Source organism: Ischnura elegans, chromosome 1 (assembly GCF_921293095.1).
Source record: "Ischnura elegans chromosome 1, ioIscEleg1.1, whole genome shotgun sequence".
Taxonomy (NCBI): Eukaryota; Metazoa; Arthropoda; class Insecta; order Odonata; family Coenagrionidae; genus Ischnura; species Ischnura elegans.
This window is the reverse complement of record NC_060246.1, coordinates 39508155-39652333: the sequence shown is the minus strand read 5'-3', so window position 1 is coordinate 39652333 and position 144179 is coordinate 39508155. Positions and strand designations below refer to the sequence as shown.

The 144179-nt window shown below is 36.8% G+C and overlaps 7 protein-coding genes across 10 annotated transcripts; 5 read left to right on the top strand and 2 right to left on the bottom strand.

The window, feature by feature from the left end:
- Positions 1-35880: 35880 nt before the first annotated feature.
- On the top strand, positions 35881-39710 carry LOC124159223 (thioredoxin domain-containing protein). The gene is made up of 6 exons (XM_046534877.1): positions 35881-36311; positions 36402-36587; positions 36671-36809; positions 38121-38282; positions 38765-38890; positions 39332-39710. The coding sequence occupies exons 1-6, from the start codon at positions 36182-36184 to the stop codon at positions 39492-39494; spliced, it is 906 nt and encodes a 301-aa protein (XP_046390833.1). The 5' UTR covers positions 35881-36181; the 3' UTR covers positions 39495-39710.
- LOC124159213 (ELMO domain-containing protein 2) lies at positions 39704-40949 on the bottom strand. The gene has a single exon (XM_046534866.1). The coding sequence runs from the start codon at positions 40695-40697 to the stop codon at positions 39759-39761; it is 939 nt and encodes a 312-aa protein (XP_046390822.1). The 5' UTR covers positions 40698-40949; the 3' UTR covers positions 39704-39758.
- Positions 40950-41036: 87 nt separating this feature from the next.
- Positions 41037-56713, top strand: LOC124159226 (signal peptidase complex catalytic subunit SEC11A). Its single transcript, XM_046534890.1, has 5 exons — positions 41037-41169; positions 41496-41605; positions 47865-48014; positions 52125-52302; positions 55914-56713. Exons 1-5 carry the CDS (start codon positions 41122-41124, stop codon positions 55962-55964), a joined length of 537 nt encoding a protein of 178 aa, XP_046390846.1. The 5' UTR covers positions 41037-41121; the 3' UTR covers positions 55965-56713.
- A 3618-nt stretch (positions 56714-60331) lies between these two features.
- Positions 60332-78415, top strand: LOC124159196 (F-box only protein 28). 3 transcript variants are annotated; one of them, XM_046534850.1, is made up of 8 exons: positions 60332-60465; positions 60536-60700; positions 61188-61464; positions 67487-67735; positions 70574-70769; positions 70855-71086; positions 71292-71448; positions 75765-78415. In XM_046534850.1, the coding sequence occupies exons 3-8, from the start codon at positions 61201-61203 to the stop codon at positions 76368-76370; spliced, it is 1704 nt and encodes a 567-aa protein (XP_046390806.1). In that variant the 5' UTR covers positions 60332-60465; positions 60536-60700; positions 61188-61200; the 3' UTR covers positions 76371-78415. The 3 variants fall into 3 exon arrangements, with proteins under 3 accessions (XP_046390806.1, XP_046390814.1, XP_046390797.1); XM_046534858.1 differs by having other exon boundaries at positions 60332-60700; positions 61192-61464; XM_046534841.1 differs by having other exon boundaries at positions 60332-60700.
- A 3905-nt stretch (positions 78416-82320) lies between these two features.
- Positions 82321-134669, top strand: LOC124159171 (hepatocyte growth factor-regulated tyrosine kinase substrate). 2 transcript variants are annotated; one of them, XM_046534795.1, is made up of 15 exons: positions 82321-82559; positions 82800-82884; positions 83009-83084; positions 83173-83361; positions 84071-84220; positions 96451-96575; positions 96664-96742; positions 107496-107594; positions 108052-108108; positions 118768-118944; positions 119148-119355; positions 122415-122599; positions 129421-129562; positions 131566-131757; positions 133730-134669. In XM_046534795.1, exons 1-15 carry the CDS (start codon positions 82526-82528, stop codon positions 134227-134229), a joined length of 2298 nt encoding a protein of 765 aa, XP_046390751.1. In that variant the 5' UTR covers positions 82321-82525; the 3' UTR covers positions 134230-134669. The 2 variants fall into 2 exon arrangements, with proteins under 2 accessions (XP_046390751.1, XP_046390760.1); XM_046534804.1 differs by having other exon boundaries at positions 82322-82559; positions 119151-119355.
- A 2801-nt stretch (positions 134670-137470) lies between these two features.
- Positions 137471-138681, top strand: LOC124159191 (transcription factor MafK). The gene is made up of 3 exons (XM_046534829.1): positions 137471-137949; positions 138062-138231; positions 138312-138681. The coding sequence occupies exons 1-3, from the start codon at positions 137908-137910 to the stop codon at positions 138508-138510; spliced, it is 411 nt and encodes a 136-aa protein (XP_046390785.1). The 5' UTR covers positions 137471-137907; the 3' UTR covers positions 138511-138681.
- LOC124159183 (tRNA (cytosine(38)-C(5))-methyltransferase) lies at positions 138586-140336 on the bottom strand. Its single transcript, XM_046534816.1, has 4 exons — positions 140004-140336; positions 139751-139937; positions 139382-139670; positions 138586-139270 (listed from the first exon to the last, which is right to left on the bottom strand). The coding sequence occupies exons 1-4, from the start codon at positions 140122-140124 to the stop codon at positions 138686-138688; spliced, it is 1182 nt and encodes a 393-aa protein (XP_046390772.1). The 5' UTR covers positions 140125-140336; the 3' UTR covers positions 138586-138685.
- Between the last annotated feature and the right edge of the window lie 3843 nt (positions 140337-144179).

The window sequence follows — 144179 nt, the reverse complement described above, 5'->3', positions numbered from 1 at the left end:
GATTCAAAATATGGTAGTTGCCAGAAAAAAAGAAGCTTATATTCTCTTATTTTCTTTTATACTGGAGGTTCAAGCGTCATATTAAACCCTTATAAAACCACAACCATAGATCTCAAAATCATAGATCATAAATTTAAAAAAATTCAATTCTCAGATACAACGTTTAATATACGATACAGATTAGGTGCGAAAATTTCATACCGAGCATAAATGTTTGAATTATCATTTTCAATTCTCTTGGAATCTATCAAGAATAACGCGTTCATTATTTTAGAAAATGAGAATTTATTCCGATGAAACTAATTTTATTATTGGAGAAAATGAATAAAATATGGATTTACATATTCACCGTCATTGAAGGAAAAGTATTCCATAGCGTCTCTCTTACGCAATTTCCCTCTACCCTAAGGGTAAATGCCTTCCTTCACCCAATCTCATTCTCCGCGGCGAAAACTGTAAAATATCTAACACCATGAAGGGGTATTTCAAACTCCCGCATCCCCACGGTAGTAGGGCAGATATCGCATATCTCGTCAGCATATTAAAGTGAAGCTTGTACGTGGTGGAAGAACTCCATATTAGCAATAGTCCTCGGATGGAAGTAACAAGTGTCTGTTATTGCTACTATTGTTAGCAGATATTCTGAATCTAACACTGAACTCCACCAAACAACGACTACGGTTAGAAGAGATAGGTAGTATCGTATGAAATATCGTATGAAATGAAATAAAAATCGTATGAATTTGAGAATCATTTCTCGACTCCAAATAGATCTCAAGTCGGCCTCGGTGGCGGCGGGGTAAGTCTTCGCCTGCCAAACTGAAGATCGTAGGTTTGAGTCCCGCCAGGGTAGGTCACCCCTATCAAGGGTATGGATGTTCTTGTACGTTTGATTGTTTAATGTTATGAAATCCCGATATAAGAGCCAAATAGCGCTGTTTTCGGTGGAGTGGAAACATAAAATAAATTAAAAAGGAACAAATATTACTCCATAGCATTCGCGCCGCTCAAGAAAGATTCGAGATAACTTCAATTACGTGCATCCACTGCATATTTTCGGTTGAACGCTATAACCCCGATCACCGATTCTTCGCGAGTTCTCCATAGACGTTGAGCTGGGAAGTTAAGAAATTATGGGAAAATACTCTTTTTTGTGGGAAAAGGATGTTTCCATCGAAAAGTTTCAGAGCTACCGGTTAAAAAAGTCGTTTTCGTTCCCATCGCTTCCCCGCACAGAATGAAATGATTCCACAGCGGCTGGCCATAGAGCTCTCCAGCGCGCCACGTGTGGAAACAACGACAGGTAGCGTGCAAGGCGCGGGCGGTGACCAACAACGAGGTGTGGAACGAGGGGTTGGGGTGGGGGGGGAGCGTGGAAGTTTCATTTCCTGAACCCACTCCTCACTTCGGTTACGCTCCGGGGACCAAATGCCGCCCCACATGACGTGAGCCGCGAGAATCCTCGCCAAGCAAGCGAGAAGACCCTTCAAGCTGTCTCACTAGTTGCTGCCGTTTACTAGTTAGCATCGCATTGTTTCAAATCAGAGCCATCGTCGGGGTCCAGTGCCATCAAGGACCTTCCTTGAGGCGCCACGAAAAAGTTAATGGAGAGAGAGAGATAGCGATGGGATAAAATCACCGCAGAAAAACGATTTTATAATAAATTTCGACGGTAAAATTGATTATGCCCACTGTCATATCTGAGTAATATGCCGAGGAAACGATGCAAATTGATAGCAGTCTTCCGGTGACCCCGAAACAATTTTGGACGATTGCTATCGCTGCTGAGGCATTTATCTCCTGGACGAGAGTATATATTACTTTATAATATTGGACGCATAGACATAGAATGGGGTCTTTCTCTCGGGCCCGATATCGCAATTTAATAAGGTAATTGACGAAAAAAGTCTTTCTACTTCAGCCATTTCCTCATAACTTTAAAATTTGCAATTGCAAAAGTATCTGCCCTTTTTTCATGAGTACTGACCGTATTTAAGTGCTGTTTCATTTAGCCGTTCCGAAAGACCCGATCCTTGATGGAAAAAATCGTTCATTATAATTTTAATGACAACGAACCATGTGAGACGGATGCGCGACACCTAGAAGAAGCGGAGAAGCGGAACCGCTCGGCAAGAGTTAATGACGTCATAAACTTTTCAGTGAAAAGTTTATGACGACCTTGAAATATCTATAACTAGGTGGCTCTGAATGAGCCGGTCAATATTTCGTCGCGAGTAGCTCGAGGAGTAGGCGACGGATCTAAAAACGGAAATATAAGCTGACTCTTCCTTTTTCAAACTCTATCGCAATCTTTAATAATAATAAAAAACGGTGAACGAGCCCATTTCCGGGAACATACGAAACGAGCATCAGAGATCAATTGCTGCTTTCACGCCCGTTTGAATCCCTCGAATCGAAGCAACCACGTAAAACTGATTACATGAATTTTTGTCGTGTTTCTAGTACTCAGGAATTAAGATTAAATATCAAATAAAGAGATTGTTTATGCTTTTAGGTGTCACCATAAAAGGTATATAAATTTTAAAAATTACAGGTGAACATCAGAGAGAGAGCTGTTTTGCGACAAGCAGAGATAGCTTTTGTATTTTTTTAACTTTTACCTGACAAACGAGAACAAACTGTAAAGAGAACAAACGTTTTTTAATTACTCACCTGCATCTTCTGTTGCTTGACAGCAACTTGTTGGTTCAGCTCCTGAAGGTACTGTTGACCTTTCTCCTTCTTGTTCTCTAGAGTTGTATTCCTAAGGAAATAACGGAAATGTTTTAACATTAAATTCCACTAATTCCAAAACAATTATTTACCCTCAGTGATAGCGTAAGTAATGTAAAAAATATTAATTAGTAGTAGGTATATTGACTGAGATTACTTATGGCTATGGATTAAAATAAAAGTTTGAAAGCCGTAAATAAACGCAAGATCGGAAATGTCTGGCTTTAAGAGTTAAAGTAAGGATTTAAGTGTCGAAATTTATGCCACTTTTATTGAAAGTATGTATAGAGCGTAATTCATTATTTCCAGTTAGAAAATTCTCGACTTGCTTAAAGTTGTAATTAATGCGTCATACTGATATTTTTCATTCAAACTCGTATCTTTAAATTCCACCAGAGCAGCGATCTACATCCACGGCTGTAATTCTAAAAGCGAAAATAAAGTTCGAACATGAATTTTGCCTCGTAATTTAATTTCTTTCGATTTGGCCCACACTCAGGCGTTAATTTTTTAATTCGTCTTCTCATTTGTGAACATCCCGAGCATTTATAATCATATGCTGGCCAAAATCAGCTGAGCCAAATGCTTCTCGGAATGCATAACTATGGTAATTTTAAAAAAACCAAATTTAACCGCATTCGTTTCTTTGGTAACTCATTCACACCAATATTTTACGATAATTTCGAAAGAATCCGAGCAAAAATGACCCATAACCATAAAAACACCGATTAATCATGCATCATAGAAGTTTGTATCTTTGGGCCCTATTAGTTGTAGGAGCGATGATCACTCTATCCTTTTGAATGCTGTTCCTCATTAATGCTCGATTTTGACTGTGAGATCGAAATAATATCATTTCCCAAAGTATGTTTAAATGTGCGTGAAATAGGAGAAGGTTAATTTTTATGACAATATTTTATTTACCAATAAGCTCTTCCACCGGTAATATCAGTAGTACATCTCAAATGGCATTTTTTGGGTATCCGCCGCTGGATGAGCAAAGGAACCAACTCCTCACCAGGCTGAAAACATTACGAAACAGGAATAATGATTAATCGAGAGCAATGTGTAAGCATATTCTAATACTAAGTCACACACTAAGTTATGTTTTCTAAAAAATAAATCTGCAATGTATTTATGAGCTTCCTTGGTTTGATGATTATTATTTATGCCTCTTTTTTTAATAAATCAACCCGGGTTTCAATGAATAATCATCATAATCAGGCGAAAATTATCAATCCAGAATTGAAAAAAAATAAATAAAAGAAAAAAAGGCTTTATTTAAAAAAAAGAACTGGGATAAGTAATGTTCATCCAACCAACAAACCTAAAAATGGAACACCACACAGTTAAAAATTAAACATTTAATTTTATTTTTAAGCGTTTACTAAAGGAGAATAATATTTAAACTAATTGCAAAGTTTTTAGTTTAACATAAGAACCGTCTAATAATACCTAACTGTGCTAATGAGAAGATATTTAACAGTATTAATTTACTTCAAACAAAAATCATGCATATGGAGAAATCTGGTATTAAACAGGAAAAGTAATTAGCACACTTATACAAACTTTAGCCGTCGATAAAGGTGTAGCATTTAATATTTTTACAAACCCATACGATTTACCTTACATGCTGAATCATTTTGAACCTCTCTTCAGGCCCCATTTCACCCTTCGCAACGATAGTGTTCAGTGTCCTGAGGACACTATGAGAAATTTTCAGCATTCCTTAAAGCCCCATGACTCCAACTGGCCCAAACCTTTGAACTTTGATGCGTGACAGCCTCAGTAATTGATTGCTCGCGCCCCGAGCGACAAGCCTCCTTGTTTCAAGCTGAGCAAGCGTCGCTATGTATGGGCTGCTTAACATCCAATCAACACGGAAATACCTCCTACTCGTAGGGTATAACATTGCCTAATAAAACCATAATTATAATTTCTGACTAAAACTTAGCGCAATCCTCTTTTTATCGTAATATACTAATTGGCAATATGTCTGTCCTTATTAGTGAAGGGAAAAAAGAAGACGAAAATTACGGAAGAAGAAGCCTATGATAGGACTACGATGTTATAAATTTGGGACTGCTGCGTTGACTTACCGAATTATGGAGCGGCTTTAAATGTTTTCATGATTATCAAACCAATCCCATGCCATTTATTAGTGGGAAGCATACAGAAAGTTAACTGATTTGAGACTCAATTTATGTAACGCCATTATGTTCCATTTTAATAAAAAAAAGAATCTGTCAAAGATGTAAAGGCTGCACTGAAGCACAAGCATAAGAGGAGCTATCTCGGCTGATATTGTAATCTAAATCATTTCGATTAGAAATTTGAGAAGTTTGGAAACACCAGCAACAACTTTTTACCTTTTCCTTCGATTGCAAGATATCCCATAATTCTTACCCTAGCTACTATTTAGGAAGTGGCGCATGTCATTACTCACCCATAAACCATTCCGCATATGATCAAAATTGTACATAGCTGCACGGAGAAATCGAAGTCCGGAAAACACCAAAAGCTGTTATTAAAACTTCATTGCACTGCACGCTTGGACAGCCAGAAAATACTAACCATCATCTCAGTGTGCCATTAATCACTTATCGTTCTCTGGGGTCCATGGTTGAATTTATACTTATTCAAACATTAATGTTTTCCTCCGCATAATCGGCCAGGGAAGGTTTCCGTTATGCCTCCTTAAAAGGAGGCCGCACATTTAAATATCATTAGGGACTTAAAAAAAACAGGCATGGAGAGAAACGAGTAAAGAGGTCATAGAAACCTCAGTGCAAGCCGCAAACGGCCCTTGGTTGCTGTACATACCATCTAGGAAAACATCAAATTATGATCCTCAGAGTTTGCAGCAAATAGTGACGAAAGACACACAGCTAGGCGCGGAGGCAAAGAGGCCTTACAACCATGGTGCGGAGAAGTGTATGCAATTCACCCCAACGAATCGACTCCGTATTTCCCTGAGTCATTATTGGATGTACGGAGACAGCACATCAGTGATATTCCTCCTCGCATAGGGCACCGCAATCGGTTTCTAAGCGTCTGCGCCCTGAAGGGACATAAGCAATCTCCTTTGTAGCCTAGCAACGCCAAAGAGTACCAAGTCGCTGCGCAACAAATCGGCGGTGGAATACTGCCGCCAAATATGCGCACACACGCGTTGACCTCATGCTGATATAAAGAAGTTTATCACTTTCCACACTGCCTAAAATACGAAGTATCGGGAATTATGACGAGCTTTTGAATGGAGGCGAATAAAAATCACGGCAAAATGACTCAGCAGTATGAGCTGCTGATAGGGTGTGCGGATGAAATTTTATTCCGCCGATAAAATAGACTTAGATCTAGCGCTAACGTCAAAAACGTTTCGCAATTATAACAGTGCTTCCTCGATGACATTCTCTCTCAAATATAGAAGCATTGAATTCCATGACCGTAAGAGCTTAATGTTTAATTTTGCTGTCAAGCGGATACCGCAAAATACGCCCGCTCTCCGAACGAAGTCACCAAGCTTAAAAAACAGTTAATTGTGTGATAAAAATTCCATAGAGACTAAACATAAACATTTTTATTTCATCAGAGCTCTCAAACTCTTTAAATTATCTCTCATATTTTATTTTGGTATTTCAAGTTAATCTGATACCTCGTGTAAATATAGTGGAAGAGGTGCAAAGTTTTATGTTGCCTTCATTCATTATATCAACTCACACACACTTGATTACGGCATTTCGACTCAAATATAGATCAAGGCGATGTTATTAAAGTCAAGTTGGTTGGTGTAAGTATGTCAGTAATAAAAGGTTTATAGGTTCAAACTAACCACTTTGACTAAAAAATTTTACCACTTGTGGCAATATTTAATGGAATTATTCAATATCATATAGGAAGATAAAGCCCAAGTCACTACTTTCTGATAATTATTGTGAAAAATATTCACCCTTATAAAAACTAAATGCAAAATTTTATTAAGTAACTTAAAAATTAGACGATTAAAAATCTTAAGTATTTACTGTTTATCGGCGTTAAATTATGTTTTATCAATATGGATGCAGAACTCTAACTTCTAATCGATATTTTAACGAATTCAAAAAAAGACCCAGACATTTTTCAATAAATTCTTAGGACATATTTGCGTCCCGATTTCTCTCCGCATACAATATCCGCGCCGTCACCTCACTATCTTCTTTAAAGCGAAGGACGAAGTCTTTTAAATTATGGACGGAGAAGACTTTCACGTCACCAACAAATTTTTCCCACGCATTCTTTGGTAAGCTGGAAGATCACAGTCGGCATGAAATCCGAGGAAAATCTGGACGTTTCCGCCTTAAAAAGTTCTCCCACAAGGATACAAACACCGGTGGTCGATTTTCGAATCCCAGGATTCCGCCAAGATATTCATTTTCAAGCATTGAAATGCATAAATGAATGTGCCGAGTAGGGAAAATGCTTTATATCACCATTGGCTCACAAAACTCTTCTCAGGAAAAGAATAGGAAATCAGAAATTCTGTTCGAAAATATTGGAAGATTTGCCTATCGTTTTTTAGTTTTGCGAGGAGCGATGGAGGGATGGACGATATTGTTTTTACTCACTGTATTCGCGCAAAAAACAAATACGTGATACTAATGCTATAATTTAATATTTTATAGTCATAATATTCCCTGCTTATAACATTACGGAAACTAATTTAGAAACACTAAAGGCAAGTATAATAAATTTGCTTTAGCTGACGTATTTATATTTTTCTGTGCCAAGAATAGAATTTTTGTGTTTTTGATTATGAGAAATAAAGTCACAGACCCAATCGGCTATTACATTTTTAAAGCCAATGGTCAATAATAATTTAAAATCCAATCATTGGGTTTCATATATTAGTCATATATCTTTCGTTTCCTCCATGACCATACTTGACATAATCGTGAATACATGTACTGCTTGTTTTCGAGGTTCATTCGTAGCCCGAGTAAAAATGTGTGCGTGCCACTGGACATTTTTCATAATTTTTTATATTTTTTGTCATTTTCCTCAGACTCAGTGCTAACGGCTAAATTCTGTTTCCCTTTTCTTTATTAGAAACTGACCTATTAAAGTAAAGGCATTGTCCAATAAAAGAACCTTTATAATGAGTTCCACATGAACTTTATTTCAGCTTTCCCTTCATAAATAACTACGTAATTCCTAGATGTTGACTTTATACCTGCCCCTCATCCACCTTACTAAGCTCTTAATCGGTAGTTCTGCCAGTGCTGAGGGACATAAAAATATTTTTTAGCCACAGATATTTCCCGAAGCCACTCATATTTCATTCATTCATTTTCTCCTTCCAATTGTATTCCTTCTACCTGAGAATTTCCAAAGCGATGAAAAATAAGCACTCATCATCCATTCTTCCACCTTTCTTTAAGCACGGACATTGGCAACCTTTTCTTTTTCTTTTAAGGCCATGAAGTAAAAATATTGGAAAATTTACTCATTTCAAATAGGAGTAAATTTACCACGTAAAATCTCTAAGGAGAGGTAAGCTCCGTATATCAATTATGTCTATGTGCCGATTCGTATTAGTTTTCGAAGATTTTTTAGATAATAACATAATGCTGAACTTAGCGCGTAATTACTCTGAAAGTTCCGCTACCCCAGGAAGTATTTCAAACCCTGCGGTTTCTACTTTAGTGAGGAGTGGAATTTATAGGAAGACATATCTATTCCACACCAAACCGCAAGAGCTTAAATTTCCCTCAAAATAAATATATAATAATATATAATTTTTTATTAGAATTAAATTGAATATACGTTGAAAGACGCGTAAAAAGGGAGTAGAATAGCAATAAAACTGTAGGACATGTGGAAGACACGATCACTGGTCATCTTGGATGGCGATCCAGATAAGTGAATTTACGCTCGCAGCGTGAAGGAATTCGTCCTCAGCTGAGTGAGTTGCCGGCTTTCCGGGTTGAGGCATGGTCTCGTCAAGGGTTCTAGAATCACTCAATTCCCAAGGATCGAACTTCCGAGACCTTAATTTATGCGTTTTAGATATGCATTCTCAGACAAATTTGATCTTGAATCCACGTATTCAAATCTGCATACACGACTAATGAAAAATGTCAGGTTGGGTAAAATGATGCGGTTGTTTCATAGGCGATAATGTTCTTTTGGTATTCGTCTTTGTCGCATCATAACGGTTGTTAAAACCTACACACTCTTTCTGATATTGAACCTAAGCGTGGGAATTAATGTAAACTTATAGAGCAAAAACCTCCACGAGTTGCATCATCGAGCTGATCCATTCATGCTATTAGACCTAATCATCTTTTATGGAAAGAGCCATGAAATTCATATCATTCCTCTCTCTTTCCCCAGTCAGGTTTTTCTCCATATTTTCAAAGCGTTACAGAAAGACGTGAAGTGGGAATTCACAGGAAAAAATTGCATGCATTAGGCAGGGAGCTTAATTTTTCCACCAATATTTTGATTTTATAGCTAAAAGGTAGATAACATTTCTGCCTCCTTTACAATGATTGCGTATATTGCAATAATTAATTTATTTCATTTTATTACATCTTCAGTGGAAGTTTAGAGTTCCTGGATGTTACATATGGATCATGTTTCCCTACGGAAGCGAGCCTTAGGCGTTGACGGCAGCAGAGAAGTCAAGAGTAGAAGCATTCGAAATGTGGTGCTACCGAAGAATGATGAAGATAAAATGGATTGACCGTGTAGGTAATGAGGAAGAGCTAAGAAGAGTGGAATAAAAGTAATAAAAGAGAAGTCTTTTAAAAACCTTAAGCAGAGGGTGGGATAACTTAGTTAGCCACATTTTGAGGCATGATAACTAGATGAAAACAATCATAGAAGGTCAGGTGGAAAGTAAGAAGAACAAGGGACGGCCCCGAATGAGTTACCTAGGACAGGTTACAAAGGATGTAAAAGAGAAGAATTACGTCGCTATGAAAAGGTTTGCGGATAGGAGAGAGGAATGAAGAGCTGCGTTAAACCAATCTTAGGATTATTGACTAATGATGATGATCACAATCATCATCATACTTTTTGCATGCTTGAAATTGGAGTGACCCGACTTTTTCGTTTTATTTACCTCAGCATTAAACGGACTTACATTATGTACTGCAGCAAATTATAAAGCAGTTTTCCTCTCATAGGCATAAAAATTATCACGTTCGAGAAGTAATTCAGTGCATGGAATTTATGTGAAAGACCGATTCGATGATTTAGATATTACTCAGCGAGGCTGGAAAGTCATCAACTCAATGTACAAGGGGCTGCGATCCCGGTTATTGAGGAATCAGCCAAGTATCAGCGCAGTTCAAACCTTTCATTATTTCCAAAAGAACGTCTGATGAGTAAGACTTAGGTCATGGTAATTGCATTTTACTCTGGAAAGTGTAGCTAAGGTACCAGAAAAATCGAAATCGTAGGTTGATATGAATTGTGCCAGAGCACGAAGGTGCTTGGAGTCTTTGAAGTCTGCTTGGACTCTTTGGGCCCAACTTACTCGTCCTATTAGATTTCCTACTGGTTTGTAGACAGTAAAAGTTATATAAGCGCTCTATTAGTATTCCTAATCAAACCAATGAGAATCAACCAATTTTATAAGAAATCATTGAAAAGAAATTTAGTTGATTTTTCAGTAGTTTAGGAAAAAAATAATTCAGATTTTTTTAATAAAAAGAAAATCTTAATTAAAATAATTTATTTCATTTTTTATCTTTGACACCCATGTTATGATGAGTAAAAAATTATATAACAATTAAATAACTATATTGAATAGTAGTTTGAAAAATAATTTTAAAAGAATCTTTTTTCGAGTGTGAGAGGAGCACGACGTACAGTGCTCCCAGACACTTTCGGCGACACACGAGAAGAGCACCGAAGCTTCCTGGCACCTTTCGGTTCTAATTCCACTACGAGCGGAATTTTTTTATTCCAATTATTTTGGACCATGTGGAGAGTATTTCGAGAAAAACGGTAATTGGATAGGTCTACAAGAACTAGCACTATCTATTAAATCTTCTGCAAGAAATAAACCACATATAGAATCATAAGGAATTAGATACTCTTTCAATCCGTTATCATATAGATTTTTAGCTAATTTTGAGGTAATACGAACATTAGCTTTAAGTAACACATTGCCTTCAACATTCTTTAAATCAAAATATCAATATCTTTGCTGAAATCTTAGCACCATTAGATTTTTTTGCTCGCCACACATTCCCAAAATATTCTTTCCTTCGAGAAACAAGACACCTATTTTACTGGCGTGAATGGCTTGATTGATTAAGTATTTCAGAATATTAATATCCAAACAATGTGTTCCACTTGGTATGAATGGCATGATATAACTCAGAACGTAAGTCCATTCCCAAATGCTGAGTGAAGTCGCCAAGTCTGTATGCAAGTAATACAGGTGGTGTATACCCACTACCTGTATTACTTGCATACAAAACGTAATGTTTGCCCATATTAATTGTTCGTGGAACGTCTGGTAACAGTACAGATTGAAAGTACATTACACAAGAAATATTTTGGATGTAGAAAACAGCTCAACAAAACTTATTTACTTTCTGTTGTGGTGGTACGTATTTTTAGGAGAAAATGACACTAAATATCAGAATTATAATAGAAAAAATGGCTTAAATGGCCAAAATGGCATCGAAAGAAATGGTGGGAAGCAAAATAATTGAGAAAAAATTGCGAATTAAATGGGCGAACGACATGGTGAACAAATAGGGAGTATTGAAGACCCAAAATATGATTTATTCAGCTTACAACAGGGTCACCACTCATCATGTCCAGGTCACCTTATTTAGGGGAAAGCCTCTTTAAATATTTTCAGCATATTTAAACGGGAATGAGAGCAGTCAAACTCAGACCTCCCAAAATATTCCAATGTTTCCATGCCTTTAAAAAGAGTATGAAAATATGCAGAATGGATAACCACGAAGCGATCGAGGAAGTTAAACTTCTCTCGCATTAATTCAACCAAAGAAAGAAAGCATGAAGGAACTAAGTAATGAAGACAGTGACATGCTGCAAAAGTGGGAACGATTTATCAAATAAATCCTCGGATTATGAGCAACTGAGAGTGAATGAACTTCCTGGAGAAACTGCGTTTTCACGCGGATGGATATCAATGAAAGTTTAATACCTATGATGCCTCTTGTTCTCTGACATTGGAAAAAAATAATCCACGACGAGTCATTAGTGAAATCACAATTCCTTGCTCCTGCTTTCCCTTTCCAGAAAAAATGGATATATTTGGATAATTTGGGGTTTTCATTGAGAGAAATTTCATTTTTAGAATCCAGTTAGAGCTTCTACTCTAATTACTTCAAATAAAAAATGAAGGAAATCTTATTGCATAAGAAGTCATGATTCAAATTTAGGAAATCAAGAGGAAATTAAGAAAAGTGTGGGAAGATGTGACTAGAATACAAAATGTTTCCGTGCATTTGGAAAAGTTGAATGGTAAATGTACCTGTTCGCTTTTTTAGTATTAATTTGATAAAAATAATCATCATTAGTCAATTTTCTCGTACAAATTATGCCAAAAAATCGGGCCTTCATGTCCCTATTCTGGGATATTCTCGAGAAATTATCCAAAATAAAGCGGCATAAAAAGTACAGTCCATATTCAAGTTAAAACGTTAATAACTTTTAAAAAATATTCTAATAATGATGACCACATTTTCAACTGCTATCATCATTATCAAGATGACATACTTTAATTTTGATATTAATAAAGCTAATATCATAGAGTACATTCAGCCTAACAAGCTTTTATGCGAACGAAATTTAATTACTTTCCCATCTATTTCTTCAAGCAGATTTGAGTCCTTCAAAGAATCAGTTCAATGACAATACAATCCTTCTTTTAAATTCTGTACACCACAGACATACAGCGGTACAAATGGCCTCAGTTGTCGATCAACTCTGAAAACTAATCATCTCAATTTTCGCGGTTAAAATTCAACTTCGATAGCGATATTTTAATGACCCCTCATAAAACAGTGCGATATTCTAGCTTTTAAAAGTGAAGGCAGAGGATAAATCAGTAAGGATAACTCTGGGATAGGCGCTAAACAGAAACTCACATCATTGTTCTTCCGGCGTTCCCTCGGTGACTTCCCTCCATTCATTTTCAGGTGGTCCGTCGGGCCCGTCCATCCCTAGGGTATAAAATAGAAATAATGGTTATAAAGTTATAAAGGGTACGTATTTTAGAAAGGAGTCAAACGCGAAGACATTTTTAATTTGATGGATCAAAAGGTTAGTAGCATTCCTGTTCGCCAACTCTTAAAATGCAAATAAACCGTAAGTATGTATTCATTGAATGTTACCTATTTAAATATTGATCCATGAAACACTTCTATTGACGTAATTTAGGATTAAATCTCTCACTGCTGGCAGAACCTCAGTTCAATAACTTTATTGAAAATTAAAGTTTAGTCTGTACTCAATTTTTTCACTTGATGTCCAGCAGTAAATAAATAATCGTGCACATGTCTAAAACATAGAATATGCGAGGTCAAAACGACTTAGCGTTTGAAATTTTTGAGAATCGAGTATTAAATGCGTATGTTTTAGTTTTATATAAACTTCCTTTAGAATAACATTAAGGTGATTATAAATATGTGGACTCGTGATTACTTTGCAAAGGTTAGCAGCTGACCAATAGCCAACGGTAATTATAATATCTGGTACCCAATGGTACAGTGAAAGGGTATTTAATTTTATATTCACAGTAATAACTAATTAAATGAACTTTGAGCACAGTGCAAATTTCAGATGAATGATGATGAAAAAGAAAATTATGTTACCCATCCAATTTTCTAACCGCAATCATTAAATACCGGACCTTTGTTCATGCCATAGCGGCAAATTTTACATGATCAATTACTTCACCACTATCCAATCATTTTTTTCGGATTCGAGCACTACTTATCGGAAATAAAAGCGACCATCACAAAACAAGTAAGTATAGGCTTGCGTGGTGGCTAAAGTGTTAGCCTCCCACCCAGGGGCCCTGGAACAAGTCCCGAGGGTGGCAGAGATTTTTCTAACGTCCTGAGACTGAGAGACTGCCCAAATCCTGTTTGGGTGCCTTGCGGGGGGCACTTCTAGTACAGCACTCTGTCCATCAGATGGGACGTTGAGCCGTGTTCCCCTTTGTGCCTTTCTTTGAGATCAGGCTGATGCCGACGTCGGGTTTCTCTTCGCCCTTCCTCCCTTATGACGCAAATGACCTTAGCTGTTGGTCGCCTTCTCCAAATATCATTGATCGCAGAACAAATAAATGTATGTCTTCGCGGCTACTAACATCTTACTGGTGTGGAAAAGTATATTAATATTGAATTTACGTATGCTATATGGAAAAAATATTTGCAAACATTTGAGGACATGTTGATATTCTTCCCCTTACTTAAAAAAAACCACAAAGACGGTTGAATCGTACACCTTGGAAATTGAAATCTATCTTTTGGGCATTTAAAAAAATCAAAGATTGGGTAAAAGTTAATTTTAGAAAGCTATTTTTAATGCGAAGATATCGTTCTCTTAAAAAAAACAATTAGGAGCGCTAATAAAATATTTTACGTGCGATGAAGAAGACGTACGTTTCGCCGTTCTCATAGTTTTTCGCGTGTTCTTCTTCACTCTTTCGACCGTAGAAGCTAAAGTTTTACGTTCAAACACTGTTTAATGATTTATTGTTGTATTCGAATAAAAAATGAGTAAAAGGACATGTTACACGACCTTATGGAGCTTCGGAAGAATTTCATACAACTGCATAAAGTTGAGAGTTTTACCTTTTTTGCGCCGATAGTAGCACCATAATCGTTCAGTCATACAAGAAGCCTAGGTGGCGTAGTGCGATGACCCGAGAAGTCTTCATGTACAATCATATCTTCTTATTTTAATGAAATAACTTCTATTTTCAAACATTTCATTTTATTCCCGTAGTTGAGTGATAAATGAAACCGTAACGGCCGCCAGAGCGCCGAAATTGGTAGCCCGCAACATCATAGCGCCTTATTACGCGCAATTAATTCTGAAGCGCAAAATAATTTTATATGTATGCAATAGAAAGATGAGTTATTATTCCTTCTTCTCAGGCTTCTTCACATCAATCAGTACAGTATTGAGAGGCTTAAAGTCAGAGGAAGAAAATAATTGGAGATTTCATAAGAATTCTCCGCCTTCTGCGTGTCCATGTCGGGATTCCCTTTTCATTGGTTAGAATATAAGTCACTTTATCGTATAGCTCAATTCGCTTTTTAGTTCAAAAATCGTATTCGCCGTAAGGCTGCAGTTTATAATGATTTGTGAGGTGAGGTGCACATTCAAAGGTTCTACATCATGCACAGTGACGTAGCAAATGAACTTAATATTTTGTCTGATGTTCGATTTTTTCCAAGCGACAGCTATCTTTACGACAAATTCAATATCTTTTATGCCAATGATGATCATATTTCAATTAATATCACCCAAACGAACGTTAATCACAACGAGCTTCAAAATAAGATTTCAATTATTATTTTTACTGGATACCTACTTTATGAGGTTCTCATTGAAGATCTGCGATATCATTCAACAGAGTAAATTAAGAACTAAACAGCCGCAAAGTTCGATTTATGAAAAAGAGCAAATATTTTATTGGGATTTTATATTAAGACTTTTAGTAGTACTGCTCGCAATGAAAAGTAACAGTTTTATATAAAGTGCGACAAGCAAGTGCATTATTCATCTCCTGTCTTAATTTTTTTAAACAGTAGTGAAAATGTTTCCTTTGCTACGTCACTGCTCTGTCGGCCGGATTTCAAAGATACACTACTTATCTCATTTCTACATTTTCAAGCATCTACACATTCGTATCTGACTCCATTTAGTGTGAGGCTGATTCGGGTTACTGGGTTCGTGGATATGATATCTCGTTTTGCCACGTATATCTCGATGCAAATTGTAATAATCGGTAAACGTTGCCAATCTGTATCCATGTTACCAATGCAGATTCAAAAAAAAATACATTTAGACTCATCTGTAAATATGTTTTCCTCCAAGTTTCAAGGGCAACGGGAGGAGAGACACCTTTATCGTGTTGTACCCCGCAGAACTATCAAAAAATATACAAATATACGCTACGGAATGCATAACCCCCATAGAAAACCTTAGGGAATACTTCATTAAGCCATTTAATAGATGGAAAATGGGGATGACTGATGTATTGCGAAATGCAGTATTGTTAACATTATTATGTTTCAATGTGTTACCTGAATATCATCTCACAGAAAAAATGTTTTTGGAGTTTGCTATCGATTTTTTTAAACTTCGAGGCCAAAATTCTTATAGTTTAGATTTTTAACGGCGTGGAATAAAGCACAAAATAACTATTGACGTAGATTGGCAACGCTTCCTGGTATTACAATTAGCCCTGACAAAAATTGGCAAATCGAGGGAGTCCATTCGTCAACAGGGACAATGAAAAGCAAACATGGATAAGAGGAGGCCTTCTGGGGAGGAAGAGATGTCCATCTGCATCTCACCTACCAGCGATCGCAGGAAATCGAGACCGATTGAGTCCGGATGGCGCCACGCGATGCCGCCTGGACCGGGCCGGCCCCAGGGCTCCTGCGCCCCCAGCTGCGGTCGCACCACCCAAGGGTGCCGGCGAGCGGGCGGGGGAACATTTGAAGGTAGAATCCGAGGGGAGCCACTGGTTGGTGATCAAAGCCCCCGCGCTCTCTCACCCGAGGACCTTGGTCAAGCGAGCATGAGTAGCAGCGCGCCCATGCTCATTCAATGAACGATCATCACGCTCATTTCTCTCATTTGATCAATAGCAATCAGTTTCACTCCAAAGAATCCCGTATTGGGCACTGAATGCTATGCGGTAATACACTCTTTGCAACTGATTATGAAATAACACCAACATTTTTCAATTTCATCATTAAATAAACGTCCAAATATGCTACTGTATGGTACACTTCAAGAGCTTTGTTTGAATGCTAACACTGACCCTAAACAAACCTCGGTTTCTTTCTATCTTCCCTTGACGGTAAATTAATACGCGTTTTCCTGGCGTCCTCCGCACATGCATAGGTTCGGAGGTTAAATTCTAATGTATTTCCATCAATTTTCATATTGAGATTACAGGACAAATATTTTCAGGAGTCGCCAGTAAGTCGTGCTTTAAAAACTTATATAAATTAAGGCCAGTTCTCATTTAACATCGTATAACATAAAAAATTGCATTAAACACGGATTTTTTTAATTTCTCATTTTAAATTTAAAAAATGCAACCTGCATAAAAATTATTTTTGCAAAAGTCACGTTAGTGGAATTGTAACTGTTAATCTACCAAAAAAATTGAATTTTAACATGGGTTGGCTCAAATCAATTAAACATTTCCCCCTATTCTGCAACAATTTCTCTTGTGTTGGACACCAAATTCCTACCGCCGTTTTCTTCGGCTTATATCACATACGAATGTGAAATCCTACTCTAATACTTCCTTCAGGCAGCATATAATCTGTCCTAACGTTTAGAAGGAATGATGCACATATCTCTGAAATAGTTTTGCTCCTTCTTAAAAACTATGCAGGTAAAATAAATACGCCACCAAGATAAACGGTTTAGTGGCTAAGATAAAAATTTATTTTATTTTGCATATGCATCACCGGTAAAAGAGCGCGAGTGATAATAGTCATCAAAGCTTGCTCCACACAAGAGCTCCACATAAAATCTGCATTGTAGGATTTCTAGCAAATGCTCCATGATTACGAATTATTTAATGACGTACAACCAAAAAAAGCTACTTTTTAATAGTAATTCACGTTCGATTACGTTTGCTTCCTTGATTCCCGATTAAAATAGTTATTATATTATTATATATATACAAACACTCTCATCTCAGAAGTGTCTTCTAAGTATCTAGATACTTCATAATTAAAGCTACAAAGTCACTCCTCCGAATCTTGTGACATTAACTTTCCACCACCGGCAGGATTGAGCAGTTTTGACACAAAATTCATCAATATTCTATCTAGCTTCTGTACTTTCTAGCCTCTCTTCTGTCTCTTTCAACGGCCTCCTTTCATCAAAATTAACTTAAACTAACCGGAGCACCACCTTAAAGCAAAAATATATATTCCCTGCCTGATTATCCCGTTAATGCTCTCACCTCTCGTATGGGGGAGCAGCTTACCTTCTACCTTTCTATCATTACATATCGTTCTCCTACCCTATTTGGAGACACCACAATGAAAATAACGATACATTTAAATAATATACGTTTCATAGTGGGAGAAAGATAACTCTCTTTCTCCGACATTCATCTGATATTCTCATCAACACGAAATATATGTGGAGTTGGTATGAATTTTTATTTAATATGGAGTACATTTAGAGAGTCGATATCGCCGAGGTTTTCGACCATACTCACCAGCAGCCGATCAATGTTGCGAGCCCTGGCATATTCCTCCGCCTCAGCCCTTCTCCTCTGTTCCACCAACTCATCTGAGGAAGATGATAAAACATTCACATACTTACAAAGCATAACCTGTCATGTGGGACTCGTGTATACTCATTGTCAGTGGCGTAGCTAGGAGAGTACCGGGGGAGGTCCGCCCCGGGGCGAACTTTTAGGGAACCGTACTGAGTCCGCTGCAGGCTAAAGCTCAACGGCCGCCCCGAGGCAAAACACTATCATCACCACTTCTCATACCGAAATTATCGTCATTTCTTACAATAGAGGTCGATTTTGATTGCTTCGTTTCTAGCTCCACCAGAAGAGGTATAGAATTCAAATAAACTACCAGACCCCTTCTCAAACGCAACGCTAAAATGCCATCGAGATGCTCAAAATTAGTCGGGTTAGTTAAGCTTAATTCCATTCAATCTCTATAAAATTAACTTTGGTTAGGCTTACCGCGTAGCATTATGGTAATGTCAAATGCCTTAGACAAAAAATTCAGTTTATACCAACAAAAAAATTAAATTTATTCCACTCTGCAAGTAACTAAACGTTGCACTGACTTATTACAGGAATCAAGTGAGAAGTAAGGAAAATACGGTTGAGGGTTGGTCTTCCTTACAATTTCAAAACTTCTCGGTTCCATTTTTTCGAAGATACTGCGTATTTGAGGTTTTAATGCAAAAACTGGGAAAACTAGGAGGAGCCATGATGAGTAGCATTTCTGTGACGTTAGAGAAGATATTATCAATAGGATAACTGTCTGTACCCAGTCGCCGTTGCCTGATATTGTACTGCATGCGATATCAGGCAACAATATCGCATGCAATATGCGATACATACTTTAAGGTTGAAAATATTCACGGTATTTTAAAATTGCGGAAAATTCAGACACCTGAGAGGAATTCATTTGATCAAAAATTAATGCCACAAATGCTGCACGAACTGAATTTGCTGAACAACAAGAGCCGGAGCGAGGTGGACTCGAAAAAGAATTTTTAGTCTAGTGCGCCGTCAAGCATTAGCTTTTTACTCACAATACCTTCCTGCTAATCGCTGGAAGTTAAAAAAATCGTTACCCATGCCAATCACTAAACTACAAAGGTTTTACATTTCTCACTGTAAGTATTCATAAAAATTAAACAATCCACTTTAAGTAGTGCACCTTTGGCCCTCCACCAGTGCAGTTCTAATCCAAATTTTCATTCATTACTGTCTTAAAACCAAACCATTAAATGCAAATATCTATCTAAACCCTAAAATGCCTTAAAATCCCCATTTATTTTCCTTGAGTATCCCTTTCAATATTCTCAACACAAATCAAGATTGATCTTCGAATTAATTTGCTCAAATCTATTTTTCTACGAGAAGTTATTTTTGCAAAAGGTTTAATTAGACCAAGAGCAATAAATTATTCTGTAAACCTTGGCGTGCGGCATTTGCGTGAAAGTATTTCGAAAACGACAAGAGGATGTGAGGAATATACTTCAACGAGAGAAGAGGGATTTGAACTCACTACCCACCGAGTTCCCTCTTATACGCCATCTTGGACTCCGCGGGTCTCTGGTACCTCAGCCTCTCCTCCACACACCTCCTGAGCGGCGCCTGCGGCTGGAACAGCAGGATCGGGTCGGAATGCCTAGTGGCCACTATCCGTCCAGACCGCGTCTTTATGGGAGCGCCGCAGCCTCCGGAGTTAGTGCTCTGGCTCCAGGCCGCGGCCTGAGGGCCAGAAGGAGACCCTCCGCCGCCGCCGCCCTCGTCCCCGCCCGAGTCCCCGCCGCTGCTGCCGTTGCCCCATCCGAAGCGCCGGGCGCCCCTTGAGCGCGTCTGCTTCAAAAGCTGCCTTCGGCGGTCTCTGGCCGCGGGGTCGGGTGCCCCGCAACCTGGACGGCCCCACGGCGAGTAAGTGGACAGCATTTCCAGGTCCTAAAACAGCCGAATAATTGATGACTTACATAAAGTCAACTTTTTCTGGAGAGATATCGAGGAACAGCATCTCGAATGATAAACAAAGATATCCTACTGCCCACTAATTTTATTTAACAGCTAACAACGCGTGTTTCGATTGCCTTACAATTATCATCATGTACTTATGATCTATTTTTGATGACTTACATCAAGTATTGATGTATTTTTGATGTCTTACAGTTAAATCCTGATTCCCAAAGCCCGCGCCAACAATTATTTCAACTGCTATATATATAACAAAATACCGTGTCAACTTTTTAGAACTATTTTGCTCTCGTATGAGAAATATCACAATTCGTACAATCATTCAAATGAAATAATTACATTTTTGGCAGACAGTAGATCAAGTTGGTAAAAAAAGGAAAAAGGGACTTGAGGGAAACCAAGATTAAGATTTCAGGCTTACATGGATTAACTTTCATTGTCAGAAACGTTCGGAAGAAGTTGAAGAACTTGCCAGAGTGACACCAGGTAGTCACCGAAGGGAGCAACAGTAGGATTTATTGTTGATGCATCTTGGTGGTTCTGCTCCAAGGTGCCTATTATACGCACCTTGGTTCTGCTCTAGAGTGGTATGAATACTAATTTCATTTCGCTTTTGTTGAAATAAATCCACTATTACGCGGGAGAAGGAAATACCTAGATTATATATGAAAAATTAACAAAATAAAACTCTATAATATATATCACATGGGGTTATTAAAACTAAAGACCTGTATAAGAATTAATGAGAAAAAGCGAGAGATTATGATACTCTAGAATTATTTGATAGTGGCTCGAGGATAGCAAAGTTATAACTTGATCATACCGAAATTAATAAATAACATTTTCCTTGAATGAGCTTTTCCCGATGCAGTGCTTTAAGTATGATGATCATCTCCACCCATTGATATAATTGATGTATTACCACAACTCATTTATCAACAGGAATTTTGTTGAAAAACACATAAAAAATTACGCTGTATTCACCAAACAGTCTCTGAAGAGTAACTATGGGACCCGTCCAGAAAATTGCTGCGAAATCTTCCGTTTGTAAAACAGAATTTCGAGGAGAATATCATGCGACGCGAGTTGGTAAGGCAAAGCATTGTTTTCAGCTTCCTCCTCCCCCTCCCTCCCTCCTTTCACCTAGGATGAATACGTTTCTCAAGCTACCGAGTTAGTTTAACCCCTAGATTCAAGCCAACCTCCGAAATTAATACAATTAAGCAGACGTTTCCTTATTCTTCCAGATCTGGGCTGCTTTAATTTTCTCATGAAAATCAGAACGGTCTCTATAATCATCGTGGCCCAGTTTTCAGAAGAAAATAACTAATCTCAGGATGAATAAATTCTTCATTAATTCCACGGATATTTGGTGACTGCTTCAGTAAGACTGTTCTCCCTCCGAAATGACCCGGTATTTAGGCATATGTATGCAATAATTTCCGTACACGGATTGAGAGAATTTCAAATATTGCGTCTGTGTCAGCGTGTGATTTGAGTCCAAGCGCTCAGACTTGATAAACGTTTTGTACACATTGAATGGGAATTCATGTGAATTGATGTTTTACGTATGTGAAATGAATATCATTCAAGTTTAGGACAAAAAATACTGAGACACTAAATAATAAGGGCAATGAAGAAGTGCCTGGAGAAAAAATATACTCCTGTTACCAATAATTTTTGCATTGTTTTACTAATTTATCGAACGGAATTTTAAGTGTAACGTATAACTTTTTGATGCAATCCTCACCGTGTGATATTTATTTTACGATTTCAAGTGTAAGTAACGGAGAAGGGACAAGGAATGTAGGCTACAGTTGACTTCTGTAGAAAAGGTCCCCTCCTTTCGTGAAGTAAATACTCAGCTCAGCCCAGATTTTATTTAACATGTCTATCAGTAGATCATGCACGAAGATTAAGATGGGTGATTGGTTTGTAACTAGGTAAAGCGCTCCAACATAAGGAAATACGCCTAATTGAGCAACTCGCAGCTATCATCTCTCTCATTTAAATACCTGCATATTTAAGTGAATAATTGTCAATCCGTGATACACGTGATCGAAATGACCGTCCGCATTGTACTAACAGTCAATATCCGTCTACTAGCAACCAGCAATTTAACTAAAGAGTACTTCGATTTTATTTCCAAATTTTCTTAAGCATTCAATTATGAAACGGGTAGTCTATGAAGAATCACCTCTAACGCCGGTATTTGAACCCAGTTCCACGGAGTGGGAAGCCCCCACACCAACCCGATTCCAAGTTATCTGTTAGAAGTTAGTTTATTGGTTGGATTATTAGTTAGAAGAAGTTATCAGTACCAAGCATTGAGACCGTATTAAATCCTGAACGTTGTAAACAAGAGGAGAATTTTTTACGAAACGTTTTGGAAAACTGTACCTTATTCTTTCCATATTGACAAGTTCCGCTTCATTTTGCTAGAATCGTCGAATTTAATTAAAATATTGCTCATGTTTCCCATATCTGTACTTAGTTGTGATTCTCCACTAAACTAATTTTCCCATATTAATGTGCAATATCTTCAACTGCAGATATTTGAAAAAAATAATAGGGACTTGAAGTCAACTAAGCCTACAATAAACTCACTTTTACGCTTGGAAAAAATAAACATTTTGACTCCATTAGTCTCTCGTTACAAAAAAATTCAAGTTCAGTCGACATTCCAAATCATCAACTTGCAAACCCATGCGCAGCTCTTGTCCTTTTGCTTTTTCTATGCTGAAAAAGTTCTTTCATAACTGGACCACATATTTATCCGTGGATGCTATTTCATTCGTTTCCTCTGTTGATAAATAGATAGCTCTCACGTTAAATTACCAACTGTAAATCGATCATATTCCTCAAATTACTTCATCATTTTCCCTAGAAAATGTAATAATATTCCGTCTTTCTCTCAGAAAATTGCGATTTAATAATATGATATCAGGATGTACAAGGTTTCTTGGCCTCAGAGATATCGTATCAGGTGAGTGCTATAAAATTAAAATATAACATACCTCATAAACTAACGTTTTGAAACTATAAATTCAACCGATTCTAATACATATATAGATAACCGAGTGAGATATAGAGGAATTTCTACATATTAAAATAAAATATAACTGTGGAAAAGTGAAATTTTACTTTATTTTTATTTGAAACTGTATATTAAATTTTCTTTTTTCAGTGCTTCATATCCTGCGTCACGTCAAACCATACTGTTTGAAAGTGAGTAGCCAATGTTTCCACATAACCAGTGTTTTAGCCTCTAACTATTCTTTCAACAGCCTAATGTGAAACTCAATTAATCAATATCGGGGCATTATACTGATCTCGGGTTGAAACAGGTGCTTACGTGTACTTCATACATTCCCTATATTTCCATTATTTTTATTAGGAAATAGAAGTTATTACTTGCCACTTTGGGGATACATTTTTTCATCTACCTGAGCGAATACAGAAACCTCTGCATTTTGAGTTTATGTAAAGTAAAACAGTAACGTGCTTCACCTGAACTTCATAATGAATTTCTAATTAGATACAATTATCTAATAAATAGGAAGTCGCTGGGTTAACTTTTCTTGCTGAATCCCTTCTCTGAATGGAGAGAAAAAATAAATTCCGAGTATTTTACCCCCTCATGGGAATCAAATGGCTAGTTTATAGAAAGTCCGAAGGAGGGATAATCAGTTCGTTTCTAGGCCGTCGATCGAAAACCTTTAAATAAACTCAAATATACTTTATAGAGTGGGAAAATTTAAGGCAGAAAAATTATAAGTTGCTCAAAATTAATATTAAAATATATAGTGTCACTGTACTCCTGGAAATTTGCTTCATTTATTTAGCTGAAGGAGCGTTGCATTAGAGTCGCTGCGGAAGATAAAGTTTCGAAATTTTTATGAAAATTCCGGTTTCATAAGAAATTTTCAGGGTTAAATAAAAAAATTAGAACCTGGTGTAAAAAGATTTAGTGGCGCCAAAATGGCCCCGGAATGTCGAAATAAAAAGCGCCCATTGGAGTAAGACGGTGATTCTCTTTGGCTCACATTTTGCAACACTGGCACACATAAATGCAAGAGATGTAGCAGCTTCGTGGAATTCAGTTTCGTGGACCACCAAAATTCTCTTCTAAAAAAATTTCTATCATAATTTGGTATTTTTCGGTGATAAATGAGTAAATTAATGTAAATTCAATTAATCATGGGTTAAAAAATGTTGAGACAAGTTTATGCTGAATTTTTTTGAGAGAATCAGAGCAAGCTCCACCGTATTCTCGCATGGCTGTCAGTCTTAAACTTATGAATATGCTGAGGAGGGTATGGATAATTATTAGAACAGGAACGGTGGAATAGGAAGAAATGACTAAGGGCGTCGTCATAAGAGGATATCGAGGCCGATCTAGCCGAACCGAATTTCACGTTTCATTCGGCGTCATTCATGAGAAAATGGGCTAAAGGTGTTTTTTTCCGAGATTGCATTTCAACGGAGAAGATGATTGATGTATTCTACGTTTTCTTTATTTTGACTCTATAGAAAAATTAACAGTTCCTTTTGGGCTATTTGAAGCCGTATTGGGACGCCTTTAGTGTCTTTCTTTTTCCTGGCTGCCTACGCGGCCGCGTGTCTCCTAGGGCTCGTTTACATATTGGACTGTATCTAAATGTACTTTCACACCTGAAAATCGACCCAATCGACGCGGCTGTCACCGGAGTTTTCTGTCGTCGAACTTCGCGCCTAAAAATATCGAACTTCGGACTTCGCTACACTGACTACGACTGCCCGTTAGGTGTCGATTTGACTGGAGCAGCTTGTAGATAATTGAGTTCCACTCTCGCAAAGACAGCCTCCTTCGATCGCCTCCCCCAACCAATATCATAATGTAGTACACGTGCCAGAGAAGTCCGTGCAGTCTGGATAAAGTGTTCGTTATTAATGTAACCAATGAAATTCAGGACTTTTTCAGGTAAGGTAATTAAGTAACTTCGTCCGCGTTCCGCATACCTTTTTCGCTGCGTCAGTTCCCATTGACTCAACTAAGTTCTCGGGCCATCCTATTGACCCAAATACTCACTTAAGTCCGAAAAAATATGCGCAAAGTAAATTTTTCACAAAGTAATACATTCTCTTGTTACTACTGTGGAAAAGGTGACCGTCACCTCCAAGACTGTTTCTAAAATTGACGTGCGATATACTCATGAAAATCAACAATCCATCATATATTTAATTTATATAGCTGCAATTTCTATTTCGCGAAATTTTTCTCAGAGTGAATAATAAATTTTCGCAACCCAATGATACTATCTCCACATCCCCCAGACAGCCACTGCGCTGCCTATTTCATTTTTCTTTTTTACCGCGAAGAGTTCAAAAAGGAATGAACGCAGCAAGTATCAATGCAAGATATTTTGAAGCGGGTTTTTATTCAGCGTACGGAGGACGGAAGATCAAGACACGATCGAAAGTCAGCATCGAGTTAGCGACGGAGATCAATGGGCTAAATGGAAGGGAGAGTGAGGCGCTCATGGACAAGTAGGGGAGAGAAGGTGAGGGGGACCTGCGAAGGAGAAGCCGCTGGAGGGAGGAGGGTTGAGATTGGCTGGGGCAGGGAGGGGCTGACATGAGGAGGCCGTGCCAAGCACCTTGCGGGACTCCTCGGAGAAAGAGAGAGGGTTGTTTTTCGGCCGAATGAGGAGAGGGCGGGCGGAACGAGGTCGGAAATCGAGTCTCATCTCGCATTGACCTTCGCAAAGCCGAACTCCAGTTCCGCCTGAAAGGATCGACCATTATTCCAAACGCATTGTATCCCCCTTCTATCTCCACCTTTCCCCGCGTTAATTTCTTGCTCGCAGATAATCTTAGATCCCTCGGCGGGCTGTTCCCGAACTGAAAGGCGCAAACGAGGGTGGATATCGGCTGAGAGACTTTGTTTCTATGCCGCCTTTTGTAGGTCATTCAACTCGATGGGAGGTCACGTTAATGATTCTGACAACTGGCATTTGAAACTTGCAACTGCTGTGGAAAACATTATTCACAAGAAATCTATTCCAGTATCCAAGGGAATTAGCTAAAAGCTAGGAGAGCTGTGGAAGTGAAAAGTATTTTTGATTAAAAATCATGGCGTGGAAAAAACGAATTTCAGTGTCTCTAAAACTTAAAAGGCATCTGATCCCTTAATTAATGACCATGATTCCTAAAATTTAGATGCGCACATTTCAATTACACCTATGAATAACATTGCAGTGATGTCTACATTCATAAATGTCTACGGATATTATTGGGTGTTGGGCAGTTGTATCTCCCGCCTCCTCCAATGAAAATGTTTTTTGGGGGATCTTCCAGAGCCGCCTAATGCCCAATTTTCCCTATGCGCGTCTCACGCTGATTAGAACTGACCAGGATTACATTTCGCCAACCTAGAATGACCGCAGAAAATTAGAGGGCATAACAGGAGAAAACCTATAGTGGAAACCGTAATAATGCGATCTCGGGTTTCCCATCATCCTCTTACTACAGTATAGCTCGCGTGGTATAGACTAGGCTTAGGTTGGGAGCTTTGGGACGAATGCCCCTTGACCCTCCAGGTGGACCCTATGATATTTACATATGCATTTTTATTTCATCAGTCATTCCATTTGAACTACCTAAAGTGTCAACATATCTGTCATCCTACAGTAAAGATGCGCCCTAAGTTTGATTTGAACATTCATTCTTTCCCATCTGTTTTTTTATTACACTACAGATTTTTTCAGGGGGTATACGGATAAATTTTGGAAAATAACATTTTTATATAAATTATAAAAGCGTTTTTCATGAAAACTGATTATATGGAGTTAATAATCCATGACATCGGACAGCAGCAAATCGCAATTTCCACCTTCTTTTTCATAATTCCAAATTAATGACTACCAAATTAAGACAAAGTAAGTTAAATTATACTTAGCACATAATCCAATTATTATACCTAATTATTTTTAAGCCGATAGCAATGGTAAGAAAAATCAATAGTTGTGTAATTTAGGAAAATACGAAAATAGTGAGATATTGCACTGAATCGTGTATTCGTGTCAAGTCGTCCTCATTTATATTTTTATGTTCATTATTTATAAATTAAACATTAAAAATTTTACATTATTAACATGGTATAAAATTTTCTGCGACGGCAATTCATGGAAATAGTGTAACATTTTATCAAGTAAATAACAATAATCTGAATTTTGAAACACTATTTAATTGTTACTCATGAAATTAATAATTGGTGGAAATGCTACCACCTGATCAGTTAAAAATCAAAAGTATGATATCAACATAGCAATTTAAAATGCGAATTCATATCATTGAAATTAGCACGGACTAAAATAGTTCATATTTTATACAGTTAATGATGCATTGCGATAAGTTGAATTAAAAATACTGCTAGTGTTTCCTAAAGCAGTGAGAGCGTTTATTGATCCTCAACTACTGTCATGTTTTTTTTTTGTTTGAGCTTTGCGCATTTCCTGCTGCACATATTGCCATTCTTGATGTTTAGCTAAAGGTATATCGATTGAGTAGGTAGGGAGGTATGAATTGATATAGGGAGGCATAGACATATTCTAATTATCAAGAGTTACTCTCTCACTCTCTCCTCACCAGCTAAAAAATAGGATTTATATAACTTCATTCGTTACTGTTCGCATAATTTAACCGTGAGCCGCTAGATGATCAGAAGTCTAATGAGAGAAACATTTTAAGATCTAATTATTCTTTATATCTATTATCATTAATCATGTCGTGCTTAAAATACTCTCATTAAATTATCACCCTTGGTCTGAATCTCTGCTGGATCTAATGGAAAAATGATGGTTATTTCTTTTTCATGATGAGAGAAATCGCTATTTCTAGCTGTTAATATGTTGACTTCATCGTAAACTAAGAATAAAGAGAGAACTTTTGATTATAAGCCAATTGGAGAGCGGAAAGATGTGAAACATTGTAGGGCACAATTAGAAGGAATATCATTAGAGCATAATGATTTTTTTGGATTCCTGAATTGATTTCGAGAAGGTGTCCAGATAAGTATGGAGCACTATCGACAAAAATAGAAATAATACGAGTGTAATAGACCCTGATTCTAAATATGCACGTCCCATAAATTTAATGAAAATATTTGAAGGTGAACCCTTTTGCTTAATTTTACGAGGTATCATTTCAATCTTAGCGTAAATCGACCCTACTAAGTTTCACGTTTTCAGGCATTTGTATATTACATAACTAAGGTATCCTTGGCTTATCAAGTACTTTTCAAAGCATAGGTACATTTCGATGAACCTGGAAAATTATTCTAAATCCTAATTGTCCAAAAAAACTTGAAAAGGGACCGAAAATACTTATGTGGGTTATCAATTTACCGAAATAGTATCATACTCTTGTCTCTTTCGTACACCCTTTAGTATGAGTCGGAAACCTAATCATACCTGTAGGCCTCATATTCAAATTAGCAAGGTTGTGTTCAAAGAAAATGTTAGTATTTGTACGAGGGAAAATTTTAAAATATATATGGTAGCAAAATAACTGCATTTACGCATTCTTTCACCTTAAATCACAGCCATAAATAGAATTTGTTTTGTCGGGGATATTCGGTTGGAGGGCCGGACTCTACCCAATATTTCACCAAATCAGAACATCCATATAACATAATGAACATCCAGAGACAGCCGAGCAAGAGAGCCGCCAGAAATTAACTATGGCGGGGTTACTGACGCACAGGGCCGCCTGGGGAAAGAAGTAGCAGTTTACGCTAGGCCTTCAACCCAAGGGGAGGGGCGTGAAGCTCCTTCTCAGAGTTGTGCGGAAGGGGTGGGGTAGGACTAAATTTCCCCGAAACCAAAAGTATCTGAGCGGCCCGGCAAACCAATGTCCATACAGTTTATATTACTATACAATATTTTTGCTAATGTCTTTAAGCCGACATGGATTGGTTAGAAAGGCGATAAGAGGGTTACGAGTTTGGAATGAATGTTGATATATGTCCAATTAATAGCTTATTAGGGTGGCTCTGAAGTATCACTTAGCTTCCTACCTTAATATTATCTCTTACTATCATTGTATGAATTTAAATTCAATCATATGGCATGCGAAATTTATTAATAACTCAAAACTTGATGAAATTAGATCAACTACATTTAGTATTTTCTTTTTAGTAACGCAATATGCTCTTTCAGCAAACTGCCAGTGTCGACTGAAAACAGATATAGTCTTACCTAAAGAGTGGATATAAAAATAATCTTAAAAAAATATCACTATCCTTTATCTAAGCCAGTACATGACAAATTACCTCAAGTATTTTCCAAGAAGTTAGCCGAGCGATTATTTCAAAGAGGAACTGAAAATGATGTTGAGTATATTTATTCATAACAAAATCTCAGTGAGATCGAAATCCGTGCGTTGAATAGGGATCCACATGATAACATGTGAATAAATAACCGAAGGCGTTCTTGGACTTACAATGGGCACTGTCCCAATAAAAAAGGGCACTGTCCTTTTTACAGCAATAGAATGAGAAAAGCACAAAGTGCATATGGCTGAGGAAAATAAGAAGCAGCGGTAAATTCCGGGTATTTCTATAAGAATGAGACTAAAAACATGCTTAATACTACGACCAAGCAATTGGTGTGTGATAATCAGTGGAAATAAGCCGAATTTCAATATATAGCTACAACTAACTTCCACATTAGGGCGGCTAAATGTTTACAATCTCAACTGCTATACTTTCATGTGTGATGAATAGGAAAAAAAGTGAATTTAGGTTTTTAATGAACGTTAGGTAAGAACCAAGGAAAATTAGATTCCTCTAGGTCAGGGGTTCCCAAACTGGGGGGCGTGGAGAAAGTCCAGGGGGGCGTGACACCCAAATGAAATAAATAAAAAAATTACAAAAAGAATTTCCTCAGATACGTACAATTATTGAATCTTTCCATTCTGCGTTACCGCATTCATCAGTGAACAAAAAAATCTACCTACTCACCGTATCAATTAGGCACATACTTGTACGAGTACAAGTACTTGTACAAGTAGGAGTTGATATGTACGGCACCGTGGAAATAGGGTATTGCAAAATGGAAAGCTGATATGTGTGGCGGGGGGGCGTGGTACAAAAATGTTTGGGAACCCCTGCTCTAGGTCATGAAATCCTTCATAAATTGTATTTTTTAATAGCTTAACAAGTAAGCAATGACTTGGGGTACCGATTCGCAAAGCAATGAAATGATAACGAATGGGGCATTTATTATATTATAGAAATGTTTTTGGATGATTAGGAGGTAGAAAACTATTGCCTACCCCTTGATTGGTAAGGAAAGTGAATTTTTAAAGTTATACACAATACGTTTCTTTGTACATATGTCACTATAAATGGCATGATTTATTCTACGAGGAAAAATCTATAACGATTATTATGGATTTAGGATATTTGTATAGAGGGGCGGATCCAGGACTTCTTTCTGAGGGGGGCACAAGCAAGACCGTATCCGGGATTTTGTTCCGGGGGAGGCACAAGGATACCTCGTAATACAAAACGAACGCAATGATAATGGGACCGTATTAACCCTTTCAGTGCCAACCGGTTTTCTAGGAACTATGCCAAAAGTGCCGAGGAATTCTTGCTGATTTTGCAGTAGGTTAGGGAAAAAAATTAGGTATCAAAAACAAGTAAAGGTATATGTTCAAAAACTTAAGGAAATCTTTATTATATGTTGTTTCACATTTTTATTATATTATTTGACGAATTTTTGGTAATATGAGTTAATTTTTATAATTTAAAGAAAATAGTTAATGTTAACATAAAATGAATATTGACAATTGTATGATTAGTTAATTATCAGCATCTAAGAGTGACGCGATAGCGCTCCCCGGCACTCTAAGGGTTAAAAATCTTGCATAATTTTAAGGGGAAGGGGCACGTATCCTAGGCCCTCCTCCCCTAGATCCGCCTATGTATGTATATCAGAAAAATTAAGCACTATTTCGAAAAAATTACCTCGGGCTCTACCACAAGGAATAGGAGGACATTTTTTAAGGACCACTATTCCAGAACATCGCATCGCAACTCTAATTTATTCTCCAAAAGATATTAAACTACGATGAATTCGGTTTGATGAATTCTCTTTGAAGTGGTTTAACTCTTTTAAATGTAATAACATGTACAATGCGCAGAAAAAGGGCGACTTCCGTCTTCAATCGTAATATTAGCTAATTAAATATAATAATGATGTGTCACTCATACCACCGGAATTTCATGAGATGTCAATCTTTGTATTGAGGGACCTACTTTTGAATATCCTACGAAGTTAGGTGTCTGGTAAAATTTGGTTCCACGAATCTGCACAATTTGACTTTCCTCGCAATTTTTTGCAATTTTTCATAATTTTATACTTGGACAGTATTCAACAATCTGCAACCATAGCATAAAAATTTGGAGAGTTATGATCGGCGATATTCTTTCGGCGAATAGCTTCTGCAGCGTGCTAAGCTTTCTATGTAATTTATTAAATTAAATGGATATCGTCTTTTTTACCTCCATTTGCCCGCTCAACTTTTTAAGCCATTGCTGATGCCTTTTAGTCTTCCATGTCGACATATCTTCATCCATTCTGCCTCCCAAAACATGTGGGTCACCCTTTTTCTGTGGTTAGGAGATGGTAAGTCATACAATAGAAAATCCCTCTCTTCAGTGCGGAGACATTTTCACTTGGGCTGTGCCATATTGTTCCTCAAATAACGGCTACGGAAGAAGAAAATTGAAATTGACTTCAAAAGCAGAAAAAGATAGAATCAAATTAGAACAAAGATATGCGGTTACATTGCAATCAGACCGAAAAACATCGAGCTTCATAACTGTTGTCAGCACCTTTCTCCTCTGTCTTCCATTTTCATCTTCACCGATGTTTTCTTGACAGGACTTATTAATTACAAGCATGATGCATTTTACTATTGCATCATGGCACCATAAATGTCGAAAAGACAAGTAGGGTGGCTGAAAATTTCTAACCCCAGAAACTGTCTTGGTTCATTATGCGCTTCTTCCCACATTAAAGTAGACTTCATGCAGTGGTTTATGAAGAATGAATTTAGGAGGAATGCACTTAATTTCAATAAAATCATATTTCATACCTTTATCTTCAGGGCACTGATATAAAAACATTTGGCGTCGTCACATTAAAAGTTTGTTGCATCACAAAAAAACTGTGAACAAATTGTTTTGGTTGATCCAACATGAACTTCCATTTATAGTTGCCTTAATGTTTATATTTAATCGCCTAAAATTATCAATAAATATATACTCAGAAAAATCGTCAACCACCGAATGATAATTACAACGTTGCAAAATAATGAAACAAAAGTATAAATAGAGACGTGAAAGCTGTTTGCTGTGAATCGAGTAGTACTACGTAATGAATCATATATTAACGTGGCTGGCTTAAAATTAATTTCACTAATATTCCACCATTCGCGGTATCATTTGCAAATTTAGACATTCCCCTGGTTGAATTTATGATAGAAATATTGCGGCAAGAACTGTTTTTCCCACTGTTTGTTTGGTCCAAGAAGCTCCAATTACCGCTCCATAAACAATGGTACGCAGGGGCGCTTTCCTGTATCCTGAGAAAATATTTTAGGAAGGCGATATAAAAATTACTGTTAATGACGTAGCAATCGTTAAATTTCACCCAAGAAAACAAGCACACAAAATGAAGCACTTCGTAAGACTAAATTCCTTCGGTAAAGAGGGGAAGGAGCGATGTATCAACCGCGCATGCCTTCTCCGTCACCGAACCTCCCCTCGCGGGACTAGAAACGGAAGTAGAGCCAGCAACCAAAACAAAAAAAAAGATTCCTAGAAGATGGGACGGACAAAGAATATATGACGGAGGGGACTCACTTTCAACGAAAGAAGTTCCGATAGAGATTCCCGCGTCGTGCTCCCGACGCGACGTCCATGCGCCTCCAATTTTCCGAGAGGAGAACCCGGAGGAAAGGAAGATATAAGGCAGGATTCGCGGCCGGAGGTAGACACGGGTCTCGCAAAGCTTTTTCCACCATCATCCGAATAGTGCCCGCTCTCCCCGCGCCGGGTGCGGCATAAGCGCGGGCAGGAGGGAAGGAAAGGGTTCGCGGGGGGGGGGAGGAGCGTTCGCGGAGCACGTGGTGTCCGACACCGCGGAGGCGGGGTGGATTGCCTCCCGAGTGGCACGGTCTGAGGAGCGCAGCCGTCCTCGCGGCCCGCCCTGCTGGTGCCACCCATTCGGAGCATTCGGAGATCGATCCCTTCGGCAGAAGGTGACCTCACGGGCGCCGCCAGATGGGGAATTGATCGTCCGGGGGACGGAAGGGCGCCGTACGTCCTACGCGTCAGATAAAAGCCGTCTCCATCATCGTGGTGGCATCTCCAGCAGGGACTGGAGCCGGGTTCCTGAAGGCAGGGGCGAAGCTAGGAATTAAGGCGGGGGGGGGGGGGGCGTTTTAGGTGCAACTAATGCCGGGGTGTGTGAGGGTATGGTATACCCACCAGGATAAGCGGTAGTTGCGAGATCAATTAATTGAAGAATTTTAAGATAAATGGTTGAAAATAGTGAGTTTTACGGCTTTCTGAGGGATATTTTATTAATCCTTATACTATTCTATCAGTAATATCAATCCAATTAAGTAAAATGGTTTAAACTTAAAAATTTCTCTAAGCTCTGGGGGGGGAGGGGGGTTTATCCCCCAAAACCCCCCTCGCTGCGCTAGTGCCTGAAGGGAATGCCACGCGATTGAACGTGATGATTTCGGGCGCGTAACATTTCGCACTAAATTAGTATTCTCCCTATCTCTCCATTACTCATTATTGGCTCCCAGTCGGCGCAAATATTCAACAGGAGAGTCGACTGAGATCATTGACCATCGGTATTTACTAATAACAAACCATCTTTAATTAACCAACATCACCAACTAATTAAAGAGTCTATGTTAAAGTAAATTTAAAGGTATAGTTCATGAATTTCTAATTACTTCAAATTCTTGTGAAAATAAGAATATTTTAAAGGTAATTCTAAATTTCGATCGTTGACTTTTGACTCATAACCATTGATTGAAAGATAGGATTTCACACGACTTGGCTGAATGTACAAAACGCCATATTTCATGTGGCCCATTTGGTTGCAACCAATCCCCCAATAATCAGTGTAAAAATGAGGGAAAAAGCAACTTAAAAATCACTGCTATTAGTATTCTCCCCTTAATCTGCCTATTATGAAATGGCAGTATACCGCGCGAAGAAATAGGAGTGGGGTAATCTGAATACATTCATATTACGATCCACTTGACAGTGGCGCAGCGAGGGGGAGGTTTTGGGGGATAAACCTCCACCCCAGAGCTCACAGAAATTTATAGGTTATATCTATTTTACTTAATTGGATTAAAATTACTGATAGAATAGTGTGAGGATTAACAAAATATCTCTCAGAGGGCCGTAAAAATCACCATTTTGAACCATTTATCTTATTTTTTCTGGCAGAGGGCCTCCACACCTCCCGATTACCCTGGCGGGTATGCCATACCTACAGGCCCCCCAGTATTAGTTGCGCGTAAAACCCCCCCTAGCCTTAATTCCTAGCTGCGCCCCTCCCACTTGATACACTATTGAAGCGTTATACCTTCTTCATCGGAACTTCCCCAGCACCTCAAGTTAGTTAAGAAAACTACCATCAAAAGTAGCATATTTTTATCACCTTCGTTGTATTTCTTAATGACATATGTAGGGTAATATATCCATAATTATTAGACCTATTCGCTAGTTCCATTTTCATTCACTCTGCGATTGAGTTACCCCTTTACCAAGCAAAGTCTACGTGAGGCAAGCCAATTTTCGACTTAAATTTTGAAATATTTATTTATGAGAAATTGAACTGACTATGGGGAAAAGGTCGTGTAGATTAAGTAAAGCAATGAGGTCATCCCATTAGGTCATGAGGTCAATGCCCATTAGGATTCCATGAATTATATATGGAAAGAGATATATAAGAAACCTAATGGGCAGGTCTACTAAATACTACTACTACATCTACTATATCTACTAAATGAGTAAAAAAATAATATAACTATATCAAGTAAAAGTTTTGAGCCAAAATGCAGTTCCACAGCATTCCCACAGAAAAACTGTTCATGCGACAAGCCATTATAAACTATTAATATGAATAAATATAATTATCCTTTTTCTTTATATTTTCTAAAGCTGCTTACCGTTTTTAATTTTTGGGAATACATTTTTATGGGTCATCTTCTTCAAAGTTGTTAAATAAAAAATAAAAAAGCGAGCTTCTATAAAATATCTACTTCAAAAACATCTTTAGATCGGCTTAAAGGATTTCCCCACTCAGTGAACTTACTATAATTTCTTTTAGACGAGTATTTAATGTTTAGAGCGAGGGAAGCATCCAGCACACAACTCCACTAAGGATTTAAAATTTATTGTAGTTCCATTAAGCGAAGCAAAAAAAGTAGAAATAGGTAGAAAATAAAATATACGTGATACATTTTATGTCCTTTTAGCGTGAGATGTTAAACATTTAAAAAATATTTTCGAATTGCAGCAACTCAGTTCAAATCATAAACGGTTCAAATTCGAGCCAAGCTTGCGCTCACAGATAGGAGACAAACAATTGACATATGAGTTCCACGTTTGGTGAATTGGAAAGTGTTTTTGAACACTTGGCAGTTCGTGCTTCTTGTTCCTCGACATAACTTACTCAATCATTTATACTTACTGAGTGGTGATATGACGTTGTTTAAAATCATGAAAGTACCTAAGTAAAATTTGAATTTAGGTCGATCTTAGTTGAAATTCATGACTTTTCATTCATCTAATACAGACAGCAAATAGACATATTGTCACGGTTTTTTGTCGAGGTGCTGATACTATAGCGTTTTGGCGGTGATCCATTATTTATGTGTGGCTTACATGATCTCTTATCACTTTAAGCCATGCGTGCAATAATTTTTATACTACTTGTGGCTTACTGTAATAGCGTTTATTCGTCGTCACTGGAGGCAGTTAGTGACGATGAATTAACTAACTTGATACGTGGTGAAAAATACGTCATTGTGTTATTTAGTGAGTACAAGTAATTTGTATCCAACTCTATCCTCTTTAAAAAATCGAAATCTCTTAGAAGCGACCACTACATCAGATTTTATTTTTCAGCAAAGAAAGATTGTGATGCCTGCGATAATTTAGAAAATGAACTCATTGGTTTGCGGGAAGAGCTAGTTGATTCTCTGAATGCTTGGGTTGTGAAGGCGGTTAATAGTCCTTTGGTGCGCCTTTACGATCCTTCGAAGGAGCCGGCATTGGTCTTTTTTAGACACGGTGTTCCCCTTCTATATGATGGTAGAGTTGAGTGATTGTATTGTGTTATGATTCAAGAAACTCGAAAGAATTTAACAACTAGCTCGTGCCAATATTTTCCACAGGTCCTGCAAATGAAGACGAAATTCTTCGTACTTTAGGTGAAAACAAAGAACCTGTTGTCAAAGAACTATACGATGACAATTTTGAGCATCTAACCCAGGTCGCGACGGGAGCAACGACTGGAGATTGGTTTGTCATGTTGTGAGTATGATTTGTACTCTTAAAAATTTTCTATCGGTGCATTAAGGATTGGAATTACTTTTGAAAATAAATTGCCTTGTATTGTAAAATATTTGATACATATAATATTTGATATAACTTCTGAGACATATTTCACTGTCTTTATTTGAAATTTTTATCATTACTTTGTTTTTCATATAATTGGAATCCCTCCTCAATTTTTAAGGTGATTAATTATGTTCTAAATTACATAGGATTTTGTATCGAAGGTGATATTTTCCTCTAGGCCTAACTGTGTATTCAACCATCATCAAAATTCATTTTCTTATCTTGTCTTTACTCTAATTGAAATTAGAATTATTCATCCCTTTTAATCTCTCATACTAATTCTTGAAATTCGTCATTCATTAATCAACCTTATCCATGACGTGAATATTTCCTTGAAATATGAATTAGAGCCTTAAATAACAACTAGTTATACACTGTGAACAATTAGTCTCTACTTTCTGGAGCTGGTTTATTATACATAAATACTAAATTCAGTTTGCTGTAAAGCAAATTCTGCTAAATGTAACTAATTTCATGATGAAGTAGGTAGCTTCGCTGAAAATTAATTATTTGGATAGATTCTTTACCTGAAAGAATTATCTCCTCTCTATATTTCATCAATTTTTTAAATGAGTACTTCATCTTTTATTTAATGTGTAATTACCATTACTGTATAGATTTTTTTCTGTGCAGAAAATTTGAATTTCCAGTGCATTTCATTACGTCATTATCTGAGAAGTATAATAGTCGGCTATTATTGGAAGCCTATCCTTTTGGTAATGGTTTAAAGTTAACATGAATGTCATGCATGTTAATTGGAGAAAAAAACTTTCATAAAAACATCAGATTTTGTGTGTAAAATGACATCCAGCTATGTCTTAACGTCTGTGAACTGTGTCCTATGAGGTGGTCTGTACATCGGAATAGCAATGAACTACATCAATGGATGTGATTATTCCTTCTTAAAGCTTTTCAGTTTTTAATCCATACATCCTAGAAATTCCCTTAGTTGGGTGTCATCCATAGGTAGATCTCCCAGTGTACTCCTTTTCACTTTCGTGCAGTCTGTGATGGGTTTTATAGAAAAAGTTAGTCCAGTTTGTTTTTGTGTAGGCCCCGCACTAAATTTGGTAACACCATCGAGGTGTGATTGTATCATTACACCATTGTGGTAAAGTCTAATGATACTTGGGATGTGAGTAATCAGATTAGGGTATGAATAGGCTAGAACTCCATTCTTAAGTATAGGATGGTGACTCTCATACCGTCTCATTTTCACATCAGCTATAGCAATGATTGTGTGGAATGCCAAAGACTACAAGCAAGATGGGAAGCTGTTGGAGCAAGACTAAAAACCAGGCTTAACGTGGCTCGTGTTGACAAACAAAATCGAGGTGGTGCTACTGCAAGGAGATTCAATGTACGACAGACGCCAACATTCATTTTGTAAGTTTTTCATTCCTATTATAACTAGGCATTTCCTTGTCATATATCAGGGCACTTTTAAAAGTGGTACCAAATGGTCATACAGATATGTATTATATTTTCTCCCAAGTGACCAGTGAATGCAGTAACTTATTAATGGAATTGAATGTAGCAGTTATATCATTCGTATTTACATCTCCAGATTTTCTACTATTAAATAAAAATAAAATTAACAATTACTTTATGAGTTTTCTCTAATGCCTACAAGTACCAAAATTGATGATATTCTGAGACACAGGTGTATCATTGTAAACAATATGCATTATTTGTATAATCCTCTTTATTAACTTCTTGTGCTCTTTTTAAAATGCTATACATCTGATAAATTTTGTTTATCAGTGATGGACTTGCCTTAGGTTTAATCATTTTTAAATCTTATCTATTCTATGTCGAACTTCATTTCAAATAAATATGCAATAATAACACATTTTTATTATTTTTAGATTCAGACTGGGTAATATGTATCGATACAATCTCCCTAAGTATGATGTATCATCATTAGCATCATTTGCTGTTGACTGGTATAAAAATGCTCGAACTGAACGTGTACCAGTACCCAAGAGTCCTTTGTGAGTATGAACTAGTCATTATTCTATTTTAGTGTGGTGCATCAGGAAAGTCTTATATTCATTGAGGCTATTAAAATTGACTCTAAATATTTGAATCTATGGCTTGTTTAACCATGCTTTGGACTTTAAATTAGTTATGATGCCAACTCCTTTTTCTAAAATACAGCTTTGTTTACCGTTACTTAACTATTAATTTTCTACACAGGCATTCATAAAGGTATATGTACAATGATCTTCAAATTAAATTACAATAAATAGAGCGACTGATTTTTCTCGTAACAAGGATATTGAATGTAGATAATTTTTAATCATTTCTTGTGGACATTTCTCCCTGTCCAGTTAAGATAAATCTTTGTGCTTTTGATAAACCCAAATATTACTAATGTTCTTTATCTAAAGGAATCCTATTTTCCTCTAATATGTGATTTATCTTTTTTCTAGTGATGATTTTGTCCAAATGATTGCAGATTTCTTAATGGATAACCCACTTGTATGGCAGGGAGGACTAGCAGGATTTTCCATGCTTATTTTGGTTTTAGCTCTGTCTAAATTTTTAAAGAAACCAACGAAGAAGAAGAGTTCATCAGCCAAGAAATCCAAGTAAAATAATTTTTTTGTGCTCACTCATGATCCCTGCAAATATCATTGTTAGCACCAAGAGGATATTTTTGTATGTGTTGAAGGGTACATTCTCAGATGATATGGGAATCATTCCACCTCTGACATTGATTTTTTAATAAAATTTGTCTCATGCATTCCTTAGGGTATTTAGTGAATTTCAGGAGTTATACCATCATGATTATTAAAACTTGGTTAAGTATTTCTGACTTTTATTTAATCCATAGCACAACTCAAATGACAAAGACTTTCAAATGTCATCGACACGAAAGTTGAGCTTCAAAACAGCTTCAGGATCAGCCAAAGTTTCCTTAAGATTTTTTTCAAACTTATCTCTAACAATACTGAATTGCATCACGTTCTTTGGTCTTTCTTTGATCCAAAATTTATCAAACTCAAAGAACAAGTAAGAATACATAGCATGAAATAACTTAAGCGATGGTACACCGCTGCAAGTGTTGTAAAAATGAGTCTTAGAGGTTCCGTTTCGCAAAAGATAGTAGGCCATACTGGTGAGGTTGATACCAACAATTGCATATACAAAACCATAGTTGGGGTGCTTAGAATGAGAAAGAACATGCTGGGCCACTTTAGGATACTCTCTGGCAAAATAAAGTAAGTTTTCTAATCCCAACATTCCCATTCCACGGAAATCGGTGGCAGGGTCATCACCCTGAAAACCAATGTCTTGCCATTGCTTAGAAATTCTCCCATCGAGAGGTTCCTCCGGTTTCAGCAAACTCCACAAAAGTAAGAGCTTCTCCTCATGATCAGGATTACTGGAATCATAAGGAGTTGCCCGGAGCCTTTCCACTTCGTGAAGAAGCTGTCGCATACCCCATATTTGCTGAACACAAACTCCGAATGATTTTGAGAACTGATCGTGAACATAAAGATCAATGCACTTAACTCTGCTGACAGTAAAGACAGCATAATTTACAACGTTCTTCGCATTTTCCCCTTGAATCCTATTCATTTCACTGATGCGGTTTAAATCCGACACAAGACGTTTGATATCAGGGCATCGTGAATTCATCATAGATGACTCGACACCCAAAGTTCTCTGGGCTCCCTTGGGGGCACCATAGCATATCCTTTGTAACTCGCACAGTTTCGTTGCCCTCCGCAAAAACCACTTCAATATTGGACGCAAATACCAGTACACATATGACCACGCTAATTGGAGCATTGCCGCGTCAACTACTTTAAACTTTGATGCAGGTTAACGCTTCATAGCGAGGCAACAAGGCACCCACGGGTAGATAAGGAATAATATTGCGACCAGATATTAACAACACGAATGTCGCCACAAAGGCAACCACTTATCACAGATAAATCACTTTGTGGACAAAATATCACAGCTTAATACAGAAGAATGACTTGGACTCCAGAATCTTGGGATCCCTTGGAATGACACATCCGGAATTCGTCATCGTTCTGTTATTCAGGTTCCTCTGTTCCCCAGTAGGTGTCGGTATAGCATTTTGGATTTTCTTAACTCCCTTGTTTTTTCAAATGAAAACCTTGATCCGCGTTGTGAGCTTGAAATTCACTTTGTACGTGTACAAGTGGCCACGTTTTCTGCATTGAAATTGAACTTACTTGATCTCAAGATGTTTCAAAGTGTATTTGATGATGTTAAGCGCATGAACAAGCGTCAGGTATGTATTTTTATCTGCTTTTAAGTCGCCCGTCATTGTATTGATGTTTAACGGCGTCTCAGCAAATGCATGTTTGTTGTTTATCCGAAACCCATATGGATGCTCTTTTTGTGCCGCACATACTGATGTTTCTGTCCGAGTTGGTTTTCTACCATTTCCTTTTGCTTAACCTTTCGTATATCATTGTTCCCAATGACTTTTATCACTTATCATCTGAAAGCACTTCAGCGGGTTTTCCTATGCCGTAGATTTGTTTTCGTATATCGCCGATATAGAATGTTTTATCGTGCCGGAGACGTTCTATAATTCATCTTTTATCTTCTCAGTTTTTATACCAGCTTCTGAGCTTCGGCATGATCGTATCTTCAGCTCTAATGATTTGGAAGGGGTTAATGGTTGTCACCGGCAGTGAGAGTCCGATTGTCGTTGTATTAAGGTAAGTAAAAGCCAGTTTCCTTTCCACCGATTGTGAAACGGCTCTATTAGCAGCGTTTTGTTCATTTTGCCACATGTAGCCGTAAAATACTTATCTTTATATATCACATTAATTGTTCTTTGTTATGAATGGTAAGTTACTTTTTATGATGAAATATTACAGGCGTGCGTTTTAATAGCTAATTACTGCTCTTTAATTTTAATAGCTTTCATGATGAAATACTTATTCTAAGTTCATTCGTGGACATATTACCCATAATTTGTTTTTAAGTTATATCAATCGGAATAATTTGACGTTTAAAAAATTGATTGTGAGACCTTATTTGGGTTGTACGGCGGGACATTTTAAATGGGTTTTAAAACTTGACTATAAACGTTTTTGTGATTCCTTACGAAATAAACCTTTAAACTTTTCCTTGTGAATGACGTACCAATGTGTTCCTTAATATGATATCTTTGACCATAACGACGAAAATTAAATCTCGTTCATTAGCTTACGTACCTTTAGCCATCATTCCTAATTCCTCAACCTGAAGTAAATTTGTTTTATTTGACATTCCGCAGTTACATCGATGACTGAATTGAACTTGGCAGAGCCCTCTGCATAATCTTTACTAGAAGGCCTTTAGGCATATATTCCGAAATCTAACTTAAGATATGACTTTTTTTTTAATCAGGGCAATGTTTGTTGTTCGATTCAAGAACCTCGCTCTACCAGAGTGATCCGCAAACCTTATCAAGGATTAGCTAAATGGGAATCGTTTGTTGATGAACTTGTCCCTTCTATGTGATGGATTACCTTTACACAATTAGTTGAAGGTACATGCTCTGAAGTATGGGTCTTTTGAAATTGTAGTATTTTCTGAGCAAAACCTTATTGTTGCTGCCAGAGATGGGCAAAATACATGTCAAATGTATTTTAGATACAAAATACAAATTACTTTTAAAATCTGTATTTCAAATACAAAATACAAATTACTTCTAAAAATTGTATTTTCGATACTAAATACAAATGTAATTCCAAAATACTCTATTAAAATACGAAATACATGCCTTCACCGAAGTTCTTACCTAATAAAAAATTAAAATAAATTCAAATATGAACTATTTTTAGAATGAGAGGCTCAAACATTCTTGCAACGTATCTATAGGAAACTGGCAATTTGACCATTATCCATGGCGAAATGTCTTAAATAAAATGGAGAAAAATGTCTCCTGCACCTTTGGGAACAGCGTCAGATTCTACAAGTCCCCTCCACAAATTACTCAATGCAAAACTTCGTTTCGCAAAATACTCCTCACGCGACTACGTTTTGCAAGTATACGAGGGCCTACGGGTGTTACAGAAGTAAATTAAGGGGCAATATATTGTCCCATAGATGACAGGCTAATACAGACTCATTCGGGATCCCTGCCATCTCGTCGCACGCTCTTTCTACTTATGCACAAAAAACATGGCATGTATTTTGATTTTGAATGTATTTTAAAAATACAAACTACTCTTTAGATGTATTTTCGTTACAAAATACAAAATACTCTCAGAAAATGTATTTCCGATACAAATTACAAACTACAAAAGTATCGAAAATACGTATTTCAAATACAAGTATTTTCGATATTGCCCATCTCTGGTTGCTGCTACAGTGAAACATTTATGCAATACATGAGACTATAATTTCCGACGTAAGATTGTTGGTGCAAGAATCTGTATAAATTTAATGTTATTCAGTCATACTAGCCTGCTGTTTAAAAATGAAATCACTTGTCGTATGGACACACTAATTGGTCTCAGTGATTAGAGAGAGTGAGATCATTGTGAAGTGATTAGAAATTAACTTTGATATTTTGCTGTTATAAGGGGAAGTGTAGTGCTTTTAATGCATCGATTTTGTCTAAAAATAAATGCCCTCCTTCATAAGGTAAAGGAAGCCATCGATGCTCTTAAAGAGAAGACAAAAGGTATCAATAGCCAAAGAGGAAGAATAGGCATTTTGTAATTTGCCTACGGCATAGCATTCATAGCTGAGATGGAGAATGATTTGAAGAAGGCTTGAATTGGTAAAGAAAGAACAATGGCCTGAAATCAACTGTAAAGCTATGTAAGTAAAATAGCACATGAGTTTGCTGCTAAAGAGGATTTTGCAACCTAGGAAGCTGATTAACCAGCAATGGACTAAGCAAGAAAGAAATAATGTATCATTAGAATAGCACAGGTCAAGAGGACATTCTGCTAAGAGAAGAATCTAATTACAGCTAAGAATATTTAAGCTTAATAGAAAGGATATAATTGGTAAGATTATGGTGCATGTTCCTTTGGCATTCAGGCGTCAAAGAAGTCAAGAATAGTAGCTATCAGCATTTAAAATGAGGTGCTACAGAAGAGTGATGAAGATAAAATGAATATACCAATTAATTTATGAGGAAGTGCTGATAGGAGTGGTAGAAAAGACAAGTGTATTAAATATCCTGAGAAGAAGTCAGGATAACTCAATTGTCAACATCATGACACCTAATGGAGATGTCAAAGGACAAATGGATGAGAAAAAAAGGCAATGGGCAGTCCTAAATGAGTTGCATAGGAAATATTATTAAGGACATTAAAGAGAAGAAATATATACAATATGAATGGATTTACTTATGGGACAGGTGCTTCAAGCCAATCTTGTACTTGCTGACTTATGATGATGAGGAAAAAATATGAAGTTTATTCTGATGTGATTAATATTTAAGAAAATTTCTTAATTTAACCTAAAAATTCCCAAATTTTTTATTGAAAGTCTTGATATTTTCATCAGAAAGATGTTAAATTTAAGTTAATTCATGGAAGATTGAGCCCAGAGATGCAGGTTCTTAGATTGTTGAGTTTTCTATGTAATTTATTGTAAAGTAAACTCTAAGTTACTATTTTTTGGACGAATAAAATGAAACTTTGTCTCCACAGAATTTTTATTAAAACACTACCATGGTTTCTAGGGTTAATGTTCTTCTTGTAAACCAAGTTTAATTTTATTCATCCAAAATGTTCAGCAAATTCCACAAAATATCGCCCAGAAATCACCAACTCTAATTTACTATTTTTTATATTATAAGTTTGGTGAAAAATGTTAGTAGGGCAATCTAATGAGAGAGACCTCGGACATATATTTTTGTATGGCAAGGGACTAGATTTCAATAAATGGTACTTATTTTGTGGCTTGATTCTAAACCTTAGGACTAAACCTTTTAGAACTTTCTGAGTCCTATTAACTGAAGCTTTTGTGTAGAAACTGACTTTTCTGTTGTAAATCCTCACCATAGTGATTATCCAAATTAGTGTAATTTTTGCAGTTAATATTAGCATAATTAATGGCTTTTGTAATTTTCATATTTATATGCATCTTAGCTATCGTGACATAGAAGTAAATGGTCCGGATGACTAAAAGTTGAGCAAATTCTCATAAGCTTAAGGTTGGAGCATAAGCATTTGCTTCGAGCAAAAGGTAAGAGCATAAGCATTTGCCCCATTTGGTATGCATAAGCTCTACCTTTTACTCCAGTAAAAAGTTTCTTGAAGTTCTAGTTTTAGACATAGACCTTTTCCTTCTGAGTCATACGTCCAGTTCGTTACTTATCTCATTAGCAGTGTATGTTATTGGTTCCAAGTAATTTAATTCAAAATCTTGAAAAGTGGCATTTGTATTGTTTGTTCAATAGAAGATGGTAATAGCTAGACAGGCAGAGAAAGATAATTGAACGTTATCATAATACATACATAAGATATTCAGTAGATGAAGCAGTTGACGAGGAAACATTTTCAGCAGGAAGCTTTTGTAGCAACAGTGGGTTCACAATCCCATCTTTGGAGTTACCAAAGATGTTTTCAGCAAGGATACCTAAAGTTTACTCATCACAAGATTACTTAATGTAGGAAACCCAAAAATATCATGTCAAATGCCACATCAATTTGAATTCTCTTAACTTTTTCACTTTAAATAAAGATGTGTAGTAGATGAATTTGAAAAATTAAACTATGAGGTAATATTTGGAAACATTAATTGAGATAGAGTTTTCAGTATTTTTGTGGAATGATAGGACTTTTAATTAATTCTCATGTACATTCATACTCTCTTTACAGAACAGAAATGTAATGGTTGAACTGGTTAGCTACACCTAAAACCTCGGATATAGCATTATTGTCTCAAATAGCAATTTTTCAAAAGATTTGATAATATACCGTATGTTTCCTAATTTTTCACTTTAAAAATGGCTTCATGTAAATCATATTTGTATATATTACACACAAAACTTTTATGTTGCAAATGCATTTGCTGTTATCGACGGTGGAAATTTCAATTTTTATGTCGAATTTTAAACTAGAAACATAAGCAAATTTTGAGGATTTATTTTTTGAAACAAGCCCAAAAGACAAGATGTATGGCCAAGGTGGAAAAATTGCCATAAGCCATGGTATAAAGCGAAGTCAGATTTGCTGTAAAAGGTGGATGTTGTGAAATACAGTCAGGTCACATACAATCTTTAGCCTTGAGCATTAAGAGACACCAGAAATCATATTTATCACCATACTGGGTATATAATGGTCATGTATAAATAATGAAAAATCAATCCAGAATTCCTTGTGTAAGCTTTTGTGGTGTGGCCCTCTGAGGTCCCATCTTAGCTGGTAATCACGAGAAGAAAGTCGTTTCATCCATTTCCCTCCTTAGCCCTGTTCAAAATTGATACAGAAAAATAGATACATGGTGACTGACACAATGGCTCATATATCCACTGCTTATAATTGTTTGGGTTAATATCTTTTTATAAGCTTGTCTTGGCAATGAACTTAGTACAAAGTTACTTTTTTAGCTGAGAATCTGTGCTGCAATGAGAAGTAGTGGAAAAATATTCTCAGTGATGTGATTTAAGGCCAAAATGTGCAGTTTTATGCACACCAGTAAAATTATCATTTTGAATATCTTTTTTTTTTACTAAATTCCTCTTTGTTTTGCATCAAGCCTCTCTCTTGACCTGTTGGTGAATAGTGCATGCAAATTCTTGTCAGTAATTTTCAGATTTAACTCATTTTCTAACTATTTGAATGTCTACCCTCTCTGAGGCCTTCTATTTTCATCTTGGCTATGATGCCTTCCACAATTATCTTTATTACTGCTTCAGGTTGGCTGTAATGGAAAGTCACACCTTAGCAAGGTCATGTTTAATACTTCTTTTTCTTCCCCATTTTCATCCAAAAGGGATTTTGAGGAGTCACTATCAGGAGTGCCCTTGCCTTCTTCAGGCTCACAATTTGTAGGTAATACAATTGTGACACCTATAATAATTAAATGGGAGCGACTTCTGTGGCATTGAAAAAATTTCAGTTTTTTTAATATAATTTTAGTATATGATCAGAGACCTGAATATCTTAACATGTATTTTTCCGAGGACTCATTTTTCAGCTTCCTTAAGTTATACTTAAGTTGGTTTACGTGAAATGAGAGGATAATCATTCCATCAAAAATGTTAACACTTATAGGGATGAGCCTCATGAATAACCTTGTAAAATCCCTAGCCTTTAGGATGCGGGGGCTAAGGTCATTTTTTTATGTTTTTTGTGAATAAATGGATTATAATGACCTCGAAGAAAGAAACTTCTTTATATATATTTAAACTCATTATTTTTTTCATGGTCTTGGTGAGATTGTGCCCTCATCTCCCAGATGTATTGTGCGATTACTCACCTTTTATTCACTTAAAAATTATCACACCACAATTAGAACAAAAATTAGAATTTGATAGGAACAAAAATCGGTTCTACACATGTGCACTTCGGTCTTTCAAAATGTTTTGCCAAAATAGCACCTTGAGCCATATTATTTCTGCTACGTCCTTTCAGTATTTCAGTCCTTTTGTAGAGACAAACAGGGCGGTTTGCCGTTGCACATCGTCCTCCGCCTCGCTAATAGCCCTGTCCTTCGCAAAATATTCCGTAAATGGACTCTGAATTTCCGGCCATTACAGGTATACAACCATGTATGACACACTCTTGAGATTATTGAAGTCAGTTGTTGCCTGTTTCAAATAATTGATAGGCTTAAAAAATGTATTTTTTAGTATCAGATTGTGATCATGCAATATTTAGTTTGTAGGGAACAGTATATCTAGATTTCATTTAGGTAATGGTTGTGCCATTCTTTTAACAGTACATTCTCACATGTATTTCTTTCCCATGTCCAGCTTTATCTGTCTTCGCATTTTCATTTTTTTCACAACTTTATTTCCAGTGGAAGTATGGAACCTGCTTTTCATAGAGGTGATCTACTTTTCCTCACCAACTATCAGGAAGACCCTGTTCGTGTCGGAGAGATAGTGGTGTTCAAGGTGGAGGGACGGGACATTCCAATTGTTCACAGGGTTCTTAAACTGCATGAAAAGTAAGTACATATAAAGTGTTTTTTTCATTTTGCTCTGATATTGTAGTTGCATGAAATTGTGAGATGAAGAGTCTTTTTAAGGATATAACATGGTATTTCTTTCCTTTAGTGAAGTGTATATTGCCCAAGAGTTCATTTACACAAGACCAATTGGTGGCCCTTAAAGATTGTTTCATTTGCATTACCATCATATGCCAATGTGTGTCGGCAAATTCACATTCAATCGTCTTTCTGTGCATCTGTGATGTGTCTCATTCTAAAAATTTCCCAACTTCAGTGGTGCTATTTGAAATCAATAATAAGTGTCCTCACGGAAGAAACTAAAAGGAATGTTACCAATTAAGTTCCAGGAGATCCTTTTCTCATGACTTAATTTTAATATTTGATATTGTTAACGATGTAATATTTGTCATTGATTGGACTGTATTGGTACTGTTTTCAAATCCCACATTTAATAATATTCTGAAGTTAAGCCAACATGTGGGCTCTACATCTCCAATGTTAGAAGAGTGACAATTTTAACTTGGCAATTGCCAAGATAATTTTTACTTCACGCCATAAGGTAATTAACCTTAGGGATACATTGGCAGGATAGGCTTTTTCTAAAGCATCAGAATATTTCTACTGGAGAATAGATGCTTGTGATAGAAACAGCTACGTATTGCAATTCCAAATCCGTAAGCACAACTATGTGGCCAATCTTTTTCTTTATAAATAAATCTTAGTTCAATTTAAATCAATAAAACTTAACTCACGATAAGCAATAACAGTTCTTATGTAACTAGCTTCCATTCCACAGAACGAAATCTCAAAAATCCATAAGATGACTAAAAGAGGCTGCACCCCAATGAGTTGCAGGGTGGATGAAGAAAAAATTATTTAGCCGATAATAGCTTGTCGAAATCCATTCAAGAACAGAGCATGTGGTCAAAGAAAGAAAAGTTAATTTCCAACAAATCTTTGGCTGTTCAGGATGATTCCGCAGTAAGGAAGGCTAGGCTAGATATAGGCCAGGGTTAAGCTGCACATTGTGATGAATCAGGAATAGCAAGAGAAAGAGCAACTTCTTCCAAGACAGACTGACGAGCAAGAGAGCGACGTTGTACGGCTTGGTACAGTACTTGACTGTAGTACTTAGAGCGCTTTCACTTATATGTACATTATTTACATCCTATTTGTTAGACATTTTGTCAATTAATATGAATAAATGATTTCAGCCATTTAGGCTTTACCGCAAGCCATTTGTTGATTCACAATATGTATTTTCACACATGCAGTGGTATTAAAATACACACGAACTTTGTCCAAGTATTTATCTAACAATGCTACATACTGTCTTTAAATGCTTTGAAAAAATAGGCAAAACAAAAAAGAAAACTCTGGACAATCTGTAAATCACTCATTACTGTCACTGTTAATCTTTAATGTGCAAAAATTTACATTGTGGTCAACTTGACACGACAGTAATTTCAGGTTTTTATGCCTTGTGCTGAATTATATGATTGTGATGAAAATAGGTAGTAAAGTCTTTAGATTGAGCACTATGAATACATTAATGTTAAAAGGCGTAGAACTGAGTCGAGAGGTCTCTTATTAGTAAATTACTCAATGATATACATAATAGGGTAGTTTCCTTCATCAAAGAAAACGAAAGGCATTGATTGCGATTCGTTACCCACCATTAGTATATTCATAATATTCGAATTATTTGGTTTTAGAAATAGACGAATGTTAGTTGAGTTTAGACGGATGTTAACTGCCAATTTTAACCTCATTTGAAAAAGGCCAGATTGGCACCCATGCAATGCCACTCCACGTGACATCACAAGGACCTAGTTTCTATAAGAGTACAGTGAGTCCTCGTTCTACGTCACCCCGTTTAACGTCATTTTGCGATAACGTCACGAAAATTTTGAGACCGTCATTCGTTTATCGCACCTTCGCTTCGCGATAACGTCAAGGCTTTTAAATTTCGCGCGAGAAAAAAACGCGAAGCTGCGGGCGTTACAGGTTGTTCGTTTTGTGGGCGGTAATACAGTCAGTCTAAACGAAGTGTAAAACGGTGTGTTTATTGTTAATTGCGATTACGGTTTTAGCAAATTTTCTGCAAAATGAATTCTTAGGTAGGTGCGCAAGGTTTTACTTGACATAATGGTTTTCAGGAACCTAAAAAGTGATTTCTAGGAATTTTTCCGTGTAGAACTCGGAGTTTTTGTCGTCACTTTTTTCGCCGTGTTCACAATAATTTTGGTACCTGTAACTGCGACGACGTTTCAGCAATAATGATGCCCAGGCGACACTCGCCCGGGCGACCACCATAGCGAAGCCAAAAAGCAAATGCGGGAAGATACAAAAATGGAGAAGGATTTACGTCACTGTTGCTATTGTCGTCGATGAAGACAGGAACTCATATTTTTGCCATAGTTTGGCATTCCCATCGTGAAAAAATGCCCCAGATATGATACGCTAAAATTTTTTCGCGTAGGAATTGTGAGGTCTAGGAACCGATATTCACTTTTTACATTGTTTCTTATGGGATAATATGTTTCGATTAACGTCATTTCGTTTATCGTCACATTTTTCAGGAACTGTAAGTGACGTTAAACGAGGACTCACTGTAGATAGTAGTTTTACATCATCTGAGATTACCAATGCATGTATGAGGCACAGAACTCAGGGAAACATGTCTTAATAATCACTTATTAAAATTGCCTATGGTCGGAAAGTTTCCTTCATTTGATAGGGTATTAATAATCCTTATTTAAGCCAAGCGCTATCTGCTAGCAGCCTGCATAGCAGCGGCACATATATCCTCGCCCCAAGGTCACCTCACATGGCAGAGCCGAAAACCAGAATGACGTCACACGGGCTTTTCCCAGCAGTAATACTTAGCCGCACATTTTCGCGCGCTTGTAAATTTTCACTTTTCATTTAATCGCATAAAATAGGTATCGTCATCTAAAAATCTAAAAGTGTGACATGCGTTCTCCAGGAGTAATAATCTTTCGATCTAGGCGATAAAAAATTAATTGGAAACCACCCTATTACAGATGCCTTAATCAAAGTTATGGAAATCTTTATTCTTTCACTTAATGTATGATTGACACTGTTTTGGTATGAAAGTTTTAAATGAGCAATTTCCTGTTCAGAAACAAAGTAACCTTGTATTAGAAAACAGTTCTGGACCCAGGGATAACTGTGCATTGAGGAGTTTACAAGAGCATTAACCCCTTCCACTTACTTTTCTTTTCTGAATATTGTGCTCCTATCCTCCATTTATTTTTTCTGTGGTTATTTTTAAATGGAATGATAGGTAATGAAATGATATTTTATCATTTTTAATCAACGTAGAACAATGAAATAAAAAGTGATAATTATTTCGTATTGTAAAGTATCTAGGTAAATTCATCGAGAACACAGCCTTGCTACTTGTATAAAATTGTTAATTACTTCCAATATTTCATGTAATATGAGTTCTTCGTGTACCTTATGGATGTTTTAACATTGTTAAACTTTCAAATATTCATAGTTTCCTAAATAGTGCTAAAATTATGAAAATCTTATGACAAGTTAAACTTGTCATTGTGCGATTTTGCATCAGAAGTTCATGACCAGCTAGACTCGTCACTTCAGCACAAGGGGTTAATGCAGAACTATGAGCATTAAACTGAAACAAGGTCTCCAAAATAAACTAATTTAATCTGGGAGGGCGGTTATAAACTTCTATTGAATATAGAGCATTTGGCTTTTGTTAAAAGCTCCTGTATGTGTGTACTTAAAACTAAGAATTAATAGTGTTGTGGGAGGGGGAATGGTAACTGTATTAGTATGGAAGCATCTGATGTCTGTCCATCCCTGCTAATGATGTTCATAAAGGCACAATTGAAAATTACTTCATCTTATTTGCACACTTGTTGTATGCTAAATTGGCATTCAATTATAACATTTTAAATGTTGCCTTTGTCAGTTATTCCTTTTCAGGGAGTGTAAATCCTTTAAACCAGTATACTTTTTGTCTCTTTCCTTTATGTAGATTTGTTATTATGACTGCTGTAGTATTAATTAGTATTGTTAATATTTAATGCTATGTCTCTCCATTGTATTTTCTAGGGAGAATGGAACTGTGAAATTTTTAACTAAAGGTGACAACAATAGTGTTGATGATCGAGGATTGTATGCTCCTGGGCAACTCTGGTTGACCAAGCAAGATGTCGTTGGACGTGCACGGGGATTTCTGCCTCATGTGGGAATGGTTACAATTTATATGAATGAATACCCAAAGTTCAAGGTAACATGCTATAATTTTTTATTTAAATGTTGTGTAAATTTATTTTTTGTGTTAATTTTGGATTTTTATGTTTGGAAATTATCTTTCTGAGAGTTAATCAGTCTCAACGGGACTTTATCAATTTCATTGTGATACATGATCATGGAGAGAACTGAAAGGTGATTTTTTTCCTATGTTGGGCTATTTAAAAAGTCACTTCATTCAGATAAGTTATTTTGGCTAAAGTCTGTGGTGGAAAACTTGAATTCATCACATCTGACCACAATTATGTATGATATGACACTCCTGTACCCTCTGATATTTAGTTGCTCCAAATAGTTTTCCTATAAATTTGCTTTTACAAAACAATATTATGTAATCGCCTTCGAGATTAATATGAAAGTATCAGAATTCGTTTGTCAAACAGGGCTTGGTGTCTACTCTCATTGACTGCTCAGTAAAACCTCAGTGTAATGAATTTGGAGGGATCTTGTAATAAGGAGGTTAGGTACTAATCTGTGATTAATGGGTGGCATTGTCACAGGATGAGCAAACTATTCATATTTATTGAAGACGTAAGTCACAAATACCTGTATCAGCTGAAGGGCACTCCTTTTGGGGCACTTTTTGAATGAGTGCAAACTTTTGACTGCAGTGACGAGTAACGCATGTCCATAACCTAATAAAAGCCTCTTGTGAGATTGATCAGCTTACTCACTGATGGCTGTAATATCCGGACCACTTCCAGAATAGCTTGAGAGTCAAAATTTTATACAGAGGTGAAATGAATTGACTGAAAATGATCGGGAATAAAATTCCTAAAACCCTCACTCTCCACACCCTTTCCCCATGAAAGATTCAAAACAGTGCAAATTTCAGTTTTATGTGAAGGCGGCCTCAGGTGCCGACTACACTCATGGTAAAGGTGGGATGAAAAATGACTTCAAATTAAATTATAATAACTACGGCCTCTTGAGCCCTAAATTAAAAATCTTGTGGAAATTAGGCTGAATTTGGGGACTGATTCCTAAGGAGAATTAATCTCCGCAACATATATAGCTTATTTTGGCAATAACCGATGAGTGTAAGTAGGAGCATCAAAATTCTTATCTCATTTTGTCCCTAAAGTGATTACCACAATTATGATGCTCAGAGTTCATTTGGTTTTTTTTGGAGCACATGTGCAATTGGTGAGACTTTAATGACAATTATGATCATGTCTCAAGCGATGAGCCAAAAGAAAATCATCTTCATGATCAATTAACATTCCTACTCACCTTGATCCTCTTAATTACTTCTTTCCAATTAATTGCAGCAAGATCACATCACTTGCCAATAGTTAAAAGGTTGATTTATGTTCTCCAAATGTACATATTTGCCAGGTGTAAAACAATTTAGGTATCGTATTCTTTTACTACTTCTATTTAATACTTCCTCACAAAAATACTGCCCTTATATTGAAGAAATGAGAGCAACAGCATAGAAGTGATGAGATGATAGTGGCTTTGATTTAAGATCCCTTGAAGCAGCAATTAGCAACTTTCTTCTGAGCACAGGATTGTTTGGAACTTTGAAAAATATCATATCAGCTGTGCATGCTCCGGTATTCATGCTCAGGGGGACAAAATAGCACCCTTTCCTTGGCTAGGTATATGCATCCTCTTTCACTGTGGGAATTGTTTTTCAAGATTCACTCTATCCAACCACACTAGCCTCCAAACAAATTAAGCATATTGCAGATGTCACTGAAATTATAGGTGCTTATGTGGTAGAAGTGTGAGCTTAAGGCAAAAGGTGATTGCCCTGTTAATCAATTTTTCTAATTGGAGTAATGAGTACGATACTTTCAGTGTGAAACCTTCGCTAAAATATAACAGTGTCTGCATTTTTTCCGTCTAGCTTATATAAATTGACATTAATTGGAAATGATAAGTTTAAATGTTGTAATTAATTGAATACATAATTTTTGGCAAAAACCAGTCACATCAAAAGAATTCTAGCAAAGTTAAAGGTCCAATGCAACTTTTAAAACCAAGAAATATGCATGTGTAAAGTATTAAATCAAATAATAATAATGACAAAAACACGACGCATCGGAGGGCGTTGCCAGTGGCAAGTTGGAAGAACTAGAAAGATTCATCCCCTCAGGGAAAGGTAGGGGGGCCAGTGAAAGCATGGGAGGGAGGGTAGGGGGCGTTGTGAGGATGGAGAGTGTTCTCTGGGTGTAAGGGAACTATGCCTTCCTAGCAGCAAGGCACTGGAGAAAATACGGATGGGAGGAAGGGAGGCGCCTTTAAGATCATGAAATTTTGTGAAGTCTTTTTTTTCTAGGCAGAAACATGGCTAAGTGATTTGTGCAGTTTGAATTTCCTGTCTGTCTTGTCTTGTTTGGGTCTAATACTAATAATACAGGCCTGAACTTTTATGATTCTACCATGTGTTTCAAGTTCTGTTGACGTAATACCATATTATATATGTATTGTGCTGAATCCAAAAAATGTCTTATTTTTACTAGATTGAGTCCGAACTTTATTTAAATTCGCCATCTGTCAATTTCATAAGTGTCATATGAGGAAGGAAATCAAAAATATAAGAAACACAATTATATGTGCACGAATGTGTAAAATACAACATAAGGTGCTGATATGTACCTACTTTTCTAATTATTGCATGTAATCCATATTACTTTCATCATTGGATATATCAGTGGAAATTATATCACTGCTATTTTGCTAATTCAAGCAAAATTATACTGTTGTAGTGAAAACTTCTCATCACTTTTTGGGTGCGGTCCAATTAACTCGTGATTCGTTGATAAATGGATAAATAAAAGTTACAGAACCTAAAGATCATTAGCATGATTAAGTTAAATTATGTTGGAAATGCATCATATTTGGACTCATTCTTTTTTATTTTTGGTGCTTATTCCTATTCTTGAAATCATTTGGAGGTAAAACACTAATCGCAGAAAGTTATTGGTTGTCACAGAAGGGCACGATACGTATGTGACTCATGCTAGCAGGGTATTTAAAAAATTGGGGACTGGGAAGGCAGGTCGTGTGAAAAGAGGGGAGATGGCCAGAAGGAGAAGGGGAAGCTATTCCAACGAAACCACTTTCCATTGTTTTTAAATAACTTGAAACTTTTATTCGTCTTCCATGAAATTTTTCCTGCTATAGAACTCCAAGCTCTGGTGTCATTTTCTTTTGAATTTTGTGCAGAATAGTAATATTTCAGTCCAATCAAATCACCTCATTATTTGCCGAAAGTAATTGATTGTATAGAAATAAAATATTAATGGAAATAATTAGGTATGAGGTTTCAGTTTTAGATATTTTGGCATTCCTTCCCTGAACTCTGCGAATACTCTACTTTCCTCTTGAAGTATAGAAATTATGTCTGATTCAGAAATGCCCAGATGATGAAAACTTTGAGGTTAATTTCTTGAACTTTTGCTCTTTGCAAAAGTAATGATTTAGTGTGTTTTTGAGTGGTATGAAATGTGAAATTTTGTCATCCAATAAGAAGTGATTAGCATTGAATACTTTCTCTGCCTATATTAATGATTAGGAAGGTTATATTGAATTATTTAATTCTATTTTACTAATTTTTATGTTTTTTTCTCATTGCAGTTTGCTGTGCTGGCCTGCCTTGGTTTATATGTGTTAGTTCATCGAGAGTAATAGGTCTTACTTGGTGTATAGCTGTGATTTGGCTTGATCAAGGTGGTGTGTACTTTTGATAGATGTGTTGAACATTCTAAGAAGTATTATGTGTCGGGAATGGTTTGAATAAATTGTTGATGCTTTCAGTGCTGGGACACTAGTGTTCGGAGAGCAAATTTCAAAGGCATAAGACTCTGCTCTCCTTCATCCTTGTTTAGGATTGACTGTATTCAAAAGGTGCATGTATAACATCAATGGAAATTACATTTAAAAAGGACTTGGCTCTTTGATGGTGGCATTATATGTTCATTGCTTTGATGTGAATTTGAGGGAATTATTGCCAGATGGTGGAGCCTGCAAAATTATTGTGTAAAAAGATAAATGAGTGATTGGATTTTTCTCTGTAGGAAAATCGGAACATCTTCAATCTGATTGGTAATTCTTATGCATTATCTGCATATGTTTCATTTAGAATAAATAGCTCCAATTTTGACTTATGGATAGAAATATACCATTGCAAACTTCATGTAACTTTTTATCAAATTATTTGGCTTTGTAGATGTCTCTGTTTTCAGAGTCATATTTTTATTCTTTAAAAATGACCTTGTTGATTAACTGAATACCACTTTGGCCTTTCTACCTTTTAAAATAAACTATTATGTTGTAAAACAGCCAAATATTTAAGAGTACAATTACTTCATGAATGTACTTTTAAGATTTGTAAAGGTAATTTTTTTTACATCTGTGCAAGTAAAAGTTCTGTCATATGTTGCTCTTTCATTTGCAGTGAAATTTCACCTGTTTGTTTGAAGATGCCATATCCACCTAGTTTTCAAAATTATGGCTTTTTGAATCAAAATTAGTATAGTGTCTTGGTTATGCAATGCATTTACACACAGGATTGATTTTTTTGTACAAATGCATGGTAAAGATTTTTGAATAAGAAACCCTAATTTGTGAGAATGCATAACGTGTCCACATAATAGCCTATTCTAATATTATATGATTGATTTACTCTCCATCCATTCATTTCTCCATATGAGCTCATCCATTATGTAGACATGAGAATTCCAATACATACTTCTATTCAGTGATTGTTCTTTGAGCTGCGATTTTTTTAATATTTGCCATACTTCTGTGAAGGAAGGGAGTAATAAATCAATTTGGAGTTTAAAATTTTCCTGGAGAAATCTTCTAGCTGTGTGAAGATTTTTGTAAATTTAGCTGTCCATCTACAGCTATAAAGCAACAAATAAGCTTACTACTATTTATTAACCATAAAAATGTTTACCTGTGATTATCCATTGAATTTGCTTTGCATTATTTTTGTCACATATTTTATTAGTTTGTCTTTAATATCTCTCTAATTCCTGCCTTTAATATGATTGTTTAAATTGAGTGAATTCTATGGTAGATATTGAAAATGATTGTTAGCCCGAATGAGAACAAGGAAGATGCCTAGAAAAGGATAGTAGCTTAGAATCATTATCAATATGATTGGGAAACAGAAAGGAGGTTGCAAAAATATTTAGAAGGTATATTTAGAATTGTTGAATTTCCTTAAGCAGTCCTCATCTTCAGTTTTTGGAGCAGACTTCCAGTTTAGTTTTTTGTTTAATACCTATTTGATATATTGTATATTAGTTGAAGTCTTTGTGAAAGCAGGGGTATTGCTGATTCAGAAGTTGGGTGCTTTGTAAGCATTCCGTATTTAAAGGATATCAGTTTATGGCACGTTCCTTGAAAATACCAAGGAATTTCGGCTAGGGTGCCAGAAAAGATAAAGAGTAGTGTATGATGTCGGAATTTTTCAGGCTGGAAAGTATAGGCTTTCTGGACCTTTCTGTTTGAAAGAGATGTATTTCAAACTTAAATATACCACAACCACCTACATACCAACAACAAAGGGGAAGGTAGTTGCTTTTCCTTTTAAAATGATATCATTGACATGTTTTTTGCGTAAGTATTGGATAGGTCACCACACAGGATTCGATACTTGCCCTCACCTTACCCTGCCTCGGGTAGCCGAATAAAAAAGCCTGCTGATGCCAATAGCCAAACTGGATGCTCTACCTATAAACACTTATGACTGCAATGTGTATGGATGAGAGTTAATAATGGACCCTACCTCTGATTATGTGAAGTGCATGCCCATTTCTAGTAAAATATGTATTTGTGTATGATATTCTTTAGTTTGAAATTCAATGTCATCACCAATGATTTCCATTTGTGAAGTGAAAAAAATAGGTTATTATGTTACATTTGAGGAAATCGAATGTGTATTTTCAATAACATAGAAATCACATTACATCTGGAAATTTATAGTCTTCCATCACTTATAGAAGATCCTATCAAATGGACTTTTCAAAGAAATGCATTTGAATTCCGACAATATCTCTTGAATATTGAAGCCTTGATCTTTATTCTCAACATTTTGCTTGATGAACAATTATTGTGACTTTTTCTACATGATATACTCTGGAGCCATAGTCCCTTTCATAGCCAGAGGATGTTTTACGTGAACAGGTGTAAATTTTTCATTGGAAATTGTAAGCAAAATAGTCTCCATTGCTGAAAACTTGTTTGGCATAAGTCTTGGATACCTCTGCTTGTAAGAATGAAATTAAATGTAAATTTTTTTCACGAGACTCCACTTTTTTTTGGTCTGATTTGCAGATTGGTGGACTTTCATACAGTCGACTGCTATATCCTGTAAAAGAATTCTGCTTGCAATATGCACAAAAATTACATGTACTGTAGAATTTCAATGCATATGCTTCCCTGGATTTGAGGTTAAATAGTAATAATTAAGATATTTGGATCCCTGAAATGTCACATTTTCTCCCAATTACTGCATAATATCTACTTTGTCAATTAGAGGATTCCAAATTTGTATTTATTGTAAATTTAAACAATTAAATTTGGAGCTGATGAAACAATTATTGCCACAAATTCTTTGGAAAGTAGAGAACTGTTGTTATGGAAATTTTGCAGTTAGTTTTTTTTGAGCAATCGCATATAATAAGCTCATATTTTTCTCATAAATAAACCTGCTGTTGGGGTGACCAAAAATATTTCCCCTGACTTTGTAACATTTTTATTTCCATTATATACATTGATTACTAAAAGTTGGCCAGTTTATATCTTGTTGAAGTTGCTTCCAAATTAGAAAATTGGGCAGATTCAACATCTTGGGAGTTGCTCCTCTATGCAGTCACATCACTGGGAGGTAATGAACTGCTCCCCCAAAACAATCTTAATCTGGCCCTGTTGATGTGAAAGTGTTGGATGCATTTTGTTTAATGCAATAGAGACAAAATGATCTGTTTTAGATTAGAGAGATGGAATGAACCAAGCTGCTGCCAATCCTCAATGTGACTGTTTATGAAACATTTTTGTCAATTGTGCTCTGAACGGGGATAGTTGATGTCAGAATATGAGGCCTAGCCTATGAACACTCAGAATAATGGGAAACAATATTAAGCCTATGAAATGCTAAACCTCTCATTAGAGGATCATAGTTACAGCCTGAAAAATATTTGGGGGAGAGGGGAAGTTTGTTTGATGGATGAATATATTTTGTGACGGCTCATTTTCAGATGTGACACTGAAGGAAACGTTTTCTTAGCTCTTGTTCAAGGAATTGAACTTGTTCTTGCAGCCTTGAGAAGGGTATTATTACTTATACATAGAATTAACCTTAGGAGAGCAGTTAATCTGCTACTGGCCATTATCACAAAATGAGACTTTTGCATATCCTGGGAAATATAAATTTTGCAGTTGATGAGAGGAAGGATATGAAATGGAATTAACTTTCTGCTATCTTGAGTGTCGATCAATCATATGGACTTGTAATACGCAACTGAGGACATCAATCTTGGGATCTGTTGGCCTTTAGTATGAACCTCCATGGGAGATCACTTACTTGGTGGTTGGTACAATAATCTTAGATATAAGTGTATTGGCAGCTTCTTCCGAGTACTACCCTCACGAGTCAATCATCAAGGAAGAAATTTATTGGCATTGATTTTGAATAAAATATCATGTGTTAGCCTTGCATAAATGAAATCTTTTTTGTATCACCATTTAAAAATAGTTTTCAGGCAATGAACTTAGAGCTTTGGTTTATAATCCACAAAGATGAGGTTGTTTAGCAACCCTGAAACTATGTGCTCATATTTTCGACGACGCGGGGCACTTAAATATCTTTAAAGCACCCCTTTATCTATGGCACCAAAATATTTTTAATAAATATTTTATAATAAATAGTCGCTCTTTGGGTTCACGTTACATCGAGTTAAAAAGTGGCGGTAATCGATAATAGCGCTACCTCATCTTGTGGCCGAATGGAAGAACTAACTTCACATACCTACGTTCATTGGTTTCTCTGGTATCGTAGTTGGTTGGAATTCCGTCGTGATGCTTGTGAAGTAGTTTTACATTTTATAGAATTATTATAGATATAATCGTTTCTGCTGGCGAGCTGCCGTCATATTGAGAGTTGGCTATAATTCTTATGGTATGATGTCTAGCAATCAGGCGTGTAGTAGTTATTAAAGTCGAGTATCAGTGGCTTACGTTTTATATAGGAACTGGTTCGTCCTTCGGCCATTACCCGATATGAAATGTTGGAATAAAATCTGTCACAGACGCTCCAAGTACTTCCTATTCGGTGGGATTTCTCCTTAATTCTAATCTGAATTCATATCCTGCTTCTGAAAAGTGTAATGTCGTAGTGTATTTACGAAGTGCAAGTAAGTATGAATTTATTCTTATGAGCTATACGTGTTCAATATTTACATTTTAGGTTTAATTTTGTAAGTGGTATCCAATCTCATATTCTTTCAAATTCTAATTTCTCATTAAGTTTCTCTGGATCATAGACGGCTTGTTGATTCAGGAGTGTGTATACTACCGTTTTACAATGAATTTGAGGGATAAAAGTTAATTAGTTATCCGTATTTGCGAGAAATTTCAGGTGATTATTTCTCCCTTTCGTGCTGGTTTCGTTCATTCAATTTCAACTATTATTGTGATCCACTGGTTTTCAATTTTTGTAATATTTTGCTCAGGATTATATTTGTAGTACGGTTGATTTGTTTGTTTGCACTTTTACTTTTCCGCATACGTAAGCGTTTATTTTTTTTCCATATTGTGTTTTGTAGAATATAGCTGTGTATTTACCATAGTTAATTTTTAAGTAACTCTGGAAATTAACATATGCCTGTTTTCATTGCAAAGGTAGTTATCGAAGATGGTTTCTACAAGACTGTCAAGCATAATTGCTGGTGGGAGCAACACCACAAGTGTCTCGAACAGCAATACTAATGATATTGCTGCGGAGCCGGGACCCTCCAAGTCCACCCGACACAACGTACCCCCTCAGGGTAGCATATCCGATAGTAATGTGGAAATCGTAGGCGTGTCTTCATCTGTGAACATTCTCTCTCTGCCAGAAGAAATATTTGAGAAAATATTTAGACATATGTCCTTCAAGCAAGTTGGACAGTATCGCCTCGTAAGTAGAGTAAAAAGAAGTCTTGTTAACGTGTAAAAGAGGGCACCTACCAGTAACGTTACTATCTAATATTACCTACTGTAATTAACTTCATTTACCCTTTCCATGTATTTTCCTCTAATAGTTACTTTCTGTCGTCTGTATTCTATTTCTACTCTGTAATCTGAAATTCTAATTTGTTCTGTGTTATACCGATTATACTGATCAAATGTTTATTATTAGTTAATAGCTGAGCATAAGTCAAAGCAGCCTTGATCGAGTCACTTGCCATAAGGGGCTCCATTTGTGTAATAACACAAGCTTGCGAATTTCCCTTGGCATGCTGGATGGCAATGGCCCTGATGAATAGAATATTTATGAGTCTATACATATTCTATTTACCATTAAAATGATTGAATAAATTAATGTTTTTTACAAGTCAGTCTCAAAAAACTAATTGTTTAATCTTTTTAGGGAATTAGGTTGGAATATAGTGGGTTAATTCAAAATTATGTTTCGCCTTGTGTCAAAAAATAACAACTGTAGTGCCAGGTATATATGTGTTGTAATTTGAATTTTACTGGATTAATTCACAATTAAATCCTTAGCTTAATGATGAGAAATTGAAGTCTTATAAAGAGCCAATATCTCCTGTTGATAACAGAAGTTATGAACACATGTGGAACTGTAGAATGTACACATATTATGTCCTTGAACTTGCTCGTTAATTGAATTATTCTCTGTTCATTTTATCTTAGCGGGTGAGCTGCTGTGGCGAAAGCAAGTGGGTGCCAGGGGAAAGAAAGTTTCTTGATTGGTGACTTTCCCCTTGCCAATAGGGTAGTTTCCTTCATCAAAGAAAATGACAGGAATTGATTGCAATTCGTTACTCACCCTTAGGGTATTCATAATATTCAAATTATTTTGCTTTAGAAATCCCAGTTTAGACGAATGTTAATGGTCAATTTAAACCTCATTTGAAAAAGGCCAGATTGACACCCATGCGATGCCACTCCACATGACATTACAGGGACCTAGATTCTATAGGAGTAGATAGGAGTTTCACATTGTCTGAGATTACCATTGCATGCATGAGACACAGAGCTCGGGGAAACATCTGTTATTAATCACTTATTAAAATTGCCTATGGTCTGAAAGTTTCCTTCGTTTGATAAGGTATTAATAATCCTTATTAAAGCCAAGTGCTACCTGCTAGCAGCCTGCATCGCAGCGGTGCTCATAGCCTCGCACAAAGGTGGCCTCACTTTGCGGCAGCGGGAACCAGAATGACGTCACACGGGCTTTTCCCAGTATTTGTACTTAGCTGTCGCATTTTCGCGCGCTTGTAAATATTCACCTTTCATTTAATTGGGAAAAATAGATATCGTGATTTAATAATCTTAAAGCGTGAAGTACGTACCCCAGGAGTAATAATCTTTCGATTTAGTCAATAAATAAATAATAGGAATCCACCCTATTAGCAAACAGCAGATGTGATCTCAGTCAGTTGCTCTCAGACCTCAGTTGAGTGAACATCGTGAAACTGCTCGTGGAGCAGTGTTGGCAAACCTCATGTGTCATCCTTGCATGTCTTTAAGTATGCCTTTCACCAACAGTGCCTACATTTGGCATGCTTGGTATGTATATTTGGCAACATTAAGTTTGCTCCTCCTCTCTCTCTTGGTACTACCCCTACCCATTAGGGAAGCCTTCCGAGAATGTGCAAACTCACCCGCAAGCTCACTTGCAAGCATAAAGTGAATAGATTATTGTCTCCAATTTTAAGTTTGGATAAAAGTAGAGTTAATTTATTAATAATCCATCACCAGGTAATTATCATCAAGAGTTTTACTTATAATACCAAAAATACGTCATTTTTAAGATAATTTTATTATAAATTGTGAGCTATTCCTAGTATGATGAAAAATTCATAAATGTAGACATGCCAGTGCAATAATTGACTCCGCGCACCATAAAATTAGCCGTTTTGTCAGTTTCACGAACTTAATATCTCAACCTAGAGAAAACTGCTACGTCCATGCCATTCATCTTGCACAGTAAGTTGCAAACATTAATATAGATCAATATAATGGCTTTTGCATATTTTTAGAACACACATTTTGTTATTAATTAACGAAAAGGTTTAAACATTATCTAGTCCTACAGTTTACCCCAAAGGTAAAAATAACTGATAGAAACACTTTTTTATTTATTTGTAATTTTTCTATGATCTGAAAATACATGATTTATATGTAGCATAACTTATAAACAGGCATTATTAAAATACGCCGGAGTGAATTAATGCTGCATTGCCACGTTTTGCGGGCGAAACTCAAGAAGAGCATTCCAGTGGACTGTGACTGAAACATTTTTCTTGGAGCTTCAGGATACTTTGTGACGTTCAATAAATCAAACTGTCAAATAAATCAGTCATAAGTGGTTAACTTATTACTTAATTTTTCTTTCAGAGAAAGTAGCCCTCTTTTCATTAGTCTAAGAATTTTTCCTCACTAATTCCGCTCAAACCAGAAGATAGAGTGAATGTGAATAATGATTGAAAATCTACCCTCTTAATCTTTTGAGCAGCCTCAAAATGCTATTCCCATTTTCCTGTGGAACACATGTGCACGGTTTCGATGGTTTGCTACCATTAAAACCCATTAATTCCTCTCACCCCGCTCTGCATCCAATCCCTCCCTTGGTGAGTGCAATAGGAAAAACAAGTTTAGGCCGGCCTCAAGGAGACAGCACGAGGGCACAACTTCCCTAAAAATACTTCAGAAAGGTTATACAGGTTTTCAACCCTTACCTGGTTTCTTACCCCTAGGCACAGTTTTGATGATTCGGACTCATTAACCATTTGAGCCACTCACCTCGCTTCCCTTAGCATTTTGCTATCCTTTATTTTACTCCCATCTAGGGTGCTCACATGTTTTCACCTATCTTTGCTGTTTTCCAAGGAGACCTTTAATTTTGGAATTTCTATCTACATTGCTATCCGTTACCCTTCTTTACTTCCATAACCCTTGTCGCTGTTGAAAATAAGTTTCTGCAAGGCTCTTCCAGTTCAGCAAAAAATTCAATGCGAGCGATATGCATTCCATGAAGAAAAGTGTCCTTAAACTGCAAAATCTAAGAACGAGAAGATCCAAGGAGGAAAATCGTGAAAAAGAGAGACCAAAGAACTTGAGAAGCCACGATAGGGAAATTATTGCCAATATTAAGAAGTTTTTTTAAAGTTTTAAGTCATGTGATTCGGTTATAGACTCTAAAAAAGTGGTGTTCAACACAGAATTTGTGTAGGTGTGAGTGAGAAAATGGTACGAAATCTTGTGAAAGAAAGAAGAGAAGGTGCTGATGGTGAGGTGTCTTTGCCAAAAAAATGTGGCTAATGATCACACCTTGTGATTGATGAGTTCACCTATGGAGAGGCAACAAGTGTATGGATTTAACAAGAAAAAAGAATTTCTGACAATTATCAAAGTATTGAATGGGTTGAAGTAATATATAGAGTATTTCCCTGTTGTAAGTCCCAGTAAAATGTTGAGGTGGCTTAAAGGCTGGGGTTATTAAAATTAAAAAATAAGCCCGTGCTACAGGAAAATCCCCAAATGGTAGATCAATGAATGTATTTCCTAAGAACCAATAAAATATTACGAGCGTCAGGCTGGATGGTGTATTATTGCAATGAAACTTGGTGCTGCGCTAAGCATACTGGAGATTACTATTAGATTTAGGACCATAGGGTGGAAGAATTCATGGAATCCATTGTTCGTTTGGTGACTTGGGGGACAAAAGAAGCAGATCTTGCTGTAGTAGCAATGAGGATTGATACGGGGTTTAAATTATTTCAAGGTAAAAATTTTACTTCATTTATTTTCATTACTCATCAGATCAAGTCAAGATAAAAAAATGTTTATTAGTTTTACCATACATGTATATATTAATTGCTATGTCCCCTTGTCATGGCCTGATATCCGCTGTGGTAGTAAAGCAGCCATATTTCTTGCAGTGCATAGTATGTACTATGTTGTTCAAATTGAAGACTAAGAGATAACATTTGATGTATTATCTGTAAGGTAGAGAGATAATGTTTCATGAATTTGTTATTAAGAGATGGATTTCTATTAAAGGATGAAGTATGGTTTTATTGTCAATGTTATGTAGATGCAAATACTTAAGAAATGGGTAGAGTACATTGTTTTTCTTTGAGCCGCGGTCGGAGGAGCAGGCTTAATGGGATAGCACGCCTTCTCCGGTTGAAGAGCCTTGCTACCCTGGAACTGGCACTGGCCCGGTGCGGCTTCAAGTGGTAACACGACATTAATAGAATTTATTAACATTCACGAATGCATAGTAATATTTTAATAGATTATGGGTCATAGAAAAATAAAAAACTGTTTCTATTAGTTTTATTTTTTCTTTCGTGGTAAACTATAGGACTAGATAGTGTTTAAACATATTCGTTAATTAATAACAAAATGCGTGTTCTAAAAATATCCAAAATCCATTATGTTGATCTACATTAATGTTTGCTACTTATTGAGCAAGATGAATGGTGTGGACGTAGTGGTTTTCCCTAGGGTGAGTTACGAAGTTCATGAAGTTGAAAAAACAGCTAATTTTATTGTGCATGGAGTCGTTTATTGCTCAAACATGTCTACATTTTTGAATTTTTTGTAACACAAAAAATTAATTAGAATTTATAATAAATTGTCTTTAAAATAGCATATTATTCATTTTTATAGCATGCACAGAAGCTAAGGTATAAATTTGCAAAGTACAGCAGCACATCATTTTGACACCAACAGTAATTTGAGAAGAAATAATGGATTACCAGTCGATTGACTCGTCTGTAAACAAAAAAGGAAAACTAGATCAATTAGTGTGAAAAAAATCAAATGAAGTGGAGCATGCTTTGTTCAAACAAGTGCTGTGTTAAGGAAGGACCTCATATTTTTAGTGCCACGGAATGGGAGTGTGACAAGTTGAAATATCTAAATTTTAGAATGGAAATACCTTGAATTTTCCAGGGACTGACTTCTAAATTACATTATTTTCCTTTCTCAACTCTTTTGCTGCACTATGAAAAAGAATGTGTGGTCACCACATAGATGTTTTAGGTGACTAAGTATAAACTTTTATAACAGTTAAACATCACCAGGTCTGAAGATGGCAAAAAGCTTCTATCATTCACATTCCTATTTGTGAGACTTTTCAGGGTTAATCTTTGAGCCAGATCTTTTGGCCACATCATGGGCAACTTGTTAACCTCAGACTGGATATTTGGCCTTAATATCTTCAGTGTATCAGTTGTTTGCATTATTGTATAGGAATGGGCTAGCCATATGGCTAGCCCATTCCTATAAAATAATGCAAACAACTCCTTTACAATTCCTATACAATAATGCATTTGGCATGATATATAAGTGATTCCAAGTGAGCAACTTGTAACGTTTATATTTCCTCGTAACTTGACAAAATCTCATTAATACAAATTTCAAACACTTTTTAAGTTCTTCTGGTGAAAACATCGGGAGTGATGGCATCACTACCATACTCTATTCTCTCTTCCACGCCGTCAACAACAATTGTCGTCCATTGTAGTTTTGTTGTCCATTATCACCTGACTCCCTGCCGTCTTTACTCATCAACATTAAAAATATTACAAACTCTTTTTTATGGTCAGGGTATTGTAATGGAATTGTTTTAATCAATCAGCATGTGTGTTAAAACATTTTTGGTGAAGTACATATGCAATCAGTATATTCACCCAGGATCTAAGTAGTATTCAAATCACTGCAGTTACTCCTGCCGCCATATGATAATGGAAATATATTTGTTCTGGTTTATGGAAATTAGATTGAGATTGCTATCAAATAATTTATAGTTGATGGTATTTTATTGGTTAAAATACTTGTACTTCTCTGACTTAATTTCTATTTGACTACAGATTTTTTATTTAAAAAATAGAGTTGATTGTGTTTAATAATGAAAGAGTTTCTGAGAATTATTTGTAAAAATTGTTATTATCATTTTTCAGGTATGCCGACAGTTTGATCGCATTTGTGGTTCTATTTTGAACTCAACTTTCCAGCGTCTGCAGAACCAAATGCTTCAACGATTTCAGGGTATCAAGTCAAAAATGCCACGTAGAGAATCTGCAAGACGCAATCATCCATTGGCCTGCGAGTCTGATATTATTGAAACTTTGCATATGCGTCTTACCTTATTGCAAATGTCCTTTGGGAAGCATATAGAAAGGAAGCATTGCTGTTTTTTTGCTGGAGAGGTGATATTTTTTATCATAATTTGATTGCTTTGATTAAAATTGTTTCATACAAAAGACAATCATAATGTAAATTTGTCATCTGTCATCAGTTCTATTCTCATGATGGAGTAGAGTCTCTTGGATTTTGGAGTACCAAATTCATCTTTTAGATGAAACATCAAAGTGGGACCTCTTGGGGCCTTTCATCCAGACAGATGATTCACATTTATGTACCTTCCCTTCATTTGTCTATATGCCTACAATAGGGTAGTTTCCTTAATCAAAGAATACGAATAGCATTGGTTCCAATTAGTTACCTACCATTAGTGTATTTATAATATTCAAATTATTTGGTTTTAGAAATCCCAGTTTAGACGAATGTTAATGGTCAATTTTAACCTTATTTGAAAAAGGCTAGATTGGCGATGCCACTCCATGTGACTTCACAGGGACCTAGATTCTATACGAGTAGATAGGAGTTTTACATCGTCTGAGATTACCAATGCATGCATGAGGCACACAGCTCAGGGAAACATCTGTCAATAATCACATATTAAAATTGCCTATGGTCGGAAAGTTTCCTTTGTTTGATAAGGTATTAATAATCCTTATTTATGCCAAACACTACCTGCTAACAGGGTACTCTACGCTACCGCCATGCTCAGCAGCAAGCAGCCTGCATCGTAGCGGCGTTCATAACCTCACATGCAGGTGACCTCACACAGCAGCAGCCAGACGACACTTGGGCTTTTCCCAGCATTCATACTTAGCTGTCCCGTTTTCGTGCACTTGAAATTTTTCACTTTTCATTTAATTACAAAAAATAGATATCATCATTTAAAAATCTAAGTGCGTGAAATACTTACACCAGGATTTAAAAAATCTCTTGATTTTGGCAATAAAAAATAATAGGAAACCACCCTGTTCTCTCCTCTATCACCCTTTTGCAGAAGTTTTGCTACCAGCCTACAGTGGGTGATATTTTTTTGCAATGTTTGCTTGATTTAGAAAGCCATAGAGTTAAATGCTGGTAATGAGGATGCAAGTTCTCTATTATGCAATACAATAAGTCAGTTTGATCTCGGATGCTTTCTGGGTTGCATGAAATTCAGGCATTGGTGAGCCCTACATTAATACCCTACAAAATACATTTCCTCGACTAAGTTTTTTATGAAACCAGATCAGTTGCTTTACAATGAGTTTCCACCATTTGTAACTACAGTGAAACTCCCTTATAATGATCGGAAGGAAATCCCACCTATGGTGAGGTGAGTTTGTGGTCGCTTGGACTATCCCATGATCGCTAATGTTAATGTCCCAGCATGTGACGATTTCTAATGATACAATATCCCTGCTAATATGAAGTATTCTTTGGTCCCTTGAGGAATTATTTCCTCTTTCATAAAGAAATTCATGCCATCTTCGCTACTTAACTGTTCCTTACCTTATCATCAGTTCTCACAATTGGCTATCACCACATATGTATATCTACCGTTGATATTAAAATCCTTCTCTTTACAACCATTTGATGGAAAGGATGGGACAATGGTTAATTTTTATGGATCTGTTGCTTAAATAAAAACGATTGATGGAATATTAACTGGAAATCCTGTGGTGAATATAGCAAAATCCTTCATTATGTACATAGCCAAATCCTCTTTGTTACGAAATAGAAAAATGGCCCCTTGAAATTCATTATAAGCAAGTTTTACTGTATGTAAAATTTTTGAGAGAATAATACGGCTAGCAATGCTGAAGAATAAATGAAGACCATTTCAAGTCTCTCTTTGACCCGCAAAGCAAACTTGCTGAGAGACACCATGGTAGGATTTTTTGTGTTTTGGTGAATTATTCATCTTAATTATTTATCCCTTGAGGCCATTGCTCAACATTGACTGATAGCCATGTGTGTGTCTCTGACATTGTTCTCTGCCTTAGTTTCTTCTGTTAGGCTGGATAAGACCATAAAGTTTAAAATTAAGTTGAATTTGAAAATTTACAGACTGGTGAAAGGGAGAAATCTAATTAATTAGAAATTAGGATTTTGGTATCATCATCATTTGCCATCAAGAGCATTTATTAAAAAAAATAAACACTGCTGTTAATGATTCATAAGTGAGTAAGTTATTGATCAATAAACAAGTGAATTAGAAAAGAATATTGTCACATTTTCGTGCATGAATGAAAAATAAGAGATTAAAAAAAAGAAATGGTTGCATTGCCAATGCTGTAAGCTAAGAATTTTTATAATGGAAATTTCGATTGAATGCGATTGTAGATGAAAAACGAGTGGAAGAAATGCCAGGAGACAAAATAAGCAAGAAAACTCCCAATTTAGAAAAGAAACAATACCTAATGAAAGATGGAAATGCAAAGTCGAGTTGTACAATTCATTACCGATAGACATACGGAATATGTATATTAATGCCTCAAAGAGAGCGAAACAAATCATAGCATCACTAAAGAACATATTTGAAAGGAAAGGTATATTCATGGAAGTGTTTATGAAGTGAAGGATGCTGCTTAATCTTCTTAGACTTAAGTATGATAAGTCTGATTGACAGAATTTGCAGTACGTTTATAATTATAATAAACAGCTAATCTCTGTGTCAGTATTCAAAGGTTTAAGGCATCCGCTTCTTTTAATCTCTCAATAATTTCAAACACTAAAATGGTGAAAGAGTTATTGGTGGTAATCATATGTGCTATAATTTAGTTTGATAATGTTTTTGGATACAGTTTAGTTGGATAATGTTTTTTCATATGATCTACCATTTAATTTATAATTACTGAATTGTAGTAAGGTGTTTAGTTATCGTTTTTCAAATAACAGTGAATTATTTTTTGGCCTAAATTCAGATTTTGGATGAAGTGTACCGAATCCTTCATTACATAAATGTCACTCCAAAATTGGCAAGACCTTATAAGGTAACTGATGAGCTGTTTGATCTGTCCACCATGGCCATGGAGTATTTTAAGGAACACATTGAACCAACACTGCCTGAAATACCTTATTTTGGAGCTGACTTCTTGGACTTCACTGGCACATTTGCCTGTAAGAAAATCTCTTGAGAATGAGTTCACTGTCTCTGCTATTTGATTTCATGGGAGACCCTCATTGTACCCTCCATTTATTCCAGCGGCTCCTTCAAATAAGATCTCATCATCGTATTTATGCCTTCAGTCACCGAACAATTCGTCAAGCAGGGATGAATTACTGCATGGAGCAGTTGGCACCAACAATATAGCTGGCGGACTTTGTGGTATTGGAGCTAGTAGCAGTCAAGATGATCGCTTTTCTGATACTACCTTGCCACCTAACAATTGTGTTTTAAGAAAGCGTATTCGATTTATACGCCAAGAAATGAAAAGGTATGGAGCCATATTTTTATCAGTTTACCGTATGAATTTAAGACATTATGTTTGCAGTTGCAATGTGTGGCAGATAGTTTTATAAGTTTATGTGCAGTAAAAAAATTGTGTATAAATTATGTATTTTATATATTTCCTGACCAAAAAATGAGGAAAAGAACTAGTTGCCATTTAAAAAAATAATTTATAATTTACTTTACACCAGGTATACAAGCCAGTTATCTACTTTGCGAAGAGACCTCAGAGCTTGTAAGGGAAAAATTGCTGAGCAGCAGAACCAAATATTGGAATATGCTACACGTCTTGATGAGAATGACAAAAAGAATGAAGAAAATTCCCGAAAATTTAGTACATTACTTCAGGTAAGTTACCTTGGGGGGAAAATATGAGATGGACTGCGTATTTCATTATCAATAAAAAGAAGCTGCTCAAGTAAGAAACCATATCAGGCTGAACTTGGGACACTCTTTAAATTCAATTTTTTTCTTCAATGGACTCGGGTAGCAATGTGCCATTGTCATTGTAATGCAATTGTTGCCATGATCATGACTCTTTATAATTGCAAATCATGACCAGCATGTAATTAGTACATTCATCAGTGGAAGTTGCAGCATATTGAATGTCAAAGTCTGATGATAGTTCAGTCTGGTAGTGAAAAATCTTACAGTAGAGACTCATATACGAACAACCATATTACGAAGTTGTCGTTATTATGAAGCATATCATTGGTCACAGCAGAAAGGCCAATTCAATCTATAGTAAAATAAATGTAATTACGAACATCATCCCTGGTCACGGCAGTTACAAAAACAACTTTACTATTAAGTTCCTCATTTAAGCAACGGCATTTAGATGAATAAACACTGTGCTAAGTTATAATCATTGAGCTGCATTTAAGTTCTTGCTGCACACTGTGCCCAAGAGTGTCAATTATGGTTCCTTCTTCAGTAGGAGATACTTCAGTATACATGCAACATCATATAATAAGCTTCACTACTGCTCATAAACTGCACTTAGAGTAAGTCATCTTCTCATGAACATTCGATTTACTAACTTTCAGAGATACAAACATTTGATTTGATTCAAAGGTGCCCAAAATTTCAAATTTGGCACCTTTCGAGTTGGCCGATGCGACGCCTGTGTCTTCTCTTTGCTCGCACACACACTTTGAACATAATCTGAACAAAGTATTATTTAATCAGTTGTGAAGTCAATAGCTGTTCATCGCTCTTCCATCCTGTGGAGAGTGATTTATTATATTTTATTTTTTTTGCACCAGCTGTGCAGAAAGTTTTTCTTCATAGAGAAAGCCAAACATGAGTTTTTATTTATACCTATCCCTGAATCTTGCATATGCAGAGGAACCTCGTTAAAGCGAGCATGGGCTATTGCGAGACACCCACCATTACGAGAGATAGCTGGATCACTATCAATTGACCCTAAGATTAGCATGTAGAGATGTGCGAATAGTATCTGCGAATACACGAATACTAGAAAGTATTCGATATTTGAGGTCTCGAATAATTATGCTAAAGGTACGCTCTCGAATACTTTGAATTTCGCGCCGTGCACTGTCTCACTCTGTCTTTGGTACACTCGGAAAAGAAGAACTCTAGTCGTTTAGTGCATGCAGCGCCGTAATAGGCAAGTTGACGAACTACATCAAATTTGCGGATTTGAGCAGTGAAAAGAGTTCAGCGTAGGGAACCGAAAATGATTGGGTGAAAAAATCCTAAAATCCCCGGTTTCCCCCACCAGGAGAACCTCAGTGCCGTGGGATAGCAACATTAGGGCATTTCCCACGATCCGCTATCCCCCTCCATTCAGCACTCGCCTCACCCACTCTGACCCTTTCCCCTTCTCCGAAATCAAACAAAAGGTCCCAGCTCGTGCAGGGATCGTATTACGAAGACCTTAGCTTCGAAAAAAATATCAACTTACACGAGAACAATAAAAACGTGTTTCACGCCCTACCCCATTTTCTCACCCACTGACCTTTTTCTGGCTACCTACCTCGAAGTTCCCCATTTCTGGAGGTCAACTGCTGCATGAGTATCATGGGATAGTTACATTAGCGCATTTCCCAAGATCCGCTATCCCCCCCCCCTCCTCTTAGGCTTTCCTCTTCTTTGAAATAAAAAAAAGGTCCCAGCTCCCGCAGTGATCATACGAGTATTACAAAGACCTTAGCTTCGAAAAAATATCAAGTTACACGAGAACAATAGAAACGTGTTTCGCGCCCCCCCTTTTCTCACCCACTGACCTTTTTCAGCCTACCTGCTTCTAAGTTCCCAGTTTCTGGAGGTCAACTGCTGCATGAATCACCTATAAGCCCAAAAGGTGTCTAACCATGACTTTCGGCAATTGATATTACACCTTTATTGGAATGAAATATTAGTAATGTGCGAGTAATTTAAAAAAGAATAAGTCCAAATGCGACGCATTTCTGACTTTATTTAAGCATTTCATGCGAGGAAATAAATGTTAAAATATGACTGAGACTTAGCATTCCGGCGAGACTCGATATGAGCAGCAGAGCTTTTCGGAAGTTGATGCTGTATTTTTTTCCGAAAACATATATCAAGTTACAATTTATGAGTTGTGCTATAAATCTCTATTGTTACAGTCAAAGACGAAGGGATATTTTCTCGGGGTATTTGGTTTCTCCCTGCTAGCAATTCGAATTCATCTGCTTATCTCGTTTGAACTTCCAAAGATGGACTGAAAATAATTTGAGAAAATCCGGTGGAGAAGCGCGTGTAATTTTGCATGCCTGCCCACGTGATGCTGCCTTTGCCTTGGATCTACTATTATTTTGAGAAGTGGATATTACATATCTTCCTATTTTTTCTTCAAAGTTTTAAAAAAACAAAGGCACCCGAGGAATGCAGAACATGAAGAGTTAGAAGGAGCTTTGTTCGGGTGATTTTGCCCACTTCAATCTGCGGGAAGTACTGAGAAAGGGGCTATGCTTAAGGCTAAAGTGGAGTATTTCAGTGATAGATTGAGAATCGAGAACTTCAAGTGTTCGGAAGGTTGGTTATTCTAATTTAAAGCACGTAAGCGTTATCTCCCTTGATAATTGCTGGTGATGCCTGCAGTGTGAACCCGAAGGCATGGAAGAAAGTACTCCGATCCTGGTGGAATATCTTAGGTAGTAGTCCCCGCGTGATATAACGCAGACAAAACTGAACTCTTTTACAACCTACACCCTGACAAAACCCTTGCAGTACAGGTATTTCTTGCAATGATACTTCTAGATGCAGGGAATACCCGTTGTTAGTGATGACATATACGAAAAGCTGATGCTACACCTTTAGTTTATTTAATTTAAAAAAGTCTGCAGTCTTTTTCATGTTTTGCAGTCATTATCGAGAATGTTAAATCAATAAATTCATACTCGTAAGTTTTGTTGGCCTAAAGGTCCATCAGATGCATATGCTTTTTCATTTTTTTGTTGCTTATCTTACCTATGCGTGTTATATTGGTTGCAGTTTCTTGCGGCTTGTTTTGCTTAAGTGACATCACCATAATATTTGCGTTATATTATACCTAGAATAATATCAAGGTATGTAATATCTTTTCTTAAATTACCAATTTTAAATCAAATCGTTTTTATTGCAGTGACGTGGATACACATGACTTCGCAGGCAGATTAAATAAAATACATATAATAAATCGCTCTCCACAGGATGGAAGAGCGGGCAAAATAGCACTCAAAATGGAATTTTTTTTAAACATAGGCAATTTTAATCACATCATTAAGAATGTTTTGTGGATGGATAGGGTAGATAATGAAGATATTACATTGGATGATAGAAAAGGTTTCCGAGACAGGATCATTCTATCACCTTCGAACTTCTTTGTCTGCAGAAACAAATGCAATATGTTATTTCAAATAACTTCGGCGAAATATACGGGAACAATAAACATACACTAATGGAAGCATTTGATGCATTAAATTACCGGCATACTGTTCTATCAGTAATAGTTTGAATTTTCAGCAGAAAATATCAAAATAAAAGATTGATCACATAAATGCACAACGTACAAATAAAAATGGCTTCGTCGGTCGTGCAATGGGATAATGTTGACTAAGCAATGCTTTGCATGATTTTTATTGTGTACGGTGCTTATAAAATGAATGGCTATTATTTAGGTAAGGAAATTTAGTGATGCAACAAAAACATTGCCTTTCGTCTGGATCTATGCTTAAGTTTATCGGATAGAAATGTCTCCGTTGTCACACCAATCCTGTTCCTCTATAAGTGTTGGCAATGGGTTTATAGGTTCTTATTTGCTCCATCTCCGGTAAAACGACAATTCCCTATAGTGAGAGTTTATTTGAGCACCGTTGGGTCTCATTTTACTGAGGTTGCACTGTACTTCTCATGTAGCCATGTGCAAAACAGAAATGAGCTCAACTGATTCATTAAGAGTAAGGTCATTCTCTATTTTTTTGGCTGTACCATGAATATGAAACCTATTCTACTGACCTATCTTAATTTACACTCTTCGAGATAGAATGTATGTGCTCATTTATTCTTTTCTTTGGTATGATAGTTATTCTTTTACTTTTCTTTCTTGTGTGAGATCAAGGACATCTCTCTACTCCAGAGTTTCTTGGTTCTTTTTGTGGTCACCTTAATCAACGAATGTTCCTCTTTCTTATTTTTAGGAATTGAACAAATGTAAAACAGAGCTTCAATATTGGCGTTCTAAATCTCCTGCCGTGCCTCCTATGTGTAGTACATGTGGGAAAGCTATTCTTCCTGGTGAAGAATCAAACAGAGTGTCAGAGCTTCAGCCTTTGTTGCGGGATCCTGCGCTGTTGACTCTAGAAGGGCCAGAAGAAGGTGCTGAAGGAGTGTTACCGGAGGAGGAAGGAGCCGTTGTAGCTCTACCTCGGAAAACACCAGATGAAGGTGGAGTTCCTCTGGTGAAAGGAGTAAAAGGAAATGAGAAAACAGGTAGTGCTTTAGAAACGGTCTCTGTTGGAGATTTTGTGCCTATTGCTGGCACAAGCCGTGGCATAGGAATGGAAGAAGATTGGGAGGTCACTAGTGCTCTATCCCCTCGACATTCATCATGTGTTCCCACTTCATGGGGTGAGCGCTCTTTTGACCAAGATGGAGGAGCAGAATTAAAGAGGAAATTGTCTAAAATAACCAACTCTCAGTCATTGTCTGAGGAAGAAACTCCATATTCTGGAGGATCGGGAGGAAAATCCAGTGAGGCAAAGAAACCTCGAAGGCTAAAAGGCCGCAAACGTGCAAAAGTTTAATTTAATTGGAACATATGTGGGTTGGTCATACTTTCTTATGCAACCTTGCAATTTTCATTATGTTGAGCAGGGTTGCCAAGTGTTTTAGTTGGCTTTTTGTGTTGTTTTTTGTAATCTGCTCATTACAGTGGTATTTGTGCAGTCAGGAAAATTTGAAATACTATGAGAATACATTATCGAAAGTAATCTGATGGTTGAAAATTGTTTGTAAAATGGTGGGTAAACATCCTGTTAGTGACTGCATCACTGTGGTTTAACACTTTTGATAGATATATTTATCTTCCATGTTGATTTGGATTGAATCTACCATTTTTTTATATTCTCTCAGTCTAAACTCCTTGCTATTCTTGCAGATTAATGTAATTTGATTTGAGAGTAGATTTTTTACGTATGTTGTATAGACTGACTTGCATGCAATGCAATATTATTGAACTGTAAAAATATGAATATATGCCTTATATATGACAGATAACGAAGTTTATTTTCAGTTTTAATATAATTTGAATTTTTTCAAGAAAGTGAATTTCATGAACTATACCAGCACCACAAATACATTAAGGAAACTACACTTTTCTCTTGAGAGAAAATTCTTTGCATGTGCTATTGTCTTCTCATCATTCTTGTAAGGGTTTGTAATAGTAAATGTGTTGTGTGCAGAAAGAAATCAAAATATGTGTTTCGTTTTTGTGCTGTCATCCACCTCAGGAAAAAAAACAAGAAAAATCATTTTCAATTTATAATTATCTTCCTTGTTTGGTTTAAATTTCTTCTATTTATTGCCATGTCATCATCTCTAATCTATTGCGTAGTTAATTGAAGAGGTTAATAAGAAGGGCTTCAGTGAATAGAGGAATGCATTATTATTTATGTATGAAAAGTGACTATCAGTAAAATTAATATTCTACATTTTTCATAGCCTCTGGAGTTCTATTTAGTTGAAAATGTTTGCATCTGTGAAGTATATGGTGTGAGACGTTCAGTAATGCTTGAGATTTATCATCTGCCAAATGTATGTGTTGTCAACTCTGTAAGCAATGTAGTCCTAATTTTAAAATGCTTGACAATTATTCCTTTGCATTTCAAGTACTTTGATTTATTCATTCGTAATTATTGGGTGGCTTTCTTTATTCTGTTAGTGATTATGTTTTGGGCATTTGTTTATTGTAAAAAAAACCTCAAGTGCTGTATCATTTTTACTCTTGTGACTTTAATTTTCAAGGTAAGCTGTTTCCAGCATTAGACTGATTCCACTGCCTAAGTTTGATGTTAGTGATAAGCCTTGGGACTTGCAAATGTCACAGTTTAAAATCCGCATGTTAAATTTAGGATTTGCATTATAATGACACCTTTTTATTCGGAGTACCTATTTTTAAGAAGAAAAAGGCCGCAAGAGCATTATTTGCAGCAAATTTGATGGTGATATTATTGATTAATCGAAAGCGCATTATAACTTCTGCAAATCTATCATAAAGGGGCCTTTTCTCATGTCACAATGATTAAGTGATGCACTTTGGAGAAACACCTTGAATTGATATCCTTAATCCTGACCACAAAGGCAGAAAATTTGCACTGCCTCTGCCTTCTAGACTGTGAGACTGTGATAATCTACTCATGCATTAAAAACCAAAATGTTTTTCTTCTACTTCAAAAAATCTGATCTGATCAAGAGTATTATTTCATGTTGGCTGTGCCTTCGTATTTCACAATTCTTTTATTGAATACTGGAAAATTCATTCTTGTTCTCTTTTTGTTTTTCAATCTGATTCACAATGTAACTGTATAGTGTATGTAATGATAATTAATGCCTTCCTGTAGTTGAACCGTGAATGTTAGAATATGTTGTTAACCTTTTGTTTTGTAAGATTTTGAAGTAATCACTAAATCTGAATTGTAATGTAAGGGATTACTTCCTGTGTGTGCGAACACATGATCTACTTTCACCTTTTGAGAAATGGATTATTGTATACTTGTATTAGATATTGATGTTCATATTGTTACAATGTTAACATTAATACCTCTTAAATTAAAATGTGCATTGGGAAGTAGTTTAATTGAATTGTTATTTTTAGTTTTATCTAGCAGTTTTATATATTAAAACTTATCATTTTATTTCTTTGCGTAATAATACTGTATTTCTCCGAATATAGTCCCCCCCCCCTAATTTTGAGGCTTCAGTTTCGGGAAAAATTTAAAAAGTTGTTTGAATGTAGTTCTCCCCTTTACTTTTACCATGCACATTTTGGGAAAAAAAGAGGGGACTATATTCAGATAAATACGGTGGTAATTTTGTCTTTATTACAAGTGAATTTAGGACTAGATAGTCCTTTCTTACAATTTACTTGTTTGATAGCCACGTACATCCATGCCCCGGATGATGGTAAATTTGCCAAGGCTGGGTTCAAAGCTGCTATCTTTAGGTTGGCAGATGGAGACATTACCCTGGTGCCATAAATTTCAAAAAATAAATTGCAAGATAAACAGATTTGGTCTTCATATTCTTGTGTCATATAAACTTCAAATGGTTTTCTAATTCATTGGTTTCTTGTAAGCGAAATAATAATGGAAAGAATTCATTTTTGTCTTCCTGAAATTCAATTAGAATTCCTACTACATATTTGCTGGGCTATGGCAAATTTAAAATGAATGTCTAACACTTATACCTATGAGCTCACATCTAATTTTTTTAGTAGATTTTTCTGCTATGTGGACTTACATATTGAATTCATAATACCTGTGACAAATCCATAAAAAAATATAAATGACAAAATTTTCAATTGTTAACTTATATTCAGTCTTTCAGTTAATGTTTGCAACAAATGGTTTGTTTAAAAAAAGCCACTATGACCTCAATTAATTTACAGACCACATGATTTTAGAAGGTTGGTTTATGCGATGGATGGGTGGAGTTAGGTATACCAGAGAAACCAATTCAGTTCTTGTAGGTTAACTTTGTAGAACCTCTTAATTGGAAAGAAAAAACTTGCTGCTCTTAACGTTCAAACAAGTAAAGTTTCTATGTGGAATGTAACCAAAAGAGAGATTTCCCTGTAAAAGTGATTGTACTGTCTTTTTGATGAAGCTCTGCATACTAAGGATATTTCTGTTGAAATTTCATTGGCATGAAGCCGTTTAAAATAGCCACCTGTTCATGACCAGGGACTAGTATTATATGATTCATTCCTGTTGCTATAGAAGTAAAAACTATAAAGTAATCCAGCAGAATGCCTGTGGGTGTGTTTGAGACTCAAAGCCAAATGTCTGTTAGACTGAGCTAGTGGGGGTCAACGACTTCAGGCCCGCAAATTGTACTTACAGATGTACACCCCCTAAAACTTTCAGGCTCCAGCCATGACTAACCGACTCACGAGGGTTGCAAGCTGACATAGAACCCATTGTGAAATCATTCCTCATGTTGTGTTGAAAGCTGGCATAGTGCCTTAACTAATATCTATGTGCTGAATGGTGTTTTTTTTTCCTTAAAATGGGACCTTGGATGCAAAGCAAGGATCGGCAAGTTTAGATGGGCTGATTGATTTTCAGAATTTTTCTTTGATCTTGTTTGCTTTTCAATGTATCTCTTCCTCTATTTTTTTTTTTTTTTGAAACTCCAAATGGATCTCCAGAATGATGTGGTTTTCTCAATACTTCAGATAAAGAGCGACATCATGTATATTTTTAGTTTTTAATTTTATCAAAAAGTATGTATGTGAAGAGCATACTAATTAAATAAAAGTTGCTTGTAAAATAATGACAGTGACAACTAGGTTGTTATGCATCTCAAGGAATTTTTCTGTGAAGAGGAGCTGATTCATAGGAATTCTGGATGAAATGTTGGTAAGTATATAAAAAGTAGATAGATCAGCTGATTAACATGTTTACTGGTGTATTCAGGTGGTGAGCACTCTGATAGCAGCTGCAGTATACCTAATATCCTCCTGAATGCAATCACACCAAAACCACAGTGTAAGCTCTGTCATATTTGCTTGTACACTTGCCAACCACTACTTACTTCATTGAGCTCTCATACCTTTTTCATGATGGGAAATCAAATAGTAGTCCAAAGCATGCTATGGGTCAATGTTCATAAATGATTTATTAATCTCACTGTGGTGCTTATTCAGAGAGGCTCACAATATGCTATGTAGCAGTCTGCTCCCAAGCTCTTACCCAGTGAGAAATGGGTGGTGGAACCCACGTGGAGAATTAACGTGGATACCACGTGTTTTTGGTCGTGGAATCAACGTGGAACCCACGTGGAAATTTGGTGGAAAAATTAAAACAGCAGTTGGTGCTGTCCTAAAACCATTAAAACCTCAACCACTCTATATCTAAACCTTCTATATATGTGTCTACGATTTTTCATATGCTCTCATGGCTGCCTTTCCACGAATTATATAAAAATAGAATGTGCGATACATTTTCACATAACTAGCGTGGTTTCAGGATGATAAATGACGCAATGTCACCAGAGAGTTAAGTTCCACAAATTAGAAATTCTGTTTAACATTTTATGATAATCACCACAAATCCACTTGAAATCAACGTGGATTCCACGTGGGTCCAACCACTCAATATCCACCACCACCAAATATCCACCACTCAACGTGGATTCCACCACCCATTTCTCACTGGGTAAGGCCTGTTTACACGATACATTAACACGTACGAGTTAATGTACGTTTGCGTGAATGATTTTTGTGGAACGGAACATGTACGAATGCATGAACCAAATTAGAACAGGTTCTATTTTCTGTGCATGTATTCGCACAAGTTGGGTGGTTACACGGTGCATTTTGGCGTTCATTCTCGCGTTCATACATTTAGACATTAACCCGTACGTGTTAATGTACCGTGTAAACAGGCCTTTAGGGGTGTCAATTATAATTACATGAGACATTTAGGGGGAAGGGAGAGGGTCAAGGCAATTCTCACCCAATCTCAGGTTGGGGAGATGGTAGGAGGGATCCTGGGAAGTATCAAGTTATTTTTTTCACAAGAAACAGTGTCAAATGTAATTCTAGACTATGAGCTAATGTAATCTTAAATAAAATATTCAAATCTTTTTTTTATAAATCCAACGCAATAAAGCATAGATTAATGTATTTACACTGAAAATGTGAATTTTGAACAATCTTACGTGAGATTAGAAGGAGGGGTCGAGCCAAACCTCATGATCTCACTAAGGGGAGAGGGAGGATACAAAAATCACCTTGCTTATTGCCCTCCCCTTACCTGCAACTCTTGATGCACTAAAAATGTGCATTCATGAGTTGGGGAGTGAGCGTTCAGAGCTCTTACTCAACATGAGAGCATAGGGCTATAACATAGCATATTCTCAGTCTCCTTGAATCGAAATGTTGAAAGAACACTACGAATGGAGCTTATTTAATATCGAGCAACACACCAATGGTCTGCACATATGGAACTAATGTTTAAGCTTCCTCCAATCAGTTGTAAGTGCTCTGGCAAGTAGCACCTGAAAAGACCACTCTGAAAAATGACTGATCGCCCAAACTGAGCTGATACCAAGCAATCACATTCAGAGGGAAATTCCGTAGCCGCTACGTGGTGTAAGTTTGAGCCCTCACCACCCCTGAATGCACCCAACGTTATATTACCAAATATATCTACACCCAAAATTAATACTTGAGGTACTTCAGAATAAATAAAGAACATAAATAATAAGATAAAACTATATTTCGGTTACAAGCGCACCAAAGATCTCCGTGAAATGCAATTAATTTGATATGTACATCCTGAATCCCCTCAAATGAAAATCAAAAAGCCCGCTTATTCGAATCTACCAATAGTCAAATAAACTTTAAATTTTCACGTTCTTTTTTATATACCACCATAAAAGCACATTAAAAACACAATTTAATTTTTAATTATTATTTTTGCTACAGTTTTACTATAAAAGTTACTAAATTCAAAATTAAGTTAAGTACCACGGTAGTCAGAGAAATGAGGTAATTCTCAGTGGTCGTGTAGGATAAATGAATCTTTCCTCTATTACATTTTATCCGTTGGTGCAATTAGTTACCTTTTTACCTACAGCAACAATATAGTCTTCGTGTTCAGTGAAGTGAGATGCTATGACTGATTTTTAAAGACCTTCGAGGGATTCTGAATTATTGAAATACCTTGTCAAAACCATGTTCCGATCTTCAAATTTTGACAAGTTATTAGGTAATGTTCGTGATTTATTGTGCATATATGCGCTAAATGTCGAAAATCTCTCTTATTGATATTTGTGTAGTAATTCTTTTCTCGTCAAGTCGTTTAAAATAAATCCCCTGATGTTTCAATTTGTATGTCATGGTAGTATGAATCATCTTATTTATTACTTTGGAGAGCAGGGGCGTATTGTATATCATGTTTTTATTTATTGTTGTCATTCATTTGCATTTGTCATATTGATCGTTTTAGATAAAGCTACCAGCAATTTGCGCTTGGAGCCAGATTGGACGGCAATTATTGAGCTATGTGATCTTATTCGCCAAAATGACTGTCAGTAAGTTAATTCGTGAAGTCATTCTGATTAACTTTCCAAAGGTGGAGGGAATCTATTTTTTTCCAAAATAATTACTTAGAAGCATTTTTTTGGTCTATTTGTATTATTTGTATCTCTCTTGCAGGCCAAAATATGCCCTTACTGCTATTAAAAAGAAATTGACTAACACCAATCCTCATGTTGCTATGTTTGGCCTTCAGGTAGGAAGAAATTCCTAGTAGATCGTCGTGTAAGGTTGTGCTTATATTATTAACATTTATTTAGTAACTAAATTTTGTCTATTAACAGGTCCTTGAATCTTGCGTCAAGAATTGTGGGACTCCGATTCATGACGAAATTGCTACCAAGCAGTTTATGGAGCAGCTGAAAGAACTGGTTAAGGGTTCTTCAAACGAGAATTTTAAAAATAAAGTTCTTGAACTAATTCAAGCTTGGGCGTATGCATTCCGCAACTGTCCTAAATACCGTGCAGTGCAGGTATCTGAAGTTGATATCACCCATTTCTTATTATACAGTTTGCAATTTACTCCCTCTGTCTTTGTAAAAATTAGTTTGAACGTCTTTAATATGGAAATATTAGGATTTTCTTTTTTTCATCTGACACGCGTTTGTAATCCACCTTCATGCAAGGATATTTGTAAATAATGTAAATCCTTGTTCCAAATTGTTATCTTCTTCATATTTCCCGGCTCTGTCTAGTTACATTTTTCCCATCCAATCAAACATTATTATGTTGCGTATAAATGTAATTTTATTCTACTGTATGTTTGATTTCGGCAGAAAGGTTGATGCTGTTACATTTATGTTATTTATTCTTCATAAATTGTTTTCACATCGTAATTTTTGCAGATGAATTTAACAATCTTGTCACTTTTGCAATTCCAGAATTTTTTCTATCCGTTTACATGGTACATTAACCCGCTTGACTTAATGTCTAAATGTTTGAATGTGTGAATTAACACGAAAATACACTGTTTAACCTCCCAACTTGTGTGTATGCATGTACAGAAAATAGAACCTGTTCTAATTTAGTTCATGCATTTGTACATGTTCTGTTCTGGTTGGCAAAAATCATTCACGCAAGCACACATTAACTTGTAGGGGTTAGAAGTAATCATTTACTTAATAAAAAAATGGCATGTATTGACATGATAGTAAATCTAAGGCAATTTCTTCCCATTTTTAGGATACAGTGAATATAATGAAAACTGAAGGATATAAATTTCCAGTGTTGAAGGAAAGTGATGCAATGTTTTCTGCTGATACAGCTCCGGAATGGGAGAATGGAGTCTGCTGTCACCGCTGCCGTGTTCCTTTTAGTGTCATGCAAAGAAAGGTAATAGTATGAAACTCATTTACTTTCCACAGAACTTTTCAAGACTTAATTTAGCCGAATCAGTCTTTATTTTATGCTCTTTTAATATTTTTTTAATGGCCAAAGAACTTTTTATCTTTTGCACATAGTTTGCATTTCCTTGCTGCAAAAGCATAAGATAAACTACCTCCAAGGTCGTAGAAAAGAGTATCCCAGCTAGCACATTATAAGTCATTGAGATAAGGTGAAAGGAAGAAATAAGGAAGTCGCTTCTCAAGTAAGCTTGTTATGGGTTTCTTACGGCCAGGGCGACAAACATCCAGAGTAATGGCAAAATGGATGCCAAACTTTCAGCACTTCCGTAGATGCTGTTATTATCCCATCGTTTCAGAGTGTTTATTAAGGCCTTTATGTATTAAAATAATGTTTTTATTATTGGCGCTTCTATATTATGAGGAGAAATAACATCATACCGCCATAATTTGAAAATCATTCACATTTATGAACTGATGGCGAAACGAAGGTTGAAAGAAAAACACACAATTTCACAAGAATAGCGACGTACAATAATAGAAAAATGCCGGCAGGAACATCTAATATGCGTATTGTAGTCATCGGGTTATCAAGCCATAATTTAAAATTCATAAATGTAAAAATGTATGGACCTTGAATAATTTCAGTTTTCATGCACATGCCAAACAAGTCTTTTTACATAATTGGATATTTAATTGGTAACTACGCCTCCCTTCTTCAACAACTACCTTGGTGTAGTGGTTAGCGTACAGGACTTCGGTTACGTAGGTCGCACGTTCGGTTCAACCCAATGCTTTTATTTTTCTTTCCGCCGCATGGATAGAGTACTTGTATTATGCTTTATATCTTCACTAGCCGGTCGCTTGCAGTTATTAATTTTTTTCTATTTACGGGAAAATCTGTTATCAGTTGTTAAGCCCTTATAAAAACTCGCTTAATTTCACAGATAGCCTTTAAATTCATGTCGAGATGAGCCGCATAGCATGTGTAGTACGCTGTTCAGCCACCTTTGGCGCTCCAACAGAAGTGACTTACGTTGCCTGAGGATATTTGATGGCATTCCTTACCTAATCTTCCCTAACATCTTACCCTTGCCTTATATAAGTCCCTTAGCTTACGATAAGCTGCTTATCAATTTTTTCCGTAAGAAAACCATAAGAAACGGTTAACTCTCTTACTTTGTGCTATCTGGGATGCCTCTAATATTTTTTGAAGTAAGAGCCTCTTTTGTGACAGGATTTGGTTGATTAATAATAGGAATCCATCAACATTGATTAAATTTTAAAATTCTGCTACAAAAAAAATATCATTAATTTGCCTGCAAGATTAATTCATCATGATACAGCTTGGAGTCAATGCACGGCATACAGTGCTACTGTCTGTTATGTTTGTAATGGAGATGGGTCAAATAGAAGATTTCTCAGACTCAAATATCGAATTGGAATAGTAAATCATAGCTCGAATACTCGAATATCTCAATTTTCGTATACCTCAAATACCAGAATTGCACAAAGCATATTAAGGGCCGGTTTTATAATGTCTGGTTAAACCTCACGTTAAGTTGACGTGGAGATTACGGTAACGTGGAGTTTAACGAGAGGTTGTGTTTTATAAAGCAAATCCTACCGCCGGTTGGCTGATGGGAACTTTAACGAGAGGAAAGCGCAGCTACTGTAATTCTCATACCAACAATTGATCGCGAAAAGTGAAACAGACGAAAGTCAAAATTGAAAAAAATCGAGTTGGAGAGTGGTGAAAGAATTGTTTACGTTTGTTTTGAAGTGATGGTTAGCTTTGAAAACGAAGATGACGCCGATATTTTCGGTTTTAATCGTTGACGATCTTATGGTCAATCATCAGTGTGTCGTTAAAATAAAAATACTCGCCTCGATCTGTGAATATTTGGCAAGTACAAGTGTTAATTGTGTAAACCATAAATTACACGGAGATAATGAATTACTATTTGTTAATGGATTGAATCAAGGTGGAGTCCCTTTGCAAGAAATAGTGGTAGATTAACCTTGTTTGTGCTTATTATTCGAGAACGAAGATTCTCATTTGTATTGTGAAACCAATTGAAATGGTTTTCTATTGAGTACGCCACCAGAGCGATTTTAGGAACATTTTGAGGCTACAATTTAATCATAATGACGATAAATTTTAATCATACTTTTGCAGTAAGATATATCTTCTTAGCGTTAGTATGGCCCCTACGCTAATTTATTATCATCTCTGCGTTCCCTACGGAATTAGGAACAGCCTGCAAGTTGTGAATAATCAAAGCCTTTCCCGTTTTCAAAGTACTCACCATGGCCATAATTTAAATAACAGAATTTATAACCAACCACAGTCTAATAGAAAAAATCATCAGTGTTCATTAAAACGATAACGAGGCTTCTGTCACAATGATGTCATTGTTATGATCAATTCATGGTAATTCCTTTGATGATTTTTGTGTTTTTATAGAGCATTTTCGGTTTTATTAAAATTTTCACAATGAGGAGGTATATTCAGCCATGTGCCACTCGTGTTACAGACACGAAAAGAATTGAGCCATATAATTGTCAGCTAGCAGCAGATATTTCATAACTTAAATTATCTCATCTTTTTTATGATTATATATATACATATACTGTTAAGAAGCAATATGTTTAATGAAATCCATAATCTCTGGCAAATAAATTTTCAATAAGGGACAGAACTAAGTTTAAATTTCTTCATTAGAGATACCAAAATCTATTGCATGACACCAAGTAGCCCTTACCATTGAAGTATAAAGTGAAACATATTTTGATACTCGCTGTCAATAGTGTAGTTGATATTGTAATAGGGATGACTGTGAGTCTTTATGGTAATGCCATTGAGAATGTATTCATTGCCATTTTAAATTGAATGGATGTTCAGAAATCACTGATTATGAACATAGCTTCACAGTCTAAAATTATAATTAGAGAAGAATGAATAAAGTTTGAATAACTTATGCATAACCCTACCACAGTTACTTCAAGGGCTCCTGCTATCCAATTATTAAATAAATGTACAGTTTGCAGCAAACCTTTCATACTTTACAAATAGGCTGCATGTTGTTATAAAAATATGCATCTGTAACAAATATAGCAACTCTTTTTGGCTCATAGCTTGGGATGGGGGATCTATTCTTTATGTTAATACTATTTTTGCAAACCTTGTGTAAGAATAAGTTTTAAGTGCTAACATAACTAACTTCATATCTAATCAACAGCAAAGGCTTGTATTGTATTTAAGATTTAAGGAAAAGAGATGGGGTGCAAAGATATTAAAGTTGCTGGGTTCAATTTATAAAAAATCTATCAAAAAACATATCTAATCAGAATGAAATTATTAAATTTCAACTCTCAGTGATGTTTATGAATACTATACTATACATGTGATAGATATTTTCTTTTATTCTCAGCCCACAAAATATGAAGCTTTCATTGAACATGTTTTAAATATTTAGCAGAGTACTAAATTATACAAAGACAGTAGTGGATCCAGGATAGGGACAAGGGGGTTGGGCTAGGTGAGGTTAAAATTCCAGCTGTAGTGGGGGTTGGAAATAAACCACCATTCTATCTAGTGTAAAGTGGATGATACCCAAGGGGAGCAAATTGGATACCCTCCTTAGCCCCCCCCCCATGTATCTGTCACTGTACAAATATACTGTTATTTATATAGCATTTAAAGAATTTATTTGTATCAAATGCAAAGCATAAGGATTCCATCATGATGACTCCTTCATTGCAACTGTCTTTTTGGGATATGGGTTTTCAATGGAATTATGTTGTTACATGTTGTCACAGTAAGTATTTTTTTTTACTACCTACTTCTGGGGTAATCCTTTTGAATGCTGTACCAAGTAATCTCTGAATGCACCACACTGACATCACTCACTTATAATTAATGTATGTGCTTCCATTATCATAAATGCAATAATATGACTTCCTCACAGAATTTTATCGTACCATGTTCTATTTATGAAGTGATTATATAAGCAATTTCCCTTACATCCACTCCACTTTCACAAATCTATTAAGAAAATTTGCCTTTGTGACATGAACATAGACTGTTTCTCATTACATATGTTTGCAGCTATGCATGTTAAAATATATCTCTAGTGATGCAGATCGGAGCGAGACAGATGAGACAGAGATACAGTGAGTCCTCGTTTAACGTTGTTGATTCGTTCCTGAAAAAGTCGACGTTAAGCGAAACAACGTTAAACGATGCAGTGTTTCCCATAAGAAACAATGTAAAAAATTTAAATTGGTTCCTAGCCATGTTCCTAACAATCCATTTCTTCGTGAAGAATCCAGAATTTCCCGGGCGAGAATCCAAGGAGGCCAATTATCGGAGCCGTAACTTTAAGCAGACTTTGTGACCAATCGGGAGACACCAGAATCAGGCCAAAACTAAAAAAATCTGAATCTGACACTCGGATGCACGAGGATGAAGGGCGAGTCAATTTTCGTGATGATATGAATTCTTTAACCCGGCGGAAATCGCGAGAAACATTCATTACCGATTATTCACTTCAGCATGATAACGATTCATTCGAAACGAAACGAATTTTCATAACGAAAAGGTTGGGAAGAAGGCATTATTAAATGAAATATAAAAACTAAAAAGAAAGTATTTTAATGGCGAAACATCGATATTTTCAGTAACAGAAGAAATTTTAATTGTAAAAACTCGACCTGCAAACCTAAAACTCGACCGATCTCTCCAGCAGTTGCACCTTCTTTAATTCTTTTAATAATACCAAGTTTTTGTTCTAATATCGCCGTTTTTTCTTCACGTCTGAAGAACCGCCAGGATAGCCACTCTTCTTCGTGGACATTTTTTTCGGTTGGCATCAGAAAAATAAACGGATAATGGGTAAATGAGGCGATAATTATTCGATAAGACGCATATTTAACATACGCTACCCACGCCAACCTTTTCTGTCGAGCGAAAATTACCAATCGCATTAATATAGTAATATTTACTATACATCAGTAGCGCTTGCGTCCTATTCGCCATTCATTTTTTTTTCGCCGCGCATAATTTGAACAACGTTATCGCGAAGCAATAACGACGTTAAATGATCAAGGGTTTCAATTTTTGGACAACGTTATCGTGAAACAACGTTAAACGGGACGACGTTAAACGAGGACACACTGTAATCCTTGGAATAAATAAAAAGAGGAGAATTAAAGGGAAAATCACAGTACCAAAGTGCAAATAGAAGTCCGGTTAAGATATATGGAGTAAGGTTTGCTATGGAACTGGTATTTTTGACCCAGAAGGAGGATAAGAATAGAGGTATACAGGAATGTATAGATAATATTGACAGGAAAAGGAAGTGCTAGCTAGACCTGATAAGTGAGGTGAGGGAATAATTGCAGGAGATGAATTAGATATAAATGATGTAGATGAAGTGTATATCAAGCTTGAAATGCTGACAACAGTGATTAAGGTAAGGATTTTGAGTAACAAGCAAGGGCAGGGAGACAATGGTTCTGGAATAAATGGAATAACCATGTATGTTACAAAAAACTATGTCAACCTTAATGAGTAGATCACTTCTAACAGTAAGTAATGGAATGAGATATCTAGTCATGCATTATTATAAGTGTTGATGATATTATACCTAATAGATTTTTTGAACGTATGTACTCATTAGTGACAGTTCAATGGATGGAGCATGAAAAAATTAATAAAAGCTACATATGGGATTGACATCCCAAGAAACTAACGAGTGTACCAGATATGTGATATAAATTGGCTGTTATAGGAATATGTCTTCACTTATCCTTTGAAGACTTATTAAACATATTAGTTAGTTAAACGTTGACAAGTAGTAGTAAGGGTTAATATTTTAGGAAGAAACCATACCAAGGATCCCACTTAAGACTTTGAAAGAGTTATTGGTAAAATTAGACATTGCAATATTTCCACTGATTTTATTATAATAAAACTCAGTGGAAATACTGCAATGTCTAATTTTACTAATATGAAGAACTTCACCATATCTTGCTCAATATCATACAAGATACTTTGAAAGAGCTTATCGATGAAAAAATTTCAGTAGTTACTGATAAGCATGGAAAATAATGAATGTAATGGTGGTGAATGCAGTCATTTCCTGTAAATTCAACCTCATGAGCAAATACATATGTACACAGACAACAGCTTTCCCCAATTGCAAGCAAGAGTAGCCCAGCTGGCTCAATATTGTAAGAAATACAACTGACTCTGATTGTTTCAAACATTCCCTTAGCAGACTATGCTTGAGAACCTCAATAAATATATTCCCTTAGCAGGCAATGCTTAAGAACCTTAAAATAATATTTCTTTGATTAATCTGGCTTTGATGTTCCATGAGTCTTCAGGTGCAAGGGTCCAAATTCTCTCCTTGAATTAAGGCTCAAATGTGTGGAATAAAATCAAACCTTTTCAGGATAAAGTATCGAATTGTTTACTTTCACTATACATATTAAAATATTCAAACCTGAAATAAGATAAGTATTGGTAACCAAATTGGCACTCTTATATTTTAACATGAGGTATCTAGATGGGCACCACTGATTCAATGGCTCTGAAGCTACTTTTGATGGCAGATGCACCACTGATTCTATAGCTCTGAAGCTACTTTTGATTGTAGATAATTTGCTAGGAGGTTGTAATAGTACATAACCTATGTTTGGCTACGAACTGCACTTAGGCAATTAAGTCGCATTTTTTTCCGTTGAAGGCTACACATTAGAAGAGAAGACTTTTATTGTTTAAGGTGCCTTTCCAAATCTTTTTCTATCAAAAGGATGAGAGGTCATTACTTTAGTCACAAAAAGTACAATAATTAGTAAACTCCACACTCTAAAGGCTCATTTGCCTAACAAATTCATTAATATGTCATACCATCTTATGAGCAAATCAGTCATTCTTACTTTTTTACCCACACGAGCTGTATTGGTTGCATCAATTTGCCTTTCTCCGCTTCCAAAGAAAACTCAAACAGTATCTTGTATACATTACGTACGAAACGTGCAAAATCCTTTCTTTTACACGCAATCTTTCACTTGCCTCACTTATTCCTACATATTTATCTCCAAGAAATACCAAGCCGTACACCAGATATTGTTAATGGACTTACCTACAATTTTTTTTGTAGTACTTTGACAAACATATCTTTTGGAAAAGGAAATACGAAAATACTTTCACCTCATAACATATATCCTCACAATTAATTATAAATTCTATAGTGATATCACATGCTAGTAAATCAGAATGCAATCAGTAAGTACGATCTTTTTCTCTCTTTCGATTGCCAAATACGAAACTTGGCTGTTCTTCTAATTCAAACTGTCTTTGTAAACACCGATACATTTTAAATTCGTTGATGAAGTCAGCAAAACCAGGTAATAACAGATTTCTATACCTACACTCCTGTAACACCTCCTTCTTTCTCTCCGATATGTAATTCTAATATTTTTCATCAACTCACTTGGCTGGCACAAATCATAACAAACTCCTACACCGGCACAAATATTGCATAACTTCAACATTTTCAGGGGTTTGGCACACGATCTCCGACTGCAGTCCATAGAATAGACAATATTATTTATTGGATGGTGATTATTATCAAACTTGAGATGTTTGTAAGGATTTCGTAGCGTATACCGTAGAATACGTCTAATAGCATGAAAACAGTGGTCCGTTCCGGATATATCACCGGTCTTATGGAAATATTTCACTTATTAAATTGCTAGTATGGTGCTAAAAATATTGGAAATTGAATGCTGATATCGTAGATACGGATAAAAACGGAGGATGCTGCGCTTGGTCGATTATTTCTTCCGTATATTATCGTAGGGTTCTTCAGCATTTCAAAACATCCGCCATTTTCAACAATTTAAACTTCACGTTAACTTTTTACCCGAGGGAAATCCATGGTTTAGCTTGACTACCACTTTAACGCTCAGATTTGGCTTAACCATCGATTATAAAACAGAATTCTGGGACTTAACCGACGCTTAGCTTAAACTCCAGTTTAACCAGACATTATAAAACCGGCCCTAAATGTCATTCATCTATTTCACTTGATGAATGTACAAATAAATAGGTATATACCAAATACATTTTAAAAATCAACTTTCTATTTCAAATTAAATGAAATCATTTGCATCAATAACATAATTAAAAACTGTAGTTAAAAATAACATTCATGGTGAAGTGTTAATGGTGAAACAATACCCAGTACTATTCCACAAACTTGTTATTATTAGCTGTCAACTAGTTTCGACGTTTATACCGTCATTATCAAGACTAACAGAGCAATAGCATACAACGTCCAGCCTTATATACCCAACAATAGTGTGAGGGAAGGAGGGGGGAACTAAAAGAAGAGGAGGGGGGGTGGGCATTGTTGGTTGAATGGAGGGTCAAAACACAAAAGTATAAAAGCTGGGGGTGGGGGGGTAGAGGCTGATAGAAGGTCAGGTGGTAACGAGGTTAATGGGGAGGGGAGGAGGAGGATTGTCAAGGAAGAAGTCAGATTTTAAAACGGTAGATAATAAATTAGAACATTTGAATACAGTCATATCGTTTCAAATTTTGGTGTAACATGCAAAAGTGCTTTTGGTGATTTCTAAACTATCCTGTTTTACACTTTTGTCATGTACATGTAAAAGTTAAATATTAAAATCACTGTTGTATCCGGATTCTGACAGGTGCTTAAAAAAATGGGATTTGGAGTCTTTCAAATGCACATGTCAGGGCATAGACACCACTTTTGTCTTCAGGATGCACTTTGTCCTTAGAGTTTCAATCACTTTACCGAGGGAGGTCGGGAAGTAAAAACGCACTCGGTATTTGTCCTTGGCCATGAGGTTGTGAACACTGTAAGACAGGGGGCCATGGAAAGGTAATTTGCACCACCGTTTGGGTTCTGTTTTGGCAACTGGCAGCAAACTGGTTAGGGTGGGCGATACTCTTATTCGTTTTTTTTTTGCCAGTAGTTTACGGATGAGGTGATCATTATAGCCGTTATTTGAACATATTGATTTAATTACATCTAGTTTCCGGTTGAAACTTGAATCAGTCATTGGGATACAAAGTAGTCTGTTTAACATAGAGTTAATGCCCTCTTGTTGGAGTCTTAAGGATGGTTTGAGTCTGCAGGGAAAAGTACATCCGCATAGGTACTTTTCCGGTAGATTGCGAAGTCATTTTTGCCTTCTTTGAGGGAAATCGTGAGATCTAGGAAGTGGATTGAGTCACCTTCGAGTTCAGTTGTAAAATTGATGGATGGGTGAAGGGAATTGAGTAGCCCAAGAAAGGAGGCCAGTTGTCTCTTGCTACCGGTCCACAGGCAAATAATGTCATCCACTTATCTAAAGTAGTAGCACACGTTTTTTAAAAGAGGGTGATTAGAGTTGAACAGTTCACTTCCCAGGTTATAATAACATCATTAAAACGAAGAATCATTAGAAATTAGAGATGGGTCGAATACCAAATTTCTCAAACTCGAATATCGATTTCAATAGTAAATCATAGCTCCAATAAACACAGTCCCAACGTATAATTTTCCCGCATCCATCGTTTGACAAAATACATACAATGTGTTATTTATGGCTAATAACGACAGGCACATAGTTTGAATCTTCCCCACGAGATGAAACTGCCTTAGAGAGAAGCTCAATGCCATGGGATAGTAACATACGTGCATTTCCCAAGATCTGCTATCCCCCTTCAGTCAGCACTAGCCTCCCACTCCAAGCTTTCCTTTTCTCCAAAATCAAACAAAAGATTCCAGCTCGCGCATGGATCATATTGGGAAGACCTTAGCTTCGGAAAGAAATATCAAGTTACACGAGAACAAAAGAAAACTTTTTTCACATCTCCCCCTTTCTTGACCGCTGACCTTTTTCAGCTTACCCCCTTCAAAGTTCCCCATTTCTGGAGGTCAACTGCAGCATGCAGGAGCAGACCAAACACGGCGTATTTGTAAGATTATTTAAGCATTTTAATCAAGGAAATATGTAGTTGGAAAAATGCGATGGAGACTTCGATTTCTACCTCCACTCACGGTACACCCATGCTTCGCCTAGCACAATATCAATATAGTGCAAATTCTTTCCTCAGGGAAACATCCCAATGCTTTGTAGCCTAATCAAATACCTTTAATGCTTTCTTGATAAAATGTGAACTTACGCTAATTAAACACGAAGTTGATATCATTTTACGCAAATTAATAGTATTGCTTGCCTTAAATCTTCTCTGTTTATATACAGTGAAACCTCGATATAACGACACCCCACGGTGCACTAATAAACACTCGCTATAGCGAATTGCCGCTTTACCGGAGGTGGAGCAAATAATAGCCAATATACCTGTTGCGAACAGATATACAGGAACAGGAGTGGTGCGGCGACAGATAATCATCTATTCGATAAACGTAAGCATAAATCCAGACGAAAGGCGATGTTTTTTTGCATCACTAAATTTCCTTACTCAAATAACGACTAACTATTCAAACAATTTATAAGCGCCGCACTGAATAAAAATCATGCAAAGCATTGTTTCGTCAATCATTATATTTATCGAACGACAGTTTACCACATAAATTTGAGACTGAGCACTACTTTAACTTCATTTCTAACAGATCGCTAGCAATTACAGAGGTTAAGGAATCTTCATGAAAGTCTTCCGGCGGTGAAACTCTCGCTATGGCGAGAGCCAACACCGAAAGGGTCTCGTAAAAACGAATTTTTTAACACGCTTATTATAGGGTCAATTGACGGTGCATCGGCTATCTCTCGTAATAGCGGGGGTGTCGCTATATCCCGTACTCGCTTTAACGAGGTTCCACTGTATATTAATCGTAATCCTTTAAAAAGGCCAAAAGCACTACTCATCATGCGGCCCAGATAGCCGGCCTATCAAAGTCATTTATCTCGCCTCATTAACTGAATGACATTAGTGAATTTAGATCATTAATTAAGCGTGAAGCTAGTGGAAATGAGATTTTTGAAAGCAATACGGTTTGAGAAGTAATTTTTGCAGGTTATTGGGCGAATTGACTACAACCTAGAGGGTCTACGCCTCAAGCCTTTAAGGCCATCGGTATTCACAGGGGAGAAATGGAGCGGTGCCTGAGTTCTGTATGAACAGCATCCATATGTAGAAGGGTCCACTAGAGAGTCTCAAACACTGTGGCTTCATTCCCTCCCAGCAGTCGTAGGCCCTCTGCGTCTCAGGAATACAGTGCAGCAGTTGTCCAGCAATAGGTGATTTTAATAGAGCCATACAGAGTACAAACCAAGAGAACAATGACAAAAAATAGGAATGCGGGTAGAAAAATCAAGAAGCTATCACGAAAAAGCATAAAGCTAGAAGAGAAATTTAAAGTGATCAATTGCTGTGAAAACGGAGAGTGTCAAAGCAATATTGCACGTTTATATGTTTAAACTAGAGATGGGTCGAATAGCATATTTCTCTAACTCGATATTAAATCATACCTTGAATATCTCAAATTTGGAATACATCAAATACTATAATTGTGCAAAGCATACTAAACTTTCAGTTTCGGATTTTTCCCCCAGATCATATTTGATTCCCCACGTTGAACGATATTTGTTCACCACTCTTTTCCACGAATTTGATAGTTCGTCAACTTGCCTAAAACGGCGCTGCATGCACTAAACGACTAAAGTCCTCTACGTCGTTTCCGAGTCTGCCTAAATATTTGAATGATTATGCTGCATGGAATGTTGAGGTGTGACCTATTAAGGAATATAGACCTTGGAAGTATTTATTTGAGAAAAAATCGTTTCTTCATTTATCCCTGTTTCTAAATAATTCATTTCAATTATTCTTTTTATCTACAATGTAATATGGCTGATTATAGTATAATTACTAATGGGATATTATGGAAAATATTGTCGTAAATTTATAGTGTTAAAAACATTTTGTGTTATTTTCTTAATGCCACGGCTTATTTCTCTATCGTGGGTCCATCAACTTGTCATATAATTTATAATGTGGGCTGTATTTACTTTTAATTCGTTTTATCATGTTTAGAAAGCTGCTTATAATTTAACGAAATGCTTGGGATTTCTTATGCCTGTATTTATCAACTTGTGTAGTAAGAATAAGCTCTAAGAAATCATTAAAATTATTCATTTGCCATAATACTTAATTTAATTCTTCTTTTTTAGCATCATTGTCGTGCTTGTGGCCAGGTTTTCTGTCACCAATGCTCATCAAAAACATCAACACTTCCAAAATTTGGGATTGAAAAAGAAGTCAGAGTGTGTGAAGCATGCTATGAAAAGGTCAACAAGTACGTGCATACATTAATTACTGTTTAGTCAATATCCAGAATTATGGTGTTTATTTATTGCTAAGAAAATTCTTCTATATTTGTTTAGACCTACGTCAGGAACTTCCAAAACTGACGGGGACCTTCCATCTGAATATACCTCCAGTTCTTTGGCTCAGCAAACACAGGTAATTACCTTATAAACTCATGTAAGAGACTCACCTTTTTTCCCAGAAATTACTGCTGAAAATGAGGGTGTGTCTTTTACATGAATTTCGTATCTTCCCCTGTTCTCCTGTCTAATTGCACGAAGTTACACAAAAGGCAGTACTAGTGGGATGGTGTACTGTGAGCCACTCTTGTCTCTGACTGATTTGAGAGTATTGATATTATATAAATTATAGGTAGATGAAAAGTCATGATCTGTAAAATGTATTACATTTCCTATTTTCAACAGTATATCAGAGTATTATTTAATGATTCCATATTTTTATAAGACCCTTTTCTTAGGGTCTCAAAATTGTTGATAGCAGGTTGTCATCAATTGAATAATCTAAAAAAATATGGAAACTTATTACAACTCTAATTACTGAATATTTTTTGGCATTACATTGCATACCATTTAACCTAAACCATTCTTCAAAGGAGAAGATTGAAGTAATGATGAATCATCAGGTGATACAGTTACCTCAATAAGTAGGTATTATCCACAAGAAGAGAAATTCTGTTAGCGTTGAGTTTTCTTATTATTAAGACAATATTGACCAAATCAAAAGCTCAAGTATAATCAGTGTAAGTCAATAACATAACAAGACTTTAGGTATTCAAATATAAATTCAGAGTATGCAGAAAGGTTTGTAATTGTAGATTTGCCAACAAGGAACCCGTGGTGTACGAGGGTAATGCAGAAAATAAGTCAAGTTTTTCTATTTTAAATAGAGTTTTTATTGAAAAAAATTCAAACTTCCAGGAAAAGTTTTTGACAATATGTATTATTTTTCCACATAATCTCCTGGGACCTCAATACACTTAGTATACCAAGAAATAAGCTTTGAATTCTCCTCATAGAAGCATTCCGCCACCACATTGGTCCAGTTGTTGACGGCGTCCTTCACTTCCTCGCCACTTGCGAAACGTTCTCCTGCTAATCCCTCCTTCATTTTGGTGGACTGATGAAAGTGTGAAGGGGCCGAGTCGGGACTGTAAGGTGGATGGGTCAGAACATCCGAACCGAAGTGTTCCAAAAGTTCCGTAGTGGATCGAGCAATGTGAGGCCATGCATTGTTGTGGAGAAGGCATGCACCAGAGGTCAGCATTCCTTTTCTCTTGTTTTGGATGGCCCGAAGAAGCTTCTTCAGGGTCTCACAATACCAGGAGGCGTTAATTGTTTCTCCTTGAGGCAAGAAATCAATCAGGAGGATCCCTTTTTGGTCCTAGAAAACAGAGGCCATGATCTTCCTGGTGGACTTGACAACTTCGAATTTTTTCACACTTGGGGAGGTGGCGTTTCCACTGCATGGAATGTCTTTTGTTCTCTGAGGTATAGTGTAACAGAAAATGAGGACCCAAGGGGGGTCCTTAGGAGGTTAAAACACACCAGAGCTGGGACCCAGTAATTCAACTGATACACCCACGCAACCGGGGAGGGGATTGGAATGGGAAGCAAAAAGATTAAGGAGCCCATCGACGCCTCCGGGGTAGAGATAGGAATGGAAGGGTGGGATTGGGAATACCCTCACTGCTATGAAAGCGACCAGGGCCCACTATTAGGGAAACGATTATTCATTGTGCCAACGATTTTAGAAGATAAGAATCCAAAGATCAAATCGTTGGATGGTATAGTGCGACAGTGGATTCGGGAACCCATGCTGGGCCGGCATAGGGTACCCTCACGAGGGCCAGGAACCAAGTCAGAGACTTACACGTTTGCACCATCTCAAGAGGGGAAGGATTTAGGATGGGAGACATCGCTGTGATGAAGGCCCGACGACACCTCCAGGGAAAGGATATGGCTGGATGGGAAAACCCTCGCTGCTATAGAAGTGACCAGGGCCCACCACTGGCGAAACCATAATTTAATGTTTCTACAGAAAGGAAAGATTTTCCGATGAGGAAGAAAAATCCTACGATTTTCCATACATGGTGTAGTGTGACACCCAGGTTTCATCTCCAGTGACTATGGACTTGAGAAAAGCATCCCCTTCCATTTGGTAGCAGCCCAAAAATTCAGAAGCTGCAGCCACTTTTGACTTGTGTTCTGGCTTCAGTTGTCTTGAAGAGAAGCGCAAACTTTTCAAAAATCGAGTTTTTCTGATACATTCTCATGAATGACGGATCGTTGGATCTCAAGGAAACACTCCTGGAGTTCGTCCACAGTGGAACAGCGATCTTTGCGATCAGCACTTTCGACTTTTGCCACAAGTTTGTCCATGAAAACTGAGGATCTGCCTCTTTCACATGGGTCCTCAAATGAATGTCTTCCCTCCCTATTTTCACGAACCCATCTCCTCACCATTGACTCACTCATTACATCCTCTCCATACACAGTAACCAGCTGCTGATGAATTTCAACCGATTTGGAACCACAGGCATGAAGAAATTGAATCACTCAGCGCACAACAACTCGAGACGGAACAGGCAGGGAGATGGTGGGACACAACGTTGAGGGCTCCATTTCAACGACTTGCTGTTACTGTGTTTTCTAGGCTACAGAGCCCATCTCCCTATCATTCTATTCAGAAGGTTCTCCAACTTTTGTACAATGTTGCCACATTTGTCAAAAAGCATCCCTAGTGATCTACACACCAAAACGGAACTTATTTTCTGGATGACCTTGGTAACTACAAGGGCAGTTTTTTTTCAACCTCTGATCGCTCGGCAAAAACACCGTACAAGCGATAGGTGGGTGCTGCACAAATAGGACAACTGCGCATCCTCTGCACCACACGTTCAAGTAATTTCTGACCCTAAGTTGCTAGTTTAAGGTTAGTGGCAATCTCATTAACTACTTTGCCTTAATTGATTCTCCAGCCAATAGAGCACTGCAGTGCGACAGCCAGGAAACTTGCTGAAAGGCTTCAGCATTGATATGTCTTACTCATGTTGTTTTCATGTCACCTTAATGCTGATAAAAGAGAATTTATTCGTTGATGCAGCTGCTCAGTGTGAAACATTATGCCCATCCCGAAGTTAAAACATATGCTGTAACAAAGGAAGAGATATGCTGACTTCTGGAAGTGTTCTGATCCATGAGAACACCCTTCATCTCAAGGCTAATGCAGCCCAACTGCTCCTTGAGCAATTTCAATGGAACATTTTCGATCACCTGCCGTGCAATGTCGACCTAGTGCTGTGTAACTTCCACCTTTACACTGGAATTAAGATTTGGCTAAGAGGGAAGCATTTTCAAACAGGCAATTAGCTTGTGCTCCGTCCGTTTACAATAACTCATGATATTCATCTCATAATGAATGTCACGTATATCTTTGGGCGTTAAAATACAATACATATATCTATTATATTACGGCAATGTCTAATATATCCAACTACACCAATACGATCGACAGTTGTACGAGTATATTTGTCAACTACAATGACAAATTGTGCTAGTGACGCCAAGGATTATTCAGCAATAAATACCATCACAACAAATGAGTGCGCAAACTTTTCTTTATTAAAGTCAAGAGGTGCGCAAACTTTCACTTTCAATTCAAAAATAAAATGAACACACTTTACAAACACACTAGTCCAGGAAAAGTATTCATAAAGAAAATCGAGGGCAACACGACAGGTTATGTTACTTCACAAGTCTATTAAACACTATTTGCAAATGCAATTGTCCAGGAAATGTACACATGAAGAAAATCGGGAGCAACAACACATACTGTAACTTCACAAATCAAATTGCACTCGCATTGGGAACACAAGAAATGAGTAATTAGAGTGAAATATCAACATAGACGACCAATACAACTTTATAATGGCACTTTTTTTTTACAATACTCCCTTTCCATTTATTTCGCATCGTCAGCAATACTTGTAACAGATGACAAAATTTTATTTAAAAAATCACCATTTAAGTCAGCACCGAAACTTGGATGTCCTTAACAAAACTTGATGAGGTTACTCTTCCACCCAGCTTGGTGCATTTTCGGCGTGCGGGGCCTGGGGCATCGGCCGGCTTTCCCCAGCGGTAAAGCCGAGGCCGGTCGGCAATCATCGGCGATCGACACTAGTCGAGACACTTAGTACACGTCACAAGTTTTCTGAGAATGCAGATTCATCAGCTTATATTAGCAGGTGCTCAATGATAACTCAACCAATTTAAAGGGACACTTTTTACACAATGAACATTACCAGATTCCCAGAAGAAACTTGAAGGACCATGAAAAGCCCATGGAACAGAGAATGAATTCCGTGCGAGATACCACATCTCCAAAGACACCATGTTTCCATGAAAGCCACTGAAAAAGAGAAATTTTATCAATAATTTCCATTCACATTTGAAGAATAAGACAAAAATTTTCTGCAGAAATTTTACAAATCATGGCATACTAATATGCTTACCTTCGTTATGCCCTTGCGCCGATTAAATTCAACCTCCACCTTCTTCCATGCCATAATCTTTAAAGAAAGACCCACAGCATCAGTTTTTTTGCACTCCAATACAACTTTCCTACCAATAATTAATTTTAAAATTAAATTCTTCTCCTATGCCAAAATTCTACTTCCATCCCGCTTCCAGTTTGCTTACAAACAAAGTCACGTTGGGGCATTCGTTATTCAATTATTGCCCTTAATTCCTCTCAATGTCCGCATCTAGGGGCACATAATGTTGCTACATTCGTCTTCGTCATCAATCTAGCCCAAAATAAATGTGGCAACTTAGCCCCTCCACCAATTTGGAGCGATTTGGAGTAGTGAGGTTTCTGGGTATAGCATTCAGCAGAGCGTGCCGCTACAAGTTAAACCTTTTCCCCACTAAAGACGTATATATACGTGTGGATGTTTCCTGACCCGGGAGATGAAAGCCGTATATGTACATTTTATAGCTCTCCCCCTTTTAGGACGGTCGCGTGTTTACATCGTCTTTGTCTCGGGACCCAACGATGCAGTGTTTAGGATTTACCCTCGGAATCCAGGAGCAGGTATCCAGACCCCTCGTCTTTTATAACCCCTCTTAGCGGTAAGGGACAGCGGTCTTACAATTTTTTATCCAGTCAGTTTTCGTAATATTTGTTCATTTCTCAAGAAAAATAAACTAAGAATTGAATTATTTGTCTATTGAGCAGCATTTACAATTTTTAAACGAAATTCTACGATAAATATTAACTTATATCTCAAGTTATGTATAAACATCAACATGTAAATTGTTGCTGCATAAAATGCGTTAATATTGACCTTAGAACTTCATTTAAAATTTGACAATCCTCAGAAAAAAAATGAGGAATTCAATTCAAAGTCTGCAATGTACGTGCAAGCAACAATTATCCATATGTTAAATACATATAAGCAATACATAAGTTGACCACGAACCAATGCCGCAGGTATGGTCGTATACCCGGAAAGGAGGGAGCACAACTACTCTCGGAGTCTGAGGTAATGCATGCGGATTCCCAGCAAAATTCCCAGATTCCCAGGTCGAAAAAGGTTCCGCGAGACCCTTCTTAACGAATGTCCTCCAAAAATGCTCCGTACCACGAGAAAGAATAGTCTCTTAGGGCTCAGTACAGCAGTCATGCTAAGACGAAAACTCCGCCGTCTCAAAAGGGTTAAGCACGGTTTCTGGATACGGCCCTTAATCTCAATACTATGCGGAACTTATTGAATGTATGCTGAAATGCATGATCGCTCTTACCCATACCTCTTTCTCCTTCCTGTTCATTCTAATGGAATCACCTAATAGTATCTTCACTGATTTAGACGTTACAATTCAAATATATTTGTTAAAAACTTCCAAGTAATTAAAAATTTCCATATTTTTGACTGATTTAATATCAAAATGACTACTGGCTTATGTAATACCTGATATGTGTTTAGAATATAAGGTATCAGAGGTTATCATTTTAAGGTATCAATGTCAGTATTTTGAATACTTGTCATTCTTCCAAATTGCTAGATTGGACATGGAAGACCGAATAACTGGCGTTTAGTTCAAGGAATGGACACAAAGTAGAATAGTCCATCTGACCCCAATGGTAGCAGCCGAATGTTGTTTATGGAATTTATCTAACTAGCCAGAACTATCAGAGGCAAATAATTTGACAGAGGTCCCCGAAATAAATGGCATATATTTCAGAATAGGAAATGCCCAGAAAATTGCACAACTTCTATAACCAATATTTTCAATTAATGCAAGAAGTGGTGTGTGGAAAGTGGATCTGTGTATGATGGGAAAAATAAATTGGCATATTTTCAGCCCTAAACTTTCTGTGTAAGATGACCCAGTGTCCTGATACAAAGGATTATCTACCAAGCTGGAATAAGGAGGAATCAATGTACACTATAATTCAAAATGAATATTATGTGATAAATTTAAGTGCAAAAACTTGCTCCACCTCAAGCCTTTGACTTTTTACATAGTAACAGATTCATTGACTTTTCACTGTAGCTAGAAAGGTCTTCGGTTTGTATTAGCCATTTTATCATGTAAATTATTTCTATGTCATAAAGTCAGTTCAAAATGTAATTATGTAATAGAAACATGCCTCTTGTAAAACGTCAATACACGTGCATTTTGTTTTCTCAATGTGAAGGCAATTTTATAGTCAATCCATTTCCTTTTGTTGAATGTAATATATAGACAGTTACTTCAATAGCAATTATATTGTGACAAAAAGTAATGACGGCATGTATGTAACTGAACTTGTATGGGTTTGCTTCAGTCCGGAGCTAGATCTGAAGAGGTTGAGCCAATTCAAGACGAATCATCACCCTTGGCAAAACTAAGAGTGACGAGAGGAGCAAAAGAAAGTGACGAGAGAAGCAGTAATCAAGAAGATGCTGTAGAAAATTCCGTTAATGTATTGGATGAAGCCCAAATTTTTGGAGACTATGTAGCATCAGAAATAAGGGCCTTGAAAATACCAAAAAATAAAAACAATCTTAAAAGAATGATTCAGGAGGCCATTATAGAAATATCCATAAAAGATGATGATGACTGGGCAATGCTGGTCTGAGATTGTTTGAAACCCAAAACAATTATTATGAGAGAGCGGGATTAGTAAATGTGTAATACATTAGAGGGTAATATTTCATAAAAGTGATATGCTGGATTATTTTGTATCTTACTGATGTATACCGAAGATAATAATTTTTAGATGCAGCCATGGTATCTTGTAGTTTAGACATTGATGTCCTTACAATTTCTGAAGAATAAATTTATATTTTGGCAGGAAAAAATTATTTAATGAGTAGAATTTCATACCTTACTTTAGTTACTATGTACCAATTAATATTTCTCATTTACTATTATATACTACCAAATATTTATTTTTTGTAAAAAATATGTTTAGTTGATATATTATAAGTATACTTGAACTTGTTTGTGCTTCAAAACGATGAAGGGATCTCTGAGTAGCCCCTTGATGTTGTGAAATTAATTTTGTTACTTGAACTCAAATATGCCTAGTGTTCCATTTCTTAATAACCTTTCACAACATTCATATATTTTGCCTTAAATGCTAAAGGCCAATAATTAATGCAATTTTTGTATTTTGATGCCATGGTGAAGTATTCCCTATTGTAAATGGCTTGGTGATCATTTTGTTTCCTCTTAGTAACGTTTGCTCATTGTTATTCATTTGAGGGAGTTGTATTTAGGCCATAGTGGTATCAATCATGTCAGTGGAAATGCCAGCTTTAAATATAGAGACATCATGTTGTAATGTCTCGGGTTAGTTTGCAGTTTATGTTTGCCTTCATAGTAGAGAATCCTTGTATCCATATTGCCTTAAGCCCTGTTTACACGGTACATTAACACGTACGGGTTAATGTCTAAATGTATGAACGCCCAAAATGCACCGTGTAACCACCCAACTTGTGCGAATGCATGCACAGAAAATAGAACCTGTTCTAATTTGGTTCATGCATTCGTACATGTTCCGTTCCGGTCCACAAAAATCATTCACGCAAACAGACATTAACTCGTACGGGTTGATGTATCGTGTAAACAGGCCTTAAGAGACCCTACGCTTTTTCACCATTATGCCCTTACTTCTGTGTATTTAAGGATTCATTCATAAGTATTGTGCAACTATGTAAATGTGGTAGGAAGTCTTAATCCCAGCACTAAAAGTAAAGCTAGTGGCCGGTACAGGAAAATTGCTGGTAATTTTTAAATATAAAATCCTACTGAATTCAAGATAAATTGATACTGTAGACTCTCGTTATTACAAAGTTCTCGTTATTACGAAGCTAATCGTTGGTCCTGACAAAAAGGCCTATCCAATCTATGGTAAAAGAAACGTTATTATGAACTTTTCGTTATTACGAAATTACGAACATCAGTCCTGGTCCTGGCAGTTACCAAATGAACTTCATTACGAAGTTCCACGAATAAGCAACGGCATTTAGGTGGTTATACCCTACGTTAAGTCTTAAAAATTGCGCTCTACTTGTGTAATGTGCCCTAGAGCATCAATTATGGTACTTTCTCCAGTATACATGCAACATCATATAATTAGCTTCATTCATGTGGAATCTTGGTTAACCATTCATAACTGCTCGTAAATTGGACATACAGTTAGTCCTCTTCCTACGCACATTCGATTCATGAACTTTCAGAAATATGAGCATACCAAAATTTCAATTTGGTGCCTTTCGATTTGGCCAATACGACACGTTATGGCATACAGGAACTTGCACTTTGGTCATCATCCGAATAAAGTTTCATTGAATCTGATGTGAAGTTAGGAAGTGTTCATCGTTTCACCCGTTCTTCCATACTGCGGAGAGCAATTTTTTCGGCTCCGGCTGCCTTGCACACCAAGCTAGATCATTTCGTCACAATTGTGAGTTAGCGCACTATTGTGATACAGTGTTTCATTCTGCAGGATAACTGTACTCCTCGATGCCTTGTATACAGTCCGCCTGGCGAGAGTTGTTTGATGACAGCGCATAAGGGGGAGCAGAGAACCCTTTGCAAGCATGGTTTTCTGCCTATCACTGCCCCCAAAATGCACCTCACACCCTCGCCTAGTCATACAACCTTGTCACATGCATGCTAAGCACCAAAATAAGCCCTTTCTTTGAATCTCCGAAACAAGGGATTCTTCCGTTGGGTCCTTCACGCTAGTCGTCCCTGCGGCTCCTTTCTTCACGGATCCCTTTTGTTTACAAGTGATGTAGGCATTTCACTTTCTTACCTGGCAACCTTGTACCCTACCCCAAACTAGACCCTACTGCCTGTCATTGGACAACTCTCGGCGGCCGGACTATAGGTTTATCAACTTACGAACAAGGTCTCGGAATGAATCTAGTTCATGTATCGAGGACTTGCTGTATTTGGGAAGATATCAACCCTTGATTGCATCATGCCGCATTCTTCTATTGAAAACTTCTTATAGTAATAGTAATTTAATTGCATATATTATGCACTGTTTATTTTCCATGATTCCTAAAAGAAACGTTCGTACAAACTTCGTTATTAAGAACCTCCAGTTTTTCGGTCCTGTGAATTTCGTAATAACCATAATAACAAGAGTCTACTGTATGATAACATAATGTGCATACTATACATAACCTTACAGTGACTTTCTGTTGCTTACTAAATTAAATTTGGATGTGATGAAGATAATTCATTTCTTCTTTTTGCATATTTTTGAAAGCGCGATACAAATTTTAAGCTATAAATGTATTGAGCATGTGTTGGAAATATGTATGTAGCTCAAGTGTTTTTCCCTGGTTGGATGCTTAATTAAATGAACTATGCATGTACAATTAAAACTTAAATGATTCCCTGAGGTAAAAGTAATACATTTTGCCTATGTCGAGCCTCAAGTAATACTCTACATTAATATTTGATATGCTTTATTTCATAAGGGAACTAAACACATTTATTGTTAATATTTCCATGTATTTCATTGGTGAAATGACTATTCCTTTTAAAGATTGATGCCCCTGAAATGTACTGCCAATTTCTGTGTGCTTTACTTTTAGAACCTAAGTAATAAAAGGCCCATAGAAATGAAGTGGTACTGCCTAGGCATCTCTCCCTCAGGAGATACGAATATTCCTATCAGCATTCTATGTCATATTTGGCCTTGTCAGATGACCTATTGGTATAACCTTGCTATAGTGGAATCATATTGCAGCTGGGTGCATATGTCCTTATATCCTGCTGTTCCATCTGTAGCCAATTTTGATTCCCTAATCAATGCTTGAATTGGAGACTATATATTTACAGTTTTTCTAAGTTTAGTGATTGAGGCATTCTCAAAACATTCATTCTAAAATATCGTTAAAATTCCTATGATCATCAATGTACTAGGCTGTAATGATTTCTATTTTTCAAAAAACAAAGAAAGTTATGCTGTTGTGATCACCACCTCCGGTCACCATGGTTGATACTTATTGTATGCTTAAAGACGATGCTGTATTTGTCCCATTACTGCTGTAATAGCAGGTTCTAGAGCATTAATTTAAATGGAGGCTTAGCAGAAATAAACAAGATGTTTGAACTGTAAACCTATTAATGAGTGCAATGTATTTGGCTTCATAGGCTTGAATCGCAGGAAGGCTCTTTTTCCAGGTCAATTTTGCATAAATAATTGTACATGTACACATGCATTGATGCTCATGAAGTGTGAAATATGGAAGTACTGAAGATAGGTGGCTGCATGGCCTGGAAGATGGCTAAATTTCAACTGCTTCTTATATGAATAAAACAGTTTGTCATCTGTTGGGAATGTTTTTTAAATGGTCTACTTTATGTTCTTTTAGACTCCTGCGAAAAAAACTGAAGAAGAACTTAAAGAGGAGGAAGAGCTTCAGCTGGCTTTGGCTCTGTCGAAATCGGAGGCTGAGGAGAAAGAGAAAAGAGTAATTCTAATGATTTTTTTATTATTTTACTTCTATTCTTATGTAAGGTGGAATGTCTCTGTAGTGCGGCAAGTATCTTTTCATGATGATTCTTCCTGTAGATCTTGCTGCTGCATGCAAAAGAATCAACTTGCTGCTTAGTGTCCTTTCAGTGTAATTGATACATATTTTAGTTTTTAACATAAAGTGGTAGGTTTCACTTTTTTAAATGTTGTATATTGGAGTCAATTAGTGCATTCAGGAGTTAAATATTGCCATTATAGACATGGATTTTTCACTCAGTTTAATCTGCATGGCACAAGATTCATTAATTTTGTATGTTCTATTATGCCTTGTAATTTTTCCTTGAATGGAAATGCTTGCAATTTGTCTTTCCAACTATAAATAGTAACATTGTGCATGAATTATTTTTAAAATAATTTTCACAGCAATTAAACATATTTTTTTTCATTTTCAGAAAAACAAGAATTCAAAGAGTTTGGTGAAAGTAAAGCAGTTCTCTCCTCCGCCTGCTGTACGTATGAATTTTATATTTTCCAAGTGTAAACTTTGGTGGGCAAAATTTGAGCATATCACTTGTCTTCTGTCACCATGCCAAACACGATTTTCCTGATAATTCATTGACTGCCTTCGTGGTCAGAGCAGTCGATGTTTAGTTGCACTCAGTAAAATCCCTAAGTACTGTATGCTCTCTATTTATGAAGTCAGGAAAATTGGCGCTTTGTAAAATCAAATTGTGTTATTTCAAACCTTTTTAAAAAGTCACGAAAAAATATTTGCTTTTCTTCCCACCGCCCTTTTTTGTCTTTGGTGACCTCTTTTTAACATTTTTGTGGTCATTTAAGATAGAGTAACAAAAAATGCTTTTTGTTATTGATTTTATGCTGTGAAATACCGTTAAAAAATCATTAGACCCTAAACTTCCTATTCTTCATAGTTAAATATCAATGATATTAGCGCTAAAGAAATTCCCTTCCATTATAGAAAAGTAATCAAATAACGCATTGAAAATTTTTGTATACGAATCTAATCTTAGAAATTTGTGGTCAGTAGTGAATAGCCACTATTATCTTCGTATAATATAGATACCTATTTGTTTCCAATGCCTAAAAAAATTTTAACAGCAGCCGGCCTAATCGCCATTTATGTCGCCCTCTATCGCTCAGTGACAAGAAAAAAACAAGGGTCTTAGGACATTTCCAAAATAATCCTTGTAGATTAATATTTGTAGTTCCTTCGGTATTGACAGGTGAATGTACGATCTTTTCAATTAGAATTTTCATTATGATTCAGTTACGATCACAAATTACATAGGATATGATTTTCTGCCTGCAAATATGTGAAGTAAATTCTTTTCAGGCTCTAAGTCCGGTTGCTATGCTCCATCATATTTTTGGACATTAAAATGGAAGACTTAATCGTCATCAAAGCCATTGATGCCGGGTTTGAGGAGCCAGGTTTATATAGTGTCTCTGTTCTTTTATGCCGACAAGAGCTGGCTGCCTACCGTAGGAAGGCTGGGGAAGCATATTCCATTGTTTGGGAAATACAGAGAGAAACTTTATTATACACATTCATTTTTTTCCTTCAACACACTTTTTATCATTTCTCTCCTTATTTAGGTGAAGTATTGGTTCACTTGCGTGAATTCCCAAAAATGATACTCCAAAACCTATACCTTAACCTCATTTAGTTTTTGTATTACGTTCTCCTGCGTAGAGAATAGTACGCAAAGTATCATTGATATGGAAAAAAGATTTTCTTAGTTTTAGTGCTAAAACTTTGTCATGCCATGATTTTTAATGAATAGCAGCATGGATAGGACAAAGCAAATAACTGATTTCGATTGAAAAGTCTGCAGAGAAGAAGAGAGACAATTTTATAAATGCAGCACCTCTTACATGGTAGGTATCAACGGGCTGAAGGCTTGAGGACGATGGAAAAGTCTTCTATTGAAACGTCAGCAGAGAAGTAGATGGAACACCTTGCCTGGACAGAAACCCAAGAAGAATTTAATTCGACCATTAATTAGTTTTTTCTCTCTTCTGTGCAAATATTTATTTCCGTTTATGGCGCGCCTATTTCTAGGGCATAAACTAAAAAATCTTTTTTCTAATCAACGTTACATAGCATCATTTGATACACGGTGAAGAATGAAACCCGAAAGAAAGATGGCCTACATATTGAGGTATGCATCATTTTCAAGAATTCAGGAAAGTAAGCCAACATTGCAAAATTACCAATCCACATGATATTTCGAAAATAATGAGCCCAAAACACAGCTTATTTCTGGCATCATTAAAGTTTGTTTATCATGTTCATAGTAGTTTAATAAAACCAAAAAATAAGCTCATAATTTCAGATTGACGACAGGTTTTGGGTCAATATTTACAAATATTAAGCAGATCTCTAATTCCCATGGAGATTAAATAATTAATTTTTAAAAAGTTGTTGTTTTGTTTAGTTTTCCCCTATACGCAACTCATGCTTCCTAACTTGGCTAAAATGATTAGGGTCAATTATGGGATTATCGAGGCATGTAGCTCAGCTATGCCTTCGGGTGAATGGAATGGGGATACTAATCTACCAAGTCTCACGTGAGCTAGGACAGACTAAAAATATGTTAAGAAATGACAGAACATGTGCCGTGGCCAATAAAATGAATGTGGCTAACATAGTTTTCCTCTTCATTTCCTTGATAATGGAAAATACTTCTCCAGTTGGAAACATGTCCCTGTTGCCGGGAGAGATGATCCATGTCCTTCGCTGCCGCTAAATGTTCTAAGGGGGCGTAAGAGTGGGATGCGTATTGCCTGGTTGTGGAAGTGGAGGCAAGAGGTGCAGAGGGCGCAAGTAAGAGGGGTGGGAAGGGAAGGCCTTCAGACTTGTCTGAGATTATGTTTCGGGGCCGTGGGTTTTTACGACACATTCAAGCTAAGTCACCGGAGAGAGTGGGGAAAATTCTAGGGAAGGGTGGTTTGGGATTCGTAAGTTGGGTGTCAGGAAGATCAGCAAAAGGCGGTAGGAGAGAGTAAACGAAGGGCTTGGAAAGAAAGATCTCTCAGAATGGGGGAACTGGTAGGAGTGCTAGAAGAAAGTTCATTGTTAAGAGTTGGAAGTGCCTCTTCATTACGAGTAGCCTGAAAAATAATTTGGTGCTAAATATAGCCAAATATTTAAGATACTCCTCCTCACTTTCATCTTCGTCGTCACTGCTGTCATGTCCAGTCCCAGCCGCCGCTTATTTTCTACTGTTTGTTGCTTAAACACTCCCAGGCACTGACTGAAGACCTTCTCACATTCTCTCATGAATTTAATTCAATCCCATTCCGTATAATTCAGCACTTCCAGGACGAAAGGCAGCCAGATGCCGCCACCCTCGTGGATAGATAGCTAGGTGCTAACACGAAAACTTATGCACAGAATCATCTAATCCCTGTTCCAATTGGCAATAGAGGAGCCATTTTGCCCTCAATATGGGCTCGTGTATAATGTATTATATCATGGGTGATATTCTTAAGACCTCTTCCCTCCTCTCATCGTTGACAAGTGCACTAGTTTCCATTACCTTTCCCCCCTTCAAAAGTTAATGTTGTCTCTAAAATGAAACTTTAAAATGAAGAATATTTCCTCTATCATTGAGTAATTTAATTCTCTTCCGTCCTCATATTTCCAACTATTGATTTGAATATTGGTGTCACGAGGTCACTCATTTACCTGCAAGAACGTTGAAATTCGAGCCATTTCATGAACTTGTAACATTCTCTTGGTATGATTCAATTATGTAGGGTTTAAGTGGGAGTGTAAGAAATACACCGATCAACCTTCCTCACATGTTAAACTACAAAGTATTGTTGACGCGATGTTTATGAGCGGGAAGGTAATTAGGGGCATTGTGTCAGTCATGTTACTTTTACAGAACTCCTTCTTCCCCTCGATTCCCACCGTAAGTTTTAAGGCAAACTCTTTCCCTCCAAAGTTGCACTGTCATTCATGATTTCACCCTTTTGATGGACCACAGTCGGAAGCGCTGATTTTTTAGCTACTAACCCGGGCATAAGCAATTTCACTGACAAATTTTTCACTGTAGTTCGTATAATCGAATTCCATTTGCTCCTGGGGACTGAGCCCAATGTTCGTAATTTCAATCATTTTGTATTTTCAAAACTTTGCATTATCGAATAGTGCCATTTATTTACCATAGGCTTTTAATCAGGACCACAATTTCGCTACATATTATTGAAAATTTTGTAATACCCTGCTTTGTATAATCGAGAGTTTACTGTATTTGACTTTCTGGCTTGTGGCTGTGGAGTGTGGATTGCTAATCTCAGCATCAATGCTGTGCTTGGCTATGATTATGCTAAATTGTAAGTGTTAGTTTAGCCGGATAAGTTACCACGACGATGGGAATTCTGTTATAAATGGTATATTAATTGCCCACTGTACAAATTGAACATTTTCCATAGTACTGTAAGTTGGGGACAGTTCAAACACTTGGACTTATTAATATGTGGTTAAATGTCGTAAAACTAATAGAAACATAAGCAAAGGAACAAAGATATGCTGACTCTGATTTGATGCTTGACATGCAGATGATTGCAGATTGATCTTTTTCGTATTAGTTGGAACAAAAAAGCAAGCTGACAACAGCTATAATCAATACTAAGCAATTTTGTTGAACCTACCTTCCCTCGGCACCTAGGTGAGGACTATGAAAAGGGAGCCCACAACATGAAAAATTTTGGTCAAAATGTAAGTTATACATTACTTATGGTTATACCATAGCTACCCAGCACTCCGTTTGAAAACACTGTCATGATTGGTCGTGATTCGCACTTAGACTGTTTTTAATAACGGCTACAGCTTTATATGTCAAACGAAGGAAAGGAATTTAATATGCTGAAAACCTAGTGTTACCGTTCATATCAGAGCTAGTGAATTTGGCACAGAAGGATTTTATATGAAAGACAAAGTATTACTGGGTAAATTTTGGGATGAAAGAATTGAATCTGAAAGACAAGACACCTTGTTAATAAGCACGTCAATTGTGATACACATAAACGTGTGACAGAAAGAGGACCCGCAAAATAACAGCTATCATTTGAACAGGCAGTAACTTAATCAAGAAAGTGAAGGAGATGAAAGAGGAGTTTGTTGTTCCTACTACAGAAGCATTTTTAAATACTGGAATTAGTGTAAAGAAGCTTGATAAAACTTGAAACTAGATATCCGAAAATTCAGGAAAGGCTCTCGAAGTACATGCATGAAAGGTAGTCGGGATTTGCCATCTGCTGATCGTTTTCGCCAAGAATACATTCTGATTATAGGGAAAAAGAAGCAGTAGAGCTTAAAATATTGTGTTATTGGTAGAGGCAAAGATTATCGGTGAATAAAAACTGTGAATTTCGTCATAAAAATCTGTCAATTTCGGTTTAAAATTTCGTCATAAAATTGCAATTTCGTCATAAAAAAATACAGTTTCGTCATAAAATTTCACTCGTCACAAATATTCTTTTTTATTGCAAGAACAATAATTTCACCAATAAAAATGCTTTTTAGCATATTAAATATATTTTTAATGGTAAAAATCTTGATGAAGAAGGGTCAAAGCAAATGCTAAAGGAATGAGTTAAGCATTTGTTAGATACACATACCATAAACACTCTTTGCTAGGTATGTATTTCAACCTCATACCGCTAGACAAATGTGAGAGTTGTACAGATTGGGAATATTTTTGATTGGTCTAAATTTCACTGTCCCATTGGCCTGCATGATGTAAAAAACTTATAGTTTTTACTTAAAACTAGAGATGTGCGAATAGTATCCGCGAATACTCGAATACCTCGAATATTAGAAAGTATTCGATATTCGAGGTTTCGAATAGTTATGAGAAAAGTACCGCCTCGAATACCTCGAATACTTTGAATTTCGCGTCATACACTGTCGCACGTACGTCGTTGGTAGTTGACTCGGAAAAATGTAGAGATCTGTAGTCATTTAGTGCTCGCAGCGCCGTTTTACGCAAGTTGACGAATTACATCAAATTCGTGGATTTTAGCGGTGAAAAGAGTTCGACGAGGGGAACCGAAAATGGTCGGGTGAAAAAATCCGAAAATCCCCGATTCCCCCCACCAGGAAAACCTCAGTGCCGTGGGATAGCAACCTTAGGGCATTTCCCACGATCCGCTATCCCCCTCCATTCAGCGCTTGCCTCAACCACTCTGACGCTTTCCTCTTCTCCGAAATAAAAGGTCCCAGCTCGCGCAGGGATCGCATTACGAAGACCCCTGCTCCGAAAAAAATATCGAGTTACGAGAACAATAAAAACGTGTTTCACGCCCTCCCCCCTTTTCTCACCCACTGACCTTTTTTTTCCTACCAGCTTCGAAGTTCCCCATTTCTGTGGAGGTCAACCGCTGCATGAGTCATCTATTAGCACAAAAGGTGTCTAAGAATGACTTTCGTCAATTGATGTTACACCTTTATTGAATTGAAATATTAGTAATGTGCGCGTAATTTCAAAAAGATTAAGACCAAACACGACGTATTTCTGAGTTTATTTAAGCATTTTACGCAAAGAAATAAATGTCAAAATACGACAGAGACTTAGCATTCTGGCGAAACTCGATATGAGCAGCAGAGCTTCTCCGAAGTTGATGAGGTATTTTTTTCCGAAAACATACATATATCATGTTACAATTTATGAGTGGTGCTATAAATATTTATTGTTACAGTCACAGACTAAGGGATATTTTCTCAGAATATTTGTTTTCTCCCTGATAGCAATTCCAATTCATCTTCTTATCTCGTGAGAACTCCGAAAGATGGACTGAAAATAATTGAAGAAAATCCAGTGGAAAAGAGCTTGTATTTTGCAAAATGCCTCAGATTGTCAGCTAGCACTTGGCAGCAGGAGTGGGGGCAAAGCGATGTTAGTTGAATTAATTATATGCCCAATTGTTTCCATAAAATTAAAATATTCATTAATCAGCTAAATTCCTGTTCGAATCATTTAAAGGAAATCAAAATTACTCCCCAAAATCTTGTGTTGCCTGCTGCATAGGCAACCGAGTCAAATAATCCAGCATTCATCATTTAGTATTCGAGGTATTCGAAATTCGAGGTATTCGAATATTCGAGCAATGATTTAATATTCGAATTCGATATTCGAATTCGAGAAATCTGCTATTCGACCCATCTCTACTTAAAACGTTGATAACAGAAGTCTTTAAGGTCTTACACAAAAAATATTTTATCAACACATGCTAGTATGTGTTTATCTATTACCTATAATTTTTTTTTTAATGTGCCATCTGAAATTATTCACACTCTGGAATTTAAAATTGGTTGAATCCTTCTTTTACTGGAATTGAGACCCAATGGTCAAACTTGACTTTAATTCTACATTTTTTGGAAGTGTAGTGGTTCTTTTATTTATGTTTCCATGCATGGAAAACCCTCTTTCTGCATCTACATTTGCCATCGGTATCCACACAATTTTCTACAGAATGGGGAAAATCATTTTAAAGGGCAAGAATTAGTGGAAGTACTGAAAATTCTTTTCCTTCTTCCTGAACTGATCTAACAGAATCCTTCAAAGCAGAATAGCCAAAAAGTTCTTGAGTTTCTGTTAATGATTATATGAGGACATTAGCAATAACTGTGCTTAAGTCCTTCGCATCAGTTGTCTATATACACCTTGAGTTAAATAATCTTCCCATGGCTGTAATAATGTTCCTCCCTGGGTCACTATACAAGGAATGACAACTTGATATTAGTCTTTATGCCTAATTCTTTAGGACCTCACACATGGAAAGTTGCACAGATTTTTGAGACTATTAAGCAAAGATTCATTTTCTTTTCCAAACTGTGCATTGTTGACTAGGGTAAAGGAATTCTACAAATTAAGATTGAGTCTGTTCTTAAATTTTTTCGGTTTTCAGTACAGTTCTGGTTCTCCCCTCGGTTCTCGATACTCGGATCCAAGGATGAACTCTAATTATCTGAATTAATCGCAAATTTAAATAAACAACCACAAGAAATGAATGAAAATAATTTCATGAAAGATGTTAATTAGCAGGAAAGCTCTGTAAAAAAACTTAAGATCGCCTCCATAAGTTTATTTGTCAAGTAAAAAAGTTAAATAACATGTTGTTAAGAATGCATTATCGACCAATATGTCTCATTCCATCAGGCAGCCGCTGGTTCTTTCTCCAGGTTTTTTGTTGTAACTTGTAAGTCAGATCAAAATACATTGTGATGTAACTAGCTTAAATTGTTACTTTAATTGACAACTTATTTGCATGCTTCACTGTCACAGTTCTTATAACCTCAACAATAAACTGCTCAACACGTCGGTACAGCGACAACATTCATAAACTGAACGGCCATGAATTAACGCAAAAGTGTAATGTGGTGTTGCTTTCTGCAGGATAACCACATTTTCCGACGCCTTGCATAGGTTTATCAACTTACGAATAGGCTCTCGAAACGCATCTTGCTCGTATATCGAAGAATTGCTGTATATATACCTGAATCAAACTTAAGACCACTCTAAGACGAAACGATTTTCCGCGGGTGCCGTTCACAGCACAGCACAGGCGTTGCAGAAAGTCGTATCGTCTGAAAGCCGCCCAAATTTCACGTGAATGGCGGCCGGTGAAAAGTCGTTTCGTCTGAAAGCGGCCTCAATGTAGCATAGCCTATATTTCACGCCGTAGACGGAGCATCGCTGGGCCGGATTGAAATGGGTGCCGTGCCGTCAACGCAACGGTGTGATTCGACTCGTTTGAAGACATCCATAGACCTATAGTAAGTTGAAAGAACGTGCCGTGGCCGGCGGCAGGCCAAAAGTCAGCTTGTTTGAAAGCGGACTATGTGGCAGCGGCTACAGAATGTTACAATGTTGGCGAGAGCGACAAATTAACGACCCCTTAAATGCACGTGCTAGGGAGCAACTCTCAAAAGAAAAAAAACATGGATGCCATGCAATCGGAAAGTAATATATGTATGTGCTTTCAAATCTTTTTTTCACTTTTTGGCCTTGAATACGCTGCGAACCATTTCTCGCCTCCTCACCACAGTTCCAAGCCGGTTCCAAAGCACCGACTTCATGCGATCGGTTCTTGATACCGGTTTTTTAAGAAAACTTAAAAGTTACGGGGTATTTTTTTTTACCAGCAATGGTGGAAAATATTGCCCCAAATTCACAGAAAAAGTGCTTAAACGTAAAATTTCGTGGAACAAAGTGAATTTTGCGCAACCTTGGGAAAATTTCGCGTTTCGTGGTTCGCGAAAATTCGGTGCCCCTAGTTATTGGTCTAAATTAATTCAATGAAACTGAAAACAAATTTCAGTACTATTTGGTCAATTTTTGCTCTAGTCTTCCTCACAAAGACAATTTATTGAGTGAACCTTTTCTTACTCGCTTTATTATATTAATGCTTGCTAATGAACCATTTCCTCCATTTGGTTTTACCTGAAATTTTGTACTGCTGAAATTGTATTTAATGTTATGTAAAATGCAAATCAAAAGAATAAGCAATCGTGAAATGTGCACCAAAAATAATAGAACACCTAGAAATGTGCAAAAAAAACATTATAACAACACCGCCAAGATTTTCTATAACACTGAAATCTCATAGATTTAAAACCAATTTTAGCAAAAAATATAACAACTTTCATGGATCTCTAGTCATTAGACCATTGAAACATTACTCATGCTGTTATTAATATGATGAATTTGTTAATCTAAAATTACCCAACCTCATACTAGTATTTCTGTTAGAGCCATGTAGTACATTTATTTCAGAAAACCAATTTTAGTAGCTGCTCCCTGGCTTTCTTTGGATGTATACTTACCACTTTGTGATCTCATAGGACATTTTTATAGCTGTTCATGGTGACTTCAATGGCATTTCTTACGTTAACAGTCAATTTATTTATTTTTTATTCCATGCTCTTTGTAAAATTATCTCATGAAAAATGGAATGAAATTGTGTAAGGAACTTTTTTTTTACTTTTTCTTATCAGAAGAGTGTGATGAGAAGATAAGATTATTCTTTAAGTACTTATGAATTTTAGTATTGGCTAGCCAGCCAGACATTTTACTGAGTGCAGGATCAGTGTTTGTTATGTTCCTCATTGACCCCAGTACCTTTGGTCATCAAATAAATAATTGTCAATGGTGCTTTTAGCTGTGGGTATTATCTTATGGTTTAAGTGATAGACAAATGAAAGTGTGCAATATAGTTGAGGCTACAGGCATATCACACTGCACAATTGCTTTAAGTTTGCACGAAAAATTGGGTGTGAAAAAAATCTCCGTGAGTGGCCAGCCATGTTTGCTCACAGTGAAGAATAAATGGTATCATATGGTCAACCCCGAGGCTGTTTTGGTGCTTTTCCGCTGCAATTCTGGGGATTTTCCACCTCAATATATAACTGTTGATAAAATATAGATTCGTCACTCTACTACAGAGACAAAATAACTGTGGAAACAATCGAGTTTTGTAGGAGAATGGGCTCCAAAGCAGGCGAAGATGTTGAAATGGGCCAGTCATGTCATGGCAACGACATTTTAGAGAAGGGAAAATGATAATGGGAGATTGTTATGCTTCCTTATTTCACCAGTTGATGATAGAAATCAAGAAAAGCGTTCTCATTTCAAACAGAAAAAGTTCCTCCTTCAACAAGGCAATGCATGATTACACGCCGGTACAGTTTCAATGGTCAATATTACGGAATTAAAGATCCCATTGTTATGAAATTCACCATATTCACAAGATTTGGTTTACAGTGAATTTTTCTTGTTTCTCAACTTGAAGAAATGGCCTGGGGGACAAAGGATTTTGCCTAAGGAGGAGATCATTGCATAAAGTTATGCCTATTTTGAGGAGATCCCAAATATGTTTGGACAGCTGAAAATACTTAGAAAATTGCTAATAAAAATTTATAGAACTGGAAGGAGACATTGTTGAAAAATATAAAAAAATTGACCCTATATCAATTGTTTTTCTACCTTTTTCTAAGACCAATTGAAGGCCCTCATATTTTGAAGAAATTTATTCCAACCATGCACAACCTGTCCCCCTGAAAAATTGCACAATTAGAGCTATAACTCAATTGAATGTAATAATCTTGTGTCTATACAAGTCAACAATTTTTTCAGGAGAATCCTCCCAGTGGTGAAGAAGATTTGGATCCCGAGCTATCACGTTATTTGAATCGTTCCTACTGGGAGCAGCGCCAGCAGTTGTCAGAACGACAAGACATGCCGAACTCAGTGGCTGACGATGGAGGTGTCCCCAGTGCTCCTACCACTCCTGTCTCTCAATCTAAAGGACAGGTACTCTTTTATCATTATCAATCAAATGGTTAACTCTTTCTAGAGGTTTTGAACTCAAAGCATTCACTCTCTCCATTACAAAGATAATATAATCAAATTCAATGGTGAAAATGGTGTCTTTTCACTCGCATATGCATTGTAACTAAAATTTAATAACATTTAATGAGTTGTATATCAAATTATAATTAATCCCTTTCTTCTAGCAGCAAGAGAATGGAGAAACTGGCGAGATTGAGGACTTCATGGGTGCTTTGAGAAGCCAGGTGGAGATATTTGTTAATCGTATGAAGTCAAATTCTAGTCGTGGACGGAGCATTGCTAATGATAGCTCAGTTCAAACTCTCTTCATGAACATAACTGCCATGCATTCTAGACTTCTTAAATATATCCAAGAGCAAGATGATCGAAGATGTAAGTATGTTAATTTTATTTGTATTTAATTATTTTTTTCTGAAAGAAGCTCTCATTTTTACTTCTAAAAACACACAAAAGTACAGTGGAGTCCGTACATAATGAAGTTGAGGGGCCCAGAAGTGTACTTTATTACATGTGGGCCTGCTCTTCTGAACTTAAAATTGAACTTGGAACCAAGCTTTCTGCAGTTATATCATGACCATTATTTTTTATAATTCTCCATGTCTTAATTAATTAATTCCATCACCCTTGCCCGCTCTTATTACAGCAGTAGTGGATATGCCAATATATGTCCTCCTTTATTCCAATCCCAATTAATTGTAATGAAAGTAACCAGAGAATTAACAATATAAATAACAGAGAATATCATTAAATATCAGTTACATACCCTCCAGTTTTGGACTGTCTGTTCCTAAATAAGTGTAAATGTACATATGGATATTAGGCAAGTAATTGTATGAGAAATACAGAAACATTTGGGAAATTAAAATTGGGCTGCTGATCGACACCCTGGATAGAACTCTCTATGTTTTAAAATGAATATGATATTGCCATAATGTTTTAAAACAGCATAGGATCAGAAAAGTGGTTTCCATGAATGCTTCAAAACCATTGTGCAACGTCGGAAACTACACTGTCAGACACCACTCCACGTAGTCGCATCTCGCACAAGTTGTCCGGGATGTAACTGCTGTGGGATGCGGATATGTGATTACTGAGCGTGATCTCGCACCACGGTGCTTGGAAAACAGAAACACGGAACTTCCGTGCAGGCAACGGGCACGCAATCACACCATCGCTCAGCGGTGGTTATAGGAAACCAGGACTAATGGAAAATTTTCTACGCATCGAGTGCCCAACTATGACTCATGCTATCTCTACTTTGTCTTCCCTCACTGCTTCACTTATACTTTTCCCTTTTTCTCCAGTTAGACCTATACTCATCACGGCGTAAACAAGTCCCTAGTGCAACAAAATCTCCGGTTCCCTTGGGCCGATTCAACCGCATGTGAGGCCACGGCAATAATTGCGAATTTGCGATATGAAGTATGCAATTAAAGATTGTTAATAATATTTTTCCTAATTTATGATTGGTTAAACATTGAAAAATCTATAAAAGTTAATAAAAAGTTTTTTTTCCCGCCCCTGATCGTCGTCAGTACTTCTGGAGCAGAAGTCCAAGTAGACTTGAAACATTCCTTGCCAGCAAGTAAATAAAAAAATTCGATTTTACGAATGGAATTCTAATAGAAATAATTATTCCGGTGTAGCCTACTATTAAAATGCAATTATCCTGGTGCTTTTGCGACATTTTTACTTTTTTATAAGATTGCGGAAAACGTCGAAAAAGTGTAAAACTCATGCACTGATAAGCCGCGGCATGGATAAACCGCAGCCGGATAATCGGAAGTCTGTTGTATGTGTGTATTGGCTGAGCTCAAAAAGGAATGCATATTTTTGCTTTTATTGCCTACTGTCATGAAGTGAAAGATTGGTTTAATGGGGTTCTCCAGTCAATTCTCACAGGAGTTAGTCCTTTAACATTTTCTTTTTACCTCCTCAGTGTTTAAAGTAAAGTCCTTTTATATCATGTTACTGAAGGTGTCAACGATTTTCTTGGTATAAAAGATTTTTTTTAATCTATGGGCCAGTTTTTTTACACCCCATTTTGAACCCCTTTGCATTAATGTTGTGGGGACATGTGACAACTTGCAAATTATTTCTGTTGTATTAATACATATACCAAAGTAGTTAAAAACAGAAATAGTTTTCGATTTTCGTCTAAATTTACTTTTTCCTGCAATAATGCATTCCCAATGCTCAAATCGAGACCAAGACTAATAATCCAAACAAAACATTTACTTTGGTTTTCCTACCATTGTTTGCCCTTGAAGAATTGTTTTAAACAATAGGATGTTTATGCAATATGATGCATTATTGGATGTTATCTATGAGTGATATTCCAACTGATCCATCTTTCAGTCTTTCCGTCCAATGCAGTATATGGTTGAAAAATGCACAAAACAAGCTGCCAAAAGTTGTCAATAGTAGACTTTCTGTTGAGTTTTTTCCCTTATTCCTAAAAATTGATTTTACTTCTTCCTGGGGACCAAGGTCGAGATTTTCAATTTCAAAAAATATTGTTTTCTTCAAATATGCGGTGAATTTAATGTTGACTTTTTGTTAGGACTGTTAGTTTCACTACGTATTATAGAAACTGTGTATTATCCTGTTTTGCAAAATTACGATTTTATTTATGATGACCCTTTTGTCAAGGCCAATCAGACGATTGAAGGGTAGTATATTTATTGTCAGTATCACAGAAATAGTGCGAAAAATTAACTACCTTTGTCTTGCTCTCTACATGGTAGGTGAAATATTTATCCTAATACTCAACCCTTGTGAATATTTGCCTTGGGCTTTTGATTTAGGGGAGTTGAAGGCTTCAAGTGGAATTTGATCCCTAGACCTTTTGATCTGAAGCCAAATCTTTCACCCACTGGGCTACCATGTCCTTGTGAAGGACCTCTTGTATATCAAATTTTGTTATCATCTTCTATCTCGGTGTAGACTCAGTAATAGAGAATTTAGTCACACCTATCCATATTACATTTTCATGTAGTAGTTACAGTTGTATTCAGGACATTCAAATCTCAATTGGTTTTAAACTACATATTTGCTTTGCACTAAAGGCATAAAATTTTCAAATTGGCTTGGTTGTGAATAAAAAATAGTAATTGGTGTGCATCCTATCACCTCTTGAATTTACTGTATTGTCATAATTGTATTTTAGAAGGCCCAGTACTCTGCATGCATGGTTATTGTGTGTAACATGGTGTGCATGGTAGTATAAAGTACCAATAGCAGAATTTTACCAATGTAAAGAACAGTTTTTATTTTAATTCTTTACCTATTCACATACACACAGTGTATGTAGTTGTTCAGTAATTTGGAATTTTTTCATCGATTGTTAGTGAAAGTTTGAAAAAATCAAAATTTTCAATTTTGATTTGAATCAAAATTTTGGAATTATGAATATCTTTGATTTCTTTCAGTGTACTATGAAGGACTTCAGGATAAATTGGCTCAGGTGAAAGATGCTCGAGCTGCCTTAGATGCCTTGAGGGATGAACACCGAGAAAAGCTAAGGAGACAGGCCGAGGAGGCAGAGCGCTTGCGCCAACTCCAGATGGCACAAAAATTAGAAATCATGAGGAAAAAAAAGCAAGAATATCTTCAGGTAATTATTTTGTATAGCCTTGAGGAGATACCATGTTTTTTTATTATTCATACTGTGACGGAAGGCACCATCATATATGTGGTATAAAGAGGGGAACACCGGTTGTCCAGCACAGGGAATTGAGGAAAAAATGGTGTGCAAGAATTCACCAAGATATATTTCACAATACCTTATCACGTACAAAATTCACAAAAACAGCCTAATGAAGGTGAGGACGAATGTATGATAATGAAAATACAGGTGAAGATGAGCAAAGCAAAAATAACATACAGGCATCCCCCGAGTTACGTATGTCTCGACTTACGTTAATCCGTACTTACGTAAGCGATACCCGTATTTCAAATGATTACGTTAATTTTCGAATGCAAGCGCGAAAAAGTAGTAATTCACTCGTACAACCTATTGTAGAAAAAATATCGAATAGTTATCAAGTTTTTTACGTGCTAAAAATAACAAAGTGACCCATTTTTGCCATTCCTCGAAGGATTTTCATCAATTTCTGTAGAATAATCGCTTATAAATCCCAAGTCAGCAATCAATGTGAAAATTTGCAGTTCTAGCGATGGATGTGGTTGCGCTCATTCCTGTAATATACAACTTGTTATACAGCATGCACACCCGAACTCCGACTTTCTACTATTTAAAAATTGTATCCTTTAAGTTTGGACATTTCCATCTGTGGAATTAAAAGAAAATGAAGTTCAAGCAGAAATCTTTATTGCGTAAAAGAATTGATTAGTACCCACGTAACGGCATTAAAATTTTGAGTGTTGGGAATGAATGCCGGGAAAAAGTTAAGAAAAAGTTGACACACGATATTAATTGCGTAATTGTCTCCATGTTATTGGTGGAAAATTTTATTAAGCTGAATTTTCTCGTTCTCTCATATTGTGTGCAACTGTGAATGAATATTGCGTCATTGAAAGCTTTTCCTTTGTTGCACGTTAATGACGGAGTTGGCTAAATAAAAGTTCACTTTTAATTTGCTTCGTGCTTTGGAAATACTCTTCGATGTTTCCAGCGAAGTAAATATCCAATGACGATATTTTCATGTTACTTTATTGAGATATGAGAGAATGAAAGTATGTTTCTGTGCGTGAAAGATTGAGTGTATGTGCGTGTGAAGGTATCTAAGAATATAGTAATTTACTGGTATTTTTTTGTGTGTTATTTGCCCGTAATACTAGACACTCCTACGTGTATTAACTGTGACAGTGAAACCACCAGATTCATTGATCAACGTAATATATAAAAGGCAGAAGATATAATGATTATAGGTAGGTAGACGATGCATTCTTTGAGCCCTTAGATCGCAGTATAACATAATGAATCAATTTAAGTATTCAGTTTAGTAATGTAGCGTTGAGATACCGTACTTTCCCGAATCCATGCGATCGTTCAACTCTGGGAATAATATTACGCATTTTGATTGGCAATGCTCGAGATGCAACTCTCAGCCTATATTAATATTTATCGCTTTTGTATCTAATAACGTAAGAATACGCGGTAGAGTTCATGAATATCGCAGTGAATTGAATGAAACTTCTCCGAGAATATACCGCGCATTTCTCCGCTGAGAATTTCACCGCACCGATCGCAATCTCTGAAGCACTAATGCGAAGGTTCGACTTAAGTAAATTTCGACTTACGCAGATTCTGCTGGAACGCATCTCTTACGTAACTCGGGGGATGCCTGTACATAAAACAAAAAAGTGAATGCAAAGCGACCTTTACCCCCCTCCAAAATATGAGTGACATAAAAATTAAATAATTAGGGCTGACTTTCACACATGCCCTTAAATGAATTTTCTTGATCAACAAGAATAGTTCACTGTCTAATTTTCTTAGCACTTTATCTAAAGTTCGTTGAGGACAGAATGTACCAAAGGGGCCAAAAAGGAGTAGAAACTCGTGATTCCTTGACTGGGGAAGTGAGAGCATATCTGGATGATTAGAACGTTGGATGAGTCGCAAACAGCATCCTTCTTACTTATTTCTGGCGAAGCAGGATTTGTTGGAGCTGTCAATGGAGTCGCGGCATGGATCCCCACAATTGCGGCTCCGATAAAAAATGTTGTCCCCGGCAGGGAAGTGACATGCCAGCTCTCATCAACTTCACTCTGCTCCTCAGCAATGTCCAACAATGGTGTTGTCCTCCTTCAGCTTTACTCTGCCTTATGCGGGAGAATCGTGACTATTGTGTTCAGACATACTTTCTTCCTCTTGAATTTATCCCCTTTCTTCTTGTATTTGTTCTTCCTCCCAAGACACGCACACATCGTGTTTTTATATCCCTTGGGAGGGGTATTCACTGTAGAGGGATGGCGGTTTCCTAGTGAGAGGGGATTACCTGTTCAGTTACACACACATGATAAGATCATAACCACTCGACCATGATGCCACACACTTGATAAGATCATAGCCTCAACCACCACTCCACACTCCACCATGATGCCACGTACAAATGACAAGATCATAGCCTTTCAAGTACACACAACCACTACTCGACCAACCCCTGTCCGAGCTGTCACAATACCAAATTTGTAACTCATTTTTTTTTTAAGAATTTTATAGTCATTTTCCTAGAGAACGTTAGCCTTGTTATCAAATAAATAAGTGAATTATCTTAATAAATAAAAGATTGTAGCACTTTTCCACAAAATTAATTTTGTGGAAAAGTGCTATTATTATTATTTATTTAAATATGTCTAACTTCCACCATTTGAAGCCTGAATCTGTTGAACTTATTCCTAAGTGAATTATCTCTAGGATCATCTGCTTTTACAATATCTCCTGCTACTCTTCAGTGTCAAAACTTAGACCATATTGCCAAAAGGCTATAGTCTAACCAATAAATAAACCCTATTAGTGCCACACTCTTTAAACTGATGCACACGAATGAATGCTAGAGATTTTTTAACTAATTTGTACAATTTTTGTAAAGATACGATCATGTTGAAGCTTTTGGAAGCTAATGGCATAATTGAATTGCCTTAGCCACTCTCATCAAGGATCCGTCATAGAGCTAGATTTTTGTAAATCACTTCAAATAGATCGGTGATGATATCACCATATCTGGAAAAGAAGAATGAATGTTGTTGAGCTCTGTAGCATGGCAATTTCAACAGTAGGGTAGTTTCCTTCATCAAAGAAAACGAAATGCATTGATTGCGATTCCTTACCCACCATTAGTATATTCATAATATACAAATTATTTGGTTTTAGAAATCACAGTTTAGACGAATGGCAATTGTCAATTTTAACCTCATTTGAAAAAGGCCAGATTGGCGCCCATGCGATTCCACTACACGTGACGTCACAGGGACCTAGTTTCTATACGAGTAGATAGGAGTTTCCATTGTCTGATATTACCAATGCATATGCATGTGGCACAGAGCTCAGGGAAATATCTCTTAATAATCACCTATTAAAGTTACTTAAGTTCGGAAAGTTTCCTTCGTTTGATAGGGTAATAATAATCCTTATTTAAGCCAAGCGCTACCTGCTAGCAGGGTACTCAGCTACCTGCTAGCAGCCTTTGTCGCATCAGTGCCCAAAACCTCGCCCCAAGGTCACCTCACCGGGCAACAGCTGGAACCAGAAATACGTCACACGGACTTCGGGCGCTTGAAAATTTTCACTTTTCGTTTAATCGCAAAAAATAGATATCGTCGTTCGAGAATCTAAGAGCGTGAAATGCATACCCCAGGAGTAATTATCTTTCAATTTAGGCAATAAAAAAATAATGGGAAACCACCCTATTCCTGTGAAGGTTTCCGCAGCTAAGTTCATGAGCGCAGTTTTCCAGGTTCTCGCCACAGACAAATGCAATTGGAGAAGCCAAATAACTGCACTCATATGGCAGAAATGTGTCATATTAGGGCTCATTCTTTTTTGTATTTGGCACAGATTTCTAATACAGTGGAACCCCGATCTATCGTTCCCACATTGATCGTTTTCCCGCAGCCATCGTTCCGTGAAGTATCGTTTTCCCGCATTGATCGTTTGAAGATCGCGGTCCCGTCGTATAATTTTCCCGCATCCATCATTTGACGAAAATGAGATGAAGAACGTGTTATTTGTGGCTAATAGCGACAGACACATAGTTTGAATCTTCCCCAGGAGATTGAAATACTATAGGGAGAAGCTGTGTGCCGTGGGATAGTTACATTAGCGCATTTCCCAAGATCCACTATCCGCCTCCATTCAGCACTCGCCTCCCCCACTCTGAAGGTTTCCTCTTCTCCGAAACAAAAATAAGGTCCCAGCTCGTGCAGGGATCGTATTATGAAGACCTTAGCTTAGAAAAAAATATCAAGGTACACGAGAACAATAGAACCGTGTTTCACGCCTCTCCGATTTTCGCCCACTGAATTTTCTCAGCCTATGAATCACCTACTAGCCCAAAAGGTATCTAGCAATGAATTTTGGTAATTGGTATTATACTTATTTGATTGAAATATTAGTAATGTGCACGTAATTCAAAAAAGAATAATACCAAACATGACGTATTTCTAACGTTATTTAAGCATTTTAAGCAAGGAAATAGTTGGAATAATAGGATGGTGATTTCTGGTGAATCTCGATATCCTCGCAGCTGATTGTGAGCTTCTCAGCCGTTGATGCAGCATTTTTTTCTAAAACAGAGCATCAGGTTACAATTTACGAGTTATGCTACAAGTCTCACTTGTCTGAGTTGCTAATGAAGCGATGTCTTCTCAGGATATTTTGTTTCTCCCTACTAGCAATTCGAATTCATTCTGCTCATCTGGCGCTACGCTAATTAGAAAAGAATGGGTAAGTTGTTTTTTCTTTAGGACAAAAAATTTCATGGCGCAGTAATATAGTCATGCTTCACCCTCTGCAGTAAGCTCTGCTTATGCCGTATGTGATAGCATTAGTGCCGAACTTCACCTCGTGCGAGTGGTTCCGTACTTTCCAGGGTGAGTTGACTTTAAACCAGCGAGTGTTTTCCGTGTGGGTTCAATGAAGTCCGGTTTCATTTTTATTCATCTTTGGATCATGGCCCTTCTGAAGAAAAAGTGAGAACTTAAAAAGATGGACTGAAAATAATTGAAGACAAAGAAAAGAATCCGGGCTAGAAGCGCATGAATACTGCAGAGCACCTCGGGTTGTCCGCTAGCACATGACGGCAGGGGTGGGGGTAGAGCGAGATACCGCTGATGAAAATAAAATTGTGATGAAGCCGAGGAAGTGGGATGAATGGCGTGCCGCTGACGATTAAAGCAACATTGTTAATGCTTTACACATTGCTTCAATCATATTAAAACTTTAATTATTAGAAAGGAACATTTCAAATAATAAACTATTTTTGGCCTTTTTGATCCATCTCACAACCAATCACTGCGTCAGCAAAAGCTGCTGTTTTAGGCGTAACATGCACATTGCTCTCGTAAATATGTGTACTTGAAATGGCATTTGAAGGATGAGAATTTTTAAACCAGGCAGAAATCCATAATAGCAGTGAAAATGCCGAGTGGAGTACAAACATTTTTAGCAAGGTGGCGTGTACCTTTAGGATATTTGAAAGAGGTATAAGTCGAATCAATAATATGATCAAGTGTTTCGATAAAGTAATAATATTCCTGTAATCAGCTAAAATCTTGTTTGAATCCATTAATAAATATCATAATTTGCACAAATCCAGTGTTTCCTGGGACATAGACAACCTGGTCAAACATTCCCGCATTGATTGTTTTCCCGCATTCATCGTTTTTTTCATCCATCCCCCTGAAAACCGATAGATCGAGGTTCCACTGTATTGAAATCATTCGGATGTAAAACAGTAGCTGTTGAAAGTTATTGGTTGTCTCCAAAGAACACAGTAGGTGACTCATTTTATCAGTTTGTTTCAAATATTGGGGACCAAGACCCAGGGATGTGATCCGATAGAAAAAGCACTTAAAAGTACAAAATTCAATAGTCTCGGATGGCTGTCATTTTGAGGCGCGAAACTGAAAAAGCACAAATCCAAAAAGGTACGAAACAGAATGGTACGAAACCACCTCAAATCCAGAATGGGGCTATAAGGAAAAAACTGAAGATCCGAAAAGGTATGATAGTTAGTACCATAAAGTGAAATATATTTAAGGATCTTTGGGGCAGAAAGAAAATGCATTTTCTTCAAAATGAAATAATAACCACTGCTTTATGGGCCACGGTTCCTTAATAATCAGCATTTATGTGATTTTTCATTTTTTACTCAAGAGACCTGACTCAGCTATGTTCAAAGGATAATAACTTTATAACGGTTCAGTGGCTGAGATAAAATGATAATTATTCATCATAAGGGTACTGGTTTCACATATATAAATTTCAGAGAAATCTGTGTTGGTTACCTGACACCCTATTGATTTGAGATGAAATTTACAATTACCCTTTCAATTCTATGGTTGGTTGTATTCCAGATTATCACGGCTGTGCTGAATTTGAATCAGTTTCATAATCAATGCACACCTCACTGGATAAAAATTGTGCCATATTCCAAGTCACTGCTAAGGTCTGACCCTTTATGTTGCACCAGCACTTGATATCCTGCTGTGCAGAGAGAAGGCTTTGGCTTTTAGAGTTTACTATTACTATATAATGACTATAATGGAAAATAATTTTCCTGTAATTAATTTTTTTCCTGTGTACTCTACTGAAGTTTGGAATAGGGCTTTCACTTAAGTTTGTTCTTATTTCATTAAATTTGTATTATAGAAAGAATTTTGTATTAGCGGCATATTTATTAATGTCAAGAGTTGTAGGGTTAATTAAATTTTCATAATTGATAACACAGACAATTTTTCTTTTGATAGTATCAGCGACAGGTAGCCCTTCAGCGTATGCAGGAGCAGGAAAGGGAAATGCAGTTGCGGCAAGAGCAGCATAAGCAGCAGTACATGGTCGGTCAGATTCCATATGGTGTTGCTCCCCAGCATTTCATTCCTCCAGGAATAGGTGAGTTCAGAAGTCCCTGACAAAATAAAGGGGTCAGCCGCCTGTGAAAAATTTTAATGCAGCCTCTCCTAGCTGTTAATCAGCTAGCTCAACTCCTAGCTGTTAATCATTTAATGTTTTTTGGCAAAGAGTGCTTTTGGAAGGCATACAGCTTAATTTTGTGAATTTGTAATTTTTGTCTACTTTTTTGACTGTCCCATGCCTGAACGGATATTTTATTTTCTATTTCTCAATGTCAATTTAATATGCTGCCTGTAGATTTTACAAGGTTAATGCCCTCTAGATGTAAGTGTGCTTTATTTTGTTTTATATTTACTTATGTGCTTGGGCATTGCAGAAAAAAATTGATCGTATTTGATGGGAAATATAATAACATCAACTTAGACCATATTAGGTAAACATAGAGGCTAGATCTTTTATACAAGGGACTTTGGCCGTTTTCCAATTTGCAATTATTCACCCTTCGTGCACTTTTCGATCGTCAACTTACGGATGTGACGACAGCAAGGGTGGATCCAATCGGTTGAGGGCGCAAGGGAACGAAGGGTAAGTGAACTAGGGAACGCGGATGCTCCCTCGCTCCCTTCCCCTCGTAGGAAGCGGACGTCAAAATGGCGGCAATGGAAAACTCAGGAATCTTGAACTGGAGTTTTAAGTAATTTTGTGTTTATTATGTGAGCTCTTCTACGTTATATTATATCGGCATTGTGAATTCTTGCTCTTCGCATGCAAAAATATAAGTATAAAGGTGAAATTGATTCTTAAATCAACCACCAGATATTCTAGCACTACCCCGTGCGTCACATTTCGTTACTGCCAATAGTTCGCATCATTTTCGTTCACACTTTATGGCGCCAGTAGAGCATTAGTAAGGGAACAGGGTGCAAGGGAGAAAGGGATCAAGGGAATGAGTGCATACTACGTGGATTGGAAAACGGCCTTTGACTCTGCCCTTCCCTTACTGAGTTTTTTCTGTATCCACTACTGATATCTCATAATTGCTAATAGATTCATGAAAGCAAATGAAAGTTAGAACGTTAATGGCTTAACTTTCACATATTTTATTGACTTTGAAATGTTTCAGCCCCAAAAAACCTATCTTGTTTCCTAGTAGGTACTAAGGACCCTTGGGGCATGGGTTTCCATTATTTTTAAGTAACCAAATGTAAGCTCATGAATAAAAATTTCATTTTGGTCATTCTAAGACTAGGAAAACATAAATTTTCCAAATTATGAAAAATATGGGCCCTAATGCCCTTATAATGCTACTTGCAACATCTCTTTTATTACTTTTCAGTGAAATAGCTTCAATCTGTGAACGTGTGTATGATGCAAGTCTCTGGACAGGCAGAGCTCCCACCTGCTCTTGTTAGTCAAAATTAAGTCCCTTAGTATGTTTTGATAGCTTCTCAGGTTATACCTGTGGGTTTACAGAAGGGGGATTTTTGTTTTGGGGAAACATTCCTTTGATCAGAAATAACATGATGGCTCATTTCTCTTCTTAATTTTGTTTTTCATTGATCTAGGAGGTAGCACACTGTCCACACCTTCCATTCACTGTGACACTCACACACACTATTTCACCCTTATCAATGGGCCGATTTGAGATGGGGTAGGTTAAGAAGACGGTTGGCCTGAGGTTAGTTGGGATTGAGGTAGGAGATCAGTTGGGGAATGCAAGTTGAAATGGGGCAAATTATTTTAGTATTCCAGGTGTCTTAAACTTCAGATTGAGAATATAATAAAATAAAGGAACTGGCATGTTTTGACCAAATATAATTAATTTAGTCAGGTAAAGTGTAATATGATGTGCATAGGCTGCTGTTAAGAGGATTAGCTTGATATTTAGAGTCACCGTTAACTTATTTTGTGGCTAAAGTTAACATTTATTTTTCGTTTTACTTCCCATTTATTTCAACTTCTATAATTATCTGATGTTTGGCACTTGTTACTCATTTTCAATATGTCATTATTTAATTCACCGCTATTTCATCTTTTTCTAGGACAGCCACAAGGATACCACCCACCTAATTTACACAATTCTCCAGGCCATGGCCCTTACCCTCAGCCAATGATACCTCCTGGAGCGGGGCCACATCCGTCATTCCCACAGCATGGTCCACCCAACCCTACCTCTATTCCAGGGACAATGAATGGCAGTAATACTTATGAATACCCTATGTATTCAGTAGCAGGTGAGATAAAAGAGTTTCTTTCCTTTTTGGCACTAGATGTTAAATGTTTTTGACTATATCTAATACAAGCTGCTTGTATTTCCCTTGCTGTACCTGTGAGATAGGGCTATTTTTGAAACTAATTGATGATAGCTGTATCCTAGATAGCCCCATAAGAGTGATTCCTCCTCCATTTCCTTAACTACATTGAGAAAGCAATAAATGAAATAAAAAAAGGCTTTTCGAGTGAATATCCACGAAGAAAAAATTATCATGCTAAGGTTTGCGGATGATATAGCCATCATAGCAGAAACAAGAAAGGGTGTCTACCTTCAAATGCCCTCTATTCACGCAACTCGTGGACGTGCGAGTATTCTGCCGCCCAAAAGAAGATGAAGCATTTGCGAATATTAATGCCTCAATATTTTCAACAAAATGAACTGATTATTTATCGAACGACAGTTTACTACATGAATTTGAGACTGAGCACTCCCTGTTAACTTCATTTCCTACAGATCGCCAGAAATTACAGAGATTAGGGACTCTTGGTGAAGGTTTTCCGGTGATGAAAACTCTCGCTATGGCGAGTGCCAACACCAAAGGGTTCTCGTAAAAACGAATTTTTTTAGAAGCTAATTAGCGTAAATTGACAGTTCCTCAGCTATCTCTCGTAATGGTGGGGGTCTCACAATAGCCCGTACTCGCTTTAACAAGGTTCCACTGTATTTGAGCATTTATATGAAAATAGAGCCATAAATAACTAAAGGGAGCTCTATCACACGATTTTTACCATGATTTGATGGAAAACTGTGTTCTGTCTCAATTCTTCAGTCACTTAATGATTGGGATAGTTGAATACCTTTTTCTTATTTACTGTGGGGTATGCTTTCATATGGAGCAAAATAGTCATAACTAATGGTTAACATGAAAATTACAGCATATTGAAGGTGTGAATGAAAAAATAAGCGTGAAACTATGGGTCTATAGCTGAAAATGTTATTGATGTTTGTAATCGCAGCTGCATTAACAATCTCTAGTTCTCTTGGTATGATTTGCGGAGGTAGTTAGGCTGTCTCAGTGGTGTCTCCTTGCTATGATAAGTGGAGGTTTTAAGAGATAAAGAGGTGTGAACCTTGAGAGGTTAGCCTATAAATTTAAATGTAAATCTGATGGGACCTTAGGTGTAGAACAAAGTATGCAGGTTCACTACATAGAGGTTTTACCGTAAGATCACACACTACTACAAAAGACTCTTCCTGTAGTCAGTAGTTTCTACCCCATGTGACACATTTACTCCAAAAATGCTTATGTGTAGGACTGTATAGCACCCTGGAAAACCTGGAAATCTCAGAGAATTCTTTTATTGCCATACATTGGACACTCTCCCTCTTGAAAAGTATTTTGCATTTTCTTTTATCAATAATTGAGCTTCAGAAACTGTTAAAGGCTAATATTTAGAGATATACATAGGTAAATTTTACAATTCAGATGCATCACTGGTTTTCCCTTTGGATGTTCTTTTTTAATTGACTCATCCAATGTCTCTTATTTGGAAATAGAATTGTAGTAATTGTAGTAAGTTAATGATTACCTATTGACACAGTAACATTCCTGAATGTTTTCTTTCTCGTAGCTGATTTTGAAGTCTTATAGTTTGAGACATAGAAAGTCTGTATAAGTTGTTTGCCTGAGTCTTAAATTATCGGTTATATGTTATGAGATGTAAATTCACGGAGAGGTTGATGTGGAAGATATTAAGAAATTTTAGCAAATGGATTACTGCAGCCACCAGTAACCCATATCCACTATCTCTGTGTTGATATAACCTTTCCTTTAGACATTAATGTTATCTTTCTATTAAAAAAATGATCATGTCTTTTGTGCTTTCTGAGCTTGATCAGTTATGGTTTAATCATATTTGGCCTGCTGCAGTCTAGGAATTGACATAATTAATATATGTGATAATTGATCCTATTATTACTTCTTCGTTCAGGGCTAGCCAACAATAGCCAAGGACCTCTTCCTCCAGGACCTCAGCAAATGCAAGGAGCTCCTGGTCATCCAATGATGCCTGGGCCGAGGCCGCTGCAAGGTCAAAATGCTATGATTACAGTAGGACAAACTTTACCTGGACCTACACAAAGCATAGCAATGGCTCAAAATAATCAGCCTTTGCCTGTGTCTCAACAAATGCCTATTGTTCATCCCATGCCAGGAAGTCAGCCAATGCTTGTTGGTCAACCACTCCCTCATGGTCAACCAATTCCTGGTGCTGTTCAAAATATTACCCATGGGCAACCATTATCAGGCACAGCTCATCCAATAGCAGGACAGGCTGTTGCTAGTCAGAACATGCCTGCTCAAGTTGCTCCTCATTTTCCCGGAATTGCAAATCACCAGGAGGTTCCACCACAGTTATCACATCAGATACAGCCAGATGGGGGCCAGCAACCTAGTGGGCAACAGACTGCAGAATTGATTAGCTTTGATTAGTTTTGTCTGTTGGTTCCCGGAAATATTTGAAAATTGGCATTGGATAGCCCAAATGAAGCTGTGTTATATTGAAAGTATGAATATGTTTAATCTGTCATGCAATTTACTTTTAGTCCGAAACAAAACAGGAGCAAGGAATTGAGCATTGTGACTCAAGTGTAAATAATTCTTTGCAACATGATATAAGGTAATTTGTACATTGTAATTTTTAAAGGAATATGTTAGTAGCTTCTGAAACGATTTGAGGGGGCCACAATTTTAAAATGTTTGTCATGGGATTTGTTAGCAGTATTCCTTCTTTTAGGTTTGGGATTTATTAATAGTACCTACAGATGCTAAAATACTTGTTGATGATCACTTTCACTAGTCTGTAAAGATCATGTATGTCTGTTAATTGTCCAAAAGACTATTTTATTGCTTATTAAATCATTACAGAAGCATCCTATAGAATTTGTTACAAAAAAGGGTGGAAATTTAATGTATTACAAAATGGAATTTCAAGAGAATGCATCTGGTTAAACAGGTAAATTAAAAAATATGCCACCTCCTGGTATTCTCTGAGATGAGAGGTGAAGTCTACCATCTGGGGATTGGTGGGTTTCTACTGGAGCAGTTGGATTAGTTCCCGGAAGTTTGGTGATGGACTGGCTCATCTCATTAGTCTGAAAATGGTATCAATGAGTACATATTGTGTATGTCGTTATAGGTGACATAAGTATCACTTCAAAACCTTAATTACTCACCAAACATGCAGGAAACAATAATATACATTCAGTTCCTAGTGGTATGTGATTGAAATAAATCCTCCTTCGACCATTAACCTATAGGCCTGCTTACAAAGTTCATAAACGCGTATTAGTTAATGCATGAATGCACAAACGATTTTGGTGGAACAGAATATATTCAAATGCATGAGCCAAATGAAAACCGGTTCTATTTTCGATTCATGCACTTGCAGAAGTTGAGTGGTTACACGGTGCATTTTTGTGTTCATGTGTGTTAAGGCTAACTACGACGGGCACATAGAGTGAATCTTTGCCAAAAGATGGAACTACCATTGGGAGAACCTTAGTGCCATAGAGTAGTAACTATGTCTCACATTTCCCAAAATCCACTATCCCCCGCACAACAGCCCTCAGTCCACCCCTCTAATGTTTCCCTCCCCTCCGCACTTCCCCACCTAACTTGATATAATACGAGGAATTAAAAATACTAACTCCAAATCTGTGTTGCCATGACTACGAAGGCCCTTGGCATAAACGCTTAAATCACAATCTTGAGACCTTACCATGAGCAGATTGTAGTCTCTGAAACTCCAGAGAAATGTCATGCAATGCATTGGAGAATTCTATCTCAGTGTTCACATTTGAATCAAAATTACCACCAAACATGTCAGAAGGTTTTCATACAGATCCAAACTCATTGCCAACACATGCTTATCAATGGGACCTCAGCAATAATATGACTCGCAAATGAATACTACCGCTATTATTACGCATAAATCCAAAGTTAGGGCGACGTTTTAAAGTAGCAACATAAACATTGTTGGTACTACACAACAGTAGAGTACAACAAATAGTACAGGGACAGAAAAAATTAATGCTAAGCTAATTGGCATCTGGTTGCAGTGAGCTTAAGAACTATTTGAAGATGTCCTTCCTCATATTTTCTCGTACAACCGAGAATTTTCAAAATACTTGCACCTTGTACCAGGGAATTTCAATCATAGATGCCACAACAAGATAATGTGTAAAAGGCCCAACTAAGATTTTTTTCTGAAGCATGTTTCATGTAGGTCTTACCTTAAACGGAGTTTCATTTCGTAGGGACATCTCCAGCATTTTGGTCATTGAAACTGCTGGAGATCACTAAGGTTCTGCAATTGTGGTAGGTTTAGTATCATGCTATGGGTCATGGGTTCCATGGATCAAATCTCTATGGTTGATGATAGGTATTTCACACAATTTTTCATTTTCTAACCTCAAAAACTTTGAAGAACTTAGTATGAAATTAGGTATCGACAGTATGTTAAAGCACGTGTGCGGGGTTTGAATCGGATAATCAACATCAAAGCACGAATCTGATCTAGAAAACATTCTGCTTGTATTACAATAAATAGATTGCTAAAATTTTTATGATGAACGTGTCAGTCCATGAGTTCTATAAAAATCAAATACTGATTATATTTTGATAAGACAGGAAACTAATTCTCTCCAACTTGCTCAATCATGAGTAAATTTCCACCAAGTTACTTGTCTTAGAAGTTGTCCCACTAACTCAGCAATAGATAAAAATCATAGTTTTTACTTTTTTAGATTTTTATGTAATGTCAGATTATAGACCCATATTCAAGCTCTAGTTTTTTATTATTTTTTTATTCAAACGTGGGTTTGCAACAAAACATCGCAATACTGAACAAAAAAAACTGATTTCTTGAAGGTAGCTAAAATATATGCTTTCATCACTCTGCTTAGACGAGCTTTAAGGAGATTTCCCTCAACACAGGGGAGGAAGAGGCCAATATTAATCACAATGTAGTTAATGGTAAAGTGTACTGAAAGAATAGCTGGACAATATGGAAAATGTCGAATTTCAGTTAACTGTCCCAATGGCAATACCATATGCATTGACAATAGGAGTTGAATTTCAATTGATAAATCTGAGCTTACGAACTTCACAGCCATGCGACATGCACTGGACCTCATGAGATTCTTCGAAGTTTCAAAGATCAGAAAAATGTCCACATTGTGAGTGCAGCACCCAATCATGTCACCACAATTTGTTATGTTGAACCTATGTTCCATAGCATGACACTACTAAAATCCATGGTTATTGGACACAATTTACGGAAGCACGCGTCAAAAGACTACCAAATAGTCGTTTATTAATATCGTCGGAGACACTTCACTCATTACACCATCGGAACGATTGTGCTTTTAAGCGGTTTCATTGTCGAAAATTTCGGTTCACAGGTATCCCAACGAAAGTAAACTCAGTTTTAGGTGAGACATGGTCAAATGCATAGAAAATTTTAGTGAGAATCCCTAGCAGGGTCTTAAACGTGATGTACAACTGCGACGTGTGTGATTGTATTTATCCGGTACAAGGGGAATCTAGTTTTAAAATTCCCGGTTGTATATGGAAACGTTGGAAGACGGACGTCTTCAAGTAGTTCCTCAGCTGCTCGCCGAATTCACACGCCAACTTGCGATAATTTTTTCCAAGCCTACCTGTACATAAAAAAAATACGGCTAACGTAGTGAACGTGTCTTCAGTAAAGCTCCTCTTCGCCGCGGAACCACTCATAATGACCTACTTTAATTAGTAAGAAACAAATTGGCAATTAATGCCGAATTGTCTTTCGAATGAAAAGGAATTGATTCATTCAGTACTTAAAGCTATTACCAACATCAATGTTCGTTGAAGTGCACCTTTTACAGAACGATCGCCTCAATTGACTACCCCAATTATCTCTTAGAAATACCGTCGGAAAGAGTCAATGCAAATACGGGTTGCGAGAAAAAATATTAAAACGAAACTACCAAAAGCAACTTTACCTACGCAACGCGGATTTCAAGATGTCCCAAGCGCAGAGAGGCACATTCGCAATGACTAAGCATTATTTTCGAGTCTGACAGCTCAACCATTTTGTTCGGACAGGTAGTTAAAGCAAGCATTATGCCACTAGAGGGGAAAAAAGCTGACAAGAAGAACAATCACGTACGTAAAAACTTTATAAAAATAAAGTAATAACTACGGTGGGGCTTCAGTGATCATGTATCTGCTTTGTTACCCCTCGATTCACTGTATGTTACTCTGTTTCTCTCCATAGAAAGAGCCATTATCACCAGGGCCGATCTTGGACATCAGTGACGATGAATTGGTCTCAATTTCAGTGCGAGACCTAAACAGGCAATTAAAATTACGAGGACTAAATAGAGAGGAAATTGTGCGCATGAAACAACGGCGAAGAACTTTAAAAAACAGGGGCTACGCAGCCAGGTAAACAAAGAAAATAATTAAATGCATGTATTGTAACCTAAGTGTGATATGGTTCTAATCTAAAAAATTACTTAAAACAGTTGCCGTATTAAGCGCATCGAACAGAAAGACGAATTGGAAACAGAGAAGTCACAGGAGTACCAAGATATGGAGAACATGCAGGAGAGCAATAACAAGATGAGGGAAGAAATTGAGGCTCTTCACAGCAAATTTGATGCCTTGAAAAAGTTTGCTTTGCAGAAGAAAATAGCTATCCCACCGGATCTCATGAGCATGTAGTGATTCCATCATTACGCCCATTCGCTGTATTCACATTACGAGCACGTAATGTCAACACTAAAAACTTTCGCTAGATTCTCATTCCATACTTAATTTTATTGCCAGTGTTCATTATCACAATGGTTTCCAACCTTTTTCTCATGCTTTTTATAATAAAAATGTGCATAAATACCTCTTACGACTCATTTTGTTCCCCATCTAGAAGCACCAAGGCCAATAACGTCACCATAAAAACATTTATGCTATTTCCCATTAATTTGTATAACTGATTAGCACTGTAATGTCTGGGCCACGTAAATTCCTCAGGAAAACAAAGAAGCCGTGCTATTTCTCTAGGAGAAAAGTATCTCACTCCCACTCTGTCCAGTACTTCCGCCATTTCTTCATTACATTTTCCTTTATTGTCCGAACCAGCTTCACGCATGGTGTCCATTTCCTTCAGAATATCAAGGGCTTCATCCTCCACAAGCAATGGACAAAGCACAGATCCTGTACCTTCAACGTAGCGTCCATAGGCCTTCGTAAAACAACAACAACGAGTAGAGGAAGGAAAAGTTAGGTCAAGTACACCAGCATATTTCTTCAATATCTTCATGGGAACCTTGTATCTCGTGGCATCGCAATTATTCTCCAGGATTGTTGATATCATAAATGGTCGTCGAAGTTTCTCTGGTGAACAGCTAACTAATGCCTCTTGGGAGAGACCCCTCCCAACCAAAATTTCAATAATTCTTTCGTCTTGCATTGGGATACTTTTCATCTGTTCAAAACATAAAAAGTTTAAATGAATAATATTATTATATAATTAATAGCATATACCACAAATAGGTGCCATAAAAATCCGCATATTGAGAGAAAATTGTACACTCACCAACTCCCCGGACTGAAAATTAAATTTCAGTGGTTTTCTCTTGGCGAGCAAGTAATACCGAAGACGGCTACATGGGATATAATAGTCCGTAGGGTTTAATAAAAACTCTTGGAAAGTAAACCCACATCTTCCTAAAACGTCAACCAAAGCGTCTCTTGAGTTAGACGTTTCAAATCCTTGAACATTTTCAAGTAGTAAATACTTGATTGAACTCAATTTTGGTAGCAATTCGATGATATGCAGAAGGGCGTTAGTCCTTTCATCGCAGTTGTCTTTCTTTAATCCCAACCTTAAAATTACACGGGAAAAATACATTGACTTAACCGGTGAGACTTGAGTTCCTAACTCTCAGGTGTAGAAGGAACTTACCTCGTGAAGGGTTGACATGGTGGACTCATGGTAATCATATTTGCTTTCAGTTTCTCGAAATCTTCGCAATTTAAGGACTGTATATTCCGCTGATATACCTTTGTATCGGGGAAATTGTGCTTGTAAAGTTCATTAGCCGACGTATTTATATCGATTGCAGCAACAACATTGTAAGACATGCCAGCTCCTGAGCAGAAGTATGAGTTAGCATTAACATCTAGAAAGGATTAAACATTACCATTATAAGTCTTACCTTTTAGGGAATAATGCATGCCACCTATGCCACTGAAGAGTTCTACAACATTAATCATTTGGCTAAATGTAATGATTACGATGTAATTTTTAAGGATGTCATCGATAGTCGCACATTGCATCCATCCGATGTAAACAAACCTGTCGAAATACGCTGCTCTCTTGTTCAAAGTCCGGCGGAAACATCAAATTAACGGATCGAACCAACCTACTCAACCACTTCATGATGCCTACGTAGGGGTAAGCCACAATGATATTTTCAAGCGTTATTGTCAATAACGCATGAGGATTGCTTAGGAGTAGTTCTTTATAATAGATTATATTTTATACATTGACGACCTAAAGCTAACACTGGGAAGCAATTTCGATCCCTCTAATTGTAAGTATTATTCGACTTCGTTCGTATTCAATCAAATGTGGATATGGGATGGATTGGCGAGTTGGGTACTGAAATCACTGGAGTGCCTCTTGAAGGGCCTGGATGCAAATTTAAATTGCGAAAAGAATTATTATTTGTTAATCGGACAGCTGCTTAAGGAGAGCACTTCAGTGCCGTGGCCGTTATATTTAAAAGAGTCTTCACATACCCCTATGAAAAAATTGTATAAATCTGTTTCAAATTAGTATACATTCTTATACATTGTCATGGCAATGTATAATAATGTATAAAAATTTGAAACAGGTTTATACAATTTTTTTATAGGGGTAGGAATATTCAGTGACAGGTTCGCCCTTAGGTAGATTTGGTTTCCCGCAGCGGACTATGCTTTCATGTCCCACGCAACCCTTAAGAGTGTGTGATATAAAGTAATTCGGCGTAGCGGTGCAATTATCATAAATGGCCATGGGAAAAATTATACAATGGACCGGGAATCGAATCACGGACCTTTTGACTTTTTCTGGGCCACTGCCCAGACCACTATATACGCTATCCAGATTCCTATACCAATTATTTAATTCCTTCTCATAAGAAATAAAAATATTCTGCCGCAACAGGAAAGTCTGTTTCGATATGCACTGCCTACAGGGCTGCTAATAATTGCCCCCGGGGACCACGCAAAAATTACGAGAATGTTTCTCTTGTAAGTACAAGAAAAACATTCTCGTAATTTTTAATAATAGTATGCGTTTCGTAAAAACTATTTCTAGCGGGGCTTCATTCAATATTCAATTATGAGTCTCTGAGGTCATTAATCAAGCTCCTAATGGGAGAACTCGAACACTCAAAACATAAAGAAAGCGGGCAGTGGCGGCGTGGCGGATACAGATGGGGGGGGGGCGCCCCCCCCCCCCCCTTACGGGGCCGCCCCCATTGCCAAACATTGTAGAACCGCAATTGCAAATTTTTTATATTGTGAGATATTAGCTTATATACGTGTATAATGAGTTTAAATAAAACTTTCTCCTACTTCGCAACGTGGCTTGATTAATTTTCATTACGATAAAAGTAAAGATAACTCAAGATATCCTTTGCGTCCCCCCCCCCCCCCGCCCTGAGTTTTTTCTGAATCCGCTACTGGAAGCGGGTGATACCGCTGGTAGCGGATTCCCTCCAAAAGCTGCGACTTTCCCTCCCCGCCAATGTGAAAATCTCCCCTAATTTCTTTCACTCTCCACACCCTCAAACGTTTTTCCACGGAATAGCTTCCCCGTGCACTCCCCCTGAGAGTCTTTTCCTCCGCGGTGTCCCTGAATCCGGGTGCGAAGCTACTATACAAATACTCTATAATAATACTGCTTATCCTTATACTTGAATATAAAATTTCTTAGAATGTGATTGCAATTTCTTATAAGATTATACATGCATATGTACTGTGTATACGAATAAGTGAATGATTTTCCATCAATAACATTCTTAAGCGATCAAGGTCTTTGCCTGAGAAATGGATATTTACTAAGTGTTAACATCACTTAATACCAAGTATGTTTATAAAAGTATTTTAATAACTATTAATATTATTTCTGTGCCACGGCGATTCTCACTTTTCTACGGAAGAATTACTATATATCCTGCTGAGCAAGCAAACCCTAAGATAGTAAAGCCTGAGTACGTTGCATAACATTCAGGAGCTAATTCAAGAGAATATAGATTCGTAATGGGCAATTGAGTAAATATATTTATGGTACATCCTTTAAAATAAATTGCTTACGTATTTTTAGGATGTCTATTGTACCGAATGATGGATCAATATATGATGTGAAGGCACGAAAGGACGCACGCAACCAAAAATTGATTCGGCATTCCAGAAGCACGCATATCTACGTATAAAGCACTGCACCTCTTTACCTTCGTGTGTGGTCGTGAAATACAAAGATTACAAACCAAGGAAAGAATGCGAGAATGAAATTTAATTTCTCCTTCGACGGGAATTGTGGTGACTGAAGTGACGATACTCTCTGTTACTCAAAGATTTAATATCCGGAAGAAACGTGAATGCCCCGTAAAAATGTACTGGTCATATTACGAAGTTTACATACTTTTAGAAGCTTATGAAAATTATATTCAGGCTAATTATTGTTGTGGATATGCCACAAAGGACGTATGGGAAAACATCGTGTACGACATGGGCCAGCATGGTGTGCGAGTGAGTATTGCATCACATTTGATTTTGTTATTGCTATAAGACATTTGGTGTTGAGTGTTGGACCAGTTCAAATTTTTCGTCAAATTTAGTGCGGATATATAACCATATTTATCGCGAGATTTGAAAAATAGTAGAAAATCACGAAAAATAATTTGTTTGCTTATTCTAGGTCACGAAAGAGGAAGCGCAAAGGAAATGGAATAAAATGGTCCGAACCTACATGAAGATAAGATTTTAAATTTTAATTAATCGGGCTGAATTATATTTTAAATAACTGGAACATCCTTCAAAATGTTAAATATTACAGAGAAAATTATTTTCACCGCTTTTAATTGATAGGTCACGGCTACAGGATGACTGATATACATAATGTATAGGGGTAAATTAATTCCAGGAAAAAATAGCTACAGAAGTTATAGCATGAAGTAAATTTAAAAAATCCTCTATAGGAAAAATGGATTTATGAAAGAAGGAAAAAAATTGAAGATTGAAAATTATTAGAATTTTTTGCTCGTCTTCTAGTATTCAGTAAATTTTTCGTTTTGAATGCATAGCACATGAAGTAAGGCAATGGCCACCGATACATGTATATTTTTCACTGATGTGATCATTACCTTTAGCTAATGAAGTTGGAAGGAATGGTAACCTGTAGGGTAAAAGTGGTATTATTTTAAACCAGAGTTCAAACCGCTCCGTTCTATAAAACCACTCAACGATTCTGATACCCTCTTACCGCACCGCTACTACCGATAATTCCCACCGCTACCGTGGCAGATATCGGTCTACTACCTTCGCTCCAACCTAGCTCATGTTATTACTTTTATAACTTGCTTAAAACGGTAGTCGTAACTGTCATTCCAATTCAAGATAAAATCGATGAGCATGTAACGGTGCATGGGACTTGCTTTCCTATCATCCATTCTTACATTCTAATCTCACTATTGCCTTCCGAATTAAATTACCATGCCAGACGATTTGCGGTCAATGTGAAAGTCGGGTAGATAGCAATATGAGATAGCATTAAAGTAGTGAAGAGATTATAACCATCTCACCCAATGGGTATTCTATAGTCACCATCAGTTGCCGTAAGCAGGCATGAAGAAATATATGCAAGCGGGGAGATAGTTAATTGATGCCGCCCCCGATCACGCCCTTCCTAGGAATTCCTTCCTGGAATCGGTGCATACACGAGTTAATTCTACCCCTGCATTAGTACGATTTTATTCGGGTTTTACTCAGAGATGCCGACTTACAAAAAATATTGGGGGGGAGGGCAAACAGGGGATCTTTCCCCGGGAAATTTTATAAGTAGTGAGTTTTAAGCATTTGAGAAGAATCATATGATCAGCATTAGAACCCTGATAACTCGAATCTCGATATCTGGACACTCCGGGGAGAATCGACAAGCCGGACACATTTTTTTTCCTCACACCCAATACGAATTTTTGAGGGGGCTCGGGCCCCCTCAGGCCCCATGGAGTCGGCGCCACTGGTTTTGCGTACGTCGCTTGTGCTGTATGGGCTTACCGTCCATTTGGCGTAGCGACGGGGATATCCGTACCCCCCCCCCCCCCCCCGGAATATGGAAACAG

Bases quoted from the DNA above. Each gene is read 5' to 3' on its own strand.
- LOC124159223 (XM_046534877.1), top strand. From the start codon at position 36,182: ATGCGTGCAATAATTTTTATACTACTTGTGGCTTACTGTAATAGCGTT. The intron at 36,312-36,401 runs GTGAGTACAAGT...TTTATTTTTCAG, and splicing joins ATACGTCATTGTGTTATTTA to CAAAGAAAGATTGTGATGCC. The intron at 36,810-38,120 runs GTGAGTATGATT...TTTTCACATCAG, and splicing joins GGAGATTGGTTTGTCATGTT to CTATAGCAATGATTGTGTGG.
- LOC124159213 (XM_046534866.1), bottom strand. From the start codon at position 40,697: ATGCTCCAATTAGCGTGGTCATATGTGTACTGGTATTTGCGTCCAATA.
- LOC124159226 (XM_046534890.1), top strand. From the start codon at position 41,122: ATGTTTCAAAGTGTATTTGATGATGTTAAGCGCATGAACAAGCGTCAG. The intron at 41,170-41,495 runs GTATGTATTTTT...TTATCTTCTCAG, and splicing joins AGCGCATGAACAAGCGTCAG to TTTTTATACCAGCTTCTGAG. The intron at 41,606-47,864 runs GTAAGTAAAAGC...CTTTATTTCCAG, and splicing joins CCGATTGTCGTTGTATTAAG to TGGAAGTATGGAACCTGCTT.
- LOC124159196 (XM_046534850.1), top strand. From the start codon at position 61,201: ATGGTTTCTACAAGACTGTCAAGCATAATTGCTGGTGGGAGCAACACC. The intron at 61,465-67,486 runs GTAAGTAGAGTA...ATCATTTTTCAG, and splicing joins AAGTTGGACAGTATCGCCTC to GTATGCCGACAGTTTGATCG. The intron at 70,770-70,854 runs GTAAGAAAATCT...CATTTATTCCAG, and splicing joins CTTCACTGGCACATTTGCCT to CGGCTCCTTCAAATAAGATC.
- LOC124159171 (XM_046534795.1), top strand. From the start codon at position 82,526: ATGTTCCGATCTTCAAATTTTGACAAGTTATTAG. The intron at 96,576-96,663 runs GTACGTGCATAC...ATATTTGTTTAG, and splicing joins TGCTATGAAAAGGTCAACAA to ACCTACGTCAGGAACTTCCA. The intron at 96,743-107,495 runs GTAATTACCTTA...ATGTTCTTTTAG, and splicing joins CTTTGGCTCAGCAAACACAG to ACTCCTGCGAAAAAAACTGA.
- LOC124159191 (XM_046534829.1), top strand. From the start codon at position 137,908: ATGCCACTAGAGGGGAAAAAAGCTGACAAGAAGAACAATCAC. The intron at 137,950-138,061 runs GTACGTAAAAAC...TTCTCTCCATAG, and splicing joins CTGACAAGAAGAACAATCAC to AAAGAGCCATTATCACCAGG. The intron at 138,232-138,311 runs GTAAACAAAGAA...TACTTAAAACAG, and splicing joins AACAGGGGCTACGCAGCCAG to TTGCCGTATTAAGCGCATCG.
- LOC124159183 (XM_046534816.1), bottom strand. From the start codon at position 140,124: ATGCAATGTGCGACTATCGATGACATCCTTAAAAATTACATCGTAATC. The intron at 139,938-140,003 runs GTAAGACTTATA...ACTTCTGCTCAG, and splicing joins CATGCATTATTCCCTAAAAG to GAGCTGGCATGTCTTACAAT. The intron at 139,671-139,750 runs GTAAGTTCCTTC...TGTAATTTTAAG, and splicing joins CCATGTCAACCCTTCACGAG to GTTGGGATTAAAGAAAGACA.